The sequence below is a fragment of the Telmatherina bonti genome, assembly GCF_933228915.1.
Source record: "Telmatherina bonti genome assembly, chromosome: 14".
In the NCBI taxonomy this organism is placed as follows: Eukaryota; Metazoa; Chordata; class Actinopteri; order Atheriniformes; family Telmatherinidae; genus Telmatherina; species Telmatherina bonti.
In genome coordinates, this window is record NC_136612.1 from 36945468 (window position 1) to 37089646 (window position 144179).

The 144179-nt window shown below is 44.7% G+C and overlaps 2 protein-coding genes and 1 long non-coding RNA gene across 4 annotated transcripts in view; all 3 read right to left on the reverse strand.

Annotated features, from left to right (window-relative positions):
* Positions 1–6421: 6421 nt before the first annotated feature.
* Positions 6422–77638, reverse strand: LOC306766045 (CASK interacting protein 2). 2 transcript variants are annotated; one of them, XM_079253629.1, is made up of 22 exons: positions 77369–77638; positions 70496–70807; positions 48740–48791; positions 36653–36750; positions 35451–35596; positions 31119–31214; positions 24587–24717; positions 22431–22539; positions 21013–21121; positions 17755–17849; positions 14983–15100; positions 14552–14725; positions 13548–13622; positions 11690–11820; positions 11461–11524; positions 11256–11353; positions 9366–9476; positions 9186–9287; positions 8975–9113; positions 7307–8905; positions 6976–7222; positions 6422–6884 (listed from the first exon to the last, which is right to left on the reverse strand). In XM_079253629.1, the coding sequence occupies exons 2-22, from the start codon at positions 70587–70589 to the stop codon at positions 6788–6790; spliced, it is 3885 nt and encodes a 1294-aa protein (XP_079109755.1). In that variant the 5' UTR covers positions 70590–70807; positions 77369–77638; the 3' UTR covers positions 6422–6787. The 2 variants fall into 2 exon arrangements, with proteins under 2 accessions (XP_079109755.1, XP_079109756.1); XM_079253630.1 differs by lacking the exons at positions 13548–13622; positions 14552–14725.
* Positions 77639–90800: 13162 nt separating this feature from the next.
* Positions 90801–93137, reverse strand: LOC306765825. Its single transcript, XR_013771581.1, has 4 exons — positions 92667–93137; positions 92069–92585; positions 91936–91987; positions 90801–91828 (listed from the first exon to the last, which is right to left on the reverse strand). It is a non-coding gene; the product is annotated as an uncharacterized lncRNA (long non-coding RNA).
* A 44376-nt stretch (positions 93138–137513) lies between these two features.
* Positions 137514–144179, reverse strand: part of LOC306765696 (GTPase IMAP family member 4-like) — a gene marked incomplete at both ends in the record, with an annotated part of 7512 nt that continues 846 nt past the window's right edge. Inside the window, 2 exons of the mRNA XM_079253180.1 lie at positions 137514–137572; positions 143061–143801. Coding sequence (XP_079109306.1) covers positions 137514–137572; positions 143061–143801 — 800 coding nt within the window. The remainder of the gene's footprint in view (positions 137573–143060; positions 143802–144179) is intronic.

Below are 144179 nucleotides of genomic sequence, written 5' to 3' on the forward strand. Positions count from 1 at the left end.
AGTTGTCATTACTTGAGCTTACTCTTTAGCTGAAAACAAGTCCATGTTTTGGCGCTCTCTTATGAATGACTTTCTGGATGCCATTTTCCTGAATGTTTTCCTCCCACAGGTTGCAGACGGGGAAATTTCCTTCTGGCTCTCTTTTCAGCTCTTCCTTGGACCAAAAGTACTTTTTCTGGTTCTGATGTACATGCGCATGCGTAATATGGAAACATGGGCCTTTTTGTGATTCTTTTTGCAGGACCCTCACCCAAGCGGGCATGGTTCCTTCCAAGACTGCCTGTTCAGACACAGCTCTGTGTGAAAGTAATGTTTTAACATATTGTCCTAACCTCATAAGAACCCTTTTTCAGGCATTTGCACACAGGTGAAAGCTGCCCTTCATGAATCAGCATCTACGCAGCTCTATTCACTTCAGCCGGGAGATTTTGTCCTGATAAGAAGCTTTAAACATCAGCGCTGGAACCAACATCGATGGTTTAGGCCATTTCAGGTTTTCCTGACGACCCAGACAGCGGTAAAGGTCGCAGAGTGAGCTGCTTGGCACTACAGATTGCTTGAACCTCCTGAAGCTCTTCAGTCTGAAATTACAGAAGAATAACGCACCACCCAACAAAGGGCAGAATAATCCCTGTGGTTGCGTGGGTAAGTGAGATAGTCTACTCTCACACCTGAAGACCAGCCTTCGCTCTCAAGCAAGATCAGTGAGAGGTGAAAGAAGCGCTCCACTGCCACTGTGACATGCCAAGTCCCACCAGAACGCCAACAGTGTCTTCACTGCACCTCTGTCACCCCCTAAGAAGAATGATTTGTTTCCACTTTTCTTACATTTATTGTTAGACTCCTTCCTATTCCTATTGTAATTTCTGAAAGATTCTTTTAAAACCTGATAGGCATGAGGCTCCTGATGTTTTGAGAATGTTGTCATCTGTCTGTATTTTTGCGTTCTGATAATAATTTCTCTTCTTATTGTTGGTCCTGTAGGACCAAGAGGAGGGAGAGTGTTGGGGAAAATTGTTATGAGTTTGGTTTGTATTAAGTATTAGACATATATGCATTGATTTGCTGTGATCCTGCTGTGTTTTGTGTCTATGCACAAAGCTTTCTTTAAGTCATATGATCCTTGTCTGGAATGTGCAGACAAAGTCTGAGACAGGAAGAGTTTCCTGCAGCGCATCTGTTTTTGTCAGCTGCTTGGTTGACTAGTTGTCTAAAGGTTAGAGGTAATAAAGTAATATAGTGAGTGATTGATGCTTAGTGAGCTCAGTTTAGCTTCGGAGGAGAGAATGATTGTTTTCTGTGGTCTGCCCAGCAACTAGGAGGAGTTAAGCATGGTTTATAATCGGGTGTTACTTCAGCATCTGGAGGGAGAGTTCTCTCTCCAAGCTCCAGCGTGTGCTTGTATTAGTTTATAATAAAATGTTCATTGTAAGAAGACAGTTGACTCTTAGATGTATTACAACTTCTCAAGACCAGAGTATTTTCCACCACACTGGTTCCTGTAGTCTGGACCACAGTGAGACCTGGTTCCTGTAGTCTGGACCACAGTGAGACCTGGTTCCTGTAGTCTGGACCACAGTGAGACCTGGTTCCTGTAGTCTGGACCACAGTGAGACCTGGTTCCTGTAGTCTGGACCAAAGTGAGACCTGGTTCCTGTAGTCTGGACCACAGTGAGACCTGGTTCCTGTAGTCTGGACCACAATGAGACCTGGTTCCTGTAGTCTGGACCACTCTGAGAACTGGTTCCTGTAGTCTGGACCGTGCTGAGACCTGGTTCCTGTAGTCTGGACCGTGCTGAGACCTGGTTCCTGTAGTCTGGACCACTCTGAGACCTGGTTCCTGTAGTCTGGACCACAATGAGACCTGGTTCCTGTAATCTGGACCACTCTGAGACCTGGTTCCTGTAGTCTGGACCACAATGAGACCTGGTTCCTGTAATCTGGACCACAATGAGACCTGGTTCCTGTAGTCTGGACCACAATGAGACCTGGTTCCTGTTGTCTGGACCACTCTGAGACCTGGTTCCTGTAGTCTGGACCACAGTGAGACCTGGTTCCTGTAGTCTGGACCACAGTGAGACCTGGTTCCTGTAGTCTGGACCACAATGAGACCTGGTTCCTGTAGTCTGGACCACAATGAGACCTGGTTCCTGTAGTCTGGACCACAATGAGACCTGGTTCCTGTAATCTGGACCACTCTGAGAACTGGTTCCTGTAGTCTGGACCGTGCTGAGACCTGGTTCCTGTAGTCTGGACCGTGCTGAGACCTGGTTCCTGTAGTCTGGACCACACTGAGACCTGGTTCCTGCAGTCTGGACCACAATGAGACCTGGTTCCTGTAATCTGGACCACAATGAGACCTGGTTCCTGTATTCCTGTAATCTGGACCACAATGAGACCGTGCTGAGACATGGTTCCTGTAGTCTGGACCACAATGAGACCTGGTTCCTGTAGTCTGGACCGTGCTGAGACCAGGTTCCTGTAGTCTGGACCAAAATGAGACCTGGTCCCTGCAGTCTGGATCACACTGAGACCTGGTTCCTGAAGTCTGGACCAAATTTAGACCTGGTTCCTGCAGTCTGGACCACAATGAGACCTGGTTCCTGTAATCTGGACCACAATGAGACCTGGTTCCTGTAATCTGGACCACAATGAGACCTGGTTCCTGGAGTCTGGATGAGTTCTGGACCACACTGAGACCAGGTTCCTGTAGTCTGGACCACTCTGAGACCTGGTTCCTGTAGTCTGGACCACAATGAGACCTGGTTCCTGTAGTCTGGACCACAGTGAGACCTGGTTCCTGTAGTCTGGACCACAGTGAGACCTGGATCCTGTAGTCTGGACCACAATGAGACCTGGTTCCTGTAGTCTGGACCACTCTGAGAACTGGTTCCTGTAGTCTGGACCGTGCTGAGACCTGGTTCCTGTAGTCTGGACCACAGTGAGACCTGGTTCCTGTAGTCTGGACCACTCTGAGACCTGGTTCCTGCAGTCTGGACCACAATGAGACCTGGTTCCTGTAATCTGGACCACTCTGAGACCTGGTTCCTGTAGTCTGGACCACAATGAGACCTGGTTCCTGTAATCTGGACCACAATGAGACCTGGTTCCTGTAGTCTGGACCACAATGAGACCTGGTTCCTGCAGTCTGGACCACAATGAGACCTGGTTCCTGTAGTCTGGACCACAGTGAGACCTGGTTCCTGTAGTCTGGACCACAGTGAGACCTGGTTCCTGTAGTCTGGACCACAATGAGACCTGGTTCCTGTAGTCTGGACCACAATGAGACCTGGTTCCTGTAGTCTGGACCACAATGAGACCTGGTTCCCGTAATCTGGACCACTCTGAGAACTGGTTCCTGTAGTCTGGACCGTGCTGAGACCTGGTTCCTGTAGTCTGGACCGTGCTGAGACCTGGTTCCTGTAGTCTGGACCACTCTGAGACCTGGTTCCTGCAGTCTGGACCACAATGAGACCTGGTTCCTGTAATCTGGACCACTCTGAGACCTGGTTCCTGTAGTCTGGACCACAATGAGACCTGGTTCCTGTAGTCTGGACCACAATGAGACCTGGTTCCTGTAGTCTGGACCGTGCTGAGACCAGGTTCCTGTAGTCTGGACCACAATGAGACCTGGTTCCTGTAGTCTGGACCACACTGAGACCTGGTTCCTGCAGTCTGGACCACAATGAGACCTGGTTCCTGGAGTCTGGATGAGTTCTGGACCACACTGAGACCTGGTTCCTGTAGTCTGGACCACAATGAAACCTGGTTCCTGTAGTCTGGACCACTCTGAGACCTGGTTCCTGTTGTCTGGACCACAGTGAGACCTGGTTCCTGTAGTCTGGACCACAGTGAGACCTGGTTCCTGTAGTCTGGACCACAATGAGATCTGGTTCCTGTAGTCTGGACCGTGCTGAGACCTGGTTCCTGTAGTCTGGACCACAGTGAGACCTGGTTCCTGTAGTCTGGACCACAATGAGACCTGGTTCCTGGAGTCTGAACCACACTGAGACCTGGTTCCTGTAGTCTGGACCACTCTGAGACCTGGTTCCTGTAGTCTGGACCGTGCTGAGACCAGGTTCCTGTAGTCTGGACCACAATGAGACCTGGTTCCTGTAGTCTGGACCGTGCTGAGACCTGGTTCCTGGAGTCTGGACCACAATGAGACCTGGTTCCTGTAATCTGGACCACAATGAGACCTGGTTCCTGTAATCTGGACCACAATGAGACCTGGTTCCTGTAATCTGGACCACAATGAGACCAGGTTCCTGTAGTCTGGACCGTGCTGAGACCTGGTTCCTGCAGTCTGGACCACAATGAGACCTGGTTCCGGTAGTCTGGACCACTCTGAGACCTGGTTCCTGTAATCTGGACCACTCTGAGACCTGGTTCCTGTAGTCTGGACCACAATGAGACCTGGTTCCTGTAATCTGGACCACTCTGAGACCTGGTTCCTGTAGTCTGGACCACAATGAGACCTGGTTCCTGTAGTCTGGACCACAATGAGACCTGGTTCCTGGAGTCTGGATGAGTTCTGGTCCACACTGAGACCTGGTTCCTGTTGTCTGGACCACAATGAGACATGGTTCCTGGAGTCTGGATGAGTTCTGGACCACAGTGAGACCTGGTTCCTGTAGTCTGGACCACAATGAAACCTGGTTCCTGTAGTCTGGACCACAGTGAGACCTGGTTCCTGTAGTCTGGACCACAATGAGACCTGGTTCCTGTAGTCTGAACCACAGTGAGACCTGGTTCCTGTAGTCTGGACCACAATGAGACCTGGTTCCTGTAGTCTGGACCACAATGAGACCTGGTTCCTGTAGTCTGGACCACAGTGAGACCTGGTTCCTGTAGTCTGGACCACAATGAGACCTGGTTCCTGTAGTCTGGACCACAATGAGACCTGGTTCCTGTAGTCTGGACCACAATGAGACCTGGTTCCTGTAATCTGGACCACTCTGAGACCGGGTTCCTGTAGTCTGGACCGTGCTGAGACCTGGTTCCTGTGGTCTGGACCACAGTGAGACCTGGTTCCTGTAGTCTGGACCACAGTGAGACCTGGTTCCTGTAGTCTGGACCACAATGAGACCTGGTTCCTGTAGTCTGGACCACAATGAGAACTGGTTCCTGTAGTCTGGACCACAATGAGACCTGGTTCCTGTAATCTGGACCACTCTGAGACCTGGTTCCTGCAGTCTGGACCGTGCTGAGACCTGGTTCCTGTAGTCTGGACCACAATGAGACCTGGTTCCTGTAATCTGGACCACAATGAGACCTGGTTCCTGTAGTCTGGACCACAATGAGACCTGGTTCCTGTAGTCTGGACCACACTGAGACCTGGTTCCTGTAGTCTGGACCACAATGAGACCTGGTTCCTGTAGTCTGGACCACAATGAGAACTGGTTCCTGTAGTCTGGACCACAATGAGACCTGGTTCCTGTAATCTGGACCACTCTGAGACCTGGTTCCTGTAGTCTGGACCGTGCTGAGACCAGGTTCCTGTAGTCTGGACCGTGCTGAGACCTGGTTCCTGTAGTCTGGACCGTGCTGAGACCAGGTTCCTGTAGTCTGGACCGTGCTGAGACCTGGTTCCTGTAGTCTGGACCACAATGAGACCTGGTTCCTGTAGTCTGGACCACAGTGAGACCTGGTTCCTGTAGTCTGGACCACAATGAGACCTGGTTCCTGTAGTCTGGATAAGGTCTGGACCACACTAGATTGTGGTTTACATGTAAGTTGTAAAATAAACCGGTCCTCTTCCGAAGCCGTCGGCATCGTGAAAGTCAGAATCCAGAAACCAGAGCTGGATCTGATCAGATCCCTCGTCCTGGTCCAGCATCACCTGTACTGGTGGTCACTGGTCCAGCATCACCTGTACTGGTGGTCACTGGTCCAGCATCACCTGTACTGGTGGTCACTGGTCCAGTACCTGTACTGGTGGTCACTGGTCCAGCATCACCTGTACTGGTGGTCACTGGTCCAGCATCACCTGTACTGGTGGTCACTGGTCCAGTACCTGTACTGGTGGTCACTGGTCCAGTACCTGTACTGGTGGTCACTGGTCCAGAATGAACCAGAAACCACTGTTTCCTGTTCCTTCATGGAAAAAAAATCCATATTTCGCATTAAATTGCTTTCAAAGGGTTTGTTTCGTGTCATGGTTTCCGTACTGGAATAAGTGAAGACCTGACTGGAAAATGCTAAATTAGAAGTAAGAGTTACTGGTCGGGTCACACGTTGTAAAACCTCACTAAAGAGCCCGGTGGAACCGGTTCCGGCAGGTCCAGAAACCTGGACACGATCCGTCTGTGCGGGCTGCTGGCGCCCCCTGCTGGACAACAACAGTAGCATCTGTAACTGAACATCTGGACGCGGTTCGGACCTTTTGGTCACATGACAGTTTTATTACAAACATGCAGACGTTAGCGTGGAGCAAACAGGAAGAGGGACTTTAACTGTACACAGCTTTGGTTGAATACGAGCTCCGTAAATACGTCGTTTTTCATCTCATTTAAATACGAAAACAGTCCGAGAGTTGGCGTCACTGCACGCGGAGACGCCGGGCTTCCCTTTTCAAATATATTCCTTTAAATATTACAAAACTAAACGGCGTTCCGATTTCTTCCAGCTGGGAAGCAGGAACTCAAACTCTGTTGCCGATCTGGACCCGAGACCCGGTTTGTGGTTCTGTTCTGGTGTTCAGGCAGGTTTCAGCTCCTCGGAGCGGGTGGAGACAGACGGAGGATCCGTTTGTCTCTTCCTGAGGTTGAACGGGGACGCTCCGTCTTTAGTCCAGCATGGCGTCCAGCTGGTCGGCCAGGTCGTCAAACATGTTCCCGATGTCGTCCAGAATGGTCCCGGCGGACCTGACGGAGCTCACGCCGCTGCCGTGACGACAGGAGACACAAAACAAGACGTCACGCACGACTCGGGAATGTGAACGGGAATGTTCTGGAAAACAAACGCATGTCTCACCCGTCAGAGTCGTACTCCAGTTTCCTCTCCACAGCCTGCAGAGCTGCTGCCAGACTGGTGCTGGTCTGATCCAGTCTCTGCTGGACCACCTCGGTCCCGCCAGACGCCTCCGGGAGGTGGCCCACCACGCACACCGGATGCCTGACGGCGGCCGGAGACCGGTTCTGAGGGTCCGGAGCCAGGGGCCCGGCAGAGGTGAAGGCCACGCTCTGGACCACAGAGACGGTTACCGTTGGCGACGCCGGTCCTGCTGGAGAGACAACAGGTTAGGCGGAACCGAACCGGCGGACTAAGAAGTGTGTGTTAATGTGAGTCTGTGTGTGGTTCTGACTCTGTGCGGCCAGCAGACTTTGGCGGACTGGTTTCGGGGCCACAGCAGGTTTTGGAGACAGCGGAGGTTTAATGGGAGACCCTTGAGCTGGACTTTCTGGCCGATCCTGGTTCCGGGATGAAGGCCTGCTGCCGTCGGACTCGGACCCAGCCAGCCCGGTTCGGATGGGGGAGTCCCGGCCTGTCTCTTTGGGTTTGTGCCGCCGCTTCACCGTGTCCGACTCCTTCAGGTTGAACTCGGGAACGTCCAGGTTCTTGGCTGCTGCTTTGTCAGGCGGCTCCAGAACCGCCTCGGCCCTGGGCGGACCCGGAGCTTTGGGTCTCTGTTTGATGGTCAGGTTTCCCTCCTCGGCGAAGGGGATGCACTCGCTGGAGCTGTTCTGAGGCGACGAAGAACCTTCCAACCCCTGACCCTTTGCATCCTCTTCCTCGGAGTCGGATTTCAACCCTCGGTCCGGTTCGGCGCCGCCGCCAGTCCTGGTTTGGATGCACTCGCTCTGCACCCTCCGCCTCGACCCGGCAGCCTCTCCTGAGCTGTGGGACTGGGTCGGCGGTACGTCCTGTTGGGATCCTGGGTTCATCCTGTCGCCAGCCTCCAGCGTGGCGGCGATGCTCCGAACGCTCCCGGGACTGTCGGTCACCACGCCGCCCGAAGACGACGTGGTGCTGCTGTCACTCAGCTCGCCGCTGGTGGTGCTGCTCACCGAGCTCAGCCTCTTTGGAGGAGGAGGAGGCGGACCTTTCTTACGAGCCCGCACGGCGAACGACTGGCTCCGCCCCACGTTGCCGTTCTTCTCGGAGCCGGACTGTAAGCGGGCCAGCTGGCTGCGGCCGGGCTTGCGGGTCAAGGTGGCGTAGGACGGGACGTTCCCGGAGAGAAGCGCGAGCTCCTCGTCGTCTTCGTCGGGCTCGCCGTCCGACAGGGCGTAGCGGGTCATGCTCTGGGTGCGCTTCTTGGGCGGCATCGAGCTCGTGTTGTGGTTCTCGGGTCTGGAGGACGAGCTCAGGTCCGTGGAGCCGCACTGAGAGTGAAGGTAGCTGAAACCCTTCAGCGCCGGGGACCCGTGAGGAGACGGGCCCCGGCAGCCAGGCAGCAGGGGCTTGGCTGGGATGGCCGGGTACTTGAAGACGGTGGCGGTTCCCAGTGGAACCTGTTTGGGTCTCTGGTCCCAGCCTTCGGGGAGGTTCCTCTCCTTGGCGGGGCTTCCCTCCAGGCTCTCCTGGGACCAGCTGTGGGGGCTGACGGAGGCGGTTGGAGGCTCCTGGGAGCGTCCGGAGCCTCTGGACCGGGTGTCGATGCTCTCCTGGCTCTGGGACATCCCCAGTGCGTTCTTGATGGCCAAGCCTTCATCACATCCGCCGTAGTGTCCGGACATGGCCGTCTGCAGCTCGGCGCTCAGCTCGCTGTCCTGGAAGGTCAACATCTTGGGCGTGTTGGGCGACGAACACTCGCTGCTGGCGTCGGGCGACTCGATGGTGACCAGGTGGAGGGCCCCGGGGCCTTTCCGCCGCAGCGTTCCTTGGCCTGACTCGGCCTGGAGGACGGCCCTCTGGACATCACACAGCTTCTTCACCGCCAGCATCAGCTTCTTCTGGTGACCTGCAGCGAGGAGAACCCAGGTGAGACCAGAGCTTCCAGCAGCCACCAGCAGGACAGACGGGTCCTCACCCAGCTTGGTGATGCCGATCTCCTGCAGGTCCTCCCATGTCAGGTCTCTGACGATGCTGATGGAGTCGTAGCCGTTCTCTGCCAGCCTTTTGTGGTACTGCGGGAGCCCGATGGCGCTGAGCCACTCGCCGAGGTCCGACTGAGGAGAGACGCAATCAAGTCAGAACCAGAACACAGAGATGTCAACCAGGATCATCAGGAACGGTCTTACGGGAATGTATTCAGGCAGCCACTCCGGGATGCTCAGGTTGTTGATCTCCATGGAGATCTTCTTGCGATGTCCTGGTTTGGTCACTCCGATGGCTGTCAGGTCCTGCAGAAAGACCAGAACCGTGACGGAATCAGAGACGACATTAACTGCAGGCGAGGTGGACTGGTTGTGATGGATCACCTCAGGAGTCATCCTGCTGATGGTCGGCACGTCGTATCCGGCGCTCAGGAAGTTTCCGGTGTACTGCTCCAGCTGGAAGTCGCTCAGCCACTGGTAGATGGCCTCGGCGTCCTACAACACAGACAAGAACCTCTGGTTCGTTTCATCTACAAGCTTCTCCTTCACGTTGGCCTCGTTTCAGTTCATCCCGATAGATTTTTCTTTTTTAAAGCTGACTTTATTTACCAGTTTGAAACCTAATCAGCTTGTTATTTATAACAGATTTTATTCGAGTCTTTCAAAACAAACACAAATGCTGCCCAATATTATTAAAAACTTGCTTCAGCATGGACGTTCACGGTTACTTTGCCATGCGATTAATCATCTCAGAAATGATTGCGATAAACAATAATATTGCGCTAAGTGATTATTGTTGTAATTTTGAGACCATTTTCAACTAAAATAACAAAAATGCCATGATAATGCTTGTACACCCTTTCAAAGATCAACATACTTTAATTTCTAAAGAACATTTATCTGGATGTGCAGACTAGACCCATCCAGTCTCCAGTCTGCTGAAACAGATCAGGATTTCTCCTGCGGTTTTGGCAACGTGGTGATCTGGAACATCTGGTCTCTAAACACCGTGTAACAGTTATATAGTCTATGGTAAAGCTCAGATAAGGGGACATGTTTGGACTTGACCAGAGGTGGAATGGTAAAACGTCATTTTTTATGTCATTGTAAAGTTGTGGAATTGCCGTTTGTAACATGAATGTTCATCCAGGATATTCATACTGGCTGTGAAATGTTTGCAATAATTTTGAAAATGTCGTCTTTTTAACAACATTAAAGGGCAGCATGGCTTTACCAACCATGCTGTCTGAGTGCACGCCATGTAGCACTGTCATGTTTGTGTTTAATCAGTGATCGTGGACTGTCGGGATGGAGATAAACTGTTTGTTGAAGTTTTTCCCAGTTGGGAAAACTGCAGTTGACGGTTGTGTTTTAGCTGCAGATGGAAGCTTGTTGTGTTGCCGAGTTTAGTTAATATTGTCTTAAAACAAATGAAGATTATTGCGTCCGGCAAACTTTTTCTGCGCATTTTTCTTGTTGTGCGATTAATTGACTTATTGCCACAGCCCTACTTCTGCATTAAATTTGTGTACATAACTCCCTAACGAGGGGTGTGCTACGATGTTTAGTTGCGATATATTACACTGAATTCACGAATAAAACAAAACATCTGAGGAAACAAAAACCATCCCCCCTGTGGCGCTCCACACCTGCTGTCACACCACGTCTCGTCCAGTCCATAAACATACACCAAAACTTTCTTCTCTTCGTCATGGTTGTGGTTTATTTTTACACTCCACTCTCTAATCAGGGGGTGGGGGGGTCTTATTAGCCTGCAGTAGAAGCCAGTAGAATCATATAAAAGCCATCGGAGTCTCGCCTGGATTCTAAAATACGACATGGTTTTACGGCGGTGACTGAGGCTGTAGCTGAAGCCTCCGCCGGGGACTCTGTAGGGAGACATGAGACACCGTCGCCATAGCAACGCCAATGATCCTGCTCAGAAGAGACCGTCGTCGTTGCAATGTTAACACCCGGGTTCGGTGTGTCTGACGGAAATCACGCACACACTGGACATAGATAGTCACACGATGGAGGGAAAGGTTTAGGAATGCTTCTGGTTTCATTTTTAACATGATGAAAGTAAAATTGTAAGGGGGGGGGGTGAAAACTTTTACGGTCCCGACTGAGGAGAAAACTGTCCAAACCGGAGGTCTGGTTAGAACCAGGCCTCTCCGAGCCTTCAGACTCCTGCTGACCCGGACTGGATTCTACCGGTCGCTGCTGGTTTCAGCTTCCAGGAGGACGTCCATGTTTGTGTGCGCTGGTGTTTACCTTCCCCTCCAGCAGCTGCTGAGGACGAACAAACTGCTGGGAGAAGCTCGGCTCCGCTGGACGCTGCACCGTCACCGTGTGCCTCCGGGGGGTCCCACCTGGAGGACACGAGCAGGACACCCCGGCTGAAGCACACTGATCACTAACAGGGACGCTGGGAGACTTTCCCGCATGGAAAACTTGACGGAATCTGAACAGTTCTGACCTGCAGGATGGTCGGTTTGCTTGGGGTCTGCGGAGTGACCCGGATCGGCAGCAGGGGGCGCCACCTGCACAGGAAACAAAAAACCAGCCTTTTAGAAGAGAAAATGTCTGAAAAATATATATTTTTTTCCTTTCCATGTTCAGGATTTGGAATTTTATGAGAATTTAAACAAGTTTCTGTAAAGTGAAGCAGATTTCAGGATTTATCCAGATGCGGCTGGAGTCTGCACCTTGTTGTCATGGTGACCGGAGGCGTGCTGGTGGCCGTTGGGAGCGTTGGTGCTCTCGGTGCTCTGGCCGCTGCCGGCGCTCCGGGTGCTGCCGACGCTGCCGGTGCTTCCCACGCTGTTCCTGTCTCCGGCTGCAGACGACAACACAAACCGTGAGTTCCTGATGTCCGGTCGGCGCTGGGCTCAGCGTAGAGACGGGCGGCGCCGGGGTGGAGGAAGCAGCGGGGGCTGTCGGAGGGCAGGATGCAGTGCCAGCCCAGCCATGAGGCAGCTTTTAGGGCAGCAGGGGACGTTTCTGAGACCGTGAGGAGTTTCATCTTCAGGTTGTTCTAAAAGCTGCTTTATGAAAATGAGGCTGCAGTTGAGAACAACACATCGAAACATGCAAAACAAACTAATCTCATTTCTCTGCGTCCGGCGAGGAAACATGAGCTGAACTCTGTAAAAGTAGAGGAATCTGAGGCAGCTGCAGTCTGACCATGAGGCGATGCGAGGACGCCCCCGCGTGGCAGCAGTGCAGCACTGCGGTCAGCAGCAAGCAGTGTTTGGACCCAACACACCGAGACCACCGGTCTCCTGCTCAAACTGGATCTGCTGGTTTTGTCCTGGTTTATGTGCTTCATCATCCGACTGGACGCGAAGCAACTTTATGTGTTTGGTATGAAAACAGTAAAACGGTGCTGAAGTAGTCCTTCATCTTTCTGAGGGTCCTTCAGGTTTTCTTATTGCCACGTCGGTCCAGTCCTGATCCGGACCGGATCTACTATAAAATTTTTGTCTTTTTTATTGTTTATATTGATCTTTTTACTTGTCTTCTGGGGCGTTATAGCAGCAGAATTAAGGTCTGGCTACTGTGTTGGTTTTTGATAATTAAAAAAAAAAAAAAAAGACGAGCAAAAAAAAAAAGTTTAAAACATTTTTTTTGTTTTTAATCAACAAAAATCAGCAATATCAAAGAATTGCGAGAATCGCAATTTAAATCAAATTGGCACCCAAAAATTCAGAATCGAATTGTATGTATATAGTCACAGCCCTAAAAACGAAGCCGCTGACATCACTTTGAGATGACTAATAGATAATATCTTTAATCTGCATTAGCTGCTAATGCTAGCTTAGCAGCTAATGCTAGCTTAGCGGCTAAGACTAGCTTAGCGGCTAATGCCAACTTAGCAGCTAATTCTAACTTAGCGGCTCATAGTATTTTGTTGAGTTAAAGTTAAGCTAAAATAACAGTGAACTCGTAACTTTCATAAGACCCAGATATTCCAGATGTAAAGATGGAAAACGTTTATTACCGTCTGTTTTTATCATTAGCTTTAACTTGTTGTTACCAATAACTACCTTGTTACTAAAGTTTCATATGCTCATAAACTGGTGTTTATTTTTTCTGATTTGGTGCAGCTGGAACGCGGACTACTTGGTAATGACTTAATCTTTTCTTGTTTGCTTCCAATGATGAGATAACCGAAAGGAATCATAATATAACAGCTAACATTTGCATGTTTATGTTAACAGAACAGCAAACATTAAAACTAACGTTATAAACTCATAACTGTTAGAATAATTTTGCTTCAGGAAACAACGGCTTCTGTTTTATTCACGCTAACTTGACTTTTACGCCACAAAGTCGCAGTGTTTGTTCTGTTAATTTACTTGCAGGTGTGAAAAGCAGCAAAGATCAGACAGAAATCAGGATTTTAGCAGCATCTGTTATTTCTGTGAGCATGTGCTGTGACACGGGCTGACGGCGTTCAGGTCTCGGTGTGTGGGGTCCGGATCGGTTCTGGATGCGGAGCTTTGAGCCGGGCAGCAGTGCGGCTTCAGAACAGGGAGGGAAGCTCTCATTCAGGACTCTTACCATGACACGAGTCCCTGAGGACCCAGATATCCTCGAAGGGACACCCGGACAGAGACAGGCGGCTCGGAGACGAACCTACCAGACACAGAGATTCTGATGGACTCGGTTCTGTTCGGTGTTACAGGAAACAGGCTAGGGAGGAAGAAAGATCCTGGGAGGAGTTCAGTGGGCCAGACAGTTTAATCATCGTAATGTTAAGACTGTCCTGGATCCAGTCTGGATCCATACTGGACCCAGTCTGGACCCATACTGGACCCGGTCTATACCCATACTGGACCAGTCCTGGACCCAGTCTAGACCCATACTGGACCAATCCTGGACCCGGTCTAGACCCATACTGAACCAGTCCTGGACCCAGTCTGGATCCAGAGAGGACCAATCCTGTACCTAATCTAGACCCATACTGGACAAATCCTGGACCCAGCCTAGACCCATAACGGACCAATCCTGGACCCAGTCTGGACCCATAACGGACCAATCCTGGACCCAGTCTGGACCCATACTGGACCAATCCTGGACCCAGCCTAGACCCATAACGGACCAATCCTGGACCCAGTCTGGACCCATACTGGACCAATCCTGGACCCAGTCTGGACCCATAACGGACCAATCCTGGACCCAGTCTGGACCCATAACGGACCAATCCTGGACCCAGTCTGGACCCATACTGGACCAATCCTGGACCCAGTCTGGACCCATACTGGACCAATCCTGGACCCAGTCTGGACCCATACTGGACCAATCCTGGACCCAGTCTGGACCCATAACGGACCAATCCTGGACCCAGTCTGGACCCATAACGGACCAATCCTGGACCCAGTCTGGACCCATACTGGACCAATCCTGGACCCAGTCTGGACCCATACTGGACCAATCCTGGACCCAGTCTAGATCCATACTGGACCACTTCCTGGTCACAACGTGGCGATCATTTGGTGTGAACAGGCCTTATGACCAGTCCAGCAGGACTGTGTGTGTGTGTGTGTGTGTGTGTGTGTGTGTACCTGAACAGGAAGTTAGACCGTTAGTGAGCGGCAGCACCACGTGGGTGGGGGGGGCATACAGACTGTAGGAGTCATCGGTCTGAGGGGCGGAGCTTAGACTGGAGGAGAGGGGGGCTCTGGGCAGAAGCTGTTGTCGCTGGGTGGGCAGAGAGGCGTGCCGGGACAGGGTGCCCCCTGGAGGAGGAGGAGGAGGAGGAGGAGGAGGAGGAGGAGGAGGAAGAGGAAGAGGAGGGAGGTTATCAGGCTGATGGTTAGAGGTGGAAGTCAGTCATTATTTGGATGGAGAGATGGATGCAGAAAGGAGGAGAGAGGAGCATGGAATGGTCTGGAAGCAGCCGGATTAGTTCCAACTCAGGTGGAAAAGGCATCACTTCCTGTTTCCTGGCCGGAAGGATCAAAGAAAAGACTGAGAGGCATGAAAAATCTCTGACCATTCCTCCTGCTGATGACCTCCACGATGGACGGAGGGAAGAAGCCGACTCTGTCCGTCCCTCTTTGGATGTCGTGGATATGTCCTTTCCAGCGTCCGTCCATGTGCTGCTCCAGAACCTGCAGGAGACCAGACCAGTCACACTGCAGATGTCTGATACGAGCCTGAACATGAAGCTCAGACACACTCAGCGCTGACTAACACCTGCTGGAGGCTCCGTGCTCACTTCACTGTCTGGAAGAAGAGTGGGAAAGTCCGGCTTTTGAGGTTGCTTCACAGCCTGAATGAAGAGCGACCTCTGACTAAACTCTGTTAGAGCCTGTTTACTGTCAGAGTGCTGGACTTGCCTCCACCTGCCTCTGAGCCACGGTCCAGCTTCACCAAGCATCTCCAAACACTCTTCAGATCAGAGCGATGAGACTCGGATCTAATCTGATGTTGGAAACTGAAATCTGAGATCAGCCTCCAGTCAGAACATGAGTTGATTTCATGTCAGAATCAGCTGTTTTCATCCAGTTACTGTGTCTTATGTCTCCTCTTTATTCATCTCAGCTGGGCTTGTCTTTTAATTGGATGGAAACCCAGACAGTCTCCGTGACAACCAGGTAGACCTGACAAAGATGAAGCTTCTGTGGAATTAACAACACAGCCTAACATGGAGGGACAGGCCAAAAAATATGTCCAAAATCCCCTGAAATACTTTCCATGTGTCACGTAAGCCACAGATTTCCAGCCAATTCCCTCCTTCATGAAACATCAACAAACTGCCGTAATGTCTTATTTCTTTCTTTATCCTGTGACAGATCATCTGCGTCATGGACTAAAACCTGTGATTCTTGTGCTTTCAGCTTTGATAAATCCAGTTTCTGAGACTGACTGCATTAAACTTCACCACAAACCTCTATGTACTCTATCTGAAGCGTGTCTTCTGCCCCCTGGTGGACACTTCTGACATGACATAAACCACACATATGTGTGTTCGCATTCATTTTTACCTTCCGTTAAAAGGCCACACTTCAGATAAAAATGAAATAATAATTTTCTGCTCTTTATTTCTTGGAATAGGCTTTACTGAATTCCACAGTTCAAGGAACGACATTAAACTACTCGGCTAGCGAAGCCTCTTTCAGTTTGACTCAAGGTTTATGTTTTAAAACATTAAAAATGATGTTTTTCAGGCTCCCAAAGTATCCACATACAGTCAAACTGTGTTGGGGTTCAGGGACTCTGAGTTGTGAACCACTGGTCTAAACCACAACCCTGTTCTAACAGCCGAGTCGAGACTAAAGCTGAGGTAAACCAAACGGTGTGGAAACACGTTTTCTGTAATCTGATCCGGACCATGATTCCACGCTTTCAGACTCTAAAACCAGATTCTAGATATGGATCTGTAATCTCGTCCCAGTTTGCAGGTTTAACCCTTAAAACCTTGTTATTAGGACAACCTCAGCTGTCAGATTCTGTGCATAGATTGTATATAAAAAGATGGACGGAGTCTCCGTGACGTCACTCTTCGGTTTCTGAAGAGCTGAATTGAAGCTCAGTGGGCGGTTCCTACCATCGCCATCTTAGCAGGGGCATGCGAGTTGTCTTGTCCAGAAAATACAAATATGGGCAAAGAGGTGGAGCTGAGAGGGGGGCTGTGAGCGTCATGGTGGATGATTGACATCGAGTGAACTCCGAGCTTTCTGTAGCTAAAAGCTAACCGAGCTAACCTGGAGATAACAGGAGCTAACCAGCTAACGGAGGTAAACAGGCTAAAGCTCAGTCACGTTGTTAACCGGCTAAAAACCGCAGTTCTGCATTTTTCTGACTTGAAACAGGAGATCCGGTACCTGTCAATCAAAAGGACACGCCCCTAAATATGCCAAAATTACTTTTAAACAGGCGAGTTAGAAAAAAGTTGTCATGAAGGTAAACCTGACCTATTAAACCTAAAATGGATTTTTGAACCAGGCTGTAAACATGTTTATTTCTGCTGTAAACATGTTTATTTCTGCTGTGAAGTTGGTCTTTTTAACATGGGAGTCGATGGGGATTTGCTCTGTTTTGCAGCCCCTAGTGGATGAAGGGGGAACTGCAGTTTTATGCACTTCCGCATAGGCTTCACTTTTTACCGCCAGAGGCTCCGTCCATTTTTCATATACGGTCGATGATTATGAGGTGAAAATGACGTAAAATGAGTGCATGAATAGATAAAGCAGCATAAAGAGCAACCAGAAGTTTGTAGAAATAACACATAGATCAGCAGCGACCAAGCCTTTTCTCATCTGCACATCATTCTCTCACGTCTGAAACACACACACAACACACACTATTTACATGTGTACACTTTTTGTTTGTACAATATTCTGAGTTGCTGCTTCCAGACGGTTGGTGTTAATACGCTTTACAGCATCACATCTGGAATGAAGTCATACCAAAAGAAGTGGGCCGAGTACAGATCCCAGTGGGACGCCTCACAAAAACTCACAGCTGCATCTTCACGTCTAAAACAAACGATTCACATCCACATCCACTTATTCCTGCTAATATTTACCTGCTATCATCACTAACCCACCTCCCCCTCTGCTGGACCGGTACTTATATTCCTTTCTCATCACTTATTGATCTTTGGCTGCTCCTGATTGGACGTTACCATCAGTTTAACCTCTCTGATTGGTGGAAAGTCTGACAGGAAGTGTCTTCATTATTATGTCCAGGTGAAAATAGAGGTCTCTTAGCAACATAGTGAGTTTTAAGGATCTATCCGTAAGGTTTAAACAGGTCTCACCATGATCACATCTCCAGCCTTGATGTTTAGGGCAGTGGGGTCGTGGACGTTGAAGTAGTCCTTCAGAGCTCGTACCTGCAAAATCCCCGTTGCATCTGGAAACAGAAACATCAGTTTAAATAAGAGGTGAGGTGGAAGCTGTTGCTCCTCAGAGACAAAACCACCATCCTGCAGAAGGTTAGGGTTAGTTCCTGCTGAGCTCCCAGCTGACTCAGGAAGCTGGAAATGGAAGCAGGTCATGAAGGGTCTTCAGTCTGGAAAGGACCACCTGGATGTTGCTCAGTTCTGAACCGCCTCCTGTCTAACATCTAATCCAAACCCTGAAGCACGGTGGAGGTGGCGTTGTGGTTTGGGTCCAGATACTCCTTTTATTTACAATTATACGAAAACAAAATCAAACGTAAAACGACTGGACTGAAATAAAATGCAGGTAAAAACAAACATAATTAAAAATAAATCATGACAAACAAAAACAAAACAAACGAAAGACGCAAGTAAAATGGAAAAAGTTTCAGAGCTTTAAGACGATGAAGCTCCGCATGCGAAGACGGAGAAACTGGAATTTCATCATCCTCCTGTGCTACATTTTAAGCTCTTAGATTGTTTAATAATCGGGAATTTTTTCCCAGGAAAATAATCTGGGAACTCTTATTGGCCGGTGGCTTCAGGAATCTACCGACCAGACCGGCCGATAAAAACTCGACTTACAGGCCTGGATGGAGTCTCGAGTGTTATTTTACGCAAACAGGACTTCAGGTGTCCAACAGTTTGGAGTCCTGGTCGTTTCAGGGCGGGACTCGAGTCTGGAACCAGTCCGGTATCTGTACCCTCCTCTTCCTCAGCAATGCTGCTGGAATGTAGCAGACCATGGTTCTCCTGGTCGGTCTGAGCATGATCCAGGTCTCCATGTGTGACGGTTCAAGCCCAGAGAAGTAGACTTAACACTGGACTTCTGGACCAGGCCAACACACTGCTTCTTTCTCATCCCGGATGAAGGTTTCCATGGTAACCCTGGTCATGTGCTTCTATCTGATGCTGACGGTTCTGGATGCAGGTCCAGACTTCCTTCCTGGTCCTGGTTCAGAGATTTCCTGATGTTCTGACTGTACATGCTACCTCCCGACCCGGACCACCTGTTCTGATGCAGGTAAGCCAATGAAATGAAGCACTTCAGGTGGTTCGTACTGTCTACATATATGTTTCCAAACTTCACCATCTTTCACCATTTTGGTCGTTAACATGAATGAGAACTCTGTGTGGCGTCGTGTCTGCATAAATCAGGATGCGGCACGAATAAAACGGACTTGCACATTCAACACTAAACTTTCCACATGGAGCTCCTGATCGCGACGTTCTCACCAGTTTTCACATAAAAATTATGGAATATTATAATAGGCTGCAGAGACACTGGAGCTAAAATAAGTAAATAGTGTTTTGATGTTATTGTGATGGAAATAGAAGCTGAAATAAACCCACCGACTCCTTCCCACAACCATCCCAACACGGCTAATCAATAATTAATCTCCAGCGCACGGCGGCGGAGCGTGTGCACGTTATTCATCTCTCCTTCTGCAGCAGTAAACATGACGGGAAAATCTCCATTCATGTTTAAATCACTGCTTCAACACGAGCCCTCATTATTGCCTCAGTCTGTTCCCACAGGAGCTTCAAAGACCGCAGGATTACAGAGCGCTCACACGCCGCATGCACGGCCCGCTGCGTTCGAGGCTCAGTCGTTCCTTTGAAGCTCCGAAGGCCGACAGGAGTTTAAGGTTACATAACCACACATTCTACGCACAGCGGCTGCGTGGACTTCAGCTCGTAACGTCGGATGAATCCTGACGTATCAGCTGGGAGGTGAGGTCGATAAGAAACCAGAAACACTTTGTTGGTTCTGACGGTATCTGTCATAAAGGCAGAGATTATTTGACCCTAGACTGGATGTAAAAGATGGGCGGATCCTCCATGATGTCATCCGTAGGTTTCTGAAGACTTTATCATCTTTACAGAATCATGCGCGTCGCCTCTCCTGGAAAATATAAAAATGGCCAAAGAGGTGGAGCTGAGAGGGGGGTTGTGAGCGTCATGGTGGATGATGACATCTAGCTAACAGGCTAAGCTAAAAGAAGCTAACCAGCTAATGGAGATAAGCCGGCTAAAGCTAAGTCACGTTGTTAACCAGCTAAAAACCGCGGTTGTTCTACGTTCTTCTTACTTGAAGCGGGAGATCGGGTACCTGTCAATCAAAAGGACACGCCCCTAAGTATGCCAAATTTCGAGATTAAATTACTTTTAAAGGTGGAGTATGTAAGATTTTCATTCATTGATTCATTTTCTGAACCGCTTATTCCAATTCTGGGTCGCGGGGAAGCTGGAGCCTATCCCAGCTGGCTTTGGGCAACAGGCAGGGTACACCCTGGACAGCTCGCCAGTCCATCGCAGGGCCACACAGAGAGACGAACAACCACTCACACTCATTCCTAGGGGCAATTTAGAGTAACTAATTAACCTAACATGCATGTCTTTGGATGGTAGGAGGAAGCCGGAGTACCCGGAGAGAACCCACGCATACACGGGGAGAACATGAGTGTGAGAACATGAAAACTCCACACAGAAAGGCCACTGACCAAAGCCCTCCCCAGCCAAGGGTTGAACCAGTGACCTTCTTGCTGTGAGGCCACAGTCCTAACCACTGTGCCACTGTGCAGCCTGTAAGATTTTTTTATTTATTTTTTTTTAAATTTTCAATATTTTCAAAAGAAATTAACTAATAAAATAACTATAATCATAATTAGAAAGTTTTTTAAACATGTAGGTTCCAGTCTGTCCATATTTGATGTGTTATTAAATTACAAGTTTAGTTAATGACAAAGACCCTTCTTAAATGTTTGCCTACCAGTAAAAAAAAATGCTTTTTGCCATTAATTAAACTTGTAATTTAATGACGCATCAAATATGAACAAACTGGAACCTACATGTTCAAAAAATTTTCTAATTATGATTGTAGTTATTGTTTTAGTTATTTTGAAAATATTGAAAATCTTACATACTCCACCTTTAAATGGGCGAGTTAGAAAAATATTCACTCCCCCTACAGTTATCATGAAGGTAAACTTGACCTATTAAACCTACAATGTTTTTTGTACCAGACTGTGAACACGTTTATATCTGCTGTAAACATGTTTATTTCTGCTGTGAGGTTGGTCATTTTAACATGGGAGTCTATGGAGAAAGGGACTGAGGTGCGTTCACGCTGACCTCGGAGCAACTGCTTGATGTCCCTGCTGGCGTGAGACGTGGTGAACTGGTTCACGATGTCCAGCGCTGTCTGGTTGTAGGTGTTGCGGATGTTTACGTCCACCCCGGCCTGAATGGACAAGACACAGTAAAAAGACTCAGACTGTCAATCATTTCATGCTAATCACACTAAAACTATTAATAACCAGTTTCCCCATTTTTTTTTCTGTTGAACCTGGTCTTAAATCAGGGTTGGGGTGATGTAAAGTCCAAACACATTTATCTAGCCTGATAGTTAAGGCGACCTTTGTCTAAGAATGATAATAAAGGACCCTTGTAGGCCATTGGATCATTTATCCCTCATTCTTGTTGTTTTTCCAAAAAAGATATTTTCAGAAATCTTTTTCTGAAAATGGTTCTATAAGGAAAAACAAGACAGCTAGCTGCTGCATATGACAAACAAGGACTATAAAACTCAAACTTATTTAAACCTGATAATTGTCTAATTTTCTATAAGGAAAAACAAGACAGCTAGCTGCTGCATATGACAAACAAGGACTATAAAACTCAAACTTATTTAAACCTGATAATTGTCTAATTTTCTATAAGGAAAAACAAGACAGCTAGCTGCTGCATATGACAAACAAGGACTATAAAACTCAAACTTATTTAAACCTGATAATTGTCTAATTTTCCTCAAATAAGAAACTATATTGCCTCAAAAGCCTAACAAGATGACACTAGCTATTAAAGTTATTTCAGAACAATGTAAGACACATAAAAGTGCGAGGAACAGTATTTGGTTAAAGCGGATGAGGCTAGCTGCTACATTAGCTAACAGAGAAAAAAGCTTCTGCTAATTATACTTAACCTGATTATGTTAAATGACTCATTTTCTTCAGTAAATAAAATATACAACCTTAAAAGCTTTAACAAGACTTTACTAGCCATTAGACTTCCATTCCAATCAAAGAAATATAAATAGTTAGCCACTGTTTTAGGTTAAACAAGCTCATGCTAGCTGCTACATCGGTGAAGAGAAGATAATTCTGTTGCTAAATCTATGAAAACAAGATGGTCTTAAATGTCTAATTTATAGCCTCAAAAGCCTTAACAAGACCAAACTAAGCTAATAAGTGACTATTAGGTTAAAGAAGCTAATGCTAGGTTATTTTTATAGCGTATTAGCTAATAGAGGAGAACGCATCATTAAATTAGGCTCAACTTCACGTTAAACAAGTAAATATTCTAAAATAATAATATATGATGTGCCATAAAAGCCTCAATAAGATTCTACTGCTGATTAAACTTATTCTGACATAAAATAGCAAATAAATTATTTGCCACTGAGTCGAGAACAGGATCATTTCATCGGCTATGTTAGCATTGTGTTGGGAACAAGGAACAACCGGCAGCCTGGTCTGCATCCTCGGACTCACATCCAGCAGCAGTCGAACCACTTCGGTCTTTCCGTAAAGCGACGCTTCGTGCAGCGCTGTTCCAGACTTGGTGGTCTTATTGATGTCGATGCCGGCTTTCAGCAGCAGCCTGGAACACACACAGAGACGTGGTTTACACCTGCATTCTGCTTCCTGCGGCTCTAAACTCATCATGAAGGGGAAACATTCTGGTTTGGTCAGTGTCACGGTGATAAAGGAAGCAACCACTGGTAGCTTCCTCATCACATCATGAGACCATACTCAACAGCAGACAGGATGGACGAACCTGTACAGCAGCTGCTACATGTGAATGTGATGCTTACTGCTGCTACAGGTGGCGAGCAGACAAGCCGCTTCATCTGACCCAGAAACTGAGACTAAATCTTGCGACTGCTGGGAGGGATGAGACATGATGTAAACAGCCTGAAAGGCAGCGTCTCTGTTTCAGGACGGTGATAATGAGCTTAATGAGCTGAGCAGATTTCAGCATCCTCACAGCAGACGTGTGAAAGATCTTCACACTTTTACCGCCTTTCTTTCCAAAAGCAGCAGCATCTTGTTTTTTTCCCCAGCAGGTAAAAACTCAGACAAACAGCAGTGATGAGGATCAAACAGGAAAACTGGGTCACGGGGATGCAGTTTTTCCTTCCCTGCTGGGAATGTGAGGAATGAGGAGCATCGTGGGCAGCTCCAGAGTTCAGCCTCATCCTGAAGGAAACACATCTTACTGCTAAACTCATATTTTATCATGTAAATCATCCGTATCAATGATTACAGATGTGTCATCAGGGATTTTTGTCCTTTCGGGTCATTTTTCCCTCAATCCTCCAAAAACATTAATCAACTAAAACCAGCTATTATTGAAATAATAGCAAATGTGAATGCCCATTTATTAAACTATGCTAAATGATTGAATTGAAATTGCATAAGCATAAAAAAAAAAGCACAACTGAAAGTTTTTCTCATTGGCCCTCATCAAGACTTGAACCCATGCACTCCTGCATTGAAGCACACGGACTTGACTCACTACGCCATTTGTACTCTTGGTTGCACCTTGGAAAAGAGCGTTGACATTTTTTCCAATTGCCTTTTTTTCCCACTTCCAGCAGGGTGTAATTAGCGGGATTGCAAAAACATGTGCAAGGTTCAACTAAACTCCAGTAAAGATGTGACAGACTTTATTGTTCAATGTGAAAAACTTGAATAACTTAAAAAGTTTAATGTTACAAAGACCAAAAGTCGTAGAACATATCTCCTGAATGGACTGAAGAGTTTGATACTTGAATGGTTGAAGTGAGACAAACGGTGTAGGAGGAGTAGCGTTTCAAAGATTTTGCAAGAAAAGACAAAGGAGACCGGGACCAAGACGAGCCGGACACTGCAAACCGGTGCAGCGCTCCAAACCCCCGTTGAAGCTGTTTTTTGAATTTTTTCAACATCCAATCTGGATTGGGTTTGAAGGACTTTCATCCAATCACAAGGCTGAATTTACTTTTATAAAATGCTAAATATCTCAAAAACTACAAAGATTTAGAATAAAAAAAATCGTAGCACACATGTCCTGAAGGAGCTGCACAGTTTAAGATCTGAATGATTGAAGTGACTTGAATGGTGCAGTAGTAGTAGCACAGCAAAAATTGGCGGAATAATATATAATAATAACTAGAAACAGCTAATATTGAAATAATAGCAACTGTGAATGCTCATTTATTGAACTATGCTGAATGATTTAAGTTAAATGGTATTGGTATAAGAAACTGAAAAAAAAAAAAGCCCAACTGACATTTTTTCTAATTGCCCCACAGTGGGATTGAACCCGTGAACCTCTGTATCAAAGCACACCAACTTACTCACTACACCACTAGTACTCTTAGTTGCACCTTGGAAAAAGCATTGAAACTTAACAGCAGCTGACAGCACTAAGGGAGTCATCCTGTCTCTGATTGGTTGAATTCCAGTCGAGGCTGAAGTCAAAACAACATTTAGTCCGACTGGAACTAAAATATCAGACTCACTGTGCTGGTTTTTGGATCTGTTATTAGGCTCCGCCCTCTAACCTGCGACGTCTGGTTCCAGTAAATACACCGAGTCATCAAACACCATGGGCGCCGTTACACCTGCCTGCCGACGTTCAGACGGAAAAGGAAAAAACTCACCGTATGACGTCTTTGTGTCCATTACGAGCCGCCAGGTGTAGTGGGGTGGTGTAGGCGGAGTCTGTGGGCTCCTTCCTCTCTCCTTCCAGCAACGCCACCACCATGTTGCTGCTCAGCAGCAGCTGCGCCACCTGGAGGACGACACAAGTCACAGGGTCAAGTCCCTCCAGTCCAACAGAACCAGAACCGGTTTTGCAGAAGCTGAACCTGTTTCCAGACCAGGACCAGAACCCTGAAGAGCTGGTCTGTTCCACTGGATCTTGGAAATGTTTCAGTTCTTTCTGCTTTTTGTAGATGTTCATCCTTTAACATTAATTTGAATGAATTGATCTGGATCTTCTGAGCAGTTTCTGGGTTAGGATTCTGAAGACCTGCAGGTGCTCAGACCAGATGCTGATCGGAGCTAAACGACGGCCTAACGCCTTCCTTGCCGTCTGAAAACCTCAGGACTACGGAGGAACTCAAGTCCGGTCTCATTAAAAAGCTGACATGGAAGCCTAAAGATCGAAACCAGACGGGAGTTCTGGGGTTAAAACCGTCTCCTGGTTCTTCTGGAGGAAAACGCTGCAGGTGGGAATGATGTCATACCTCAAAGTCTGCCAGCATCCAATCACAGCTGAAGGTTGATTTAAACGCAGAGATCTGATTGGCTCAGGAAAGAGCTCCCATCTATAAACTGTTTTAACCTGCTGCAGTTTGAGGACAAACCTGATGCATGTTTACACAATCGCAGGAGTCCTGATCCAGAGTCCTGATCTAGAGTCCTGATCCAGAGTCCTGATCCAGAGTCCTGATCTAGAGTCCTGATCCAGAGTCCTGCTGAAGTCCTGATCCAGAGTCCTGCTGGAGTCCTGATCCAGAGTCCTGCTGGAGTCCTGATCCAGAGTCCTGCTGGAGTCCTGATCTAGAGTCCTGATCCAGAGTCCTGATCTAGAGTCCTGATCCAGAGTCCTGATCTAGAGTCCTGCTGAAGTCCTGATCCAGAGTCCTGCTGAAGTCCTGATCCAGAGTCCTGCTGGAGTCCTGATCCAGAGTCCTGCTGGAGTCCTGATCCAGAGTCCTGCTGGAGTCCTGATCTAGAGTCCTGATCTAGAGTCCTGCTGGAGTCCTGATCCAGAGTCCTGATCCAGAGTCCTGATCTAGAGTCCTGATCCAGAGTCCTGCTGGAGTCCTGATCCAGAGTCCTGATCCAGAGTCCTGATCCAGAGTCCTGATCCAGAGTCCTGCTGGAGTCCTGATCCAGAATCCTGCTGGAGTCCTGATCCAGAGTCCTGATCTAGAGTCCTGCTGAAGTCCTGATCCAGAGTCCTGCTGAAGTCCTGATCCAGAGTCCTGCTGGAGTCCTGATCCAGAGTCTTGCTGGAGTCCTGATCCAGAGTCCTGCTGAAGTCCTGATCCAGAGTCCTGCTGGAGTCCTGATCCAGAGTCCTGCTGGAGTCCTGATCTAGAGTCCTGATCCAGAGTCCTGCTGGAGTCCTGATCTAGAGTCCTGCTGGAGTCCTGATCTAGAGTCCTGATCCAGAGTCCTGATCTAGAGTCCTGCTGAAGTCCTGATCCAGAGTCCTGATCTAGAGTCCTGCTGAAGTCCTGATCCAGAGTCCTGATCTAGAGTCCTGCTGAAGTCCTGATCCAGAGTCCTGATCCAGAGTCCTGATCCAGAGTCCTGCTGAAGTCCTGATCCAGAGTCCTGCTGGAGTCCTGATCCAGAGTCCTGCTGGAGTCCTGATCCAGAGTCCTGCTGGAGTCCTGATCTAGAGTCCTGATCCAGAGTCCTGATCTAGAGTCCTGCTGAAGTCCTGATCCAGAGTCCTGCTGAAGTCCTGATCCAGAGTCCTGCTGGAGTCCTGATCCAGAGTCCTGCTGGAGTCCTGATCCAGAGTCCTGATCCAGAGTCCTGCTGGAGTCCTGATCTAGAGTCCTGATCTAGAGTCCTGCTGGAGTCCTGATCCAGAGTCCTGATCCAGAGTCCTGATCTAGAGTCCTGATCCAGAGTCCTGCTGGAGTCCTGATCCAGACTCCTGATCCAGAGTCCTGATCCAGAGTCCTGATCCAGAGTCCTGCTGGAGTCCTGATCCAGAATCCTGCTGGAGTCCTGATCCAGAGTCCTGATCTAGAGTCCTGCTGGAGTCCTGATCCAGAATCCTGCTGGAGTCCTGATCCAGAGTCCTGATCTAGAGTCCTGATCCAGAGTCCTGATCTAGAGTCCTGCTGAAGTCCTGATCCAGAGTCCTGCTGGAGTCCTGATCCAGAGTCCTGCTGGAGTCCTGATCCAGAGTCTTGCTGGAGTCCTGATCCAGAGTCCTGCTGAAGTCCTGATCCAGAGTCCTGCTGGAGTCCTGATCCAGAGTCCTGCTGGAGTCCTGATCTAGAGTCCTGATCCAGAGTCCTGCTGGAGTCCTGATCTAGAGTCCTGCTGGAGTCCTGATCTAGAGTCCTGATCCAGAGTCCTGATCTAGAGTCCTGCTGAAGTCCTGATCCAGAGTCCTGCTGGAGTCCTGATCCAGAGTCCTGCTGGAGTCCTGATCCAGAGTCCTGCTGGAGTCCTGATCCAGAGTCCTGCTGGAGTCCTGATCTAGAGTCCTGCTGGAGTCCTGATCCAGAGTCCTGATCTAGAGTCCTGATCCAGAGTCCTGCTGGAGTCCTGATCCAGAGTCCTGATCCAGAGTCCTGCTGAAGTCCTGATCCAGAGTCCTGCTGAAGTCCTGATCCAGAGTCCTGCGGGAGTCCTGATCCAGAGTCCTGATCTAGAGTCCTGCTGAAGTCCTGATCCAGAGTCCTGCTGGAGTCCTGATCCAGAGTCCTGCTGGAGTCCTGATCCAGAGTCCTGCTGGAGTCCTGATCCAGAGTCCTGATTCAGAGTCCTGCTGGAGTCCTGATCCAGAATCCTGCTGGAGTCCTGATCCAGAATCCTGCTGGAGTCCTGATCCAGAGTCCTGATCTAGAGTCCTGCTGAAGTCCTGATCCAGAGTCCTGCTGAAGTCCTGATCCAGAGTCCTGCTGGAGTCCTGATCCAGAGTCCTGCTGGAGTCCTGATCCAGAGTCCTGCTGAAGTCCTGATCCAGAGTCCTGCTGGAGTCCTGATCCAGAGTCCTGATCCAGAGTCCTGCTGGAGTCCTGATCCAGAATCCTGCTGGAGTCCTGATCCAGAATCCTGCTGGAGTCCTGATCCAGAGTCCTGATCTAGAGTCCTGCTGAAGTCCTGATCCAGAGTCCTGCTGAAGTCCTGATCCAGAGTCCTGCTGGAGTCCTGATCCAGAGTCTTGCTGGAGTCCTGATCCAGAGTCCTGCTGAAGTCCTGATAGAGAGTCCTGCTGGAGTCCTGATCCAGAGTCCTGCTGGAGTCCTGATCTAGAGTCCTGATCCAGAGTCCTGCTGGAGTCCTGATCTAGAGTCCTGCTGGAGTCCTGATCCAGAGTCCTGATCTAGAGTCCTGATCCAGAGTCCTGATCTAGAGTCCTGATCCAGAGTCCTGCTGAAGTCCTGATCCAGAGTCCTGCTGGAGTCCTGATCCAGAGTCCTGCTGGAGTCCTGATCCAGAGTCCTGCTGGAGTCCTGATCTAGAGTCCTGATCCAGAGTCCTGATCTAGAGTCCTGCTGAAGTCCTGATCCAGAGTCCTGCTGAAGTCCTGATCCAGAGTCCTGCTGGAGTCCTGATCCAGAGTCCTGCTGGAGTCCTGATCCAGAGTCCTGCTGGAGTCCTGATCTAGAGTCCTGATCTAGAGTCCTGCTGGAGTCCTGATCCAGAGTCCTGATCTAGAGTCCTGATCCAGAGTCCTGCTGGAGTCCTGATCCAGAGTCCTGATCCAGAGTCCTGATCTAGAGTCCTGCTGAAGTCCTGATCCAGAGTCCTGCTGAAGTCCTGATCCAGAGTCCTGCGGGAGTCCTGATCCAGAGTCCTGATCTAGAGTCCTGCTGAAGTCCTGATCCAGAGTCCTGCTGGAGTCCTGATCCAGAGTCTTGCTGGAGTCCTGATCCAGAGTCCTGCTGAAGTCCTGATCCAGAGTCCTGCTGGAGTCCTGATCCAGAGTCCTGATCTAGAGTCCTGATCCAGAGTCCTGCTGGAGTCCTGATCCAGAGTCCTGATCCAGAGTCCTGATCCAGAGTCCTGCTGGAGTCCTGATCCAGAGTCCTGATCTAGAGTCCTGCTGAAGTCCTGATCCAGAGTCCTGCTGAAGTCCTGATCCAGAGTCCTGCGGGAGTCCTGATCCAGAGTCCTGATCTAGAGTCCTGCTGAAGTCCTGATCCAGAGTCCTGCTGGAGTCCTGATCCAGAGTCCTGCTGGAGTCCTGATCTAGAGTCCTGATCCAGAGTCCTGCTGGAGTCCTGATCTAGAGTCCTGCTGGAGTCCTGATCCAGAGTCCTGATCTAGAGTCCTGATCCAGAGTCCTGATCTAGAGTCCTGATCCAGAGTCCTGCTGAAGTCCTGATCCAGAGTCCTGCTGGAGTCCTGATCCAGAGTCCTGCTGGAGTCCTGATCCAGAGTCCTGCTGGAGTCCTGATCTAGAGTCCTGATCCAGAGTCCTGATCTAGAGTCCTGCTGAAGTCCTGATCCAGAGTCCTGCTGAAGTCCTGATCCAGAGTCCTGCTGGAGTCCTGATCCAGAGTCCTGCTGGAGTCCTGATCTAGAGTCCTGATCTAGAGTCCTGCTGGAGTCCTGATCCAGAGTCCTGATCTAGAGTCCTGATCCAGAGTCCTGCTGGAGTCCTGATCCAGAGTCCTGATCCAGAGTCCTGATCCAGAGTCCTGATCCAGAGTCCTGCTGGAGTCCTGATCCAGAGTCCTGATCTAGAGTCCTGCTGAAGTCCTGATCCAGAGTCCTGCTGAAGTCCTGATCCAGAGTCCTGCGGGAGTCCTGATCCAGAGTCCTGATCCAGAGTCCTGCTGAAGTCCTGATCCAGAGTCCTGCTGGAGTCCTGATCCAGAGTCTTGCTGGAGTCCTGATCCAGAGTCCTGCTGAAGTCCTGATCCAGAGTCCTGCTGGAGTCCTGATCCAGAGTCCTGCTGGAGTCCTGATCCAGAGTCCTGCTGGAGTCCTGATCCAGAGTCTTGCTGGAGTCCTGATCCAGAGTCCTGCTGGAGTCCTGATCCAGAGTCTTGCTGGAGTCCTGATCCAGAGTCTTGCTGGAGTCCTGATCCAGAGTCCTGCTGGAGTCCTGATCCAGAGTCTTGCTGGAGTCCTGATCCAGAGTCTTGCTGGAGTCCTGATCCAGAGTCCTGCTGGAGTCCTGATCCAGAGTCTTGCTGGAGTCCTGATCCAGAGTCTTGCTGGAGTCCTGATCCAGAGTCCTGATCCAGAGTCCTGATCCAGAGTCCTGATCCAGAGTCCTGCTGGAGTCCTGATCCAGAGTCCTGATCCAGAGTCCTGATCCAGAGTTCTAATCCAGAGTCCTGATCCAGAGTCCTGATCCAGAGTCCTGCTGGAGTCCTGATCAGAGTTCTGCTGGAGTCCTGATCCAGAGTTCTGCTGGAGTCCTGATCCAGAGTCCTGATCTAGAGTCCTGATCCAGAGTTCTAATCCAGAGTCCAGTTTTAGAGACACTCAATTCTGATCCTTTTAGGCAGATAAAGTCTTGAAGCTGACAGAGTAGCTGACGATATACTGCAGTGATTAAACTTACCTGTAGCAGCTAACTTTTTCAAGCACATGCTAACATAGAAGCTAACGGCTAACGGTATTAAGACTCTGGCAATATGTCAGTTAGTTATATATGTTGTTATATGTTAGCATATACTTGAAAACATAGAGGCTAACAGCATCTTGCAGTGATTAAATTTGTGACTGTGAAGGCTAACATAGTTTCTAACTTTATTCTGATTTAACTTAATGGCTAATGCTAACTTAACAGTTCATATTATGCTAATGTTACAGCTAAAATAACATTGTTAAGCTAATCTAGCAGCTGTTAGGCTAATGTAGCTGCTAACTTTTTCATGTGTTTGCTAACATAGTACAGTAGTAATGCAGCAGCTACACTTCAATGTTGATATGAAGCAGCTCGGAGCAGGGATCCTCAGAACTGGACCGGTTCTGGTTCTGACTCATGAACTGGGTTTATGTTTAACAAGGTTACATAACAGAGCATGTTTATATTTATAAATATAAAAAGAAATCAGAAATTTTGTGGAGGATGTTTCATGATTAAACTCCTGCTGGTTGACGTGAACAGCTGCCGTCGACACACCCCGACAGAACAGCTGACACATAACACACCGCTCTTCCATCTCTGTGAGGACTGTGCTGCTCCTGCCGTCCATATCGGACCATCTAGTAAAAATAAGTTAATAAATGAGCTCTAAAAAACATCCTGAACTGGGCTCTGACCTGTCCAGCTCTGCGGGGTTCAGGTCTCCATCTTTACCTCCACCTACAGCCTCACATCGTGCTGCATTCACTGACTCAGACGGAGGAATTTAGTACAGCTGGATGAATGTTGGATTAATCTTTGACCCGCAGCACTAAGCATGTCTACCATTACAATCCCATATCTCTGTGTAATCCCAGAGGCACCGGGCGCTCACTGAGCGTGCTCACCTTGGCCCGTCCGAACTCACAGGCCAGATCCAGAGGAGTCTTCTTGGCCTTGTTGACCAGACACGGATTGGACTGATGCTGCAGCAACATCTCCGACTGGAAGCACACAAACACAAGGAAAGAGCTGTTTTACCTCTCTGCATCAGATGTGGTCGTCTGGACCAGGACGTCTGGACGAAGATGCCTGGACCAGGACGTCTGGACTAGAACGTCTGGACCAGAAGGTCTGGACGAAGACGTCTAGACCAGGACATCTGGACCAGATGTCTGGACGAAGACGTCTGGACCAGGACATCTGGACCAGAACGTCTGGACTAGATGTCTGGACGAAGACGTCTGGACCAGGACGTCTGGACCAGAACGTCTGGACGAAGATGCCTGGACCAGGACGTCTGGACTAGAACGTCTGGACCAGAAGGTCTGGACGAGGACGTCTAGACAGAACTTCTGAACCAGAACGTCTGGACGAAGATGCCTGGACCAGGACGTCTGGACCAGAACGTCTGGACTAGAACGTCTGGACGAAGACGTCTAGACCCGGACATCTGGACCAGAACGTCTGGACTAGATGTCTGGACAAAGACGTCTGGACTAGAACGTCTGGACCAGAAGGTCTGGACCAGAACGTCTGGACGAAGATGCCTGGACCAGGACGTCTGGACTAGAACGTCTGGACCAGAACGTCTGGACGAAGACGTCTAGACCAGGACATCTGGACCAGATGTCTGGACGAAGACGTCTAGACCAGGACATCTGGACCAGAACGTCTGGACTAGATGTCTGGACGAAGACGTTTGGACCAGGACGTCTGGACTAGAACGTCTGGACCAGGACATCTGGATGAGGACGTCTAGACAGAACTTCTGAACCAGAACGTCTGGACGAAGATGCCTGGACCAGGACGTCTGGACCAGAACGTCTGGACTAGAACGTCTGGACGAAGACGTCTAGACCAGGACATCTGGACCAGATGTCTGGACGAAGACGTCTGGACCAGGACATCTGGACCAGAACGTCAGGACTAGATGTCTGGACGAAGACGTTTGGACCAGGACGTCTGGACTAGAACGTCTGGACCAGAAGGTCTGGACGAAGACGTCTAGACCAGGACATCTGGACCAGAACGTCTGGACTAGATGTCTGGACGAAGACGTCTGGACTAGAACGTCTGGACCAGAAGGTCTGGACGAAGACGTCTGGACCAGGACGTCTGGACTAGAACGTCTGGACCAGAAGGTCTGGACGAAGACGTCTGGACCAGGACGTCTGGACTAGAACGTCTGGACGAAGATGCCTGGACCAGGACGTCTGGACTAGAACGTCTGGACCAGAAGGTCTGGACGAAGACGTCTGGACCAGGACGTCTGGACTAGAACGTCTGGACGAAGATGCCTGGACGAGGAAGTCTAGACTAGAACGTCTGAACCAGAACGTCTGGACGAAGATGCCTGGACCAGGACGTCTGGACGAGGACGTCTGGACGAGGACGTCTGGACCAGAAGGTCTGGACGAAGATGCCTGGACGAGGACGTCTGGACGAGGACGTCTAGACAGAACGTCTGAACCAGAACGTCTGGACGAAGATGCCTGGACCAGGACGTCTGGACGAGGACGTCTGGACGAGGACGTCTGGACCAGAAGGTCTAGATGAAGACGTCTAGACATGGACATCTGGACGAGGACGTCTAGACAGAACGTCTGAACCAGAACGTCTGGACGAAGATGCCTGGACCAGGACGTCTGGACGAGGACGTCTGGACGAGGACGTCTGGACCAGAAGGTCTGGATGAAGACGTCTAGACCAGGACATCTGGACGAGGACGTCTAGACCAGGACATCTGGACGAGGACGTCTAGACAGAATGTCTGAACCAGAACGTCTGGACGAAGATGCCTGGACCAGGACGTCTGGACGAGGACGTCTGGACCAGAAGGTCTGGATGAAGACGTCTAGACCAGGACATCTGGACGAGGACGTCTAGACCAGGACATCTGGACGAGGACGTCTAGACAGAACGTCTGAACCAGAACGTCTGGACGAAGATGCCTGGACCAGGACGTCTGGACGAGGACGTCTGGACCAGAAGGTCTGGATGAAGACGTCTAGACATGGACATCTGGACGAGGACGTCTAGACCAGGACATCTGGACGAGGACGTCTAGACAGAACGTCTGAACCAGAACGTCTGGACGAAGATGCCTGGACGAGGACGTCTGGACGAGGACGTCTGGACCAGAAGGTCTGGATGAAGACGTCTAGACCAGGACATCTGGACGAGGACGTCTAGACCAGGACATCTGGACGAGGACGTCTAGACAGAACGTCTGAACCAGAACGTCTGGACGAAGATGCCTGGACCAGGACGTCTGGACGAGGACGTCTGGATGAGGACGTCTGGACCAGAAGGTCTGGATGAAGACGTCTAGACCAGGACATCTGGACGAGGACGTCTAGACCAGGACATCTGGACGAGGACGTCTAGACAGAACGTCTGAACCAGAACGTCTGGACGAAGATGCCTGGACCAGGACGTCTGGACGAGGACGTCTGGACCAGAAGGTCTGGATGAAGACGTCTAGACCAGGACATCTGGACGAGGACGTCTAGACAGAACGTCTGAACCAGAACGTCTGGACGAAGATGCCTGGACCAGGACGTCTGGACGAGGACGTCTGGACCAGAAGGTCTGGATGAAGACGTCTAGACCAGGACATCTGGACGAGGACGTCTAGACCAGGACATCTTGACGAGGACGTCTAGACAGAACGTCTGAACCAGAACGTCTGGACGAAGATGCCTGGACGAGGACGTCTGGACGAGGACGTCTGGACCAGAAGGTCTGGATGAAGACGTCTAGACATGGACATCTGGACGAGGACGTCTAGACAGAACGTCTGAACCAGAACGTCTGGACGAAGATGCCTGGACCAGGACGTCTGGACGAGGACGTCTGGACGAGGACGTCTGGACCAGAAGGTCTGGATGAAGACGTCTAGACCAGGACATCTGGACGAGGACGTCTAGACAGAACGTCTGAACCAGAACGTCTGGACGAAGATGCCTGGACCAGGACGTCTGGACCAGAAGGTCTGGATGAAGACGTCTAGACCAGGACATCTGGACGAGGACGTCTGGACCAGGACGTCTGGACCAGAAGGTCTGGATGAAGACGTCTAGACCAGGACATCTGGACGAGGACGTCTGGACCAGGACGTCTGGACCAGAAGGTCTGGATGAAGACGTCTAGACCAGGACATCTGGACGAGGATGTCTGGACCAGGACGTCTGGACTAGAACGTCTGGACCAGAACGTCTGGACGAAGATGCCTGGACGAGGACGTCTAGACAGAACGTCTGGACCAGAAGGTCTGGATGAAGACGTCTAGACCAGAACATGTGGACGAGGACGTCTAGACAGAACGTCTGGACGAAGATGTCTGGACCTGAACGTCTGGCCCAGGACTTCTGGACCAGGACGTCTGGACTAGAACGTCTGGACCATGAGGTCCAGATGAGGACGTGTCTTTGCTTTTAATAATCACCAGTTTAATCTTAACCAAAACAATTTTGATCAATATGATTATTGTCACAGAAAACATTATAATTTTATAATAATTAATTGTTAATTTTCCAACAATCACAAATAGGTTAAAATTAATAACATAAGAAATACATATATAGATATATATAAATAAGAATATTTTTAGAAATAATAAAAGTTTAAATTAATTACATAAGATTTTTTTCTTTGTTACTTTTCATTCAAGTGAATTTTTTATTCATTTCCATTTAAAATTCATGTTTGTTTTAATTTTGCTTAGTGAACAGTTTCATTTAACATTTTTATTCAACTCCGTAAAGTTGTTTAAGTTCTATTTAGGGTTTATTCTGATTGAAATCTTTATTTGGCCACAAAACAAAATCTTTCAGATAATATTGCTGTCTCAGAAACTGTACGTATACGACCATATTAGTTCTGACTGTGAAATCCTCCAGAACATATTTTCACATTTTTTGGAATATCTTAACTTATATCAGCATATATTCTGTATTTTTATTATCTGAGTTCATACTTTTTTAAGTTCATACTAACCAAATAAATTGCTGAAAAAGAGCAGTAAACCAAAAATGACCAAATAAAAACATTTCCAGCTGGTTTTAGACATAATTTTCTACCTAAACTGGTTCCAAAGTTTCCCTCCAAACTGTAAATGTAGAAATTCATTTGGAGTTTTTGAGATAAACTCATTTTACACACAAAATCTATAATAAAATGGAGAATTTTCCAAACTTGCAGAAGAGGTAAAGGTTTCCATGCTGTGGAAAACTCACCACTTCGAAGTGTCCATACTGAGCGGCCAGGTGCAGAGGGATGTGTCCGTCCATGGAGGCGCCGTTCACCGACGCTCCGGACCGAAGCAGCAGCAGGACGGACTCGGCTTTCCCCTGCCAGGCGGCGTAATGCAGCGGTCGCATCCCTGAACACGCAACATTCATGTCCGTTCAAACACGTCACAGTAAAGATTTCACTTCCTACTGAGCATTTTAAACCGGAAACAGAAACCTGACCCGAATTCTACTTTTCTCATTAGTTTGCTGCTTCTGATTGGATGTTACTATTTTAGCTCTCTGATTGGTGGAAACGTTGACAGGAAGTGTCTTCATCATCATGTCAGATGTTTCTATGGTGAATGTCATCTTCATTTATGATGAAAATGTGATAAATAATAATATGATATCACACCCGCATGTTTCATATGAACAAGCTGCAGTGAAGGCAGCATCCTGTCACCCCGGGCTGGTGACAAGCTGGATGCTCCCTCTCCTCTGCAGGATGTCCACATCTTCATCCAGGTTTCCACTCAGAACAATGTAAATGAGCTTTGGTCCAGAGAAGACGGCGTGTTCCTCAGTCCTGTTCACATACGATTCAACCTGCCACACAGCAGAGGCAGATGGCTGCCTGTCCTTGCGCCGGGTTCTGCCGGAGGTTTCCTTCCTGTTAAAAGGGAGTTTTTTCCTTCCCACTGTCGCCGTGTGCTTCTCAGGATGGGAGATTGAGTTGGACTCAACTCAATCTGTTGGTTTCCTTATATAGGCTGTTATGAATTGACGTTCATGATGTTTATTTTTCTCCTGTCTGTAAAGCGTCTTGAGATGACATTGAAGTCAATGCGGGGCAACAGAAGCTTCTGAAACGTGAGTAATTAACTTTTATTAACGATCCAAATGACAGAACCAGATTCCAGCCTTGTCCCAGCATACAGAGATTCCTTCTGATTCTCTGGATCTATAGATGATGTTCTACACTAACATAGTGGATCATCTGAGTCTTTGGAGCATTTTTGTGACGTCATCTTTATCCACCAATCAGAAATATTTCCCATTAAAAGATGAAACGTCCCATCTTCTGACGTGTTGTTGATCTTCAGCTGGGAAGGAAATGTGGCTTCATGACGGTCCAGAGCAAATGAAGTGTTGAAGGTGAACCTTTCAGACCAAACTCACTGATCAGACAGCAGTGTCCGTCTTACCGTTGCTGTCCTTGATGTCCACGGTGGCCTGAGCTTCCAGCAGAGCATCCAGCAGCTCCGTGGTCCCCGTGAGGGCGGCGTGGTGCAGCACGGAAAACCTGCAGGTGAAAGGTCACACAGAGTTAACCCCGACTGTTCATGACGCATCACGAGATGTTAATTTCCAACACGAATCCATGGCTTTCAGCAAGCTTCAGGTTGATTTCCAGGATTTTACCTGGACCGAGACGGTTAGCATGTTAGCATGTTAGCAGAGAGAAAATACATGGAAACATCTGGAGTTCAGCTGAATGTTCAACTAAATACCCAACAAAACCCCCAAAAACTAAAGATTAATGTAGATTTAATTGCCCAGAATTCCATGTGCTCCTCGTTGCCTCTGACCTGGACAGTCACATGTTCCTAAAACCCCCCTGGCATGACCCCGATAAAACCCCAAAGAGGCCAATCAGCTGCTGACGTTCCAACTCACAGGTCGGGTTTCACGACGTCTAGGAAGTCAGGACTGCCCGTGAAGTTAGACGGAGAGTGACCAAAACAAACAAACAATCAATAAAACAAAGAAGCTAGGTTATCTCTCAGACACGCTACCAGACCTTCTCCACAGGCCAAGCAGCCTGAAGGCTCCGTGTCCCCACACTTCCATCTCTTACGTTAGCCAGCACATCCACCAGGGGGCAGTGCAGAGTTCACGCCCCCCCAACGACTGATTGCATGTCAGCTACGCTGCTCGACGCTGCCCCCACAGGTTCTGGTCGTACTGCGCCATTTGCAACGTCAGGCCTACAGATCCGCAAGATTCTCAAAAAATTCCGTTCCTACCCGAAGCACGACGAAAGAAGCTTCGTATCGGTGACATCAGGTGAACCTGTGACATCCTCCAGATAGTTTCCACTGGGAACGATGGCAGCACCGGTGCTAGTTACTGGAAAAAACTAGTTACTGCTTTATTGACACAGCAGCAGGTAAAGCGACACGGCTTCCCAAGCATCCTCTCTCTCTGGCTCTAGTTCTTTATTATCTATAGTTATTTCCATTGTGATTTTCAGACTTTGTAATTCTGCGTGAGTTGGGGGGGTGTACCATTCGGAGGGGGCGGTAATCGTGGACGCTGTGGATGCCAGTTCCTGTAGGGTTCATGGTTCCTGTTCTGCAGCCTCAACTTCACCTCAGAAGTCCGAAACCCAAAACGAACCAGTTTACAAGCGACTTTACAGAAAAACGAGCTCAGCAAGCGGACTTGGCAGCACTGGCCGCATCCTGCTGCATCGCTGTGAACAGGACGAAAACAGACATGATTTATAAAACCGCGTGGTGAAGTGGAGTTACTGTAATTACAGTGATAAAAGTTGCTTTCTTTACAGGTTTTTGTGTTGCTTCTTTGTGGTTTAATGGGTCAACTGTAAATATCTTCATGAATCAAATGTGATTAAATCTTAAAAGAGTTAAAATAATTTAAGAAACTATTATTTCCCTAAACATACAACATATATATTCATCCCCTTTCATTAAAGAAAAGCTGAATTTACAACAGTCACTCAAATAACTGGAGACTTTAAAAAGGAACAATAACTAAAAATTTGCAAAAATATAATTTAGTAATATAAGACACTGTTTTTTTCATTTAATTGAGTTGAAGAAAGAAAAAAACAAACAAACAAATGTGTCCTGGACAAATGAGAGACTTTTCTGTTGAACAGTGGGACAAAATACCTGTCAACAGGTGCAGAAGTCTGACTGAGAGGAACAGAATACACCTGACTGGAGCGGAAACATTAAAGGATTCTTCAACTAAATGTTAATTTATGACTGATGTAATATGTAATAAATTATCTTATTTGTTTGCTTTTTTAAAAAAAATATTTCTATTGAACCAAAATTAGAAAATAATTTCATGATTTTCATAAAATTTTATTTATTATTACTTCATTTAGTTTCAGCTTATTTCCCAGGCAGCTGTTTTTTCCTTCTTTAATGAAAGGGGATGAATAAATATGAGCACAACTGTAGATGTAAATGTAAACATGATGGTCTGTGTGAGCGACAACACACGGAGTGGAGATTATGCGGGAACACCGGTTCTTTGTTTCCTCCCTCTGAAGATCCAGGAGGAACCAGATGATCCAGGACCTGCTGACTCCAGTTATGCAGTAATCCAGTTTGTTAACCCAGTTTGATTAGCTAATCATGAAAATGGACTGACATGGTGGCTGCTGGGAGCGCTAGCATCAGTCTGGACGGAAACAAAGACGCTCCTGTTGGGAAGATCCGATCCAAGAGGCTTCAGATGTCCCATCTTCATCTTCAGTGTGATCAGAGACCCTGGACGCAACGTGGATGCTGGTGAAGAAGATCAGAGGATGATGATGGAGTTTGGACGTGACGCAAATTGTCTGAATGAAACACCGAGTCGAGTTGTGACACGAGGAACGAACTCCACTGATCTGCCCCTTCGTGTCCAAAAATGTCCACACTTACAAAACTGCGATAAAATCATCAAATATCCACATTTTTTTCTGTTAAACAACTTCAGACCTGCATATAAAACCAAACGTGTCTGTTTTAAGTCTTTTAACCTTTTAAATATGATTATTTTCAGTTATTAATCATTAAAAACAAACAAACATAATTTTCTATATGATAAATATCAGGGGGAAGGGCTGTTAGTGGTGATTAGAGCCTCCCACCCCCCCACAGAGGACAGGGGGTCCCTGAAGCTTTGAACATTCAGAGCCGTTCACACACTGACTCTGTTTTAATAAATAAAGTAAAGCTGTAGGTTGTTCTTTTATCTTTGCCTTTATCAAAGGACAACGTTGTATTTGTTTAGAAGAAATAAAAATGCAGTAAAGACGCTGAAATGAAGAAAGACGTAAAACTAAGACATTCAAGTTTATAATTCCATCAACACCAGTAACACCAGGTACTGGTGCCCAGGTGTTGCTACATGCCCAGGTGTTGCTACATGCCCAGGTGTTGCTACGTGCCCAGGCGTTGCTACGTGCCCAGGTGTTGCTACGTGCCCAGGCGTTGCTACGTGCCCAGGTGTTGCTACGTGCCCAGGTGTTGCTACGTGCCCAGGTGTTTCTACGTCTCCGGGTGTTTCTACGTCCCCGGGTGTTTCTACGTCTCCGGGTGTTTCTACGTCTCCGGGTGTTTCTACGTCTCCGGGTGTTTCTACGTGCCCAGGTGTTGCTACATGCCCAGGTGTTTCTACGTCCCCGGGTGTTTCTACGTCCCCGGGTGTTTCTACGTCTCCGGGTGTTTCTACGTCTCCGGGTGTTTCTACGTCTCCGGGTGTTTCTACGTGCCCAGGTGTTGCTACGTGCCCAGGTGTTGCTACGTGCCCAGGTGTTTCTACGTCTCCGGGTGTTTCTACGTCTCCGGGTGTTTCTACGTCTCCGGGTGTTTCTACGTGCCCAGGTGTTTCTACGTGCCCAGGTGTTTCTACGTGCCCAGGTGTTGCTACGTGCCCAGGTGTTGCTACGTGCCCAGGTGTTGCTACGTGCCCAGGTGTTGCTACGTGCCCAGGTGTTGCTACGTGCCCAGGTGTTTCTACGTCTCCGGGTGTTTCTACGTCTCCGGGTGTTTCTACGTGCCCAGGTGTTGCTACGTCTCCAGGTGTTGCTACGTGCCCAGGTGTTTCTACGTCCCCGGGTGTTTCTACGTCTCCGGGTGTTTCTACGTGCCCAGGTGTTGCTACGTCTCCAGGTGTTGCTACGTGCCCAGGTGTTTCTACGTCCCCGGGTGTTTCTACGTCCCCAGGTGTTTCTACGTGCCCAGGTGTTTCTACGTGCCCAGGTGTTTCTACGTCCCCAGGTGTTTCTACGTGCCCAGGTGTTTCTACGTGCCCAGGTGTTTCTACGTGCCCAGGTGTTTCTACGTCTCCAGGTGTTTCTACGTCCCCGGGTGTTTCTACGTCTCCGGGTGTTTCTACGTGCCCAGGTGTTTCTACGTGCCCAGGTGTTTCTACGTGCCCAGGTGTTTCTACGTCTCCAGGTGTTTCTACGTCTCCAGGTGTTTCTACGTGCCCAGGTGTTTCTACGTCCCCGGGTGTTTCTACGTGCCCAGGTGTTTCTACGTGCCCAGGTGTTTCTACGTGCCCAGGTGTTGCTACGTCTCCAGGTGTTTCTACGTCCCCGGGTGTTTCTACGTCTCCAGGTGTTTCTACGTGCCCAGGTGTTTCTACGTGCCCAGGTGTTTCTACGTGCCCAGGTGTTTCTACGTGCCCAGGTGTTGCTACGTGCCCAGGTGTTGCTACGTGCCCAGGTGTTGCTACGTGCCCAGGTGTTTCTACGTCTCCAGGTGTTTCTACGTCTCCGGGTGTTTCTACGTCCCCGGGTGTTTCTACGTCCCCGGGTGTTTCTACGTGCCCAGGTGTTTCTACGTGCCCAGGTGTTTCTACGTGCCCAGGTGTTTCTACGTCCCCAGGTGTTTCTACGTGCCCAGGTGTTTCTACGTGCCCAGGTGTTTCTACGTGCCCAGGTGTTTCTACGTCTCCAGGTGTTTCTACGTCCCCGGGTGTTTCTACGTCTCCGGGTGTTTCTACGTCCCCGGGTGTTTCTACGTCTCCGGGTGTTTCTACGTGCCCAGGTGTTTCTACGTGCCCAGGTGTTTCTACGTGCCCAGGTGTTTCTACGTGCCCAGGTGTTGCTACGTGCCCAGGTGTTGCTACGTGCCCAGGTGTTGCTACGTCCCCAGGTGTTGCTACGTCCCCAGGTGTTGCTACGTCCCCAGGTGTTGCTACGTCCCCAGGTGTTTCTACGTCTCCAGGTGTTCGCCACATTGTTCCGTTTACGTCACGTTTACACATCACTGTTGTGACGTCATACGATTGGCGTGATGAGGTCATGTAACGGAGTCTTGAGCTGTACGAGAGAACCAGGAAAAATGGCGGAGAAAAGTGGTGTTCGGCTGTATGATGTGGAAAATGTTTATTTTAGCTGTAAACTATTAAAAAAAAAAGGTTGTTTAAATAACTGAGTCGCAACACGATGCTATTTTGTCCCGTATTTCTAAAGAAGCACACTTTCATCCCTTCAGAAGGTTAATCCGGGTAAATACAGGAAGTCCACCTGTCACCATGGCAACCAGATGCTGCCAACTCAGCGACTGTTGCCATAACTAGAATTCAGACTATCTGGCGGTTCTTTTTTCTTTTTGGGTTTTTTTGCAGACTGACGTGAGGGATGTATCTGATTCTTATTCTGACCAATGAGAAGCGGCGCAGTAAGCCCCTCCCCCAGCTGTCACAGGAGGCCAGTGTAGTGTTGAAATAAGATCCCCAGCCATGAAACGCACCCTTTTTCAACACAAACGCCAGGTCTTGTGCAGAAGTCCTTCAACAGAGACGAGTTCAGTCAGGTTTCTGGTCTGTTGCTGAGAAACACGAGTTTGAGCTCCCTCCAAAGACTTTCTATTAGGTTTATGTCTGGAGACTGGCTAGGCCCCTGCTTCTTACGGAGCCGCTCCTTGGTGATCCTGGCTGTGTGTTTTGGGTCATGGTCATGTTGGAAGACCCAGTCATGACCCAGTCTTCAATGCTCTAACAGAGGGAAGGAGGTATCTGGCAACACATGGCCCCGGTCATCCTCTCCTTCATACTGTGCAGTCCTCCTGTCCCATGTGGAGAAAAACATCCCACAGCCTGATGCTACCATCCCCATGCTTCACAGTAGGGATGGGGTTCTTGGGATGGTCTTCATCATTCTTCTTCCTCCAAACACGGCGAGTGGAATTAAGACCAAAGAGTTCTATTTTGGTCTCATCTGATCACATGACTTTCTCCCATGACTCCTCTGGATCATCCAGTCACTGCCAAACTGAAGACAGGTCTAGACATGTGCTGCTTTAAGCAGGGGAACCTACCGTGCCATGCATGACTTTATACCATGACGTCTTGGTGTATTATTACCAGCAGTAACCGTGGAAACGGTGGTCCCAGCTCTTTTCAGGCCATTGACCAGCTCCTCCCATGTAGTTCTGGGCTGATTCCTCACCTTTCTTTGGATCATTGAGACCCCACGAGGTGAGATCTTGCATGGAGCTCCAGTCCGAAGGAGACTGACAGTCATGTTTAACTTCTTCCATTTTCTAATAATTGCTCCAACAGTGGATCTTTTTTCACCAAGCTGTTTGGCAGTCCCCCCTCAGCCCTTACCAGCCTTATGGAGGTCTACAATGTTGTTTCTGGTGTCATTGGACAGCTCTTTGGTCTTGGCCATATTAGTAGGTGAAGTCGTACTGATTCTATGGGGTGGACAGGTGTCTTTATGCAGCTAATCACCTCAAAAAGGTGCTTCTGATTTAGGATAATCGGCGGACTAACAGTTCTCTGAGCGTCACAATTCTAACTTATAGACAGGTGTTCACATACCTATTAGCAGCGGTAACATACAAATAAATGATTTAATAAATCATACAATGTGATTTCCAGATTTATTTTAGATGATGTCTCTCCCATGCAGCTAAGATGAAGATTTCAGACCCTCCATGATGTCTAAGTGGGAGATCACAAAATCACAAGCTGTTCAGATACTTATTTGCAGCACTGTATATCACATAAGTTTGGTTTTAAAGGGTTAATTTGTGCTTTCTCGGTACCGTTAACGCTGTAGAATCTGACTTTCTTCTCTACGTTAAATACTTTCAGGTGTTGACCGTGGTCTTCAGTTCGGGTTGTAGACGGTGGGTCCTAAGTGACCAACAAAGTGAGCCGATGCTTCTGGTTAAACCTGGATCAGGGAAATAAACTGATTTGATCATTCGTTCTGTTTCAATAAGATCATCCAGCCCGACCATGTAGGTGTGTTTTTTTTTTTTTTTTATAATCTTTTCAGCGCCTGCAGCTACATTTCCTCTCATCCACTGTTGCAAATCACGAGTTTTTACGGTGCGTTTGTGCACGTGAAAAGGAGGAATAAAGACACCATGACAGAAAAAGAGGATAAAAGAGACAAAGGAAGAGAAGAAGCAGGAAAGAGGTTAAAGTCTTCCTTGTCCAACACTTTCCGGTTCACCTGAACGCAGCACACATGATCCTGCATGTGGATGAGAGGAAATGTAGCTGCAGGCGCCGACTTGTGTGTAAATCCATCAGAAACAAAGACCTGCTGCTCTTCTTCTCTTGTGTAATACAAGCGGTGGCATTCATGTGTGGCCGCGGTAACAGAGAGCGCCCACGGCAACGGCAGCGGTAATGGACGGATTGCTAACAGAGGAGGAGGAGGACGAAGAGCTGGAACGTCTTCACTGGTCCCAGTTTGACCAGTTTGATGTCCATCACCTGACAGCTGTCCAACCTCTGTGACCTCACCTGTCAGCACCAGCCGTCATCGAGGAAGAGGAGGAGGATGAAGGCAGACCCTGACCTCCCACCCCCTCCCTGCTGGTGACATCCATGCAGACTGGAATGCTGCAATCAAACATCCCCCCACATTCCTGCTGACGGTGTCGCACTCCTGCAGCGGAACGACCAATCAGAGAGCAGTAAATCTTCTTCTGAGGGTCTGACATCTGAGTCCAGACTGCCGGATCCTTTCCACAGGTCCAGGAACTTTCCACAGGACCAGATCCTTTCCACAGGTCCAGGAACTTTCCACAGGACCAGATCCTTTCCACAGGTCCAGGAACTTTCCACAGGACCAGATCCTTTCCACAGGTCCAGGAACTTTCCACAGGACCAGATCCTTTCCACAGGTCCAGGAACTTTCCACAGGACCAGATCATATCCACAGGTCCAGGAACTTTCCACAGGACCAGATCATATCCACAGGTCCAGGAACTTTCCACAGGACCAGATCCTTTCCACAGGTCCAGGAACTTTCCACAGGACCAGATCCTTTCCACAGGTCCAGGAACTTTCCACAGGACCAGATCCTTTCCACAGGTCCAGGAACTTTCCACAGGACCAGATCCTTTCCACAGGTCCAGGAACTTTCCACAGGACCAGATCCTTTCCACAGGTCCAGGAACTTTCCACAGGACCAGATCCTTTCCACAGGTCCAGGAACTTTCCACAGGACCAGATCCTTTCCACAGGTCCAGGAACTTTCCACAGGACCAGATCCTTTCCACAGGTCCAGGAACTTTCCACAGGACCAGATCCTTTCCACAGGTCCAGGAACTTTCCACAGGACCAGATCCTTTCCACAGGTCCAGGAACTTTCCACAGGACCAGATCCTTTCCACAGGTCCAGGAACTTTCCACAGGACCAGATCCTTTCCACAGGTCCAGGAACTTTCCACAGGACCAGATCCTTTCCACAGGTCCAGGAACTTTCCACAGGACCAGATCCTTTCCACAGGTCCAGGAACTTTCCACAGGACCAGATCCTTTCCACAGGTCCAGGAACTTTCCACAGGACCAGATCCTTTCCACAGGTCCAGGAACTTTCCACAGGACCAGATCCTTTCCACAGGTCCAGGAACTTTCCACAGGACCAGATCCTTTCCACAGGTCCAGGAACTTTCCACAGGACCAGATCCTTTCCACAGGTCCAGGAACTTTCCACAAAGACCAGGAACTTTCCACAAGACCAGGAACTTTCCACAGGACCAGATCCTTTCCACAACTCCAGGAACTTTCCACAGGACCAGATCCTTTCCACAACTCCAGGAACTTTCCACAGGACCAGATCCTTTCCACAGGTCCAGGAACTTTCCACAAAGACCAGGAACTTTCCACAAGACCAGGAACTTTCCACAAAGACCAGGAACTTTCCACAAGACCAGGAACTTTCCACAAAGACCAGGAACTTTCCAGAAGACCAGATCCTTTCCACAAGACCAGATCCTTTCCACGAGACCAGATCCTTTCCACAAGACCAGATCCTTTCCACGAGACCAGATCCTTTCCACAAGACCAGGAACTTTCCACAAGAACAGGAACTTTCCACAAAGAACAGGAACTTTCCACAAAGAACAGGAGCGTTCCATAAGACCAGATCCTTTCCACAAAACCTGAAACTTTCCACAAGAACAGGAACTTTCAACAAGAACAGCAACTTTCTACAAAACCAGGAATGTTCCACAAAACCAGGAACTTTCCACAAAGAACAGGAACTTTCCGTAAGACCAGATCCTTTCTACAGAACCAGGAACTTTCCACAAAGACCAGGAACTTTTCACAAGACCAGATCCTTTCTACAAAACCAGGAACATTCCACAAAGACCAGGAACTTTCCATAAGACCAGATCCTTTCCACAAAACCAGGAACATTCCACAAAGACCAGGAACTTTCCATAAGACCAGATCCTTTCCACAAAACCAGGAACATTCCACAAAGACCAGGAACTTTCCATAAGACCAGATCCTTTCCACAAAACCAGATCCTTTCAACAGGACCAGGAACTTTCTACAAGACCAGGAACTTTCCACAAGAACAGGAACTTTCTACAAGACCAGGAATGTTCCACAAGACCAGGAACTTTCCACAAAACGAGGAACTTTTCACAAAGAACAGGAACTTTCCACAAAGAACAGGAACTTTCCGTAAGACCAGATCCTTTCTACAAAACCAGGAACTTTCCACAAGACTAGATCCTTTCCACAAAACCAGGAACATTCCACAAAGACCAGGAACTTTCCACAAGACCAGATCCTTTCTACAAGACCAGATCCTTTCCACAAGACCAGGAACTTTCCACAAGACCAGGAACTTTCCACAAGAACAGGAACTTTCCACAAGAACAGGAACTTTCCACAAGAACAGGAACTTTCACAAAGACCAGAAACTTTCCACAAGACCAGATCCTTTCAACGGGACCAGGAACTTTCCACAAAGAACAGGAACTTTCCACAAAGAACAGGAACTTTCACAAAGACCAGAAACTTTCCACAAGACCAGATCCTTTCAACGGGACCAGGAACTTTCCACAAAGAACAGGAACTTTCCACAAAGAACAGGAACTTTCCATAAGACCAGATCCTTTCCACAAAACCAGGAACTTTCCACAAGAACAGGAACTTTCCACAAGAACAGGAACTTTCCACAAAGAGCAGGAACTTTCCACAAGACCAGATCCTTTCCACAAAACCAGGAACTTTCCACAAGAACAGGAACTTTCCACAAGAACAGGAACTTTCCACAAAGAACAGGAACTTTCCATAAGACCAGATCCTTTCCACAAAACCAGGAACTTTCCACAAGAACAGGAACTTTCCACAAGAACAGGAACTTTCCACAAAGAACAGGAACTTTCCACAAGACCAGATCCTTTCAACAGGACCAGGAACTTTCTGCAAGAACAGGAACTTTCAACAAAACCAGGAATTTTCCAAAAAGACCAGGAATTTTTCACAAAGACCCAGAACTTTCACAAAGACCAGGAACTTTCCACAAGATCAGATCCTTTCAACAGGACCAGGAACTTTCTACAAGACCAGGAATGTTCCACACAGACCAGGAACTTTCTGGTACTTTCTGGTACCACGATTTCCATAAAGACAATCATGGTACAGTCGAGTTCAGACCTGTTCCCATGAACGGTTCTCAGTAGAAATATTTTTACTTGGTCTAATGAATCAGAGACATCTCTGAAGGACTGGCAGACTTCCCATCCCCTCCACTAATCCCAGACAAAAGACCAGTACTCCCACCATTGAGCCGTTTGGGGGTGGGGGTTTCAATCCAGCCTCTCCATAGAAACCGGTCCAAACATGGAGCCGGCGGATAATTTGTCTCTCTGGACACAGAAGACAGGACTCGCCTCCTTTCACACATGGAGGCAGCTACGTCCTTCATAGGAAGCCACGCCCCCTCCGCCACGTCCCACATTAACCTGAGGAGGCGTGGCCTAACATATTCACCACTTCCATCATGGCCTCCACGTTTTAATGTTTGTCCTTCAGGACTCAGCTGTCATCCAGAGTCCCACCCACTGACCTCTAAACCCACCCTGTCCACCGTCTGAGGGACCAACAAAGAAGCCGACTGCTGACGGCGACTCAGGTCTGATGGGGTCCTGCTGGTCCACCACAACCTTTTGTTCCCTCAACACGACCAGCTAAAGGACTCTTAATGAAGTCTGAAAGACGGAGATGCACCGCTGGTCCAAACTACTGGTCAGAACCGCTGGTCCACACCGCTGGTCCGATCTACTGGTCAGAACCGCTGGTCCACACCGCTGGTCCAATCTACTGGTCAGAACCACTGGTCCACACCACTGGTCCAAACCGCTGGTCCGATCTACTGGTCAGAACCGCTGGTCCACACCGCTGGTCCAATCTACTGGTCAGAACCACTGGTCCACACCACTGGTCCAAACCGCTGGTCCGATCTACTGGTCAGAACCGCTGGTCCAAACCGCTGGTCCGATCTACTGGTCAGAACCGCTGGTCCACACCACTGGTCTGAACTACTGGTCAGAACCGCTGGTCCAAACAGTTTGGTCCACACCGCTGGTCTGAACTACTGGTCAGAACCGCTGGTCCACACCGCTGGTCCGAACTACTGGTCAGAACTGCTGGTCCACACCGCTGATCCGAACTACTGATCCGAACCGTTGGTCCACACTACTGGTCCACAACGCTGGTCAACACTACTGGTCCAAACCACTGGTCCAAACAGTTGGTCCACAAAACTGGTCGGAACCGCCAGTCCACCCTACTGGTCCGAATCGCTATGGGAGACAGATGTCCAATACAATCGGTACCAGAACGTCTGCTAAACAAAATGTCCAAAAGACTGAATGTTCACCAGGCAGGGTGGAAGTGGAACAGAAACTAGGAAAATGTCCCGTAAGACGGATATGGAAATAAAATAAAAACCTCATTCAGTCAAAATAGAAAATGTGATGATTAAATAAAGAAGAAAATAAAAGAAAATATGAAGAAAATTAATTAACTCAAACTTTCTGTATTTTATTTTGTAGATTTTAATAAATAAAAGACGAATGAAATGCAGAAAAAATATTTTAAAAAACTATTTAAAATTTAAAATAACGTGAAATATGACAACGTTCGTAGTTAAATGAAACAATTTGCAGAACTTTTAGTGTTTTGTGTTTTTCATGAAGTTAAAACACGTTTTTTTAAGACGAAACATTATCAGAAACAAAAACCCGGATGAGGACGTCTTCACTCACCCATCTGAGTCCTGGTAGTTCACGTTCAGCCTCTTGGTGGATCCGAGCAGCTCTGGAACACATAACGCAGAACGTCAGAGTTCTTCTTGGTCCAGAACCGAGAACGCCTCGGAACCACCAGTCATCTCCGTATCCCGGCAACAAGCATACATAAAAACATTCCAACACTGAAGTGTTATCCTGCTTCTGAACCTACATACTTGGTACCAGACCTGGTCTTGACCCGATCCGGATTGGGTCCTGATCTAGTCGAGACAGATTCTGGTCCTGATCTGGTTCTGAACCAGTCCAGATCCTTCCAGTAGGGTCTGGACAGATTCTGGTCCTGATCTGGTTCTGAACCAGTCCAGATCATTCCAGTAGGGTCTGGACAGGTTCTGGTCCTGATCCGGTTCTGAACCAGTCCAGATCCTTCCAGTAGGGTCTGGACAGGTTCTGGTCCTGATCCGGTTCTGAACCAGTCCAGATCCTTTCAGTAGGGTCTGGACAGGTTCTGGTCCTGATCCGGTTCTGAACCAGTCCAGATCCTTCCAGTAGGGTCTGGACAGGTTCTGGTCCTGATCCGGTTCTGAACCAGTCCAGATCCTTCCAGTAGGGTCTGGACAGGTTCTGGTCCTGATCCGGTTCTGAACCAGTCCAGATCCTTCCAGTAGGGTCTGGACAGGTTCTGGTCCTGATCCGGTTCTGAACCAGTCCAGATCCTTCCAGTAGGGTCTGGACAGGTTCTGGTCCTGATCCGGTTCTGAACCAGTCCAGATCCTTCCAGTAGGGTCTGGGAAGTCTCCCAACTCCCCTTCCTCTGATGTTACCATGGAAACCAGATCAAGACAAGCACCAAGATGTGACGCACAGACGTCTCCGTCCAATCACAGGCAACTACAAAGGTTATTAAACGTCACGTTGAAATGATAAAACCTATTTTTAAGACATCTGATCATTTTTCTCCCACAGATAAAATTAAATTAAAATCTTTCATTTAAATGTTTGTTCACTTTGATCTTTTTAACTATAAGTTTGAGTTTTAAAGAACATATTTTACATATTCTTGTTTTATATTTCATATATTTATTCATAATTGTTTTTCCTGTTTAGTATTAATTTATTACGTTTTTTAAATTTTTTTAATCCTTTTTCTAAATTTTTTAAAATCTATTTTTAATTTTCCTTTTTTTTCCTTATAACATGTTTTCTTAAAGAATTTTTTTTATATTGTTAAACTTTTTAAATAATTATTAAAAAAAACTGTCAACCATCTCTTTTCTTTTTCATTAATAATTTTTAAATAAATTATTTTAAACTTATATTGTATTTGTTTTGGGTTTAAGTTTTTATAATTCATTATTAAATTCAAACTTAATTTTAAATAAATCTTTGATATATTTTTGCTGCATCCTCATAGAACCGGGTCAGACTGATGACCAGGGTCTTTGTGGTCTTTGTGGTCATTGTGGTCCTGGTCTACAGACCTACAGGCAAACAGCACCACTCTGAGACCCCCCCCCCCCCCCCCCCCTCTAACGATGGCATCGTCTGAAGCTGCGAACGTCTCGGCAGGCTTTCCTCGGGGACACGTATGACCTGGATTTTAGGATTCATGAGGAGAGCAGAGCAGAGAAATAAAAACCAGACAAGACGAAGGAGTCTCGCTGAGAGGGAGGAGGAAAAAACGGGTCTTGGATCAGGACCAGTTCAGCTCCGGATGTGACCTGAAGTCAGACCTGATGGTTCAGATCTGCTGGAGGCTTCTTTTGCTCCTACAGGAAGATTGTGGATCAATACTTCAGTCACATGACACACCAGCTCAAGACTCTACAGGGTTCTGCTCAGACCTGGTTCACTGCTCGGCCCGTCAGAACCGCTTCTGATCCACCTGCTGTCTCATGCTGTTGGACACCAGAAAGTCCAGACGCAGATTTATGAGTTTCTTTAACGATAAAGATAAAAATGTAACAAAAACACCAAGAAAATAGTTTTTATCTAACAGCTGGAAAGAAAATAATGGAGATTTCTGATTGTTTTTAAATGAATCGTGTGACGTTCAGGGTCCGCAGGATAAAAATAAACTCATTCTCAGACTAAAGTCTTTCTGATGTGTTTTGTGTCCATGAAGGTCCTGTCCACACGGAGAAAAAGTGTTTAAAGTGATATTTCTTCCACTAAAATGGTTCCCAACAGTGGTGTTGTGTCTTTAGGGGCCTGGGCCCCCCAGAGCCCATGTCTAGCAACGGCCCTGCTGTCAGGTTGGTCACACAGCAATGGAACAGCTGATTTTTATGACTTCAGTCCAAAGTGAGACTTTTATTTCCTGCTTCAGGCAACAAGTTTACAGGTTTCATTTCAAGACTTCAGCTTCTTCATCAGCAAGACGCTAAAACGGACAAAACTCTTGTGGCTTATCTGAGTGATGAAGATGACGAAGATGATGAAGATGATGAAGATGACGTCGGTGCCGGAAGCCACCGTCCTCTGCAGCACATTTAACCAGACTTATATTTAAAGCTGTTTATGGAGCGGTGGCGTTTTCCAACTACAGCTGAACGTCTTGCAGATCTGCTGCCACAGGAATGCTCCAAGAGGAGGAGGAGGAGGAGGAGGAGGAGGAGGAGGAGGAGGAGGAGGAGGAGGAGGAGGAGGAGGAGGAAGAAAGCGAAGCGGAGGAAAGTGAGGAGGAGGCGGTTTCTGCAGGACTCAGCACATTTTAAGGCTGAAGTCTCAGGCCTGGAGACGATCTGTAAAAAAGTCCACAAGCTAAAATAAGACGTGTGGATTGCAGCCCTGCGTCTCTTTGTTTCTGAGCTGAAGACGACAAAGACGACGAAGACGAAGATGAAGACGACGATGATGACGAAGACGAAGATGAAGACAAGTGAAGTGGACGTGTTCTCGCTGCAGAGAAGAGACATAGTCCAGCAGCAGGTCACATGATGCAAAGAAAAACATCCTGGCGGGACGTCTGAGATGGCAAGATGGCGAGGGCGATGGTGACGATGACGATGATGATGATGATGATGACCAGTTTCCCCAGTCCTTCCTGGTCCCAGACTGGGACACAGGAAGATCTGCTGGTGTTTGTCCAGGTTGTACTGGACATGTCTCAGCTGCTGAGGACACCCAGAGACGGAGACAACATGTCCTCCTGGCTTGTCTCAGCAGATCTTCCCTTCAGACCCTCCTCCAGAGTCCGACCCAGAACCAGAACCAGGACCAGTCTTACTGACTGGTTTTATTGCCAGTCAGTAATGGTATCTTACTGGTCTCACTGGAGGCCAGATAGTCCTGGATATGGGACATGGATCACACCAGTGGTTTAAACTGGTTTAAGTTGCAATGATCTCTGGGTAATGACATCATACGGTTGCCATGGCGTCAGTCCAACGTTACCTGCAGAGGTGTTGCAGCTGCTGGTTTTCTGTTTAGTTTTTGCCTCATTTTTCCTTTCAGGATCATTTTTTTAATGATTCAGCAGGAAAATAAATACATAAGACAAAGATAAATAAGTACATTAGATAGAAATAAATGAATATATAAATAAATATAAAAATATAAATATATAATAAATATGAAATTAAAAAATATAAGTACATTAACAAATAAATGTAAAAATATAAATATACTGTACATAATGCATATATAAATAAAACAAAAACAAAATATCTAATTAAATAAAAACAAAAACAAACAAATAAATAACATAAATAATGAAGATAAAAATAGATAAACAAAAATATAAATGGCTAATAAATAAATAAAAACAAACAAGCAGACAAACAAACAAATAAATAAATAAATAATGAAGAAATACGTAAAAAATAAAGGTAAAAAGATAAACAAATAAATAAATAAGTTTGGATCAGGATTGCTGGTTGAAGAAACACAGAGGTTTGCAGGAACTGCGGAGGCGTCTGTAACCCGACCGTGACTCTGACGGAGGAAAAGGAGGGGCTGTGTTGATGGAGGCACTGGAACCATCTCAGAAACAAAGCCAGGACTCTTCCTGTCCCTAAACAATGGTTGCAGAGCAGGAGGCGGCAGCCTCGCATCGGCCATGAACCCTCCATGGAAAACCTCCGCTGGCTTTCTGACCCCCCCATCATCTGTAAAACTACGTTTACATCTTTTATTTCTGTCATTAGAGGAGAAATTTAGTTTTTAATAAGTTTAAATCAGCTTTCAGCTGGTTAAAAACAAGCCGCTAACATGCTACAGAGACTCGGCCACAAGTTCATCCTGCAGACAAAGTCAGGAACGCTCTGATAAGGCGTCTGGTGACGGCGTCTGGTGACGGCGTCTGGTGACGGCGTCTGGTGACGGCGTCTGGGGACAGCTGGACGTCCAGATGCTAGCAGCTGGATTAGCGTTAGCCTTATCATTTGAGCTGCTACATTAGCATAAATATGAGCTGCTAGCTTAGCATTTGACACGACATCCAGCCCTTTTATTAACCACTCAGTCCAGGTGTGTCCAAAATGCTTCTGTCCAGCAACTTTTCCATGTATCCCTGCTCCAACACACTTTGGTTATTGAGGTGGAGGACCGGAGCTTGATACTCCTGGCGTCATCCATCTAAGGGACGCAGGGAAGCTGGAGTCTATCCCGGCAATCATTGGGTGAGAGGCAGGTACACCTGGACAGGTCACCAGTTCATCAAAGGACAAGACGGAGGGACAAAAAACCATTCCTGCTCAGAGAAACCAGTTAACCCAACATGTATGTCTTTGGACAATGGGAGGAAGCCGGAGAACCCGGAGAGAACTGGTCCAGTTCCTGTGAAACTGGTCCAGACTGGACTAGAACTGACTGACCTTCAGAAAGATGGAAAAGTATTGATCAGGAGACGTTTACAGGATCAAAATGGGACCTGAATCCGGACCATACGCAGATCTGAAGGATTCCCTCTGGATCGTTCTGAGGAAAGTTCTCCTGTTTTATCAGCGACTGAAGATGCCAGCCGATGAGACCGGCCTCATCCCGGCATCCTAACTGAGCGCTCCAGCAGGAACGCCGGGAATGTAAACAACATTTCTGTCATTCCTGGCTGCAGACACCCGGAGAGGAGGAGGAGGTTAACCTGGCACAGCTGCTGGTCTGCAGGTTGTAACAGGAGAATTCCTGCTAACAAACTCCACTCTCATCGAGAGGAAACTGACCTGGAAGGCCGACCAGCTACAATCGGAAAACTTTGTCCAGACAGGAAGTTGATCAGCGACCTGATGATGAATCTTCCTCTGGTGGTTTTATATGTTCTGGTTCTCCTCTGAAGAAAGGAAAACCAGGGTCCACATGAGCGGAAAAATCCTGGTTTTCACACGGCGATCCCATCCAAACCAGAACTCTGACCAGTTCAGAGACAGTTTTATGAGTTCCAGGCGTGACTTTTCTATTTTCACGTTTCCGTTGGATTAAAGAGAAAAAAAAAAATCATCCGGATTTCCAGGAAACGGCATTCCCGCTCTGATGAGCTCTGTCAATGAGCAGAATTCCAGACGGCATCATCTGGAACGTCTGACACCGGCTGGAGGTAAAACTGGTTTCATGTTCCGGGTCTGTGTGAACACAACAAATCCATCTGAACCGGATCTCAGGGGAACATCCCGACCCGGTTCAGGTCCATTTCCTGGTTCTGATCCAAACCAGTTGCAGGAAGAAAAGCAGCGACTCATTTCCCGCTCCGTATCGCAGCCATTAAAACCAGTCGGAGCTTCAACTCCTCATTATTCCCGTTTGGGAATCTGGGACGAAAGAAAACGTCTCTCAGGGAGAAATTATCTTCCGGTTTTATCGTTTCTGATGTTTGTTTCTCATTTAGGAAACTTTATAATTCTTCATATTTCCAGGAAAATTTCTGTAGTTTATTCAGATTCATCATCTATTCCCCCGAACGACGTCAGAAGGAAAACTATTCCGATGTTCCAGGCGATTTAATCTCAGATCACGTGTAAGTCGGTTTCACAGTAGTTAGCTTTAATTAATAAAGTCCAGAAGTCCAGAAAGGAGACGAGGTTGACGCTGAAGCCTGGAAACTCCTGCAGACCTGGAGCCAACCGGGTCGAGTTTCTGCAGGGATAAATTAATGAACCAGTAGCTTTCAGAAAACCAGCAGCTGTTTTAACTGGAGGTCTGCACTTTCCTGCAGGAAGCATCCATCAGAAGGTGCTAATTTACACCCGTCTGCATGGGTTTTAACTCCACTTTCATCCAGAACAAACTAAATCCTCTTTAAAAAGATTTAAAAATCACCCTATAAACATCTAACTTCCAGTAAAACCACCAAATCCCACATCAGTGGCTGGTTTATTCTAGGGCTGCTCGATTATGACAAAAATTATAATCACAATTATTTTGACTGAAATTGAGATCTGGATTATTTAACACAATTATCCAGTATTTATAAACAACGCTGTGCGTCGTGGCGTTCTAGACTCCGTGTCGTGCATTATAACCGTCTAATGGACGGTTCCGAGTTGTTTAATCTGCTTTTACCGCTTATATAGGAACTATTTTACGTTGGCCTGGATGTACGTTTTATACCAAACAACTGCTGTCAGGCTGCAGCGCGTTTCTCTCATTCACCTGTTAAAAGACGGCTGATCTGAACCAGCTGGTTAACGCGTTGCTATGGTAACGCCCCGTAACAGAGGGACATTACAGTGTTTAACTGGCCGAACTATGTATAGGAAAATAATGCAGCCAGTTGTCACTGACAATGGTATAAACTATGTTTAGGTGAACTTCCACAACCTACTGCAGTTATTCTACATGGACCTGCAGCCGGAGCCGACTGAGACTGGCCGCCTGGGAGTGCTTTAGGACGGGAGAGGCTCCCGCTGCTCCTTCCTTACAGTAACTGCAGAACAATATGTGCCTTCAAGTCAGTCGCCAAAACACCAGAAAAGTCTCTAATAACTCCAGTAAAAGCTGCTAGATTTGTCGCTTTTAACAAAGAAAGTCGCCAGATTTAGTGAGAAAGTCGCCAAGTTGGCAACAGTGTTGCCAGATGAGATTGACAGTTTCCAGCCCAATCGTATCTTAAAAACCAGCCCAAACCACTAAGTTGCCAGACACCCGTGTAAAACGTCAAATATTTACACAGACAATAGAAAACACTCATAAGTATCCAGAGCTTCCTATCTGCATCAAATGGCTACAGATAAAAGGTTGACAAATATTTTATCGCAAATTGCAACCAACAAAGAGCACAGTAAATCAACCAACTAGGCTACATATGTTGCAAAACTTGCCATTGCTATGATTAATTTGTCGCTAGGGACGCTAGCAGCTTTTCCCACACAGTGCTGAAAACTTTTGGTTACTATAGTAACCCCGGTTCTCTGAAAACTAAGTGAGGTATCTCACTATGGGAAGCGCCCTCTGGCTTGACCAATCACGGAAGCTCTGTTACTAAGTCTGTCCAAGACAGACCAATCACATGCCTGGCACGGGGGCACCCCGCCGCCTTTATAAGTGCCTGCAGACCCGTGCCTGACATTCAAAAGCATATTTCTTCCACGTGCCTTAAGTGATTTAAACTAAAAACCCGCCATGTGTGGACAAAAGCAGCCCAAATGTCATACGCCCGCCCAACGTATTTCCCCCCCCCGCCTGGTGTAACCAAAAACAGCCCAAATGGGCGGAAAACTGCCCAATCTGGCAACACTGGTTGGCAACAGTGAAAGCAAAGCGGCTGTGGGAGGAGTTTACAGCACAGCGCTGCAACGCCAGAGACGCTCGATTAGCAGCTGAAGACAGCAGGAGAGGAAACTGCAGAGAGAAAAATAATCACACCCTTTTATTTTTATCATCGTTGAAAACCCAGATCGTAATTTAGATTAAAATCCGATTAATCGCCCAGCCCTTGTTTATACTGATTCTAAATCATTCCTCCACACGTTCATTCTGCTTTAACTTAATTCTGCTCATCGCTCCTTTGTCCTGCCGCCATGACACATTCCAAGCTGGCCGCCGGAAGCGAGCGCTGGAGTCAAACCGAGAGACTGCTGAGAAGAAATGTTTGTAACGACGAGCAGGTGGACAACATGTTCCTCCATGTTGTAGACGTCCGCCTTCCGACCAATCAGAACCCGTCTGCTGATCTCAGGCGGAATGAGGCGATTAAACATGTTTCCACGTAATCTTCCATTCGGAACGAATCATTCCACGTAAACTTACATTCAGAACAATTGATTCCACGTAAACTTCCATTCGGAACGAATCATTCCACGTAAACTTACATTCGGAACGAATGATTCCACGTAAACTTCCATTCGGAACAAATGATTCCACGTAAACTTTCATTCGGAACGAATGATTCCACGTAAACTCCCATTCGGAACGAATCATTCCACGTAAACTTTCATTCGGAACGAATGATTCCACGTAAACTCCCATTCGGAACGAATGATTCCACGTAAACTCCCATTCGGAACGAATCATTCCACATAAACTTTCATTCGGAACGAATGATTCCACGTAAACTCCCATTCGGAACGAATGATTCCACGTAAACTCCCATTCAGAACGAATGATTCCACGTAAACTCCCATTCGGAACGAATGATTCCACGTAAACTCCCATTTGGAACGAATCATTCCACGTAAACTCACATTCAGAACGAATCATTCCACATAAACTCCCATTCAGAACGAATCATTCCACGTAAACTTTCATTAGGAACGAATCATTCCACGTAAACTCCCATTCGGAACGAATGATTCCACGTAAACTCACATTCAGAACGAATGATTCCACGTAAACTCCCATTCGGAACGAATGATTCCACGTAAACTCACATTCAGAACGAATGATTCCACGTAAACTCACATTCGGAACGAATCATTCCACGTAAACTCACATTCAGAACGAATCATTCCACGTAAACTCACATTCGGAACGAATCATTCCACGTAATCTTCCATTTGGAACGAATGATTCCACGTAATCTTCCATTCGGAACAAATGGTTCCACGTAAACTTTCATTCGGAACGAATCATTCCACGTAAACTCCCATTCGGAACGAATGATTCCACGTAAACTCACATTCAGAACGAATGATTCCACGTAAACTCACATTCGGAACGAATCATTCCACGTAATCTTCCATTCGGAACAAATGATTCCACGTAATCTTCCATTCGGAACGAATGATTCCACGTAAACTTCCATTCGGAACAAATGATTCCACGTAAACTTTCATTCGGAACGAATCATTCCACGTAAACTCCCATTTGGAACGAATCATTCCACGTAAACTTTCATTCGGAACGAATGATTCCACGTAAACTCCCATTCAGAACGAATGATTCCACGTAAACTTCCATTCGGAACAAATGATTCCACGTAAACTTACATTCGGAACGAATGATTCCACGTAAACAGGAAGGAGAAAACTTCATCGTTTGGTAGAACAGAGTAAGGAAGCGTCAGGTGTCCACTGAAGTGACAAAGCAACCGCTAGCGGGTCGGCTGTGGTGGTAAAACCAGGACTCCGGTTTGGATCGCTGAACCGTCATCCGTCTTGCGTTTCCACAGCAACCTATCAGGCGACGTATCGTCTGAATGAGGAAGCAGGCGGAGACTCTGGACTCACGCAGGAGAGAGGAGGTAATCCAGGAGCTTCTTTCTGCTGGTTTTCAGGGTTTAAACATCAATATATCCATTTAAATCCCGACGTTCCTGATTGGAAGTCGTGATTGTTTCCACCAATCACAATCAAACTCCGCCCTTTAGGGTCGGATCGCTGAGAAGATCAGGAAGTGCATTTCAGGAATATTTTTTATTTTTTCCCAATACGTGGCAGGTCCAGTTGTAACTTCAGGAGTCCGGCCAGTAACCCATAAAGCGGGAAAACTGTTGGTGGAAGTTACAGCGCCACCCAGAGTCTGAGCCTGGTAAACCAGACCAGGATGCCGAGCTGGTCCAGTTTTCCTGCTCAGTCTGCTGGAAGTGGAGACTCAAAGCAGATCCGGGTCCTGGGAAGCCTTTAAAGCCCAGTGTTCCCAGTAGAGTGGCTGCTCCTCTTCCTCTCTGGAGCTGAAACACGGAACAACTCGGCTTTCCACACGTATTGTTCAGCGGGATGTGAGCTCAGCTCCACACCCAGTCCTCGCCGATAAACCCGCCACACCCTCCTCCTCCTCGTCTTCCTCCCACAGCCGGCTGCAGGCGAGCCAACACGCCGGTCCGCCTGAGGCCTCCAGAGACTAACTGGTCTTCATCCAGACCTGCAGGAGGTCCCGGTCTAGTTTTCTTCTCTTTCCCAGGATCCATTAAAACATGTAGAACCAGGAGTCAGAACCAGTCGGTCCAGTTCTGAGGATCTGAAAGCAAAGATTATATTCTTCATTCCCGTCTGAACCTACCTAAGACCTGCTGCTGGTGAAGGTCCGAGTCTAGATCCACGTCTGGATCATCACCTGGATCCATGTCCTTCACTTCCTGATCTATAACTGATATGTGTCCCTGATTGACATGAACAGACCGTCCAGTTCTCATCAGTTCATAACCCTAACCCTCAACATGGTCTCCAGGATCCTTCAAGGACTTTTGCTTCAGATGATCCCACACAGCTTCAGTACTTTAGGACCGGGTTCTGGGGAGGATCAGTACCAGCACCAGGACTGGACCGGTACCAGGACTGGACTGGATTTGACCAGTACCAGGACTGGGTCAGTATCTAGACTGGACTGGACTGGATTGGATTGGACCAGTACCAGGACTGGACCAGTATCTAGACTGGAGTGGACTGGATTGGATTGGACCAGTACCAGGACTGGACCAGTATCTAAACTGGAGTGGACTGGATTGGATTGGACCAGTACCAGGACTGGACCAGTATCTAGACTGGACTGGACTGGATTGGACCAGTACCAGGACTGGACCAGTATCTAGACTGGAGTGGACTGGATTGGATTGGACCAGTACCAGGACTGGACCAGTATCTAGACTGGAGTGGACTGGACTGGATTGGACCAGTACCAGGACTGGACCAGTATCTAGACTGGAGTGGACTGGATTGGATTGGACCAGTACCAGGACTGGGTCAGTATCTAGACTGGAGTGGACTGGATTGGATTGGATCAGTACCAGGACTGGACCAGTATCTAGACTGGAGTGGACTGGATTGGATTGGACCAGTACCAGGACTTGGTCAGTATCTAGACTGGAGTGGACTGGATTGGATTGGACCAGTACCAGGACTGGACCAGTATCTAGACTGGAGTGGACTGGATTGGATTGGACCAGTACCAGGACTGGACCAGTATCTAGACTGGAGTGGACTGGATTGGATTGGACCAGTACCAGGACTGGAAATGCGTGAAAAAACAGAAAAACTCTGAACGACCCTCATAAAGATGGAGAATTGTTGATGAAGACCAGTGTAGAAGACTAAAAGAGTCTGGGATGAAGACTTGGGGACTGGATCAGGATCCTGGATTAGAACTGCGGAACAGGATCCTGGATCAGGACCCTGGACCATGACACAAGATCAGGACTCCAGATCAGGACTCCAGATCAGGGCTTTAGATCAGGACCCTGGATCAGGACTAACAGCGTCTCATAAACCACCTCATAAACCCAGTCCTGAACTGGTTTCCATCAGCTCCACAGACATCTGATGCAGGTCTGCTGCTTGACTCGGACGGAAACGATCCAGCTTCATCAGACGGGATCAGAGCGGACTCCTCATCTTCCTCTCCTCGCTCCGACAGACCCGACAGATCCGACAGACCCGACAGATCCGACAGATCCCGGCTCAGAAGGAGGAAACAGGCTGAATTTTTAAGGTGGAAATGAAGTTTTAATGGAGGAAAGAGGGAGTCTGAGCGCTGCAGAGGCTTTAATCTGCTGCTCCTCATCTTCCTCACACAGTCCTGCGTGTCTGCAGGAGGAAGGAGGAAGGACTGAACCGGCTCCTCCGTCTCTCTGGCTGCTGGTAGAGGCGCTGTCATGGCTCGGACTTGCAGGCTGTGATTTGCGTGAGGAATTCGCAGAGCTCTAATTTAGGTCAGCATTGTGGTGAAGAAGCTAAAAACGGCTTTGTGTTTGCTCTCAGAGCTCAGCTGGTGCATCCAGGAGAGGCTGAGCGTCCGGATCAGCGTTTCCTGATGAAAGCCCTCCAGACGGGAGCAGTTTGAGGCCGTCGCTCAGCGTGACGTCTCGCTCGCACCTCTTCTTCCTCCCCCCACATCCCGAGCTGTCTCTGCGCCAGCCATTGTCCGAGCCGCCATGAATGCAGCGAGGAATGATGTCAGGCTGCTGGTATGTTCAGCCCGCAGCTACACCTTCACAAGGCTGAAACCCGATTCCGGAGAAATTAAAGTGTTCGGCCTGACGACGGCGGGGGGGCCGTGATGTTACGTCATCTGCTGTTTCACCACATTTAACCTCAGTCTGAACAAAGTCCTGAAAAGTTGATGCAACAGACTAACGAAAATAAACAGTTAAAGTCAGAAAAGTTTCCATAAAACCCAGAAACAGACTGGATGATCCTCAAACCAGCTGGCAACAGGTGAGGGTGCCAAGGCTGGGTATAAAAACAACAATACGCAGAAGTTATCATGTCACGATTGTATATATTCTTGTTACAATTATTGTCAGAATAGTCAGGATTTTAACCATCATCATAACTTTTATCAGTTAATTAAGGCTGTATTTCCATCAGAATGGAGCGCTAGACTCGGTTGGGTTGCGACATGGTTCCGTTTGGGATTTGGTTCTGAAGGGGGGAAGACAACATTGCGTCACGCGGCACTTCTCAAACAAATTGGACCATTTAAAAAACGTGTTTCCAGAGGCAAGAAAACATGGATCTGATCAGGTCATGGTCTGGGTCGATCCAGTTTGTGACCCTGAGATATTTCTCTCACTCAGAACCGCGTCGTCCCACATGATGTATGTTATGGTTGTTTTTACCCACAATGCTGTGCGCTAAACCCACAATGTACTTTACTTTGTAGTTCACGTCCTGTATTTGGTGCAATTGACAAATGACTAAGACCTGCGTTTGTAGGCAGACTGAGTTCACTCTTCAGAACTTGTTTGTGCATCCCAGTAAGCATGCAGACACGTTTTCATGCAGGCGTGACATTTCCATGTAGACGTGACGTTTCCACACAGATGTTTCCATACAGACGTGACGTTTCCATACAGACGTGACGTTTCCATGCAGACGTGACGTTTCCATGCAGACGTGACGTTTCCACGCAGACGTTTCCATGCAGACGTGACGTTTCCATGCAGACGTGACGTTTCCATACAGACGTGACGTTTCCATACAGACGTGACGTTTCCATACAGACGTGACGTTTCCATACAGACGTGACGTTTCCATGCAGACGTGACGTTTCCATGCAGACGTGATGTTTCCATGCAGACGTGACGTTTCCATGCAGACGTGACGTTTCCACGCAGACGTTTCCATGCAGACGTTTCCATGCAGACGTGACGTTTCCATGCAGATGTGACGTTTCCATGCAGACGTGATGTTTCCACGCAGACGTGACGTTTCCATGCGGACGTGACGTTTCCCTGCAGACGTGACGTTTCCATGCAGACGTGACGTTTCCATACAGACGTGACATTTCCATGCAGACGTGACGTTTCCATGCAGACGTGACATTTCCATGCAGACATGACATTTCCATGCAGACGTTTCCATACAGACGTGATGTTTCCATGCAGACGTTTCCATGCAGACGTGACGTTTCCATGCAGACGTGACATTTCCATGCAGACGTGATGTTTCCATGCAGACGTGACGTTTCCATGCAGACGTGACGTTTCCATGCAGACGTGACGTTTCCATGCAGACGTGACGTTTCCATGCAGATGTGACGTTTCCATGCAGACGTGACGTTTCCATGCAGACGTGATGTTTTCACGCAGACGTGACGTTTCCATGCGGACGTGATGTTTCCATGCAGACGTGACGTTTCCATGCAGACGTGACGTTTCCATGCAGACGTGACGTTTCCATGCAGACGTGACGTTTCCATGCAGACGTGACATTTCCATGCAGACGTTTCCATGCAGACGTGACGTTTCCATGCAGACGTGACGTTTCCATGCAGACGTTTCCATACAGACGTGATGTTTCCATGCAGACGTGACGTTTCCATGCAGACGTGACGTTTCCACGCAGACGTTTCCATGCAGACGTGACGTTTCCATGCAGACGTGATGTTTTCACGCAGACGTGACGTTTCCATGCAGACGTGATGTTTTCACGCAGACGTGACGTTTCCATGCAGACGTGATGTTTTCACGCAGACGTGATGTTTCCACGCAGACGTGACGTTTCCATGCGGACGTGACGTTTCCATGCAGATGTGACGTTTCCATGCAGACATGATGTTTCCATGCAGACGTGACGTATCCACGCTGATGTGACGTTTCCATGCAAACGTGATGTTTTCAGCCTCAGCTGTCAGAGTCTGAGGCTAAAATGATGTAAAATGAATGTATGAACAGATAAAGCAGCATGAAGAGCAACCAGAAGTTTGTAGAAATAACACACAGATTCTTTTCTCATCTGCACATCATTATCTCGCGTCCTGCCTTTCAGGAGAAAAAAAAAAGATGCAAAAATAGCTGCAATTATTTAATAATTCAAATTCATGTTTATTTAAGTTTTAATAAATATTGAGAAGCAGAAGAAGATGAAGGAGAAGAAGAAGCTTTTCTGAACTTTTTCTTGTTAGATTTTCTAACATGAAACGTAATCTGTTTGGATGAAATGTTATTTTAACCGGCAGATTATTTCTGTGATAAATGTTTATTTATGAAAAGAAACGATTGATTGTAAATCGGCTTTTAGGGTTCAGATAAATGGATTAGAGCTTCTGAAAGTCTCGTCTGAAGCTGTTTGTTACAGCAGAGAGGAGCTGGATAAAGAGACTGACCTTAACCTGACAGGACATGCATCACGTGCACGCCTTTTCATACACAGAGTCACGTCCGAGTGCCGGCCCGTTGGTCATGTGACCTCTGAGCTGCACGGACTTCAGCTCTGAGTTAACAAAGAGAAGAAGAAGAGCAGCAGAGCGTCGTTATGTAACGCACCAAATAAAGAAAGCTCCAGCAGCAGCATCACACAGGATGTAGCCTCAAACGACGCTCTCATTTCAAAGGTTTCCTGCTGCTGCTCTGAGCGCGCTCACAACGAAGGCTTGCACATGAGGAAGAAGAAGAAGAAGTCAGAGAGCTCCCAACGGGAACGTCTCAGATCCGATCCAGGACGGCCTCATCGGTGATGTCAGCGAGCTGAACAGAAACGCTCAGAGGTGATCAAACATGTCGTCATCACACGACGCAACAGCTGCGTTTACATGGACAATTGTCATCAATCGGACTGATCGGCCAGTCCAGCTGGCATGTTCACACAGATGATGAATAAATAGATCCGATCAAAGCGATTTAATACGATCAAAAGATGTCTGACATGCTCAGAAATATCCTTACAGTCCAGGTTTAAACCCCCGCAGCCCCCCACCCCTCCATCCGATTGATTGAGCATCAGCTGACATGATCACATGATGCATCTTTATCCTGATTGGGTCAGACTTCTCCAGGTTAACCTATCACACATCACGGTACGACTCGTCTGCAGATTACGTCAGATTGAAATTGAGATTCTCACAATTCTCTGATATGCTGATTTTTGTAGAAAAAAAATGTACAAAATTTTTTTCACTCGTCGTTTTTCTTGATTTCAATGAGGAAAAAACAACACAGCAGCCAGACCATCATTCTGCTGCAATAACGCCCAAGAAGACAAGTAAAAAGATCAATAAAAACAATAAAAATTACAGAAAATTTTGTAGTGCATTCATTTTATTTATTTGAAAAAAAAAATCAATTTTTTTAACAAAAAGAATTGATTTTAAAATTGTGAAGAAAAAAAATCCCGATTTCAGATTTTTCAATTGGATTTTCCCACCCCTAGTCTTCAACCAGAACAATATGACGCTATTTTCCTCTCGGGACTTCCAGAACAAGAGGAAAGTTGTGTCCTCTCGTGTTGGATGTAGCAGGTTTTACCGTCCGAGTGGCAAACAGCAGAGTTAGCTGGAAGCTGGCAGCTAGCCTTGCAGCTACTGCTGCAGAGAGCGACATTTCCTCATCTTAAGGCAGGGTTTGGGATTACATTATGCTTTTTATGGACATGAGAACGGACAAAACCTGGACGGGACTTCCTGTATATGGAAGCTGGTTAACGCCAAAATAAAATGTATCAGTAAAACTAAAAACGTGTGACAGCAGCTCCGTTAGCGAATGCGGTTGTTGCTAACCGTTGCTAACACACTTTTCCTCTGAAGATTCCAGGGGAACATTCATTCATTTTCCTAACAGCTTAATCCAAGTCAGGGTCGCGGCGAAGCTGGAGCCTATCCCAGCAGTCTTAGGGCAAAAGGCGGGGTACACCCTGGACAGCTCGCCAGTCCATCGCAGCCAGAGAAACATATGAAGAAAATATGAAAGATATGTTGAATTTCTTCATGGTTCCACACAAATAAAATATAGTGGAGATAAATGTTTGGTAACTTGAATAAATGGATACTGAATGAAGTAGAATGAGGGCAGCATGGCGAGGGATAAAAACCTCAATGCGGAAAACGATGCATGAAAACCCTGATAATCACATCTTGGCTGCTGAATTGTACTTGATTCAGTCAGCTGCTGTGTGACATCATGTTGCTATCAGAGATCTGTATTTCATAACAAGTGGAATTTCTTTCCTTTGTTCACTCGGAAAACCCACAACAGCGACCGGAGCAACCTTCACGTTGCCATGGTTGTTCAGTTGGTTCATCCACTAGGGGGCAGTGCTGAGTTTAGAGTTCAGTTCTGCGTTTAACAGTAGCGGTAATTTACCGCCATGGAGTCATTCACAACCGTCCAAAAACACCAGAGGAAAAAGAAAACCATGTTTTTCCTGTTCTCAGCTTCTTCCCTCTCTTCTTCTAATGCTTTTAGTTGGGTAGTTTCTGAGTAGTCGTCTTCTTCTCTGGTTTGTTCCTTTCTCTGGTTGCGATATGACGCTTCCCCTGGTGGTTTGTGGCGGTATTGCTCTGCTTCAACTGATGGATAACTAACCTTGAAAATGGACCGAGTCCCCGACGCAGGAGACGTACAAAACTGTCCGTCCGTCTGCGTATCCGTCTTCGCCATCAAGCCTAAATGGCGCTTGGCTAACTTTTTATCCACAACCTTCTCCAAAGTTTTTTTTGAATATTTCCATGAAACGAACGATCGGACTTGTCGGGTTACGGTCCTGATGGTGGACAGGGTCCGTCTTCGATCCAGAACCGGGTAATAAACGTGTAAATGACCCAGAACAACCCTTCCCATCGCTTCAGACTGGATCAGACTCAACATGAAAAAGTTTCATTGAGGGAAAGTCGAAGGAAAAACCTCCTGCTGTGACCCAGTTTCTCCTCCGTGTCAGACCGGGTCTCGGTTCTGCCCCCCCTCCAGCGCTGGGGTCTGCACCCGCCTCGTGTCTTATTCATGTTTGCTCACTTTCTGAACTACAACACACATTTTCTCCAGTTTAAGACGAAACACCACCAAACACCATCAACACTACGCGCAAAGAGAAACATCAGAACCCCGACAGCCAGGGGTCCCGGGGGGGCCCTCGGTCCCAACACAGGAGCTTTGTTCCCCTCTCAGAGGTATGACAGGCCTACTTTCAGGTCTATAGGGGACCTGTGTGTGGAGCGGGTCAATGAAACATTTAGCAGAGAAACAGCAGAGTTGACAGGCAAACACCAGCAGCTCCAACACAGCGGCAGAATTTCACGCACCGTCTGAAAGGTTTTAACACCTCCCCTCAAATCCGCCTCATCGGTGGGGGGAGTGGAAATTCCCCCTCATTATCCCCCCAGTTAGAGAGCTGGTGTCGTGTGAAGGGAAGGGGGAAACAGAGTCAGGAGGAAAGGAGCTGAACAAACAGCCCTCTGTGACAGACGGGAAACGTCCCGCTTCCTTCAGAGGTTCTTCCAAGTTATTCCTGGTCTGTCGGCAGGAAAACGGATCGTCCAGATTTCTGCACCGACCGCCGGAGGACAACATCGCATTTCCAGACGCAACGAATGTCTCAAACATACCTGCAACCAGGAAACGCATCACCTGTTTTCACCTCTTCGTCACTAAAAACATGAGATTAAGGTGAAAGTCTGCCCAGCTACAGACTGACGTCCGCTCCTGGTTTACATTTGAACGCAGACATGAAACGTTAGCTTCCGAAAATTTCATCCATTTCTCTGGTTTTTCTGCCCACTTTGCCGCCGACGTGATGGATTCTGGGGGCGTTTTCACACAACTTTACAGCGGTTGCGAAGCTCGCTGTGGGGGGACCGATGCAGCGCTTTGACCGCCATCAGCTTTCTGCGAACATTTAGACGCTTTTATCCGAAGAAACTCAGAAGTCATCGATTCGTTGTGTTTTTGTTTGGTTAGAGGAGGCCAGAGAACCCGTAGAGAACAAACGCATGTAAACGCCACACAGACTCCACTGTTCAAACCCGCCAGCCGGGACTCAAACCAGCGACCTTCTTGCTGTGAGGCTACAGTGCTAACAGCTACGCTAACGTGTAGTGTGGTCAGATACTTATTTTCTAAATACGAAACACAATTTTGACTGAATGAAGTCAGTCTGTTTATTTACACCACCGTCCTCCACCAGTTCAGCCTCCCATTGACATCCATAACTAATCCCAGCATGACAGCAACGGTATCTCCGCCCCTTTCAGGCCGCTGACCATGGCGTTACGACCCCAAACGTCTGGAATGAGCGTCTTTCATTCAGAAAATCTTTAATCTGCAGTGAACGCAGTCAGTTTCTGCACATCCGCCAGAAAACCGGGAGCTCGTCACTCCAACCCGCCTCTCCTCCGAACACCACGGCGCTCTTCAGACGGCGATGATGAAGAGGAAGATGAGGCTGCAGAACAACCGCTGATTGGCTGAGCTCCGTTTGAACCCAAACTCATGAATAAGACATGAAAGCGCTCCGTCTGAGGACGAGGAGACGGAGTGGGTGTCAAACTTCCAACAAAGACACAACGGCTTTACGAGGTCCCATAATGGGACGCTGATGAGCTGCAACAGCAAACAGAGGGGGGGCGGGAACAGCCTCTGGGGGGGGGCACCCGCTGGGGGAGACAGACGGGGTCGTGGCGGGTCAGTTTGGGCTTTATGTGAGGTCAAAAACCCTCAAAGGGCCGTTCAGGAGATGGAAGGTTTAAAGAGGAGGAGGATTTATGATGTTCACTCTGTCGGTTCATCGATCCTGAGAGGGAAAGTCCGCAGGTCGGTCTCCTCCCGGTGGACAGGTTGCTCCCCAGGTAAGGGGGGAAGCACCCTCCCCCCGTCACCTCTGAGCATCGTGTCATTTAGGTTTCTGTTCATTAAAAGGAGATGAAAACAAACCTGTTGTGTTTTTACCTGATCAAAGTATTCAGGCGTCATTTAATGTGTGTGACGTAAAAACGTTTATTAGACCGTTGCAGCTTCCCTGGACGGTTCAGGTCCGACGCTGCGGTTCCGATCCTCGTGGGAAGTGATGAATCCAGACGTGATCATTCTGGACGGACCCGGCGCTGGGAGGGTTGGCCCATCCGGATATCTGACCCCAGTTTCCTCTTTACCCGAGGATGAGGAGGCTGTGGTCAGACGTCCTCCGTCCAGTGGTTCAGCATCTATATGTGGAGTTCCTCCAGGCTCCAAGCTGGGCGCGTTTTGTTCACCGTCTACAGGCTCCACTAGCTCCGATCGTGGAGAGAAATCACATATCTGATCATATTTATTAGGACTGTGACGATACGCTTTCGGCCCGATTCGATTCCGATTCTTTAGGTACCAATTCGATTTAAATATTCATTCTTACGATTCTTCGATATCGCTCATTTTTGTAGACCAAAAACAAAAAAATCTATAGAAATTTTTTTTTCTTGTCATTTTTCTTAATTTCAATGATGAAAAAAACAACGCAATCACCAGACCGTCATTCTGCTGCCATGATGCCCAAGAAGACGACTAAAAAGATTAATAAAAACTATGAAAATGACAAAAATTGTATCATAAATTATTTATATATATTTTTAAAAAATCAATTTTTAACAAAAAAAAAAAAGAATCCTGATATTTGATGTTTCCGATCCGATTTCCCACCCATGATATTTATGCCGACGACACTTGGCTCCGTATCACCGTCTCACCAGATATTCCAGAAGTTTCTTCAGCTACATAAAAGTCAAACTGAAATATTGAGTTTGGAACCAAAGATCAGCGTCTCTCCGCGGATTCAGCGGATAAATCCACAAATCATTGAGTCATTCTGGAATTTAAACATCCAAACTGAAGCAGGAAGCAGGTCCGACTTTAGGAGAACCTCTAAACGGTTCATTCCACCAGAACAGAACCAGAACCTCCACATCCTCCATCTCCATCCTCACATCGTCCTCAGACTTCCATCCTGCAGCGTAAACACAAAGTAAATCCTTCACTCTCTCGGTTTCCTTTCAGATGTGATTCTGGGATTACAGCTGCAGGTTAAAGTGGGCGGAGCCAAGCAGCAGCATGTTGACTGTCAACACCACGGCCGCCCTCCCTCGGCGCCATAATTCCCTTTAATCCCAGCTGTACACCATCTGGAAGCTCCGTGTGCGATCCTGATGCACCAGATGTCGGGAGGACGGAGTCTGGGTCACACACGTCCGAAAAGGAGGCTGAGGACGTTACCATGACGATCTCGTTGTTAGCTCAGACGAATCACATCAGGTAAAAACATGAGATGTCGGCGAGTCCACAGTGCTGCTGGTCCAGCCGGGAAAACCAACGGTTCAACTTTCCAGACGTTCCCAAAGCGGGGAATGTTTCAGCCAATCAGATGAGAGGAGAAATCTCATTTCACGGCTTTGGTATTTGGTAATTTCAAAATAAAACTCATTTTATTTAAAAAAATCAGTTTATCATTTTTCATTTTATTTATTCATCATATGTCACTTTATTTTGTTTTACTTTTATTTATCTTTATTTAATAAAATGTCATTTTCATTCATTTAAATTAAATATATTTTAGAAATGAAAGATGATCATTTTACCTTGTTTTATTTTAGATTCAATTTTATTTCTTCGTTCATTTAAATATTTGATTTATTTTCTTTAATTCTATTTATTATATCTAATTTAATTTTGTTATTACATTTAATTTTATTAATTAGACTTTAATTGATTTACCTTTATATTTAGTTAAGTAGACCCTTGGTTATATATTAAATTTAATCAATGTATTTAATTTAATTCCATTTATCATATCGTATTTTATCAACTTAGTTTTAAATTTATTTAATATTTAGTTTATTTGTTAAATTTATTATGTTCAATTTATTTATTGCATTTATTTATTTATCATCATGGTTTATTTATTCAATTGTTTTTTATTTATTTACCATTTTTTATCAAATAAATTTAGTTGAATTTACGTATTTGTTTTGCTGAGTCACTGTCCGCCCGTTCCGTTCATCATTAACGACCCAGAGAACCTGATCAGGAACCCGACGGTCCACATCGGGACCTCCAGAGAAGACCGGACCACAATGAAGACTTTCAGCTCTGAATCTTTACCATGGCAACAACTGAATAAAACCCAGAGACCTCGTCTTCCAGGTCCAACCCGATCCAGGTTTTCCTGACGGTGAAGTTCTACCAGAAACACGGTCAGAACCAGGACCTGGATCACGAAGAGGACTTACTGTTCCTGCTGGTCTTCAGCTTGGACAGCAGCTTCTGGGTGGACAGCAGGTCTCCGCTCTTCACCGCCTGCAGCAGCTCCTGCTCCTTCCCCATCTTCCTCCTCCTCCTCCTCTTCCTCCCAGACTTCAGACCAGCTTCACCTCCTCTTCCTCAGACCTTCATACTGGACCGGGCTCAGACGAGACCCTCCTCTTCCTCACGTCTGGAGACGTCCCAGAGACAGAAACACTCCTCCTCAGCTGGAGGAGGAAGAGGAGGAGATGAAGAGGAGGCGGTGAAGAGGAGGTGATGAAGAGGAGGCGATGTTCGGACTGGAACAAAGAAAACAGAAAGGTCAGTGAGGATGAGGAGGAATGATGAAGGAGAGTCTCAGATTCATCAGACCTGCTGCTTCTGTCAGAGAAGCTGATCTTCATCAATGAACCAACCAATCGTCATCTTCGCATCGTCCTTCATTCAGATTAAACATTTATTTTATTTCATTATATTTTATTTTTTCTTTATTTTCTTGTATTTTATTTTTTCTTTTCTTTATTTTCTTGTATTTTATTTTTCTTTATTTTATTTTATTTTTTCTTTATCTTTATTTTGTTTTTCTTAATTTCATTCTTTTTTTCTTTACTTTATTTTATGTCATGTCGACGTGTTTCTTCCAGCGTGAAGCAGCAGAATGATGTTCTGGCTGCTGTGTTCTGCAGCAACGAGGAGCTTCGGAGATGTAAAGATGATGATCTGGATTCTTGTTTTCTTTTTTGTTTTGTTTATTTAGAATGTTTATTTGTTTTGTTTATTTAGAATGTTTATTTGTTTTGTTTATTTAGAATGTATATTGTTTAGTTTATTTGTGTTACAGAGTTTCCATCGCACCGCTGGGTCGGACAGAAATAGGCTGGAAAGAACAGACAGAAACACACCAGATAGAAAACACTGCAATCCGACCAGATTCTACAGGCGTATCAAACTCCAGGCGTCCAGCGCCGCTATCCGGCAGGTTTCTGTTGTTTCTCAGCTCCAACACACCTGATTCAAGCGAAAATTGATCAGTTTCCGTCAGGTGTGTTGGAGCATGCAGGACACTGGAGGACTCGAGGACTGGAGTTTGACACTGTGTTAGATCTGCTGTACCTGTAGAGAAGGATCCCCCTCCCCCTGCAGGAAAACAAAGTCAACAACTGTCAGGAGCACCAGAGATGAAGAGGCTAAACATGAACCATGTAGTTTGGCTGAAAGCAGAAACACACAGGAAGTGAAAGTGTGACTCAGCGACTGTGTCACATGCAGAGCAGACAGAGGGAAAAGTGTAGAAGAAGAATGTGACCCCGCCTACAGAAAGGTCAGAGGCAGAGACCCCGGCAACCGGCAGCCAGCCCGGCAGAAGGAGGCTCCAGCCAGAGACCCCCAGTAGGGAGGAGGAGATCCACGGCGGGCCAAGGCCAGCAAATGCTGGCCCGGGGGGGGGGGGGGGGGGGGGGGGCATCTTGTCAGCTGAACATTTAAACTAAGTTTTTCCAGCAGAAATTTCATCATGTTAAATCACAAAAATAACAACTTCATGTTTTTAATCGTAAACTTTAACGTGAAACCAAAAAGTTTCGTCAGAACACGAATCCGAAGTAAAAACATGAAAAACACAAATAAAGAATCACATCTGACCAAAAGTTCTGCTTTTCTAGTTTATCATTTTCTTTTCCGTCTGTAGACAGTTCAGTTTTATCAAACGTTCGTCACATTTTTAACATTTGTTTAATTTAAGTTTTATTTTAAAAATCTTTCCTTTTTTTTCTTTTTATCTGTAACTTTAAAAACTTCACAAAATGACCAAACTGCTTTGTTTTCTATTTTCGTTTTATTTAATTCTATTTTTCGCTTATATTTTCTGTTACGCTTTTTAAAAGATTGTTGACTTTTCACAATTTTGTTTTGTCGTCTTTAGTTTTTCTAAAATCCAGACAAACTAAAATTCTTACATGGTTCATTTGATAATTTATTTTCTATTTGTTTTTCTGTTTTCATAAACAATTCTCTGTTTTCATATTTTTCATTTATTAGTTTATTTTTTAACCTCTTTTCATTTTATAACGCTTGCTTCTGAATTATCTGTTAAACTTCTTTTACTTGTCATGTTTACTTTGCATGTCATGTTTTTATCTCTTCTGTTGGAAAATATTAATTTTCTATATAGTTTTATTTGTGTAATTTTCCTCATATAACTCATAACTTCTTACCGTTTTGTTTATAAATTATTGAAATGTTTCCTAACACTGGAAAGTCAGGACACTTTTTTGTAATTGGCCCCACATTTTGCACATTTCTTTGTTTTCGTTTCTCATTGAGCTTCAAAGTGACCAGAGTTCAGTTATTTGGGGTAAAGAGCGTTAAGGACTCCATTCAGACCGGACTACTGGTGGAAGTGAACCAGGAATCGTTTACGACACATTCACATCAGCCTTTCTGATCCGCAGAGTCCGTTCGGATTCGGGAAGTCCGCTTCGTTTGGGGAAATGTTAACGCGCCAATCAAATTCTCATTTGGGCCAAAGAAGTGGACTCGGCCCGCCTACAAACGCAGGTCTCGGCGCCAAATTCAAGAAGCGGACTGCAAATAAGTCACTTCCTGCATTTGACGTAGCAATGCATTGTGGGTAATTACATAGCGATGGTGTTAAGTAAGGCTGCAATAATTTGTCGACAAAGTCGACAACGAAAATTCATCAATGCAAAATTTAATTGTCGACACGTCTCGTGACAAACGCCGTAACGGCTTTGCTAATAAAACGCTGCTCCCAGCAACTTAACGCCGTTTACCAACTGCGGCTTTTCAGACTGTAGAAGGACTCTAACCACCGAGCAAACGATGCAAAGCACCACAGGAAGTGCTGGGAGCAGCATTGTCCTGCAGCATCTTTGTTTCAATTCAATTCAATTCAACTTTATTTATATAGCGTCAAATCACGGCAATGCCATCTCAAGACGCTTTACAGACAGAGGGGAAAACATAATGAAGGCCAATTCATAACAGCCTATATAAGGAAACCAACAGATTGAGTTGAGTCCAACTCAATCTCCCATCCTGAGCTGCACACTGGCGACAGTGGGAAGGAAAAAACTCCCTTTTAACAGGAAGGAAACCTCCGGCAGAACCCGGCTCAGGACAGGCAGCCATCTGCCTCTGCTGTGTGGGGGGAAGAGGACAGAAAGACAACAGACAACAGGAACTGCTACTCCCAGCCAGGGAGACCTGCTGAGACAGGAGACATACATGTTAATGATGCTACACTGTTATTGGGGGGGGGGGGGGGGTGTAAAAGAAAGAGATAAAGAGAAAAAGAAAGAAGCTCAGTGTATCAGGAAATGTCCCTCAGCAGTCTAAACCTATAGCAGCATAACTAAGGGATGCTAACCATCCCTAGCTATAGGACTTATCAAAAAGATAAGTCTTCAGCCTAGTCTTAAAGGTGGGGAGGGTGTCTGCTTCCCTAACACTAACTGGGAGCTTATTCCATAAGAGAGGGGCCTGATAACCAAAGGCTCTGCCTCCTGCTTGGCTCTTTGAGACTCTAGGAACCACAAGTAAGCCTGCAGTCTGCTAACGAAGTACTCTGCTTGGTATATAAGGAACTATGAGGTCTTTGATATATAGTGGTGCCTGGTTGTGGAGGGCTTTATATGTAAGGAGAAGGATTTTAAATTCTATTCTAGATTCAACAGGCAGCCAATGAAGAGAGGCTAAAACTGGAGAAATATGATCTCTCATGCTGGTTCTGGTCAGGACTCTGGCAGCAGAATTCTGGATCAGCTGAAGGCTTTTCAGGGCATATTTAGGACAGCCCAGTAATAGAGAGTTACAGTAATCTAGTCTCGAAGTAACAAAAGCGTGAACCAGTTTTTCTGCATCACTCTGAGACAGAATGTCCCTAATTTTGGCTATATTACGTAAATGAAAGAAGGCTGTTTTAGTAACCTGCTTAATATGTGGGCCAAAGGACAGGTCAGGGTCAAATATTACTCCAAGGTTTCTCACTGTAGCACTGGAAGCTAAAGTAATGCCATCCAGGTTCATTACAAAACCGGAAAATTTAGCTCTGAGTTTTTCAGATCCAACGAGAATTACTTCAGTCTTATCTGAGTTTAAGAGGAGAAAATTTCTAGACATCCAAGTCTTTATGTCTATGAGACAATTTTGTAGCCTATTGGGCTGATTTGTTTCATCTGGTTTAAAGGATAAGTATAGTTGAGTATCATCTGCATAACAATGAAAGTTTATTCCATGCTGTCTAATAATTTTGCCTAAAGGGAGCATATATAGCGTGAAGAGTACTGGTCCAAGTACAGAACCTTGAGGAACTCCATGACTTACTGTAGTTTGGGAGGAGGACTTGTCATTTACATGAACAAACTGAAGTCTATCAGATAAATATGATTTAAACCAGCTTAACGCTGTACCTGTAATTCCAATCACCTGTTCTAGTCTTTGTAACAGAATGTTATGATCGACTGTATCAAATGCAGCACTAAGATCAAGCAAGATAAGTACGGACTTCTTTGTTTAAACAACAAAGAAGAAACTGACGGCAGCGTGACCTGTTTCCAAAGTTTGGGGATATTTCACGCTAAACTAAGTGTCAAACAGGTGAAACGTGTCGTCTGCCGCGCAGAGTTGGCGAACCACGGCAGCACGACAGTCGTGCATGAGCATCTGGAAGGAAAGCAGTCATGGTTTCCAGCGTTCCTGATGGCAAAGTTAGCATTAGCTAAAGTTAGCATTAGCGAGTAGCGATAGCTGTTGTTACCTCTGCCAAAGAGCTTCTGTTTTTACCGTCGTTTATCTGTTTGTGTTCAAGATAACTCAGAAAGTTGTGGACAGATTTTCATGAGATTTTCAGGAGTTGTTGGAAATGTGAAAAGGAAGAAGTGATTTAATTCTGGTGGTGATACGGATCACCGTTTGGATTCAGGAATGTTTTAAAGGATTCTGGCCCTTGTTTACCTACAAAACAGGTTTTTTCCAGATGTAAATAATCATTTCAATGCAAATTTACAAAAATTAAGATGTTAAAATATTCATTTATTTTGTTTCCTTTTGAGGTAAACTCTGTACAGCTTGGATATGACTCTATAGCTAAGTTTGAATGTTTCAAAATAAATTAGTAGTAAGCTGTTAAGCTTAATATTCAACTGGTTCACAAGTCGTTCTTTTAACTTCCTAAAGGACATTATGTTGGGACTGACTGGGAATCAGGGGGACATTCATATGATGCAGATGAAGAGTGTGGGCTAAAACATACTGGGACCAGTAAAAAGAGTCAACTGGAAACACAGATGGTGGGCGGGACAGAAATAATCGTGACTAATCGAAAAAATTATTTATAGATTAGTCGACTGTTAAAATAATCATTAGTTGCAGCCCTCACGTTAAGGGTCCTCTGCCTCGTCTGTTCAAACGGCATCCATAGTTTCTTCTCCATGTTTAACTGGCAGGTGGAGGAAACAGAGTCTTCTTCACGCCGGTCTGGTCCTCTTCTGCTAAATACCAGTGCAGCGCCTCCTCTGGTGGGAATGGGGATATATTATTCTAATGGTTTGGCTGGTTTAGGTCTGCATGGATACACCCCCCTACAACTGGACCGAGTCGCCAACCGGGCCGAGTCGCCAACCGGGCTGAGTCCCCAACTGGGCCGAGTCCCCAACCGGGCCGAGTCGCCAACCGGGCCGAGTCGCCAACCGGGCCGAGTCTAGCAGACTATCCTGATTGGAATGAACCCAAAAATGTTTTCCCGTTTTTTTAAAGACGCTTCCATCTCTGTTTTTAGATTAAGTTCCTGTAAACCTGGCATCTTTTCAGGTCATTTTTTCTAGCTTTTTGCTAAATGTACTGAAACGTTTTCATTTTCTGAGATTTTCTGTGACTTTAAGCCTTTTTTTTTTTTTTTTTTTTTTTTTTTAAATCAGATTTTATTTGACTTTTCTGTCTATTTTCAAAAGCCTAACTTTTAAAAAAAAAGGGTTTGTTTTTTTTTGGTTTGTTTTTAAAAGAAAATATTTTCAATTAAATCTGCTTGTAAAACTTCTTTTATGTTTATTCCTGTTGTGTTTGGGATCCTTCATGTCCCAAACAAACCGCATTTCACGTGAGCTCGCGCTGCAGGGAAACACCTGTGACAGGTGACATCAGCAGGAACTGAGTTTAATTACAGATCAACACGACTCTGCTTTGTAAACACCGTCAGCTGATCCAGACCTGGACTCCCCAGAGGAGTGTGGGACCACCTGAGGAGCCCCGCAGACCCCCCAGGCTCCTCTCCGGATCATCCGCGCAGCTGAGCTGAAGGACGGGCTACTTAAACTCTTCCAGCCCAGTGGCCACATCCAGGAGGAGGAAGAGGCTGGTGGGAGCTTCATCTCTGCTCCAGATAACTGACAGCTCTGAAAACAAAAGCGTTTGAGGCGGATCCACATGAAAACACGGGTCTGGCTCTGGTGGCTCCATTACATAAGCAGCCAGGCGGAGATCCGCGCGGCCGAAGCGGCGCTGTCAGTCCCATTTCCAGCCAGCATGTCCCCGCTTCCTCCAGCCGCCCCAGGCGCTCTAGATCCTCCAGAGGAGCGAAAACCCATCCCTGACACGGCAGAGGAGCTCCTCAAAGAGGAGGAAAATAAATCACGAACAAGAATCCGCTCAGTTTTATGGCTGAAGTTGAACTGAAGCTGGAAAATCGTGGCAAAAGTTCGGCATGTAAACACACCATCACGTCCAGCGCCGACCTTCGGACCCAAGTTAGCGGAGTCCCGGAGAGTCCCGGAGAGCCTCGGAGAGGGCCGCTTTCCGGCCCCCAGCCCGTTAAACAGACGGTGGACACCCCAAACCAGACTTACCTTTCTTATTTCCCCGTTAAAATCCTAAAACCAGCGGGTTTTCACGGTTTTTACGGACCACGGCGGCGATTTGTCGGAGTCCGGTGCTGGAAAAGTAGCTTTATTCTCTTTGGAGATATTCCATAAAAGTCCCGTCTTCACCAATTTCCCGTTGTCTTTTGCTCTAATTTCACCGCCACGCAGTTACAACACGACATTTACCGAGTAAATGTACGACTTTGGTACTTTAAACTAGTCTGCGCTCCTCGACTTCCTCCAGCTTTTCCCTCTTCTCCCTGAATGCCACATTCTCTCCACTGGATTCTCCCGAATTTACACAGCGACAAGTTACCGTGAACGCAACACGGCACTTCCGCACAAGACTTTCAAAGTAAAAGTACAGAGCGCACAGACAGACGGACAGAAAGACAGAAAAAAGGAAATAAAGAAAGAAAGAAAAGCTTCCCCTACATATGCAGTTGACCTGGCCCCAGGTAAGCGGAAGGAAATAGATGGAAAAAAGGAGAAAATAAATTCAATTCAACTTTATTTATATAGCGTCAAATCACGGCAATGCCATCTCAAGATGCTTTACAGACAGAGGGGAAAACATAATGAAGGCCAATTCATAATAGCTTATATAAGGAAACCAACAGATTGAGTTGAGTCCAACTCAATCTCCCATCCTGAGCAAGCACACTGGCAACAGTGGGAAGGAAAAAACTCCCTTTTAACAGGAAGGAAACCTCCGGCAGAACCCGGCTCAAGGACAGGCAGCCATCTGCCTCTGCTGTGTGGGGGGAAGAGGACAGAAAGACAACAGACAAATAAAATAAATATTAATGATGAAATATGTACATGTGGTTTGCTTTATTGACATTGTTTCACATTTAAAAGGTTAAATAAGGTAAACATTTTTCTTTGCTGAACAAATTTTAATATTTAATTTTCAATTTAAACATAAATCAGTCATACATTTATATATTCATTTCATTTTAAGTGAGAAAGTTTTCAGACCTTTTATTTCTTTTCACCCTTACTAAACTGTACTGTCCAGCATTACCAAAGCGGAATGATGCTCTGCTGCTTTGTGTACCTGCATTTTCACTTCTGGCAAAAAACCTAAATATCGCAATATAAACCACAAATGGAAACACTTACTTTTAGAAAAACCTCTTAAATCACTCTTAAAACTGCAAAAAAAGTTTTTACTCTTGTCATGAGCTGGTTTTTCAGATGTATCCATATAGAAGCAGGTTGCAAAAGTGTACTGGAAACACATTGTTACAGCATTTACACATCACCAGGGGACATAGGGATCACGTGACCTGTTCATTTCTTCTGAATGATTTCTTTTGTTTTCTGATAAGGACAGCAGCAACAGCAGTTGTAGAACCAAAATATCTCCTTCCAAAACTCAAAAGTGTTTCATATCTCCATCACGGAACAAGATTTTACCAGAATTACAGCTGTTGTTTGTGCTACTTTGTGTTTGTGCCACTTCCACCATTTAGTGGAACATCTGCAAACCACAGTTTAGGAATATGGATTTTATTCATTCATTCATTCATTTTTCCAACCGTTTAGTCCGATTAAGGGTCGCGAGGAAACTGGAGTCTATCCCGGCTGAGAATGATTGGCCGAGAGGCAGGTGCACCTGGACAGGTCGCCAGACCATCACAGGTCCAACACACAGGGCTTTCATTTAGCGATAAACTAACAAAAACACAGCTAATGATGCGGCAAAGATATTTTCTCTGCCAAGGAGAACCTCTGTGGATGTAAAGAACATTTACCTTCCTGCATACAAAGATGCTAAAAAATAGAAAACAACAATAAATAAAACCAGTTGCAACATCTAGAAAAGGAACTCAGCTGAAACAAACTTATAACTAGTATGAGAAAACAAAGCAGACAACAGTCGGGAACACCAGCAGGAAGACACACTGAGAACAGCATGAACAAATGAAACAGCAGCAGCACGTAAACATAGACATAGATGTTGGTGATTAAACTCCACAGTAACTGTATAAGAAGCGTGTGTTCATGCCAAGGGGTCAGACGTAGAGGACGCAGAGTGCTGCACCCAGGCTCTCCCAGGAAACCATAAGTCCCAATATCCCCAACAGAGCCCCCTGGACACCAAAACATTCCCAGAGGACCCTCCAAAACACCAAAATGTTTGTTATTTACTTGCACAGTGGAATTATTTTGCATCTTTAATGTAAAATGTTAGTTTAGCACTGTGGCCTCACAGTAAGAAGGTCACTGGTTTGATCCTCAGTTGGTGGGGAGACTCCAACAGTTGCCTTTCTGTGTGGAGTTTGCATGTTCTCCCCGTGTATGCGTGGGTTCTCTCTGGGTTCTTCCTCCCACTGCCCAAATACATGCATGTTAGCTTAACTGGTTAATATCAATGGCCCCTAGGTGTGAGTGGTTGTTTGTCTCTGTGTGGCCTGGCGATGGGCTGTCCAGGGTGTACCCTGCCTTTTGCCTGCTGGGATAGGCTCCAGCTTCCCCACGACCCTTCATTGGATTAAGTGGTTCAAATATTTATGATTTCTGACATTATCTAAATATAAATATTCTATCAATTTTTAAAAAAAATGTCTATAAATCCAAAGTTATTCTCTTCATACTTTATGAATTTTCAGGTCTTGATTTACGATTCTTAAAAGCCAGAGTTGTGTTTTGCCTCTGCACAAACTATTTAAATGAATGAATGTCTAAATATACACACAAAATTTCATTTCTGAGCTGAAGATTAAATCATGCTTTTATTTTCTAGACCAGATTCTCTACTTCCTGTTGTGTTTTGGTTCTCCTGCAGAACCTTCATGAAACAGCAGTGAGAAACTCTCCTCAGTGTTCCTGCTGTCTCAAACACAATCCGCTTCATTTTCTTCAGTCAAACAAGAACACAACAAAAAATACAGATTTTCATAATTCCACCTAAAAAGAAAATGTAAGAAAGTGAAACGCAGACCACTAAATATAGTCAATTTATTTAGGAAATGTAATGAAAATATAATCAAATTACAAAGTTCTTTTAAGTAATGAAGAATTTTAACAGTTAGGTATGAAAAGTTGAAAGTCACTAATCATTAACTTGTCATAATTTTCTTTTCCTACATCCGTCGCTTTAAATCAAATATTAATCAAATTCTCCAGAAAAGGAAAGTATACATATTATATTATCTGCCTCTGTTTATTTGAGCAACTTCTAAATATTTCATCCCCACTGAATCAACAGTCAGAAAAATTTCAGCATTTGCATGAAATATTAATGTATTAAAATAAAAAGTCTGGACCAGTGGACCAGTTCTACACCCGCTTCAGGTCTTGGAGGGGCTATGGGAGTTCGCCCAATCAGTCCGGCAGTCAACCGTGTCCCTCGTGACTCCTGTGGTGGGGGCTCAGGGAGAACGGAGTACTGGGCCTTATTGTAAAGGCTGTCTGGTCCCTGTAGGACCAGTTCCAGAGCTTGGTCCACATTGCCAGCAGTAAGATGGATTTGTTTCCAGAGAGGGTTGAACTCCCCCAAAGCTGATCTTCCTCACCGATTCTGTTCTGGAACTTTTAAGGACAGAACCGATGTCTGGGGATCTGGTTTGGTGGTCTCAGGATCGGGTCTCTGTTTTTGCAGATAATGTGGTTCTGTTGGCTTCATCGGGTCATGATCTCCAGCATTCACTGGAGCGATTCATGCTGGGACGAGGACCAGCAACCCCAAATCCAAGACTATGGTCTTCAGCTAGAAAAGGGTGGAGCATCCCCTCTGGGTCAGGACGAGGTCCTGCACCAGGTGTAGGAGTTCCTGAATGATGGGGTCATGTTCAGGAGTGAGGGAAGGATGGAGATGTACAGGTGGACCAGTCCAGGTCTGCAGTGATGTGGACTCTGCATTGGGCTGTCACAGTGAAGGAGATGAGCTCTGGATTTGTCCATCTATGTTCCCACTCTCATCGACGATTGCCAGCTGTAGAGACCCAGAAAAGGAGCTCACATGCAGCTAAAATAAGTTTCCTCTGCATGTGGACTCCCCCTTGGAGACAGAAGCTCAGTCATCCAGGAGGAGATTAGAGTTGAACTGCTGCTCCTCCACATCCAGAGGAGCCAGACGAGGTGGCTCAGACATCTGGTTTGGAGGCCTCCTGGACATCTCCCTGGTGAGGTGTTCTGGACGCGAATCATCTCCCACACTGCTCTCTGTCAACGCCGGAATAGGTTGAGGGTTGAAATCCCAGCAGATCAGCCGTTTCTGAATGTTCTGACTATGGAGGACACACAAACTGAAACAGGAAGTCCTGGAGATATTTACGTGGACCTCAGGTGGTCCAGGTACCCCATGAGGATGATAATGCCTTGTGGTCTTCCAGCTGTCCTGGTGTTCCTCCTGGAGAAACAAGCTGATGGATTTTCAGTTTGATTTTAACGTGAACAAAAGAAAAAAAAGCTGAAATATTTACAAATATCAGTGGAAATACAAGAAAAATTTGTGTTTTTTTGCTTCAACGTTCAGTTTTGTAGAACAAATACATGAGAAAAATCTGTGCAGAATAAAAGGATTTATTACAAGATGAAAGATAATCCTTCACGTCGCAGCTGCTCGTGTTTCTGATGAAGAAAAGTGGAAAAGTCTGGAAGCTGCTTCTCAACGTTGCATTTTCTGTCCGACCTCCTGAAGAAATACTGAAAACAGAGTTTCTAAACATCTGCACTTGCTCACAAGACTGTTTGGTTTCCTCCTCCTCCTCCTCTCTTCTGGTGTGAAGACCCTCCATCATGATTCACCATGTTTCGCCAACCACGACCCTCAGGTCAGGTCCAGAACAGACCCTCAGGTCGTGGTTGGCGAAGAACCTCAGGTCTCTGCTCCAAGTCGTAGTAATGATCTGAGAATGCAGAGAAGTCGCCGGTGATGAAGCTGAAAGCAGAAACCTGAAGGAAGAAGAGGAGGAAGAGGAGGAGCATCAGCTCAGTCGCTACTCCCACATCTGATCATCTGGCAGCTGAGAAAATCATCCAACATTTACTACAGTTAGAAGAGGAAATGATCTCAGTCCATTTAAACGTAAAAACGTCAGAAATGCTGCATGATGTCACCAGTTTTACTGGAACTTTACTGAAAAACTGGTTTTCTCTCCCGTTTGAGCAGTGAAGCCGTCCACTGCAGCAAACAGTCTTCTGGTCAAAATCTTCAATTCAATTCAATTCAATTCAATTCAATTCAATTCAATTCAATTCAATTCAATTCAATTCAATTCAATTCAACTTTATTTATATAGCGTCAAATTCCGGCAATGCCATCTCAAGATGCTTTACAGACAAAAAAACAAAAAACAAAAAAACATAATGAAGGCCAATTCATAACAGCCTATATAAGGAAACCAACAGATTGAGTTGAGTCCAACTCAATCTCCCATCCTGAGCAAGCACACTGGCGACAGTGGGAAGGAAAAAACTCCCTTTTAACAGGAAGGAAACCTCCGGCAGAACCCGGCTCAGGACAGGCAGCCATCTGCCTCTGCTGTGTGGGGGGAAGAGGACAGAAAGACAACAGACAACAGGAACTGCTACTCCCAGCCAGGGAGACCTGCTGAGACAGGAGACATACATGTTAATGATGCAACACTGTTATGGGGGGGGGGGTAAAAGAAAGAGATAAAGAGAAAAAGAAAGAAGCTCAGTGTATCAGGAAATGTCCCTCAGCAGTCTAAACCTATAGCAGCATAACTAAGGGATGCTAACCATCCCTAGCTATAGGACTTATCAAAAAGATAAGAAAAATATAAGAAAAATGTAAGAGTGGTGAAATGTGATGGTGAAGAATCTGTTGCTGAGAAACAGAAAATATATTTAAAATTAAGCCTGAATAATGTACACTAGATGGAAAACAAAAATATCAGCATAGATGGAGGCAGAAAACTCAACAAAAAGAAACTTTCCAGAACAAAGTACAGCTGCGGGTGCCAACAATATCCCGTCCGGAGCTTAGTGATGGTTTTTTTTGTGTTAAAAACTAGAGCAGGATCATCGGAGGAGGAAGAGAGGACACCAAAGAGAAGAGAGAAAATCCCAGTTCTGCTTTCTTAGATACGTAAAAGCAGACGTCTCCATCCTCATAGTTACGTGTGTTTTACATGGTTGTTATATCAGTTCATCCACCAGGGGGCGGTGCTGAGTTCAGAATTCACGTCTACGTTCTGACACCGGATGGCGGCGGTCATGTTGTTTACGGTCATTTCCTGGCTAAACGCTGTAATCTTTTTCACACTCAAGCAATGCTGCGGCTGACTGATGAAGTTTTACGATGTAACGTCTTAAAGGAGCAGCGTGATGAAGAGAACGGCAGGTGCGCTCGGTACTCTGGAAACGATGGTAAAACAGCCCCAAATGACCAGAGGAAGAAACTCCACAAGTTGTTTTTGTTGTTCCACTTCTTCTTCAGCTGCTTTTTGTTTGGTGGTTTCTGTGTTATCTTCTTCCTGTTCCTCCTCTTCTGCATTGGTTTTGTGTCAGCAATACAACTCAACGCTGCCCCCCTGTGGTTTCTGGTGGTGTTGCTCTGTTTTCTGCATCAAGTGTTGGAAAACTAAGCTCCTCGAAAACAGACCAAATTATGTATGTAAGTGACGCAAGAGACAGTTTATCTGCGATCCGTCTTCTACGTCCAGCAGAAATGAACCTTAAAGCTGAACTGGCAGGATAAAGATGGTTGCTGGAGTAGCCGCAGATGGGGGGCGCCACTGAAAACATCTGTAGTGCAGCTTTAAAAGCTCTAACGGCAGGAGTCATGACAGGAGCAGTGGGAATGAAAATGTGAGGAATAAGAACCAGAAAATCTATGTAAAAAACACACGATCACTGTTTATGGTTTATACACAAAGTTTAGAAACAAATGCAGATATATCTAAAAATGTGGACTTAAAGAACTTTATCACTCAGTCTGCACGGACAAGAAGAAGAGACAAAGAAATATGTTCCATCATTATGATCAGAGGACCACGTCCTTGGACCTCCACCGCATAGCTTTCTTCCGCTTCCTTTGGGTGGATTATTACAGAACTTTTACATGAATGATCACAGCTATGCAGACGATACACAACTTTATGTGTCCTTGTCACCAGACGACTGCACTGCAGCAGACTTCCTGTGTCGGTGTTTGCAACAAATAAACACGAGAGAATTTTCTACGATTAAATGAAGAGAAAACTGAGATGTTTCTGTGAGTGTTGGTAAACTGATGTTCAGATGTTTTCCATGATTCTTATAGTTAGGATATGAGCATCTCCTGAGTTGGAGTCTGCATGTACGGGACCCAACTGTCCAGGTTCTGCTCATTGCTCTTATAGTTATGGGTAGTCTAGCCATCCATTACTTATGTAGCAATGGGGATGTTACCTGATGCACTGAGAAGTACCTCGCTCTATTTCTCTAATGTATAAACACTCTGGGGACGCCGGCATCATCAGCGATGCCAGGGACCATGTTGTGTTTAATCGAGCATAGCTTTCGAATCATAAAAGATAGAAACTTACTTTTTTCCCCCTCTTAATCGGGAGACTCCGGGCTTTCAGACGGTAGTTCCGGCATCACTGCAGCCCATTCATAGGTGATACAGTGTTGTGTCAAAATAGGAGTTCCAATCAGAGCCTTTGTCTTTGGCGCATGACACGTATTTGTCCAATCAGAGCGTGTTTTTCTTATTCATTTATATTTAGTTTGTTTATTTTTGGAATAAAGTGTGATATTCTAATTTTTGCCTTTTTCTATTGTATTTTTTATTATAATACTCTTTGTTTCAAGCAAAGGAGCCTCATTTACATAGCAGTTTTTGATATTTAAATTCAAAATAAGAAAAAAAACAAGGTATAGGACATTATGGGGCATTGAAAGGTGGTGTTTATTAGCATTTAAACAAAAAAAAAAAGTCAGGCAAGGTTTATTTCTCTAAAATACCCTTGGTCCCCAGAGGATTAATATATAAATATAATACTGCCATCTGTAACTTATTTCTCCTTTTTTCGGCAGGTCTTCCAGAATAAGTGCAGTTGTACATGTTGTTCTGTCTTCCCTGTCCTCTCCACCCCAACCAGTGGAGGCAGATGGCTGCCCTCCCTGAGCCGGGTTCTGCCGGAGGTTTTCTTCCTGTTAAAGGGGAGTTTTTTCCTTCCCACTGTCGCCTCGTGCAGCTCAGGATGGGGGATTGGATCCAAGTCATGACTCGATGCAATCTGTTGGTTTCTATTATAGGATATGTATGAACTGGCTTGAAATGACATGTATGTAAAGTGTTCTGAGACAACATTGTTGTGAAGTGGCGCTGTACAAATAAAGTTGAATTGAATTGAAATTCAGATAGAGTTGCCTTACATTGGAGCTTCTGCCCAGTGGAGACATAAAAACAATCCAATCAGAAACATTTAGAAGAATATCAACACAAGCTGCGTTTTAATGACTTTTTTTTTGCAAAATAAAAGTAATATTTGTAAGTTTTGACAAACAACAGTTGCAGCAATCCTTGCAGGTGTTTCCACTGAACAGTGTTTAGAAGAAGCTGCAGTTCTCATTAAATCTTGTCTAGTTGACGAGATTTTACGAGAACTGCGACTTATGCAAAGTCGCCATGTAGCGTTATTTTGGGGATTTCTTATACCAGAGAATTTGCTACAAATCTTTTGTCCTTCATTTTCTTTTCTAAAACTTGAAAATCTGCCTTTCTTTGTTCCATACCGCACCAGCTGTACTGGAAATGAACTGGTCACATGACCCCCACATCATGTCTGGGGACACGTAAATGCAAAAAAAAATAGTTTCCATAACACTTCTGGGATATATTGCTCTGTTGCAACGTCTGGAAAAAACACCTCATGAGAGAGTAAAAGCTTTTTAGCAATATTTGACACTTTTTATTAAATGTTTCAATGAGCATTTTTTTCCTGCAATATTAAGTTTTTGTGTAATTCTATGTGTAATGGAAATATTTGTTACCTGGTCACAGGTGTGCAAGGCGGTCAGCAGCATCAGCGGTGCTTGGCATGTACAGGTCAGGATGTTTGTCAGCAGAGGAGACGACAGGAAGAAACACATTCCAGTCAGCTCATCCAGCTTCAACATCGACCGGTAATCAATCAGTTAATGAATCAATCAGGTACCTGTGTGTCATGTAGGAAATGGATCCTGGATGGAGCATCTGAAGACATCAGGTGCTTTATGGCCGAAGTACTTCCAGGGTCTGTGATAAAATGTAAATGTGAAACATTCCCAAAGCAGGACGTGTTCCATCTTTTCCTTCATCCTGACGTCAGACTTCAGTTTGCGTGATGACGTCAGGATCTCTGCACACGTATGTGCATGGAAAGCAACTTGCAGATCTGGAAAAGTTCCTCTGATCATCATGTGAAATCCTGGATTTTTCCCTTCTCGGTACCTGGAGTTAAACGTTAGTGGATTTATAGAGCTACATGGATTTTTATTGTCATGTAAATGCATGAAAATGTTATTCTGTAAAACATTTAATTCCATATATTTATAACATTTTAGTCAAGTTTTTTTTAAAAAAAACAAAAAACAAAACAAAACAATTTATTAAATATTTATTTCATATCAACCTTAAAATATATAAATATATTTTATTTATAAAATATGAGAAAACATAAATTTGTTGTTTAACTGAATTTATTTGTCTAAGGAAATTGTTATTTTGCACTAAAAAAAAAAAGAAGAAAATGTTTTTATTGTTTAAGGTCATTATGGTGGCATTTGGGCCACTGGAGACCAGTTTACGTTGTGTACCTGAACTAAAATGAGTTTGGTCCTGGTTTAATTATTTCACTGCAATGAATTTGATCAGATTTTACACTTTTACATAAAAATGTTTTTCTGATCTTTGTTTAGCAAAATATGAAAAAAAAACAGACAAACAAAAAAAACCCACCTTAAAATAACTTTGAAGTGAGGGGGTGTGAATGTGTTGGTGTGTAAAGGAGAAGGGAATGCAACGTGTCTCTGGGTGGGGGCGTCTCCTAGGGGTGTGGGGGCGGTGGGCCCTTGGTCTGTCTCTCCTTCTCCCGCCCCTCCTCTTCTTTGCCCCCCCCCCACTTTTGCATGTGGTTCGTTGGTGCCTTCTGGGGCCGGTGGCGGCTCCTTTATTGGGGTTGCTGAGGGCCCTGGTTGTTGGGGCAGCTGCCCTTGGCCTGTCCTGGCCTTCGGGGGCCCCGGGAATGGGGGATGTGCCTCGTGCCGCAGGTGGCTCATCTTCTTGAGGGAGGCGCGCTTCCCTCGGGACCTAAATCCCCGGACCCCCCTCCTTCCCTTCTTCCACCACACAGGCAGGGCGTTGGGAGGTGGACACGTTGATCTGGATGGTGAGAGAGGCCATCAAGGTGGTCTCCATCGCTGCACCCAGCATCGGTTCACCTCCCAGTTTTAATTACACTTAGTCAACATAACACAAAAAACACACACTGACAACACATGGACATATTTTGGGGGGCGGGCCATGCAGTGTGCGGTGGGCGGGGCTGCTTTGGTGGTCCCGCTCCCAACATGATGTGGTTACTTCTTCCCAATTTTAATTGCAAACAACACACACTTCACAATCATTCATAAGCTGGGAGGGAGGGGGTGACAATGGGGTCCTGCCACACCCCTATTTCTGGGGCTGTGCCGGGGGGGTTTGGGCGGGGGAGTGGTGCTGTTCAGGGGGCCTGGGTCTGGGCTGGCCTGGCGGGGGTGGGACTGCTGCTGGCCCTGGGTGGTGCTGGATCGGCTGCATGTGTGGAGTGGTGGGGGGGCGTTGACAGGGGTGGGGGGTAGTTGTGGGGCCCTGATCGGGGCCCTCCTATCCCCTGCTCCCCCGGGGGTATCTCACAGGGGACACGTTGGGAAAGAAAGGTGAGGGCGTGCATGAGCCGATGGATGAAGTGGTGAATGAATGTTAGGGTGGGGGGGGGGGGGGTCAGGGTGAAAGAATTTAGGAAAGTGGATGGCCGCTGGGATAGGAGGAAGGGGGGGTGTATGCAGATGGGTGGGGGTGCGTATGTGGGGTTATGTTGGTGGTACAGGGAAGTGATGGGGTGGGTGTACAATGAGGAGTGTGAATGTGGATAGAGGGGTGTAGGGAGGTGTGTGTGTGTGTGTGTAGAGTGGGGTATGCGTGTATGGAAGAATGGGTGATTATAGAGGGAGCAGGGATGTGTGTGTGAGGGGGTGTGTGTGTATAAAGAACGGGGGGTAGGAGAGTGTGAGTTTGAGCGTGTGTAAGAGAATGGGTGTATAGGGTGTGTTTAAGGAGGAAGTGTGGATGCGTGTGTGTGTGTGTGTGTGTGTGTGTGTGTGTGCACGTGTGTGCATATGTGTGTGTGTGTGTGTGTGTGCACATGTGTGTGCGTGTGTGTGTGTGCGCGTGTGTGCGTGGAGGGTCTTGGTGCTCGGGGAGCGCTGCTGGTCCACTGGGGTGCGGCCTGGCTGCCGCTCGGTGGCGGTCTGGGGATCCCGGCCCTCCGTCGGTGTGGGCTGGGCCCTCTGCCTGCGGGGGTGGGGGGTTGCTTCCGGTTGGGGTCTGCGCCTGGGGGTGGCTGCCGATGGCCCTGGTCTCGGGGGTCCTCCTGGCGTGCCTCTTGCCTTTGTGTGGGAGGGGTCACACTGGCATGATCTTCTCTGAACACGTTCCACTCTGCATGTTCTGCATGTGACACAGTCACCGAGTCGTCTGCAGGTTTATTCACTAACAGCAGCTAGTTTTCTCATTTCTGTTTGTTTCTCATTTATATTTAACTTTTTACATTCATAGTTTAGTTACTATGATCTAAAGTTGGCTTGTATGTGTATGTATATGTGTTCATACTGGCAAGTGCGTATATGTTTGTACGTATGTATGTGTGTGTATGTGTGTGCATAGAGGTGTGTGTGTATATGTATGTATGTGTACATATATATATATATATATGTGTGTACATACATATATATATATATATATATATATATATATATATATATATATATATATATGTGTGTACATACATATATATATATATATATATATATATATATATGTGTGTGTGTGTGTACATATATATATATATATATATATATATATATATATATATATATATATATATATATATATGTATGTATGTATGTATGTGTATATATATATATGTATGTATGTGTATATGTATATGTGTACATATATATATATATATATATATGTATACATGTGTGTGTATGTGTATATATATGCGTGTGTATGTGTGTGCATATGTATGTGTGTGTATACATCTGTAGGTTGTTTTCTTTCTTTTTGTTTTTGGGTTATTTTTTAGTTTTTTTTTCTCTCCCTTTATCTCTTTCACTTTTCTTATGAGGTGTTTCTTCTCCTTTCTCTTTCTGTCTTTCGTCTGTCCTCTCTGGTCCAGCAGTACAAACTCTACAATTCAAACAACAATACAAAATAAATATAGAAATAAAATAAAAATTCAGAAAGTCAAGGGGATCATTATATCTATAAAGCTTCCCTTGGCAGAGAAAATTTGCTCAGCAGAACATCCAGACCATCATTCTGCTGCCTAAATGCTGGACAAGACAACCCCCCCCCCCCCCCCCCCCCCAAAAAAAAAAACCCAAAAAAATCTTTGAAGTTTTTCTTCACGTGAAAGAAAAGCAACAGAATGTTTAGGAACGTGCTGCCATCTAGTGGTCCAGATGGGAATTAACTGGTTTAAACTGATTCACTGGTTGAAAGATGAAGCAGCAGATGTTTATATCAGGGTAAACATATCTGGCCTCCAGGAAAAGTGTTACAGGACTCTTACAAACACTCTGACAGAGTGAGAGTTCACCTTTAAGTCCATTTATGTTCTCAGATTATTGTTACACGTTTGTGAAATAATTTTGGACTAAACAGCAATCCTATTTATAAAGTAGTCAAAGCTAAAATAAAGTGATGAAAAACTGAGATAAAAGAAATAAACCATAAAAACATAGTAATTAAAACAGGTTAAATCAGTTCCAACCAATGAAATGGTGCAAGTTCATCATATTTACATACAAGACAGTTCAGTGTTTTATATGAAACATAAAGGGATGGAAGGGGTACAAGGTTTATTCAGTTAGCGCTGAGCTACAGGCAGGTCGGAGTTCACAAGATGTCAATCATCCACCCCCACACTCACAGCTCCTCTTTGCCTAGTTTATTCATTTCTGTGGGAGACGAGACGCTTCCAAGATGGCGACGGTAGGAACCGCCCAATGAGCTTCAAGGGATGGAAATTGTTAAGAATTGAACAATTTTGGTTACATTATCAATACCGCTTATTGATTTGGTTCCCTAATGGTTATGGTGGCCAGATGTCCCGCATTTCTATGACTTTTCACACGTCCCACAAAACGGGGCGCTGTCCCGCATCACTACGACCAGTCTGCACTTTTGTGAAGGAAAAAAAACCCCCAACATAAACTGGCTTTTATTATGTGGTGAAAGATTTGATGGCTGGCACATCACACCGCCTGCTGATTGGAGTTACACTCATGTCAATCAACCTAGGAGGCGGGACTTAAGGCACATCTAGGAATGCACATCTAGGATGCACCGGTGCACCAACTAACAAAAATAAATAAATAAAAACAACTGATTGATCATGGAGGACAGGGAGACGACCGCAGCGAAGAAGTACATAAAGTGTTAGAACAAAGACTGGGAAAGCAGATATTCCTGGGTTAAACCTGTTCCAGGAGACTGTGAGACGGTTTGTCAAAGTCAAAGGAATATGACGTGAAACGAAACAAAAATCCGAGCCACAAAGAACGCGCTACTCAGAGGGAGGCTTTATAATCACAGATTTGTTATGTTTGATTAGTAATTTTATTACCAAAGAGGAGAATAGAAACTTTTTTTTAAAAACTTTGTCATGGCAGAGTGGAATTTCACATTGTCCCACATTTTCAGTCTTTGTCCCACATTTGGTGACAGAAGATCTGGTCACCCTACTAACGATTCTCTTATTGATTCTCATTGAGTTATTCAATAAAGTACAAATGGTTTTGGTTGCAGTAAAGCATGCACAGACACTTTGTAGTGAACTCCAACAAAGTTCGATTGCAAAATAAGAACTTTTAAATAAACATTGCAATTATTTATAACAGTTTTTGTTCAGAAAAATGAGCATGTTTGCCTTTTCAGGAAGGATATGAGATCTTTCAGGACTTAAGGTGTCTCCAGCTGTGGAGAACACCCTCCCAGATGGGGTGGAGGAAGCTGAGAACAATGGCAATGTGACCTTCTTCATCCACCACCAGAGGGTGGCACTGTCCTTAGTTGGAATGGGAGGAAGGCTTTGACATAGTTGGACGTCTTGATGCACTCTTAGTGCTACGGAGATGGGAGGCTGCTGCAGCTGCATAGTCAAAAACTCACTGTCCTTTTCTTCAAAAAATTTCTTCTAAAGCCGTCTTCTTTTGCTGCTGTGTGGGTGGTGTCTGAAATGATCATAACTGCAACTTGTGATCAAGGTATATTTAAAAATAAAGTCATATTTCATGCCATCTACATCACATCCACTCTTTACAAAAAGAGCAAAACTTACAAAGTCATCTTCATCCTCTTCTCCCTTCATTTGTCTCTCCAAGTTGTAACAGCTTTAAAAGAAAATATAAAAAATTACCATGAAATTTACAACCAAACTCGCGACGACTAAAGCCATTTACAAGTTGAAATACCTCTTCTGTTGTTTCATGTGTGTTTACTGCCATTGCTGCAGCCCCGTCCCAGATTTCACCCCCATCAATCCTGGATTTAAATCTGGGGTCTAACATGGTGGCTTCCTCCAGAAATGCTCAGATATCCTCATCCGGAAGTTTAAAATAGAAGACAGGCAACACATATTTAGGGAAAAAGAATATTAAATATGAATGTATTTCAGTGTATATTACTGCAGTGATCAATTAACATAATTTCATTTACCTTGTAGCGTTTTGAAAGATCATTCCAGATGTTTTCCTTGATGTTCCTGGTGAATGTGGAGTCTTCATTTGGCACTGTGTAATGTTCAGCCAGCTTTTGAAGCATGGGGAGTATCCGGCTACATCTCCTTCTCAACAGGCTTTCTTTAGTTGTGGGTCTATAGCTCCAGCTTGGATGGCTGGAAACCGCTCACCGAAGTGCTCCATGATAAGAAACAGAGAATTCCACCTTGTCCTTACATCTGTGCAGCATGTCCCGAGGCAGCACTAAAAACTGTGCAAACAAACAGCATATCTGATCTTTTTAGCTTGATCCTAATCTGTTGATTTCAAAGTATTTAAAATGTATTCTTACCTAAAAGTTGCTGTTTCTCCTTGAGAACCACTTTGCCATGTGAGATCTCTTCATCCATACAATCACAGAAGGAATTCTGACTGCCCAGTTGGAAATTGTGCTGCAGCTGTTCAGCTTTTGAGCTCCGAGATTTAATACATGTGCAAAACATGGAAGCTTGGTAATATTTAGCTTTTTCACAGCTACATCCATGTTTGCTGCATTATCCACAGTGGCTGCCACAACCTTCTCTTTTACTCCAATCTCCTCTGCCACAGCTGTCCCTGTCTGTGATTCAGACTGCTTTGTCCTTCTCTGACATCATGCAATGTTACTGTGAGGTAGTGGTCTTGAGTAAAACTTGTCCATCCATCAGCTGTAATGGCTGCCTTTGTGACGTCCTTCAGGTCTGGGATCGTATTTGTCTTTTCAACCTCATAACAAGCAGGAATCAAACAATTCCTTCAACTTTCTCTGCTTGGGGGACGATATTTTGGGTTGAGAGTCCTTGTCAGATCCCTACAGAAAATATTACAGAAATAGATAAAACAGAGCCTTACTTGTTAAAAGAACATTTTGATCATTCTTAAATTCAACTGTGTCATGCCAGACAATATGCAGTGAAATGTCCCACCAGAATTCAGTGGCCTCCACTGTGGTAAACGGGTGCAAACCTCTCACCACAAATTTGGTCACTGCTCGGTGACTGTAATATCTTGGTGAAGAACGATGACACGACATCTGCTTCGTCAGAACCAACTTTAATTGTCAACTAGCAGACATTACAGGCTAACAGACTCGTGTCTATCTGCCCTCTGACCCGCAGGCTTCCCCAACTACCTACTCACAAAGAGACTGTGGCCCCCTGGTGGCATGAATTGTCATTACATGCACCACTCAGTGACATTCATCTATTTTCACCTCTGTCATTTTACTCTTCCTTGCTTTGATGAAAGGTCTGGCTACAGGTTCGCAGCAGTCTGCCTCTGAGCTTGCCTCACTCTTGCAATCCTCATGAACTAAATTTTAATGTGAGATAGAAATTATTCATACAGGGTGTTGTCAACATGAGTCAACAGGACCTGAAGGAGTTTCACGTTACTTTTCTGAGACAGAGGAAGACCTAGTGCTGCTGAAAGTTCCCGCCTTGCGTGAGCTAAGCAGGGTATCACAGACTTTACATTTGTGTAAACTAACTGGATGCTGTGTGGTCAAATGTTTAAGTATGCTGGATGCACCCCTCCCTTTCATGATGTGATGAAAGCTCCACACGTGTTGCAACTGGCCCTATTATTTTCCATCATAGTAAATGTTGTCGTTATTTTTCCTTAAATCTATAATATCTAAAAATGCAAACACATTAAACTATTGATCAGAAGGTTACATAATTCAAATCTGGTTGAAATGAGAAAAAAGACCAAGTCAGAGGATTGAAGTTAGAATTGACTATTCTTTGTTGAGGAAAAGAAGATTATACATATCTCCAGAGGAGGTCTTGCTGATACCCTTAGCTGCTAATCTAATGCATTAAATGCCAGGGTCCCAGGTTCAGCCTGAAGATCTCGCCTGTCATACGTCAACCCTCCTCTTTTATACCGGACAAATCATGTGACTATGTACGTGCATGATTATGCAGGTTCATATGAATGAGTATTTCTGTTGAGAGCGTCTCTCCTTCTGCAGGACCGGGGTCTCCTCCGTCTTCGGTCCTGGCGTTGAGTCAGCAGGTGAAGTTCCTGTGAAAGTTGCATCCTCCCTAATCTTTTCCCATGGCTCCACAAACCTGCTATTGTCCACTTTCTAAGAAGTTGTCTGCTCCTGTCTGTGTGAAAATAACTGATAAGGAACGGTTGCCTAGAGACAGACATGACTCATGCACGCTCCTCAGAAGACCAGCGCCTTTTAAAAATATCTCTTATAGCCTACCTCGTACTCTACCCCCTCAAAATAAACAGCGATATGTAAAACAGACGTGAAGAGATGCTGCTGCAGCGTCAAAGAAGATGTTTATGAAGCTTGTTCCATCCTCCACGAGAAGCCAGAACTTTCTTCTTGTTCTCGAGGCCCCGAGAAGAAAAGTACATCATTTTTTTCTCGCGGACGTGTTTAAGGACAGTTCTCGAAACATCGGGCTGGCAGAACATTTTTCTTGTGGGGCTGCGAGAAGTATCTTGTGATTGCTCGGACATGTGAGGTGGGCGTGGTTAACACGGAGAAAACAGGAAGCGGAGTTGCTGCTGTTGCAGGTAAAACGGATTGTTTTGATAAAACAGCTGATCGAGGTGGTGAGAAAGTACCAACATTTTTACACATGACATTAAAACACTCGGACCCCGCCACGTGCACGACCCGCCCTGTAAAACCTGCCCTCGTTAAATATGAAACTAGAAACTCGGAGAGCGGAAACCTCCGCCAAGCACAATGTTAAAGAATCCTTTTAAAACATTCCTGGATCCAAATGGTGATCCGGATCACCACCAGAATTTATTCAGTTCTTCATTTTCACATTTCCAACAACTCCTGAAATTTTTATAAAAATCCGTCCGTAACCTTTTGAGTTATCTTGAACACAAAGATGCCGAGGAAAACATAACCTGGTGGAGGTAACAACATAAAAGCAGACATGGCCCCCCGCACTGATCCTTCCCCGCTGCAGACCTGCTTCTTGTGGAGGATGTATGGACCTGACGAAGTTTTTTTTTCTTGCAGCCTTGAGAGCAAGAACTCAGTTCTTGCTTCTTGTGGAGGATGTAACAGACTTAAGTCAAATTGTAAAACATGTCAGTGACTGTTATGACATGAATTCCCTTCAAGTCATGAGACAGGCAGCAAACAGATATAGTCCAATATGTAGGATTAAACAACGAAGACCAGACGCCACACACAGCAGCTTCATCACCATGGTCCCACACCAAGGCCGGCTCTAGGAATACATACCTGAGGTTGCAGGCAGAAATGTGAATGGGCCATCATGTGTGCACGTCATGCTTCAGTTCTTTTTGTTGTTATTATTTTTTATTTGTGTTTTCCAACACTCTGAAGAAATGGATTGCACTTTGTCAGGCCTCCAACCAAAGACCTGTCCAGCTTGGTGTCCCACCAGAAACTAAAACTCCTGCTGGTATAGCTCTTAGGGTCACTGAGGAACCAAACCCCCTCACCACAATACGGTGGCAATCCCTCAGGGGGGATGGGATATAAAAATTATAGATACATTAAAATAAGGAAAAAATAACAAATATGAATCATCAAAGTTTAACAACCAACAACATTAAAAATGTCTCATTAGACATTCAAACAACAATAAACTAAAATATTAAACTAAACTGAAATAGACCAGGGGTGTCCAGGTCCGGTCCTCGAGGCCTGCAATCCGGCAGGTTGTCCATGTATCCCTGCTCCAACACACCTGACTCAAACTCATCAGTAATTGTGCTGAACTTCATTGGCTGTTGGATCCATTTAATAGAAGTCAAGTGTGTTGGAGCAGGGATACATGGAAAACCTGCAGGACAGCTGGGAGGACCGACTTTGGACTCCATGAGTTCGGCCGATCACAAACAGCAAAGGCAGGGCAGAACATCAGACTCCAGAGCACAATAATGTGGCAGAACCTCAAACAAATAATCTCACATTTATATAAAAAAATCAAGAACAAACACAGAGTAGACTATGAAACGTTTTTCTATTTTTGTTGATGTTTTTCTTTTTAAGAAACTCATTTCCTTCTCTACAATAATTCTCTTAGTTTTCTGCCCCAAAACTCTGCAGGTGTTTCCACACAGTGGACAGGTCCGTTTCATTTGGACATTTTTGGAACAACGTCTGTTTTGCCAAGAATTTTATTTTACAGAGAAAATGGATGCAGATGCTAACATGAAGCTCTACATGAGCTGCTGAAACGAGCGGGAGTTGTGGGAAAAAGGGCTTGTTACATCCTACATGAGAAATGAGATCGAAAACCTGGATATGGATTAAAATAATGTTAATGAGGTGCTCCCTGATTGATCGCTGGAAGTCCGGAGTCGAAAGGGGGGCGAGGCCAGTAGCCTCCATGCTAAAAACATTAGTGGCTAGTGATAGCAGCTAACCCGACAGCAGCAGCCTTCTGAATTCAGCATTGATGTCTGAACCGGACTCTGAGCCTGAGAGAGAAGATACCGAGATGGTGGAAGGAGCACGTTTACAACAAACTGTCTCTGAATGGCAAAGTCGTCACTTTTAATGTCTGCTCGCCTTGCCTGTTCAGATAGCATGTTGACAATGAGGCATGTCGTTCATGTTAATATGTCTCAGTTTTATTCCGTGTTGGACCGTTTTTTAAACAATAAATTCTACTTTTTTACAGACAATCCGAAGTTACAGATGTAAAAAATGAAACGGATGTTGACTGAACCGGTCGGTACGTTCAGTGTCCAGCTGCCGGCCGGTCTGCATCCAGATAAGCACACACACATTTTAACCACACAGAGTTTCACGGAGCTGTGCTTTTAATATAGGTTTTATTTACCGTCACGTTTTTTTAAATTAATTAGCTTATTTATATTTCCCGTTTTAGCCAGGAGTGTAAAAAATGTTATGTCAACATGACAGATCTCTGGTTGATGCAGCCACTGATGTGGGCTGCTGTGTTACTGTACAGATAAATAACATGAAGTCAGATATCTTGTATCATTGATCAGGCTGACTAATATCTCATGTTTTAGATATTCCAGCATCACTTACCATCTATTATGTTGGTCTAATTGTTTGTTAAGCTGCACATGCCCACAGAAATAGACAGCAAGATATTATTACTGTGCTTAGAAAATAAAATTTCTCTTTTCATTTCCTTAGGTGCTGAGAAGGATAAAGCAGGTCCAAACTCCTCCGTGTCTGACCCAACATCCTGGCGTAGAACCAGTCTGCTTCAATGCTTTTTCATTACAAAATACAGGAAACATTTATAAGCAGGATTATGTACATTTACCTGTCAGGGAATGAGAGGCAAGTTTCTCTTCAATACCCAAAAATTCAGAAATAAAGCTAATCAAATGGCAAATAACTGTAAAATAACTGTGATTATTTATGTTCTTGCCATTTCATAAAACATATAACAAATAGTAACTTTGCTGCAGTCACTGAGGATAATAGCAATTGAATTAAAGTAAATACACAACTTTACCATATACACATTTATGCATCTGACTTTTGAAAGTAAAATGTAAAGCTGAAGTAAAAAAAAAATACAGCTCTTTAAAAACACAAAATCTTTAGTAGTGTACAGAAATAAAATCAATGCTCATTTTCAATGTAATAAAATAAAAATGATCATTTTCACTCTTAGTTATTGATTCTGTTAACACAGTAGCTGAGTTTTCTGGGTTTTCTGTGGACTCTTGTGGTTCTGGAGCCGGATGAGCAAGCCTCCACACCATCTTCATCATCATCTTCCTCCAGACTGGCTGAGATGTCCCTTCACTGCTGTCATCTGGGTTTCTTTTCTGCACAGAACCAGATCCTGACATCAGAACAAGCAATAAAAGTGCCTCTTAGCTTCCATTAAGAATGTATATGTGTTTGATTTATTATCATTTTCTGTATGTAAAATTCATCAAACAAACGACAAACCTGTATTTCTGAAGAGAGGGTGGAAACTCCTTGATGACAGCTGTGTTCCAGTTGTTGCCTATATTGTAGGGTCAGTCTGCTCCAACATCAACTTTTAGACATCAATAGACCGCTGGTGCTGCGCATGGCGTGAGATGTGCTGGACTACAATCTGCAAATACAAGTTATAAAAATATAAGATCATCACATAAATAGATTGTAGGTGTAAATAGCTGCAGTTTAAGAGTAATCAAATATTGTAATAGAAATAGATTAAATAAAACTTTATAAAGCATTTTCATGCCAAAGGCAACACAAAGCATACTTTTATTTTTTAAAAGCTGATTAAATAAAACAGGTTTTCACACACTGAAATATTAACATAGAATTTTAAAAACACACTTATTTTATTTCACACAGTTATACACAGACACAATTTTCCCTAACCTCTGTGTCTTCACTGCATGTAGATAAATTAAAACATATCTTTCGGATCCATCATACCAGGAGTCAGACCTCCACATCCACAGAGGCTGCAGATATTAATCCTGCACAGCTCCCGTTTTACAAACAGGACGTGAAGATGTAAGAAGGAGGACGAGGATTGGAAATAAAATATCCTCCCTGCCGATATCCTATAGGGGCCAATATCAGACTACATGATGGTCTCCTTGTTAAATTATCATTATGATTATTACAACTTTATGTCATGTTGGGGAGAGCAAGCTACATCCATCATGAGTACTTACTGTGTGGTAGCAGGTGTGAAAAATAATAAATAGAGAAGTAATTTACAAACATTTACGTGGCAGAGCATAGGATAGATATAAAAAAATAAAACCTGGGGCCCATTTATACGCCGCAGGACGTTAAACCTCCAGGCTCGTCCCGTTAGCATTGCCGTTAGCATTATCATCCTCAGCTCAAGTCACGTCTGTCACACAAAGTAGAACTTTATAGCCATAGTGACACTTACCAACTGCATTGATGCTGATTCTCTTAAAGTTGCAGTTGCCCCTCTTTCCAACCGGGTTGATGCTGTCTTCACCTGGTATTTTCCCAAATGTTAGCAACATGTTTGGCACAAACAGAGGCTGCAGCCGGCAGAGATGCAGGTGCATTATCAGCAAAAAATAATGTAATCCATCTGTCCCTGGTAGTTTGGTCCGCTGATGAAGAGAGTGAAAAAAAACCTGCCGATGTTGGTTTTGCTAACAGACAACCGAGCAGTAGACATGGGATCGCTCCTCGCCAGCCCTCGCCAGGGCTGGTCGACACCCTGAGGAGAAAATAAAAAAAATGTGTTTGCGAGACTTCAGCCTTAGCAAACAATAAATAAATTAACATGTTTACACAAACACAAAAGAATAATTGAGAACACCTATCAGCACCAATACTGATCTAGACTGACTGGAGTAGGTTTTTCTCCTGGAAACTACAAATAAAGTTGTGATATTTAACTTTTTAATGAGTCAGAATGAAGCTGAGATCTACTATTTTCAGTCTCCTGCATGTTCAATTCACTTCAACCATTCACATCTTAGACCCTGCAGCTCCGTCAGGAGATGTGTGCTATGACTTTTGTCATTTCAAATCTTTGTAGTTTTTGAGATATTTAGTATTTTGTAAAAATAAATTCAGTCTTGCAATTGGATGAAACCTGTGTGTGGGGAGAGAGAGAGAGAGAGAGAGAGAGAGAGAGAGAGAGAGAGAGAGAGAGAGAGAGAGAGAGAGAGAGAGAGAGAGAGAGAGAGAGTGAAAGCATGAATAGAAGAGTTGGAGGCAGGGAGGGAGAGAATGCAAGTGTGCATTTATTCTAAAGTTGATACCTTGCACCACACAACTTTATAAATGACATTGTTCTTGTATTATTTTGTGTTACAGGATATGCAAGAGGCTGGTGGGGAACTGATCCCACAGTTGGAAGAAGGCAACAATGACTGAAGCACAGAGCGAGCTCAAACTTCCTGAGCTCAGCCTCATCACTCCCCAACAAGATGTTTGAGGTGTTGGAGTCTGTTCACAAGGCACTGCATCCTCTCCAGCACTTAACAGATAATCTCTCTGGAGTGAAGGATGTTTGCATCTACTACCTCAAACAAGTTTTTCACCTTCTGGCCACATCGGTCCTGGCTGTGTATCTATGATATCACAACTACTCTTTATTATTATTTTAATACTAATTTCCTCACCAGTTTTTTTTTTTTGTTTTGTTTTGTTTTTTTTTGTTAGAAGAAGAGGGTTGCTACTGAAACCTCTCTTAGGCCCGCACAGCCATCTGGAAAAGAGGTGAAGAGGTCTTTTGGCAGCTTCTTCAAGACCACTGTGGTATCTCCTGCTTCTCCCTTGCAACTTGAAGATGTTGCTGAGGCAAATTAAATACTTACCTCATGACCCCAGCCATTAATGGAGAAGATGACCCGTTGGAGTGGTGAAAAGTGCACAGAATCAACTGTGCAAGATGGCCTGCAAGTACCTGTGTAGCTGCCACAAGTGCTCCCTCAGAGCACCTTTTTAGTGCTGAAGGGAACATAGTGATTTGCACTTCTTCATCTTTAAAACCAGCAAAGTTTGACATACTGGTTTTCCTACCAAAGAATCTTCAAGCTACTTTGAACAACACAAAAGAATCTTTCTGACTGAGAGTGGCATACTCATTTTTACTTTAGTGTGTTGCTGCTGTTACAGAGTAAATATATTTTCATTTGTGTTCATTAATTTTTTTTCCCCTAAAGTTTAATAAGAACATACTCTTTTGTTATGTGTTCATTGGGACTTTAATTTACCAAAAAATTGTCCAGAACATATTGAAGAACATATTTGTCATACTTTCCTTCATTTATCATGTGTGATGTTAAAATTAGAAGTCAGCAAGCTTTGTTTTTTTTAATATATTTTATTTAAATTTATTTTTTCATAGAATGATTATTTCAGTTCAGACAATGTTAAGAAGTGTAGTTCACATGTTTACATATGTTGAAGTGCAGGAAATGTTGAAGTGGCAGATTTGTTCCTATGATTGTTGTAATCTGGACTTTAGTGTGATTTATTGCTAACTTATACTTATGTTTACACCACAGTTGTTTGGCAGAATTTTGTTAGCTTGTCATGTTGAATGCTTATGAGATTGCAAGTCAGTATTTAGTGAGTTTACAACTGTAATTGAAATAGATAAACTGTCTTTCATAATCATTCCTGTTTTACTAATGTTTATCTTAACATAAGCCTAGTGTATAAGAATACACAATTTATGTAAAATAAGAAATACAGATTCATTGCTTATTTTTTTTAAATACATAAAAAATGAGCTAAAAAAAAAGTAATCAAATATTAAATTGCAATTGCATTATTGTAAAAAAAGAAAAAAAAATCACGATTACATTTTTTTCCAAAATTGTTCAGCCCAAGTACAGATTGACGCATCTGTCCATCAGCTTCAGCTTTACACTCCACACAGAGAGAACCAGGAACCAGACCTGGACCAGAACCCAAACCCAGCATAGAGAGGATGAGTGAATGTGGTGATGAAGGTGTGGAGGTGGATCAGGGAGTCAGAGGAGACTCTGTAGAAGGACAGAGAGCCAGCAGGACAGTCCACATACACTGCTACTCTGTTAGAGACAGAGGAGGAGGAGGAGGAGGAGGAGGAGGAGGAGGAGGAGGAGGAGGAGATGGGTGTTTCTCTGTTATTGTGCCAGAGAAAGTAGCCTGCACCATCAGAGCATCTCAGACTCCAGGACTTATCATTCCATCCAAACCCAGACTCTCTAAAGTGTCCTCTTCCGCCTATTTCTCTTTAAGTCACTGCTATATAAACGTCTCCTCTCCACTCCACCTCCCAGTAGCAGCGACCAGTCAGAACATTTTCATACAGCAGCTGAGGACACCAGTCTGTAAATCTTTCTAGATGATCAGGATATGACTGAAGCTCCTCCACAAACGTCGCCTTCCTGTTGTTGTCAGACAGTTTGAGCTTTCTGCTCACTGTGTTGACGTCGATGGTGAGTGGACAGGAATCTGATGGAGAGAACAAACACAATCCAGCTGCACTTATTGATCTATTGACACTTTGATGTGACTGATGAATGAGTGATGGGACGGTGTGAAGATGGTTGAATGTGATGAATCCAGTGAAAAACACACTTACACTTCCTCAGACCTGGTCTCAACCATGCTTCTCCAGCAGGCTCCACCCTGAAAGGAGGAGGGGGGTCAGAGCATGCTAACATGGACATGACATGTCTCTCATACACACTTTGTTCTACACGGAGAAAGGAGACATCCATCATGTAGACACGTCCAACTGAATGGAGCGTCTCCAGACTAGAAGGAGCAGAATCAGAAAGCTGATTGGTCCACACCCACACCAACAACACTGCTGTGTAGAAGTCCCAGTTTCTTCTACCACCCATCTTCTGCTTTTCATCTCTTCACAGATGAAGAACTCTGCAGGAACTCCTGATCTAACCCAGAGCTGCAGTCTGTTCAATCAGCTTCTGATCAATAATATCTTGCAGAGCAAATTGGCTCAGATTCTTTGTTGTGACTGGGAAATGTTAACATCAGGATTTATACTCTTGCAGCGTCTGTGTAGGTAAGACTAGCACAGCGGACACAGATGAGACATGCTGTCACACTACAGCGTAGGCCCATGGCATCGTTTCTCTTCCTCATTTACTGAACACACTCAGGGGAAGACTCCAGGAATTCTTCCTTTCTTTGCTGTTTTCTAGGTGTGGGATGGTTATCACTGTGACAGACTTCCCAGCTTTCCCGCTACATAGTGGCTGCTGGTTTCTCAGGTCCAGAGGTTCACATAGTCTACTTCTGATCCTCAGACAGGCCTGGTTGCCTTCACATAGTTTTCTGTCTGTAGGGTCACCCATGGCAAACAGGTGTCTAGGGGAGGGACCATACTAAGAGACTAAGAGACCCCCATGATGATGACGACCATTGACAAAAGTGTTCTCATTCCCGGACGCGGGTCACCGAGGTCTCTTTCTGGAGCCAGGCCCAGGGGTGGGGCACAAGAGCGAGCGTCTGGTGGCTGGTCGGGCTCAGTCCGAAAGGGTTATATGGGCCCCACCTCCAGTGGGCTCACCATCTGCGAGAGGAGCCATGGGGGTTGGGTGCAATGTGAGTTGGGCAGCAGAAAGAGGCTGGGACCCTGGTGGTCCAATCCTCGGCTGCAGAAACTAGCTCTGGGGATGTGAAATGTCACCTCTATGGCATGGAAGGAGCCTGAGCTGGTGCGCGAGATTTAGCGGTTCCAGCTAGAAATAGTTGGACTCATCTCAATGCATGGTTTGGGCTCTGGAACTAGTTCTCTCAAGAGGGGCTGGACCTTCTTCCACTCTGGAGTTACTCATGGTGAGAGGCGCAGAGCGGGTGTGGGTATTCTCCTTGGCCACCAGCTTGGTGCCTGTACGTAGGGGTTTATCTCGGTGAACGAGAGGGTAGCCTTCCTCCGGCTTCAGGTGGGGGGATGGGTCCTGACTGTGGTCTGTGCCTATGCGCTAAACAATAGTTCAGAGTACCCACCATTTCTGGAGTCCTTGAAGGAATTGTTGGAGGGTGCTCCTTCTGGGTTCTCCCTTGTTCTGCTAGGGGAATTCAATGCTCACGTGGGCAATGACAGTGAGACCTGGAGGGTAGTAATTGGGAGGCACGGTGCCCCCCTCTAAACCTAATTGGTGTTTTGTTGTTGGAATTCGGTGCTCATCATCGATATCCATGAGAAACACCATGTTCGAGCATAAGAGTGTTCATACATACACCTGGCATCAGGACTCTCTGTGCTGCAGCAGATGACCAACCCTGTAATCGTATCATCGGAGCTGCACACACATGCCTTGGACACTCGGGTGAAGAGGGGGGTGGAGCTGTCAACTGATCACCACCTGGTGGTGAGTTGGCTTAGATGGTGGGGAAGGACTCGGGACGTTGTGGGTCATAGGAAGGAATACTTCGAAGACTTCCTCAATCCTACCAATACGACCTTCGATGAGGAAGCAAACTTGGGGGACTCAGGGGTGGACTCTCCTATCTCTGGGGCTGAGGTCACTGAGGTTTTCAAAAAGCTGCTTGGTGGCAAGGCCCTGGGTGTCAATGAGATCCACCAGGAGTTTCTTAAGGCTCTAGATGCTGTGTGGCTGTCCTGGCTGACACGTCTCTGCAGCATTGCGGGGACAGTCAGTGCCTCTGGACTGGCAGACTGGGGTGGCGGTCCCCCTTTTCAAGAATGGGGACCATAGGGTGTGCTCCAACTACAGGGAGATCACACTCCTCAGCCACCCTGGAAAAGTTTATTCAGGGTCTAATGATTCATTCATTCATTTTCCGAACCGCTTATTCCAATTCAGGGTCGCGGGGAAGCTGGAGCCTATCCCAGCCGGCTTTGGGCGACAGGCAGGGTACACCCTGGACAGCTCACCAGTCCATCGCAGGGCCACACACAGAGAGACTAACAACCACACTCATGCTCACACTCACTCCTAGGGGCAATGTAGAGTGACCAATTAACCTATCATGCATGTCTTTGGATGGTGGGAGGAAGCCGGAGTACCGGAGAGAACCCACGCATACACGAGGAGAACATGCAAACTCCACACAGAAAGGCCACTGACCAAACCAGCCAAGGATTGAACCAGCAACCTTCTTGCTGTGAGGCCACAGTGCTAACTACTGCGCCACCGTGCAGCCCGGGTCTAATGATATTATATAAAATAACTAATGGGAAACAAACATCAGCAACAGTTTTTTATTGGATATTTAAAAGATTTAAAAACACTAGTCTTAGGGATAGTTCTTGAGAGTTCAAACTTCATAACCAATATCTCGCTGGTTATAAAAACTATTAAATGAGAACCGCATAACCAGACTCTCACTGGTAATAAAAAAAATTCGAGGAGAACCTCTTGACTGGAGTCTCACCGGTCGAAGAAAAGATCAAAGAGAGGAGCTTGAGAGGGAATAGTTTTGCAGTTACATTTTCTTCAAGGGCTCTCAACACCTGCCAGTATCTTGCACCCTGCTGGAATGCTGGATTGTTTCAGGGGCTCCTTTGCATAGTCTGAACCTGGAATCCTGCCTGGTGTGGTAGATCTGGGCCTCGATCGGGCTGGTGCTCAGGGTCTCCTCCTGTTCTGCCATGATTAGTGCCTCTGTTCTATCCTTCAGTCCAGCTCTCTCCAGCCACTATATATACATATATATATATATATATATATATATATATATATGTATATATATATATATATATATATATATATATATATATATATATATATATATATATATATATATATATATATTATATGTGTACATATATACATACCCTGTGAAACCTCATGACTTACCGTGGTGTGTGAGGAAAATCATTTACATTTACAAACTGGTATCTATCAGATAAATATGACCGGAACCAACATAATGCAGTCCCTTTAATCCCAATAACATGTTCCAGCCTCTGTAGCAGAATGTTGTGATCAACATATATATATATATATATATATATATATATATATATATATATATATATATATATATATATATATATATATATATATATATATATATATATATATATATTGTTGAAGTGCTGTGAAATCCTCACAGCCTTCTCCCAAGTTCAGAATTTGCTGGATGAAATGCGAGGTTAATCAGTTGCAACAAAAGTCGGAGTCCATATCAGGATTCCTTGCCCAGCCGCCAGCACCGCAGTCTGCCGCAGAAGAATCCGCCTTCTTTTCACACAGGCTGTTTTTATTAACTCATTATGGGTGGAGCGATACATACAGTTGAATAAAAGTTCCCACAAAAGTTCTTTACATACACACACATCCATATATGACCATATATGGAATTGTCTTCCTTCCCCTGTAACGCTGAATCGTGCACTCTACATACACACACACACACACACACATACAGCATGACCATATATGGAATTTTCTTCCTTTCCCCTACAACACTGAATCCTGTATTCAATAGTCAATCGCATCCTTTCTTCTGCTATCTTTCAAGGTCTTAGCGTTATCTTTTCTACTGTTATTCTCACAGAGTCCTGTGCGACACAATGCTCTGTATTCTTCCGCATTCAGTTGCTGCAGAGAAAGTTTAGACAGACATGGGAATCTTTCTGTGGGAGAGAGAGAGAGAGAGAGAGAGAGAGAGAGAGAGAGAGAGAGAGAGCAGAGGTCTGGCCTTATAAGCATTTTTTCTCCATCTTAAGTAATACAAAAGTAAATAAGAGTAATATATATTTGGTCCCATAATAGTAACATAAAACATCAAGCGTTCATATCAGAATGTATGTATGTACATAATCCTCCTTAACAATATATATATATATATACATATATATATATAGCTAAGCCAATGCGAGAGCTGCAGCTTCGACTCTACCACATTTGCTGCAAATGTGGTCATGTGTAGGGACCATGGGGGAAAAAGTGGCAAACTGAATTCTCTGCTGTTTCCGGCTCTGCCTTTACTCACTCTGGATCTCTCATTTCTCCTCAGGGCTGGCAGTTTTCTGTTTTTGCCTGGTGCTCAATTTCACAACACACCTGTCAATTTTGTCATAGCTTCCTGCACCCAATGAAGCAAACAATTCTGCCAGGGTAGTACCTTACTCACCAGGGGCTGCTCTGGTTGAGGCAGGCGGTAACTTCCTAATAAAGTCGGAGGACTCCTCCTTCCATCAAGAATGAGCCCTAGTGCCTGGTTCTATGTCAGACAAGCCTGGGTTAATCACTGGTATCTGCTGCTCCCCGTGTTGGATATACACTGAGACAGCGAAGCTCGAGTGACATCTCCCGGTGCAAGCCTGGGCAAGTGGCATGGAGATCCTGGAGCGCCCAGTCCCAGGATCCCCCTCTTGCCATTGCAAGAAGATTCCAGCGGAAAGGCAAGCCAATACAGCTTGTGCCTGCACAGCTGCTGGAGGTGCCAGAAGGCATCGCAGTGCTAAGCCAACTGCGTACGGGTCTCTGTACCAGATTTTCTGTTAGGGCTTACTCCCTTAGCCTTTGACCAGCTAAGGCTGACCTGCAAGACAGCAGGAAACTTGTGGAGGGCAGGGTCATTCATTTCCCAGACAGATGTGGACCATCTGCCCACTGACCCTACACACAATCACACTCTACTAAACACCAACCCACTCCCCATGTCTTGCATTGACTGACACACATACTTCTATAGTTATTGTGTTGTCCTGCAGGTTTACTCACATGTAGCTACAGCTATATTTTCCTATTGTGGAGCTCGTTCTTGTTATTTCTCTGTTTGTATTTCTGCAGGTGATTTAGTTATGCAGATATTTTCCCAAACGTTTGGAAGGTAATGAGAATATTAAAAACCCTTTTTGAATAGCTATATTGTTTTTTTTAAAAATTGCACGCCCACCAACGTGTACGTTGAAACTCCACATATGTGAATAACTATAACATGCTGTTATATCTACAGTTGTTATAATTCTACTTTGGATGAACGATTGACTCCACATTAAGGAGCATCTTGAATCTGTTTTGTATCCCGAGGCTAAAAGCTGGTGATTTCCAGATGAAAATAACTCTGCACACCTTGTCTAAAACTGAGTGCATACAGCCTTTTGGAAGAAACTTGGATTCCTACCGGTCAAGTTCACATCACTGTGGTATTCTGCTCAATAATGCCTTTAACCTTCTACCTTCATAGAAACTTGGATTACTACTGGTCAAGTTCACATCACTGTGGTATTCTGCTCAATAATGCCTTTAACCTTCTACCTTCATAGAAACTTGGATTCCTACCGGTCAAGTTCACATCACTGTGGTATTCTGCTCAATAATGCCTTTAACCTTCTACCTTCATAGAAACTTGGATTCCTACTGGTCAAGTTCACATCACTGTGGTATTCTGCTCAATAATGCCTTTAACCTTCTACCTTCATAGAAACTTGGATTCCTACTGGTCAAGTTCACATCACTGTGGTATTCTGCTCAATAATGCCTTTAACCTTCTACCTTCATAGAAACTTGGATTACTACTGGTCAAGTTCACATCACTGTGGTATTCTGCTCAATAATGCCTTTAACCTTCTACCTTCATAGAAACTTGGATTACTACTGGTCAAGTTCACATCACTGTGGTATTCTGCTCAATAATGCCTTTAACCTTCTACCTTCATAGAAACTTGGATTACTACTGGTCAAGTTCACATCACTGTGGTATTCTGCTCAATAATGCCTTTAACCTTCTACCTTCATAGAAACTTGGATTACTACTGGTCAAGTTCACATCACTGTGGTATTCTGCTCAATAATGCCTTTAACCTTCTACCTTCATAGAAACTTGGATTCCTACCGGTCAAGTTCACATCACTGTGGTATTCTGCTCAATAATGCCTTTAACCTTCTACCTTCATAGAAACTTGGATTACTACTGGTCAAGTTCGCATCACTGTGGTATTCTGCTCAATAATGCCTTTAACCTTCTACCTTCATAGAAACTTGGATTCCTACCGGTCAAGTTCACATCACTGTGGTATTCTGCTCAATAATGCCTTTAACCTTCTACCTTCATAGAAACTTGGATTACTACTGGTCAAGTTCACATCACTGTGGTATTCTGCTCAATAATGCCTTTAACCTTCTACCTTCATAGAAACTTGGATTACTACTGGTCAAGTTCACATCACTGTGGTATTCTGCTTAGTAATGCCTTTAACCTTCTACCTTCATAGAAACTTGGATTCCTACCGGTCAAGTTCACATCACTGTGGTATTCTGCTCAATAATGCCTTTAACCTTCTACCTTCATAGAAACTTGGATTCCTACTGGTCAAGTTCACATCACTGTGGTATTCTGCTCAATAATGCCTTTAACCTTCTACCTTCATAGAAACTTGGATTCCTACTGGTCAAGTTCACATCACTGTGGTATTCTGCTCAATAATGCCTTTAACCTTCTACCTTCATAGAAACTTGGATTCCTACTGGTCAAGTTCACATCACTGTGGTATTCTGCTCAATAATGCCTTTAACCTTCTACCTTCATAGAAACTTGGATTACTACTGGTCAAGTTCGCATCACTGTGGTATTCTGCTCAATAATGCCTTTAACCTTCTACCTTCATAGAAACTTGGATTACTACTGGTCAAGTTCACATCACTGTGGTATTCTGCTTAGTAATGCCTTTAACCTTCTACCTTCATAGAAACTTGGATTCCTACTGGTCAAGTTCACATCACTGTGGTATTCTGCTCAATAATGCCTTTAACCTTCTACCTTCATAGAAACTTGGATTCCTACTGGTCAAGTTCACATCACTGTGGTATTCTGCTCAATAATGCCTTTAACCTTCTACCTTCATAGAAACTTGGATTCCTACTGGTCAAGTTCACATCACTGTGGTATTCTGCTTAGTAATGCCTTTAATCTTCTACCTTCATAGAAACTTGGATTACTACTGGTCAAGTTCACATCACTGTGGTATTCTGCTCAATAATGCCTTTAACCTTCTACCTTCATAGAAACTTGGATTCCTACTGGTCAAGTTCACATCACTGTGGTATTCTGCTCAATAATGCCTTTAACCTTCTACCTTCATAGAAACTTGGATTCCTACTGGTCAAGTTCACATCACTGTGGTATTCTGCTCAATAATGCCTTTAACCTTCTACCTTCATAGAAACTTGGATTCCTACTGGTCAAGTTCACATCACTGTGGTATTCTGCTCAATAATGCCTTTAACCTTCTACCTTCATAGAAACTTGGATTCCTACCGGTCAAGTTCACATCACTGTGGTATTCTGCTCAGTAAGTGGCTTTAACCTTCTACCTTCATAGTCTATCTTCTGCTTGTGTCCTGTGACTTAGTCTGGAAGGCGGTGGATGCTGAGGACACTGGTTTGGTTTCCAATCACTTCCTGACTGTTAGCTAAGGAGGGCTTAGTCTGACCACCATCTTTGAATTTTGGATTTGAATAAAACGGATTCAACAGCTTGTTGTCAAGACTTCCACGAAGACCCATTATTAAATCAAATATGGTGAAACTGGAAAAAAAAATGTAAAACCTGGAGTACGGTGCACCGCAAACACCAGCATTGCCAACCCATGGCCAGATTTTCTAGAGGTTGCCATTGGAACTCTACATGAGGGTTTTTGTCCTTATCAGACCATTTCCTGTCAAGATGTTGACAGCTCTTACAAGCCAGCCAAAGACCAGATGGGCTACTTGGTAATGGACCAGGCCACCGATAAACAGCTTCATTACTCTGTCCTGTGATTCTGAGGGTGGTCTTGTCTTGATGGATCATTCAGTCTAAGATGAGACCAACAGCTTCAACCCAGCTGGGTTTGGTTGTAGAAATACTGTACATAACATGATGGAGGAACTAGCTACTGATCTCTGCTGCATTCACACACTCAAATGTTTTTGGTAAAATGTTGTTACAATAACATGAAAAGTGGGTCTTTTGTTTGTAATAGATTTATCTGAAATAAAGAAACATTTGTTAGTGCGTTCATTCATTCATGCATGCGTGCATGCGTGCATTCGTTTGTTTGTGTGTTTCATTAACCACTTAGTCCAATTCAGGGTTGCAGGGAAGCTGGAGTCTATCCCAGCTTTCCCCAAGTCAGAGGCAGGTTAACCTGGGCAGGTCACCAGTCCATTAAAGAATGTAGAAAGATGTCTGGAAAAAAAATTATTAGTACTGATTTTCCTTCTTCCCATCTTCTAATAGCTGCCATTTTTCTTAACAAAAAAACACCCCCCATCCTCCACACACACACACACACACACACACACACACACACACACACACACACACACACACACACACACACACAACACACGCACACATACATACACACACACGCGCTTCTGGCAGCCTCTTCATACCTGAGTCTGTGTGGATCCTTCAGTGCAGCCATCAGCAGCTTCACTCCTGACTCTCCTGGATGCTTGTAGCTCAGGTCCAGCCATTTCAGATGGGAGGGGTTGGAGCTCAGAGCCGAGGCCAGAGAAGCGCAGCCTCCCTCTGTGATCAGACATCCTGACAGGCTGCAGAAAACAAAAAAACGTAGAGACTTGCAGTGAAAGTAAAGCTGAATGAAGAACTGGACCCGTTTCACATTGTTGCCTTTGCATTTCTGCTAATTGTGGAGTGTTGTGGTTTTTGTACTGCTGTGACATACAAACAGCTTCTGCAGGTATCATGTCAGTGATCTATAAAACTCCTTTTAAGACTCATTGTGATGAATCCTGACCGGAGAGTTTCCAGTTTGCAGTTTGGACTCTTCAGTCCACCAGACAACTTCTTCCCTCCTGAATCCTGCAGATTGTTGTTACTCAGGTCCAGTTCTATCAGACTAGAGGACTGAGAGCTGAGAACTGAGGACAGATCTTCACAGCTTCTCTCTGAGAGATCACATACATTCAGCCTGAAAAGAAAGAGAAAAATCATGGAGAAAGTTTTCCACACAGGCTGGAGAAAGACCCAGGGCAGGTCCACAAAAAACATCAGGCCTCCTTCACAATTCTTCACACTAGCAACCGCAGGTGGACCTGGGAAAGCAGCTAACTTTCCCCAACACCTTGTGGGAACATCGCTCTGGTCAGACATGATCATCTTCTCAGAGGAGTCAGAACACCTTATTGTGTTAGAACCCACAGTACCTTAGGAAGAGAGGATGGAGGAGGTCAATGAGAGGAAACGCTCAAAGTTCCAGGAACTTGTGGAGGAGTGAAGGGGCAGGGGTTGGAGGACATTCTCAGTCCATAGAAGTAGGCTGCAGAGGTTTGCAGGTCCCTCCTCTGTAAAGTCCTTGGCCAACTGGGAGTGACAGGGGCAGCCAAGAACAGGGCCATTTAATCCGCAGGGTGGAAGAGAAAGCCTTGAATTGGCTGTGGCTGAAAAGGGCGAATCCATGGGTAACTACTGGGACGCCAGCCAGGACTTGATCACCCTGCCTGGGTCCCTGGGCAGGTGTGTCTGATGTTGTGAGACTCAAAACATCTGATCAACCCAGGATACATAACTAATGATGCATCCCAGTGCATCCATAAGATGTTTCTTTAACACTAAAAGGCCCAGAGCTACGAGAATTTTCGTCAGCCTGCAGTCCCCCCACAAATTGCTAATCCCTTTTTCATGTAAATGCACAATTTAGCGCTTTCATGAGGAGCCACTCCACCCCCTCTAGTGCAAAGTTTTAGCTCATGCCTCTGTCTTGAGCGTTTTACCTGAGAGCACTAAAAAACTCATGTTTATGTTGAAACATGATGAATGAAACATTTCTAATGAAACATTTGTGTTGCGCTCTTTTATATTAAAAATATAACAATGAACACCAGATTCACACATTCGCTAAACTGATGAACGGATGGATAGATGGATGGAAAGGTAGATGGACAGATGGATAAATGGATGGTAAATGGACTTGTACTTCTATAGCGCTTTTCTAGTCATACAGACCACTCAAAGTGCTTTACACTACTTGTCACATTCACCCATTCACACACACACTCACTCACTCAACACACTCATAGTTTGGGGTTCAGTGTCTTGCCCTAGGACACTTCGGCATTTCAGGGGAAGCCTGTAATTGATCCCCCAACTTACCAGTTGAAGGACAAATGCTGTTCCTCCTGAGCTACAGCCGTGGATGGTAAGATAGATGGATGGATGGATAAATGGATGATAGCTGGATGGCTGAAAAGATGAAAGATAGATTTATAAATGGATAGGTGGATGGATAGATGGATAGATTGATGGATGGAAAGATAGATGAACAGATAAATGGATAGATGGATGGACAGATAGATGGATAGATGGATGGGTAGATTGATGAATAGATGGATGGACAGATGTATGGATAGATGTATAGATAGATGGATGGATAGATGGATGAATGAATGGGGTGATGGATAGATGGAAAGATAGATGGACGGATGGATGGCTGAATAGATGGAAAGATAGATATATAAATGGATAGATGGATAGATGGATAGATGGATGGATGGATGGATAGATGGATGGATGGATGAATGGATGGATGGATGAATGGATGGATAGATGGATGACAGATGGATGGCTGAATAGATGGAAAGATAGATAAATGGATAGATGGATGGATAGATGGATGAATGAATGGGGTGATGGATAGATGGATAGATGGACAGATGGATGATAGAAGGATGGAAAGATAAATGGATGGATAGATGGATGAATGAATGGGGTGATGGATAGATGGAAAGATAGATGGACAGATGGATGATAGATGGATGGAAAGATATATGGATGGATGAATAGATAGATAGATAGATAGATAGATAGATAGATAGATAGATACATAGATAGATAGATAGATAGATAGATAGATACATAGATAGATAGATGGATGGACAGATGGATGGATAGATGGATGGACTGATTGATGGATGGCTGAATAGATGGAAAGATAGATAGATGGATGGGTAGATTGATGAATAGATGGATGGACAGATGTATGGATAGATGTATAGATAGATGGATGGATAGATGGATGAATGAATGGGGTGATGGATAAATGGCTGGGCAGATGGATAGATAAATGGATGGAAAGGTAGATGGATGGATGGCTGAATAGATGGAAAGATAGATATATAAATGGATAGATGGATGGATGGATGGATGGATGAATGGATGGATAGATGGATGACAGATGGATGGCTGAATAGATGGAAAGATAGATAAATGGATAGATGGATGGATAGATGGATGAATGAATGGGGTGATGGATAGATGGATAGATGGACAGATGGATGATAGAAGGATGGAAAGATAAATGGATGGATAGATGGATGAATGAATGGGGTGATGGATAGATGGAAAGATAGATGGACAGATGGATGATAGATGGATGGAAAGATATATGGATGGATGAATAGATAGATAGATAGATAGATAGATAGATAGATAGATAGATAGATAGATAGATAGATAGATAGATAGATAGATAGATAGATAGATGGATGGACAGATGGATGGATAGATGGATGGACTGATTGATGGATGGCTGAATAGATGGAAAGATAGATAGATGGATGGATAGATGGATGAAAAGATGAATGGACAGTTGGATGGACAGTTCATAGATAGAATAAATGGTATTCCTTTACTCAAGTCATACTGTTTGTCTGTCATTATGTAAGCTGAAATGACTGGCATGCAGTGGACTTAGCCACCAAGTTGGTTCTTTCACATTGTGTGCTGTGCACTGAAGGCTTACTGACAAAGTTACTGACTGGAAAAATGGGCAATGCTCTGCCATGCAAAGTAAGAAAAGTATGGTAAGAACCTTTTTAGGGGGAGAAACTAAATTCACTTGGGCATTTGGTTATTCTACAGGATTTTTGCATGACAATAGTGACAGTTAACAAGGTGAGAGTGAATACACAAACTTGTAGAGGGGAGGGGGACTTGCAGGAAAACCTGAAATTCTTGGACCTTGCAGAATACAGGTACTGTCAGGTACTATCCAGGTGCCGTCAGCTACCATCCAGGTACTGCCAGGTACTATGAATATACTATCCATGAACTATCAGGTACTATCCACATACTATCAGATGATATCCAGGTAGTATTAATGTACTATCCAGGTACAGAGGGAGATGACAAGGAGCCATTGGGTGATGTCTAACACTGTTGGTAATGAATATGGTTATGATACACAGTAAGTAATTAAATACATGCTACAATAAAAAGCAACCAGATGGCGTTAAAATATTCACACTACTGAGAACAAAACAGATTTAACTAAAGAATCATTTATTCATGAACTCCTTGATTCTCAAACTGTGGTAAGCAAGCTCCCTCTAGTGGTATGTAGAGGAATAGCATCAAAAAATGTTTCTAAAATAAAATTGATTAAAATACATATCAAAATAGAATTAACTCAAAATTAAAATGCCTAAAAAAATGAAATTCACATTCAAAACAAGAATTGCCTTCTCTTTGTTTTTGTTTCAATATCAGCCTGCCACATTGTCCAGTTGATGCACTCAGCCCGTTCATACTACAGACATGACAAGTTGAACTGTGTGTGAAAAGATCAGCAGAGGTAAAATGTAATAGCAACTGTTAAAATCTTGGTGTTCCTGTGTGTCCCAGCCCGGTTGCAGTGCTGCAGATGTGGCTGGAGAGGGGGAGGCCAGTGATTCCAGCTTGTGTCCCCCAGCTGGGGTGTCCTCACAGAGGTCACAATAATTGTAATCAAGGAGGAAGTGCAGGATAAAGACCACCCTGACAGAAATTACCCTAAAAGATAAACTTGTGAATAGATAAGAATCCCCTATGTCTGGTGTGTTGCATCACTTCTAGACGCTGCGAAAAGCAGAAGCGTTTGTTCCAACATGAGAAGAAGATTGACAACACAATCATTCAGGTTGGATAACTGTGTGGGTGAACGCAGATGAAACACTGACTACACCTGCAACAGCGGTTGTCGCAGATAAACGGGACATGTTTCCATTAAATACCACATTATGTAGCGTCTCCACTATCTTGCACTATCGAGGCACCTCTACCTGCACTTCATCAGCCCAATCTATTGTATATATATATATATATATATATATATATATATATATATATATATATATATATATATATATATATATATATATATATATATATATATATGTATATTTAAGGTTTAGCCTACTTATAACAATACTCTGCAACTTACTGCCACGACTTGTATGAAAGAAATTTTTACTTAAGACAATTATAAAGATCTTATCTGCGTCAAATGGAGGATTTACACCCATGAAGCGCGGTGGTTTGATCCAAATTGGCTCGAAGGACTCTGGGCAGAAGTGATCCGTAAATAAAACTAAAGATTTTTCAGTGAGTAAGATCCCTCACTTTTCTGCATATTTGACGGTTCTAATAGATTTAATTAAAATTTATTTATTGTTGCTCATTTTATCCAATGAGAAAGCTGTGTGAAAATAATAGAAAAAAATACATTCTAAATTATTTTAATCAACATAAAATGATTTCAAACTGCAATGATGTATTTTTATTAATCATATATTACTAATAGTTCTTTCACTGATATTAATTAGCCAAAATCCTGCTTTTTACAGTGTGGACGCTGTGGGGCTGTCCTGGCTGACACGTCTCTGCAGCAATGCTTGGACATCGGGGACAGTGCTTCTGGACTGGCAGACTGGGGTGGTGGTCCCCCTTTTTAAGAAGGGGGACTGGAAAGGTGTACTCCAACTACAAAAGGATCACACTTCTCAGCAATTCTGTTCATAACTTATATGGACAGAATTTCTCGGTACAGCCGAGGTGTTGAGGGGATCCGTTTTGGTGGCCTCAGGATTGGGTCCCTGCTTTTTTGCAGATGTGGTCCTGTTGGCTTCATCTGGTCGTGATCTTTAGTTCTCACTCAAATGATTTGCAGCCGAGTGTGAAGCTGCTGGGATGAGAATCAGCACCTCCAAATCTGAGACCATGGTCCTCAGCCGGAATAGGTTGGATTGTCCTTTCCGGTCGGGAGTCAGGTCCTACTGGTGGCTGAAATGAGTTTCCTCCGCAGGGTGGCCGGGCTCTCCCTTAGAGATAGGGTAAGGAGCTCGGTCATCCGGGAATAGATCAAAGTAGAGCCGCCGCTCCTCCTCATCGAGAGGAACCAGTTGAAGTGGCTCGGGCATCTGGTCAGGATGCCTCGTGGACCTCCCTGGTGAGGTGTTCCAGGCCCGTCCCTGCGGGAGGAGACCCCCTGGGAGACCAAGAACTTAATATGTTGTTGGGTTGAAATAGAATACATAAAATTACTTTATTTTGACATTGCAAACATATTTCTGTCTAATACAAACTTATTCAAAGACACACTCAAAATAGATTTTATTTGACTTTATTTTTCTGCAAAACTTGTTTTTATGAGTTGAATAATGTCATAAAGAAAAAACTGTCAACAAGTTGAACAAAAAGTAAAAAAAAAAAAAAAAAAGGCATTTACAATTTAAAGAGACCTTAACTAGACCTGCTGGATAGAAACAAAAATAATGATTACAAATGCCAGAATTTGTGAACTTTTTTGTTTAATAAACAGATTTATGAATGGATTTTATTTGTAATAATGACTTTATTTATAAAGTGCTTTGAGACACAGTGGTGTACATGACAACTTAACAGATACAACAAAGAATAAAACAGACAAATGAAAGTGAACATGTTGATCTTCAGCTTTATTTAAAATACCTCCAGAGAACAAACATATCTGGAGTAAAATACAGGCTCCTGATGATTTTTTCTGGTCTTAGGAAGCATTAAAAGACCAGATCCCGGGGAACAAAGAACACGAGAAGGAACATAAAGTTGCACATCCTATGCAACATAAGACTCTGCCATTTACGTTTTGCACGCGAGCAGCACAGACACACAACAAAGATCATCATTGTGCAATATTTGATCAAAGTAAATCTTTCTGTTTTCATTTTATGACTCACAACCTTTTTATCGGTTAAACCAGTGTCACTTTGCATTGTTTCTTTACAGAATAATTACTGCTTTTTTTTTCTCTGATTGGTCGATGGAGAGTCCGTCTGCAGGCCAACCCAGACCCCCGACATTCAGTATGATCAAAGTCTGCTTCGTTGGTCCACATCAGAGACCACTTAGTGTTCATTCTGCACCAAACAGATCCAGTTAAAAGGCGCCAGGTCCAAGTAAAGAGGACCAGGTCCAGTTAAGAAGACCAGTTCTGTTAAAGAGAGGACCAGGTCTGGTTAAAGAGAATGTCTTCTGTATTTTCCTGTAGGACTCTGGAAAAGAGGACATATTCCTTCTGACGATGAGCATTTTGAGGATGATAATTCTTCATCTTTTAACTGGTTCTACTTGTTATATTTTCATTTTAAAACGCAGACTGCGGGGTGTTTAATAGTGATCTGGATGTAGGTCACAGAGCACACCACCCAAATCTGCAGAGGAGCCACCGTGGCTGTGGGTGCATTTTTATGATGTGACATGATGTGACAACCCCTTCCCCTACCAAAATAATGTGGAGACCCTTGATTTGAGAGAGGTTGGAGTGGGGAGAACTTCTGGGTCATGTGACTTCTGAGTTTTCTGATTTATTTTTATCTGGAGACAAAAGCAGGAAGCAGATTTTTCATTTCGAACCCGTTTTATGGTTAGACTGATGAAGACAGCGTACAGAGACGTCAGCGCAGCAGAATTTTTTCATATATGTGCTGTGCTACCACCACCCCCACAGCCCCCACCATGCCTCCGACTGCAGCTCCGACTGCAGCGCCGCCTGCGATTCCCAGCATTCCCGAGATGAGGTGCGACACCCCCGCTCCAACACCTGCTCCAGCCAGCGCACTTCCATTAACTGACAGAGCAACTCTTTTCCTGAGTCCCACTCTGCTCTCGGCCCTCTTCAGCATATTGTAGGTGTAACACTCTCCGCCACCGTTCAGGATACCAATCTGCTCCAGGAGCTCGGCAGTTTGAGACGGATCCTCCTCTTCCGTGTCAAAAACCACGTGTCTCCCTTTGCACTTGTCGTCCAAGTCTTGAAGTTCCCCCTTGACACCAATGAATTTCGGTTGGAGCTTTCTATTTTCCTGAGGAATATTTCCATCGCTGAACACCAGAATCATGTGATCCGTCACATTCTCTCCAAAAGTACTTTTAACCGTCTCCACCATCTCTTTCTTTTCTTTCGTAAATTTTCCCAGTTTCAGCACGAACAGGAAGATGTGACGACCACCTTTTGAGATGCATGTCTTGATCTCTTTTATCACATCTATATCCGTCATCTCTGTGTTACACAGATCAGGAGTGTCAAAGAAAACCATGTCATGTCCTCCAACCTTGACGCGGTAGTCGCGACACGTACTTATGTGGATCCGAGTCTCAAAAGGTGTCTGGTTTGTCTCTGAACTCTTCAGGATTGCTTCGATGACAGAAGTCTTCCCTTCTCCAGTACTCCCAATGAGAACAACCACCAGCTCTGAGTCCTCTGTAAATGATGGAGACATCATGATGAGTTTTCACTCAACAGTAATAACACACAGTTGAAATTACTACCAAGTAAAGCAGGAAAAATACTTTCAGAGTTTAAAATCCTCAACATGTTATGAATACTGAGCTTCTTCTACTGTAAGTAACAAACATTAAGTTACTTTGAGATGTTCCACAAAGTAATGATGTTTTGCAGGTAGGTGTGTCCTAATGTCCTGGGTTTGGGTTACGAACACAAGACAATCCTGCCACCTCTCTCACCGACGCTCCACTTTTTAGCAAATATGTGCTGAAACAGGTGAAATAGTATTTAACAGAAATGTTTTGGGAGTAAAATTGAAAATGTACAACACATTACCTGCAACACAGCAGGCAACACAAAACAGCATGAGAAAGCACTGGTCTCCGACAATATGCATCTGAACATGTGAGAGAAAGTAACATTTAAGCGAGGTTAGCTTGACTAAGACAAGTCCCCACACAACATGATATGGACTAAAAACAACTGTAAAACCTCACCCCAGCAGGTATAAAACAAGACAAAAGTGAACACAGCAGAACATTAAACATAAACACACGAAAGTCTCCAGAAAATCAATATTCATATCAGACTCTAGGAGAGGATTTCTTACCATCAGAAACATCAACAGGATGACAAGTTTAGTTTCCCAGGAAGACCAGTTGAAAGTCCTCCATCATTCATGTCCAGTAGACTGGATCCCTGGAATGGTCTTTTTATCGGACTTCCCAGTCAAACCAGTAGCCTGGATCACTGGAATGGTATTTTTATCGGACTTCCCAGTAAAACCAGTAGACTGGATCACTGGAATGGTATTTTTATCGGACTTCCCAGTAAAACCAGTAGACTGGATCACTGGAATGGTATTTTTATCGGACTTCCCAGTAAAACCAGTAGACTGGATCCCTGGAATGGTCTTTTAAGAGGACTTCCCAGTAAAGCCAGTAGACTGGATCACTGGAATGGTATTTTTATCGGACTTCCCAGTAAAACCAGTAGACTGGATCACTGGAATGGTCTTTTTATCGGACTTCCCAGTAAAACCAGTAGACTGGATCCCTGGAATGGTCTTTTAAGAGGACTTCCCAGTAAAGCCAGTAGACTGGATCACTGGAATGGTATTTTTATCGGACTTCCCAGTAAAACCAGTAGACTGGATCCCTGGAATGGTCTTTTAAGAGGACTTCCCAGTAAAGCCAGTAGACTGGATCACTGGAATGGTATTTTTATCGGACTTCCCAGTAAAACCAGTGGACTGGATCCCTGGAATGGTTTTTTCACAGGACTTCCCAATAAAACCAGTAAACTGGGTTAAGCGTCTGCAGGTCATCCAGATGCTGCTGCTGGAGCTTCAACAAGGATATCTAAACACATCAAACCAGTTTTGAAATCTTTACACTGGTTTCCAGTTAATACTGGTTTCCAGGCAGTCCCATGGATTTTAAAACCCTGATGATGGTTTACAGAATCCCAGAAGCGTTTAGGACCAGAATACATCTGTAATACGTCCAGAGAATTTCAAAGTAGGCTCAGATCCACTAGTCCAGACCAGAGTCCAGACCAGACACAAGACCAGAGTCCAGACCAGACACAAGACCAGAGTCCAGACCAGACACAAGACCAGAGTCCAGACCAGACACAAGACCAGAGTCCAGACCAGACACAAGACAAGAGTCCAGACCAGACACAAGACCAGAGTCCAGACCAGACACAAGACAAGAGTCCAGACCAGACACAAGACCAGAGTCCAGACCAGACACAAGACAAGAGTCCAGACCAGACACAAGACCAGAGTCCAGACCAGACACAAGACCAGAGTCCAGACCAGACACAAGACAAGAGTCCAGACCAGACACAAGATCAGAGTCCAGACCAGACACAAGACCAGAGTCCAGACCAGACACAAGACCAGAGTCCAGACCAGACACAAGATCAGAGTCCAGACCAGACACAAGACCAGAGTCCAGACCAGACACAAGACAAGAGTCCAGACCAGACACAAGACCAGAGTCCAGACCAGACACAAGACAAGAGTCCAGACCAGACACAAGATCAGAGTCCAGACCAGACACAAGACCAGAGTCCAGACCAGACACAAGACCAGAGTCCAGACCAGACACAAGACAAGAGTCCAGACCAGACACAAGACCAGAGTCCAGACCAGAAACAAGACAAGAGTCCAGACCAGACACAAGATCAGAGTCCAGACCAGACACAAGACAAGAGTCCAGACCAGACACAAGATCAGAGTCCAGACCAGACACAAGACAAGAGTCCAGACCAGACACAAGATCAGAGTCCAGACCAGACACAAGACAAGAGTCCAGACCAGACACAAGACCAGAGTCCAGACCAGACACAAGACCAGAGTCCAGACCAGACACAAGACCAGAGTCCAGACCAGACACAAGACAAGAGTCCAGACCAGACACAAGACCAGAGTCCAGACCAGACACAAGACCAGAGTCCAGACCAGACACAAGACCAGAGTCCAGACCAGACACAAGACCAGAGTCCAGACCAGACACAAGACAAGAGTCCAGACCAGACACAAGATCAGAGTCCAGACCAGACACAAGACCAGAGTCCAGACCAGACACAAGACCAGAGTCCAGACCAGACACAAGACCAGAGTCCAGACCAGACACAAGATCAGAGTCCAGACCAGACACAAGACAACAGTCCAGACCAGACACAAGACAAGAGTCCAGACCAGACACAAGACAAGAGTCCAGACCAGACACAAGACAAGAGTCCAGACCAGACACAAGACCAGAGTCCAGACCAGACACAAGACCAGAGTCCAGATCAGACACAAGACCAGAGTCCAGACCAGACACAAGACAAGAGTCCAGACCAGACACAAGACCAGAGTCCAGACCAGACACAAGATCAGAGTCCAGACCAGACACAAGACAAGAGTCCAGACCAGACACAAGACAAGAGTCCAGACCAGACACAAGACCAGAGTCCAGACCAGACACAAGATCAGAGTCCAGACCAGACACAAGACAAGAGTCCAGACCAGACACAAGACAAGAGTCCAGACCAGACACAAGACCAGAATCCAGACCAGACACAAGACCAGAGTCCAGACCAGACACAAGACAAGAGTCCAGACCAGACACAAGACCAGAGTCCAGACCAGACACAAGACCAGAGTCCAGACCAGACACAAGACCAGAGTCCAGACCAGACACAAGATCAGAGTCCAGACCAGACACAAGACCAGAGTCCAGACCAGACACAAGACCAGAGTCCAGACCAGACACAAGACCAGAGTCCAGACCAGACACAAGACCAGAGTCCAGACCAGACACAAGACAAGAGTCCAGACCAGACACAAGATCAGAGTCCAGACCAGACACAAGACCAGAGTCCAGACCAGACACAAGACAAGAGTCCAGACCAGACACAAGACAAGAGTCCAGACCAGACACAAGACCAGAGTCCAGACCAGACACAAGACCAGAGTCCAGACCAGACACAAGATCAGAGTCCAGACCAGACACAAGACAAGAGTCCAGACCAGACACAAGATCAGAGTCCAGACCAGACACAAGACAAGAGTCCAGACCAGACACAAGATCAGAGTCCAGACCAGACACAAGACAAGAGTCCAGACCAGACACAAGATCAGAGTCCAGACCAGACACAAGACCAGAGTCCAGACCAGACACAAGATCAGAGTCCAGACCAGACACAAGACAAGAGTCCAGACCAGACACAAGACCAGAGTCCAGACCAGACACAAGACAAGAGTCCAGACCAGACACAAGACCAGAGTCCAGACCAGACACAAGACCAGAGTCCAGACCAGACACAAGACAAGAGTCCAGACCAGACACAAGACCAGAGTCCAGACCAGACACAAGACCAGAGTCCAGACCAGACACAAGACAAGAGTCCAGACCAGACACAAGATCAGAGTCCAGACCAGACACAAGACCAGAGTCCAGACCAGACACAAGACCAGAGTCCAGACCAGACACAAGATCAGAGTCCAGACCAGACACAAGACCAGAGTCCAGACCAGACACAAGACAAGAGTCCAGACCAGACACAAGACCAGAGTCCAGACCAGACACAAGACAAGAGTCCAGACCAGACACAAGATCAGAGTCCAGACCAGACACAAGACCAGAGTCCAGACCAGACACAAGACCAGAGTCCAGACCAGACACAAGACAAGAGTCCAGACCAGACACAAGACCAGAGTCCAGACCAGAAACAAGACAAGAGTCCAGACCAGACACAAGATCAGAGTCCAGACCAGACACAAGACAAGAGTCCAGACCAGACACAAGATCAGAGTCCAGACCAGACACAAGACAAGAGTCCAGACCAGACACAAGATCAGAGTCCAGACCAGACACAAGACAAGAGTCCAGACCAGACACAAGACCAGAGTCCAGACCAGACACAAGACCAGAGTCCAGACCAGACACAAGACCAGAGTCCAGACCAGACACAAGACAAGAGTCCAGACCAGACACAAGACCAGAGTTCAGACCAGACACAAGACAAGATTCCAGACCAGAGTCCAGACCAGACACAAGACCAGAGTCCAGACCAGAGACCAGACCAGAGACCAGAGTCCAGACCAGAGAACAGACCAGAGACCAGACCAGAGACCAGAGTCCAGACCAGAGTCCAGACCAGAGAACAGACCAGAGTTCAGACCAGAGACCAGACCAGAGACCAGACCAGAGACCAGAGTCCAGTTTCCAAAACTGCTTTCTCTTCTGAATTAATGCACTCTAAATTTAACATTTATATCCAAAACAATAAAATTATAGAATTAATAAAGAGAAATAATTAACTATGTATGAGAACTTTTCTTATGAGTGCATTTTATGTGTATTTTTCTTCATTAAACAGCATTAAACATTAAAAATGAAAAGATCTTAGAGAATGATTAGGCAAGGCAAGACAGGGCAAGTTTCTTTGTATAGCACCTTCCATGTACAAGACAATTCAAAGGGCTTTACATGAAACATTAAAAGAATTACAGGGGAAAAAAGCATAAAAGAAAATACAAATCACAAAATCATAATAAAATCATAAATTATATTAAAATAATTACAAGAAGAATGAAATAAAAGTGTCTGTGCAGATGTCATGCATAGTCGCATGAATATGGAAATGTTTTTAACCTGGACGTGCAGAGTCCCACACAGGTCGGCGTTTGGTCATCTTCTAGTCCTCCAGTGTGTGGAGGGGACACCCAATGACCTCTGCCATTTTGGTCGCACTCTCACTGTACAGCAGGCAGAGCACCTGCAGAGGCAGTGTGTGAGGACGCTCGCCTTGGTGGTAAAAAGACACAAGCTGTCTGGTGAGGGCTGTTCTTCCGGAGGATCCTCAGGAAGTGAAGATACCAGCTGTGTGGTGGACTTGCTGCAAGACAGCTTTCTGCACCACTGATCCTTTCCACACTGGTCCCACCAATCAGAACAGGCTCAATGTCCGATCTGTTCTTTGTGAAGTCTAACATGAGCTGCTTTGTCTCGGATGAGTTCAGGTTGTTGTCTCCACAGCAACAGTCAGCTGTTTCACCTCATGCAGGTAAGCAGACTCATCACTGCTAGCGATGCAACAAGCCATGTGGAGTCGTCTGCATGCTGTATGAAGGTGATGCTGGTGTGGATGACGCTCAGTCGTGTCTTTAACTTTAGTTTTTGTCCGATGGATGTATGTGACCGAACAAAAACATTACAGGATGAAATAGTTGAAAAAGGTTTTTAAGTTTTGAGGTTTTAATTTATTATCTGTGAAAACTTGATGTTATAATTTAATCAGACATTAAGTTCAATCTTCATCAAATCAGTAGCAAAGTACTGTAGATTCCTCCTTAGGGAACATCCTCTTAAAAGCTTAATAAAGTCTGGATTTGCTTTGTTCATAAACTTTTAGAGAAAAATCACATAAATCTAAAAGGTTGATCTCCAAACCTCTCAAAATCAGAAACATAAGTAGTTTCCTATTAAAGGTCTTTTCTGACAGCAAATAACTGCTGAGATCAAACAAGCTACAATGGGGAGTTAAACATCCTCTATCATACACATAAATAATGAAAAGACTGAAGGAAGATACTCACTGGTCATGTTGCTCCTGTAAACCAGCTGATCTGTGATGTCTGCTGACTGTAGATGTCTTGCTCTGACTATTTTCATTTACAATTTATACCCCCTCCCTCCCCTACCATCCACATGAGCTCTCTCTTTTCCAAATCTGACCAATCAAAGATCAGCAACAAGATGCCATCTCCAGCAGCAAATCAGAACCTGAGCAGTAATGCTTGGTTCAGATTTCATCTTTCCTGGAACTCATCTGTCTGCTTCCATCCTTCACTGTGATTCTGTGTAATTAATACATTTCTTCAACATTAACACTGCCCAAACCTAAAATATGTCAATTTAAACACCTCATGGGGCTCAAAATGGCACTGGCATTATGTCACTGGCTGCTTGTGTGGTCCCACTCCCTGCAAAGTGTGGTCACCGCCATCAATTTTATTCCAAACACCCCATCGATTCCAGGTTTCCCCTGACTGCCAAAGTGTCCTTGGACAAGGCACTGAACCCGAAGTTGCCCTCAATGTGCCTATGGGATATGTAGGTCATGTGTAAGTCACTTTGGACAAAAGTGTTTGCTAAATGACTGTAGAATAGAATAGAATAGAATAGAATAGAATAGAATAGAATAGAATAGAATAGAACAGAACATACATAAGTGGGTAAGAGGAGGGTAATGGGGTCCTCTGATGCTCCTGTTTACTGGGCACCACCAGGTGGGAGATGGTCACTCCATGGATCTGGGTGCAGTCTGCTGCTCCCAGTCTGCTGCATGGGAGGGAGGGGGTTGATGGGTGGCCAGATCTGGGAATCGTTGTCCTCTTGTCTGAAGGTGGGTGGGGGTTGGATTTTTTTTTCAAGTAAATTCTATGAGTTGTTTTATTCAGTGTAGAGATCATCTATACCATTGTCTCAGATCATAAAAGCCTGCGTCACCATATGGAGATTATGTTTCAGTTTCTCTGAAGGTTAGGGAAAGGAGTGAGCAGCTCCGATCTGTCAGGACTGATGTGAGAAATGTTTCTGGTGAAAAATACCAGAGACGCAGGTCTTCTCAGCACCTGCACAGGGATAGACACGACATGGTTCCTCCTGATGCATTGCTGTAAGGTCAGGTCCAAAGTATCACAGAGATCCAAGAGCACCAGTGGGGACACATTATGCCCACCAGCAGGGATGGACAGACGGACAGACGGACAGCCAGCCAGTCAGAAAGACAGACAGATAGACAGATTAGAAAGATTAGATTTGATGGTTTAGTTACAGACTTTCCCAAAAAGTCTTCTGCTTTTCTTTCACAAATGTGGGAATGAAATCGTGTCAGAATGTATAAAACAGTGAAAATGATCTTGTCTGGCCGGCAGCTAAACCTCTGATGGTAGAATCACTGTTGGGTCAGACAGTAAAGTGGAGGGAAAAGACCAGAGTGGAATGGAGGAAGGTGATGCTGCTGCTCAGGTGAGAAGCTGGAGGGGAGAGCTGACAAGTTGGGACAGAGGAGGAGCAGGAAACAAAACGCTATAACAAAATGTGCCAGAGGCACTGCATGATGATACACTGTAAAACAAACAAGTTTAATAAGACCTTGTAATATCTACACCATCATATTAAGATTCTTTGACAATTAAAATAAAAAGTAATATTTATTGGTTTTTTGTATGTTATACCAAAAATATGTGTTTAAGAGTAATGTTTACCATATATATGATCATACAATTCTTTTTTCGTGACTCCACACACACTAAGTAATACCAAGTAAACTGATTAGAAAATGGAGCTGTAAAGCTGTGTACAACACACCACTGTTTTGGTAAATGAGCAATCTGGCAGGACAGGAAGCAGGACTCTGTTGGGGCAGCTGCCGAAGACAGTAACGCCTGGTCGGATTATCTCCTGTTTAATGTAAGTAGTTTTAAATTCTAATATCAAAGAAAACCATAAGCATTTTAATGGTGTGACATTTGTTAGCTTAATGAAGTACAGGTTTTTCAGTTTTTACTTTAACATTGGTTTTATCCACACAGTTTCACTAAATACCACTTAGCTAGCTAGCTAACAGCATGAGGTCAATACTAACGTTAACAGCTGTACTGGGGACTATTGTAAGCTTGCAGGAAAACGTGCAAATGATTTTAACTACAAATACGTTTGAATAAAGCCTCCACACAAACATTTTATATTGATATAGTTCTATTGTGACTATATTTTCATACAAGCACCTTTAAAAAAATTAAAACTAGAAAGCGGAATTAAAAGAAGAATTAGGAACTGATACTATGTGAACGCCACTAGTGCAGCCTGTCTTAGTTTTATGTGTATGTATTATCTCTATCTTATGTGTGTTCTTTATTGACCTGAGTCTGAATAATGAATTTGAATTGGAAAAATCTTGCTTTGGAAAGAAGTTATAAGTGGCTCTTATGTCATATGTTTCCCACAGTTTAGCAGAATGTTTTTTATTTTTCAAATTTATGGTGCATTATGTTGTGAATCATCTGCTTATTTGGTCTTGCATGCATGTTCAGACTATATTTGAATTATTTCCTATTGAGTCTAAGATTAATTTTAAAATAAAATAAATCTATCAAACAGTACTTTGAACACATTGGAACCCAGCTAAAAACAATTGAAACAGTGTGTTGCATTTTCAAAAATTTATGATTACAATTCTATAATATTTTCAACTTTTTCTTCACATAAGAGTAGGCAGCACAGTCCTCACTGCCTTGAAGATTTTAAAACAACTGTATTTCAAACATTTTCACAAGCACCTGCACCCTGTGCACACGTATCCGAAGACAGTTATAGTTTGCTAGAGGGCAGTAAAATTAATTCAGAAGAGACACTGGTCAAAGATGGCGAAGATCTAATCAAAGTAATTGTTGATCAGCTTGGTTCTCTATTACTCAAATTAGACTTCGCCTTCAATGTGCCTAATAGACGTAAAGATGAAATTGTTGAGGAACTTCATGTTATTGCTTGTTCAACATCTGCACCTGTAATAAAAAGAATAGTCTGCGACACCTTTGAAAACCATAACTGTACTGTGGAACCAGGAGTGATCTCAGATTTGGTAAATGATATTTGCCAGTTAGATCCTCTTAGTGTAGCCTTTGATCAAGAAGGTCCTCTTGGCACAGTGTACCAGAGAAGTAGATATTTCAAAGAACATTTTTCTGTTGTTGAACCTTTAGAGTACATCTTAGATCTAAAAGAGGGCAAAAGATTTCAATATGTGCCACTTTTACAATCTCTGTCCCAAAACTGAAATAATCTTGATATTCAAGAAAAAGTGTTTCAAAGAAAACACTGTGGTTTGTCATATTGAAGTTGTTGTGATGGTTCCCACTTTAAGAAAAATAGTTTTTTGCTGGAGAAGAGTTAAGACTACCTATAATTCTCTATTGTGATGATTTTGAGATATGCAACCCTTAGTAACTTCTTGTAAGAAACACTAGGTCACCTGTATCTACTGTGTGTTGGCGGATATTCCTGCTGAATTAAGGTCGGCATTGTCATCAATTTACCTTGCTATTTTGTGCACTGTCTTGCTATTTTGAACTGTCTTCAAACACGTCCGCGAGAACAAAATGACGTCATTTTCTTCTCTGAGCCTCGAGAACAAGAAAAAAAATTCTCGTTTCTCGTGGAGGATGGAACAAGCTTTATAGTGTGATCAAACTTTTGACTGCTACAGTCTTTGAAAAAGTAATTTATTTTTGTGGCTTAATACAATGAAAGCAATGTCTCTGTTTTGAATATGACTACAGGAGGACTGTCTCAGTGATGCGTTGCATCACATCCTCAAGATACTGGTTGTTCATGGTACTGATGGAGAGGATCCAGTTAAAGTTTCTATTCTTCTTGATGGCCTGGAGGTTCTGTTCAAATGTGGCTGTACTGCTAAGGCGTGTGCGCTCCTCTTGGGCTGATTTATGCACTCAACCTTACATATTGCCCAGCACTATGTTACACTTGTCAGGTACTTCAGAAACGTTTTTTGGAACTTGATGGCATCAAGTTGGCCTCAAAAGTAAATGTGTTAAAGACAAAGCTGCTGACTTAAATCTTATGGAAAATGCATTGCTGCTCCCACCACCACCTAAAGCACTTTTACTGAAGATTGCTGCAATTTACATTGAGACTGTAAACTATTTGTGTCTCATAGATCAGTTTCAGCAGGTTCAGTTCACCCCCTACCTCCAGCCCAACAGACCACACACCCTCCATAAGCCCACTGCTTTCCTGTCACGCCTCCAATCTGTCACCCTGCAGCTCAGTCATGGACCAGAACACAGCTTCATCTCCCTCCACATCAGGACATCCTGAGACCTCCACCTTGTTTGTCTCCTGCAATCAGGTTAAGAAGCAACGTGAGAAACTGAACCAGAACAAGGCTGCAGGTCCAGATGGTGTCAGTCCCAGACCTGCTCAACCTTTTGCTCAAGACCTTTTGCTGTTGAAAATGTGAGGTTATTTAAAGTTTTGGGCTTCACTATTAATCTAATGCATATGTCAAACCCTGGGACTCAAACCACAAAAAGCACTTGACAAAAAAACACAACTATTTATTAGAAATGTTTTGCTTGACACATTGAAAAAAATATATAACTTACACAACTGTGAAGAAAAGCAGTCAGTTTATGATAATTAATTTTTTCCATCATTTTTCAATTTGATGTTTGAGATAAAAGTGGGAAAAAGTTTATTTTACAATTTTATATGTAATGCTCAAGTGTTTGAGGGTTTTAATATTGTATTTGAATTACAATAGTTCAAATAGCCAGTTAGAATATTTTTAAAGAGCTATGGTCCATGTAACATTTTAGTTCCATTTACCAGTAGCAATTATACAAAGGGAAAAATATCCCAAGTTTTATATTACAACTGTTTTCTGTCAGAATAGGTATAAATTCATTTTTAGGTTTTATTAAGTTAAAAGGTCAGAAGAAATTAATATTCTTTTCTTTCAGGAAATTGTTTTTCCCCTTTACCTCAATTTTATTTTTCCTAAGATCACAAATTTAAAGTACATGGACTTGTTTTTAGTAGTTGTGCTACTGTTTATATTTGTTACTTGTAATGTTTACAACTGGGGTGGAGTGTAGTTAATCTGGCATAAATTCTGGTTTTGTTGACACTCCCTGAAAAGTGCTTTGGTTTGAATGAAAATGTAAATTTTCCTGAAAAATTATAGTTTATTTTCATTTTTTAAATTTTTGTTTTTTATAAATAATTAGACCTTTACATACATTTTCACATTGTCTTACAATATCATGGTGCCTCCAATTAAGGAAATGTAATTCCAAAAACCTTCTTATCTAGATGGTCAGTAGATGTTTTTTTCTTTTTTAAAATTATTTTCAGACACTTTATTTTTGGTGTTTGCCATTTGTCTCAAAATAAAGAGTTGAACTGTGAAATGAATTGTTTTAATCATTTTCTGAATACTAAATGCACAACAGAAATTTAACATATTTAGTAACATATATATATATATATATATATATATATATATATATATATATATATATATACACACTACTCACAAAAAGTTAGGGATATTTGGCTTTCAGGTGAAATTTATGGAAAATGCAATATGTTCATGCTACAGTGATATAATATCATAAAAGTAAGACATTTAAGTAGAAGGATGCACTACTGATTTCCTCATCTCAAAAAATTCATTCAACACAAAAGGTAACAACAATGGTAGTTACACCACAACAAAAAATCTGAACGTCTCAATATCTGGTCATGTGCCCTTGAGCATCAATTACAGCTTGACAACGACGTCTCATGCTGTTCACAAGGCAACTTATTGCCTGCTGAGGCATGGCATCCCACTCTTCTTGAAGGGCAGCCCTCAGGTCATTGAGGTTCTGGGGTGCAGGGTCTCGAGCCTCTACACGACGGCTCAGCTGATCCCACAGGTTTTCAATGGGATTCAGGTCTGGAGAGAGTGCAGGCCGTTCCATCTGAGGTCCACCAGTCTCCAACAGCCGTTCCCTGATGATGCGGCCTCGATGAGCAGGAGCATTGTCGTCCATGAAGATGAAATTAGGCCTGTGCTGTTCATGTAGGGGCACAATCACTGGATTAATGATGTTATTCAGGTAGTATGGGCTTGTCACTGTACCATTCACAAAGTGTAGGGCAGTTCTGTACCAAGTGGACCCCCCTGCCCACACTGTAACACCGCCACCACCAAAAGCTGGCCTGGTGACAACAGTGGCTGATGCATAGCGCTCTCCCTGACGTCTCCAACATCGTTGCCGGCCATCATTTCTGCTCAGTGTGAATCGACTTTCATCAGAGAACAGCACTGAGGCCCACTGGTTCCTCGTCCAGCGTAAATGCTCCCTGGCCCATGCAAGACGATGATGCCTGTGCCTGGTGGTGTGGTCAGGTACCCGTGCAGGTCGTCTAGCACGCAGACCACGCTGATGGAAACGGTTTCCAATGGTCTGACGTGACACTTGGGTGCCTCTCACCTCTCTTAAACGTGCCTGGAGTTGAGTGGCATTCATCATCCGGTTTCTCAGGGCAGTGTTCACTATGTAGCGGTCATCAGCACGGGATGTGGCCAAAGGACGTCCACTTCTAGGCCTTTCTGTGACTCTTCCAGTCTCTCCATATCTCTGTTGCAACCTGCTGATGACACTCTGTGACACTCCAAGCTCAGTGGCCACTTCTGTCTGAGAACGTCCTGTTTGAAGCATGGCAATGGCAAGGGACTGTTGTTCCATTGTTAGGTGTCGTCTTGGTCTCATGATGTCAAAATGTGAACAACATGATGAGGACAACTGTTTAAACACCAGCTCTAATTGAACCAGGACATTTATTGGTCAATTCAAGGATCACACACCTGCCGTGATTTTTGCCGTTAAGCTCCTTGTTAGAGAACAGCAACTTGTGCAAAATTTATTGAAACATTTAACAGTTGGACATGTGCATTTAAAAGCTTAGAGAAGACCACATTAAGTTCACCTGTACAGGTTTGAATGCATTTTAGGCTTGTTGGGAAATTTCACCCAAAAGCTGAATATCCCTAACTTTATATATATATATATATATATATATATATATATATATATATATATATATATATATATATATATATATATATATATATATATATATATATATATATATATATTTATTTCTCAGATCTGTCAGGACTGATGTGAGAAATGTTTCTGGTGAAAAATACCAGAGACGCCAGTCTTGCCTGCACCTGTATGGGAATAGACACAACATGATTCCTCCTGGTGCATTGCTGTAAGGTCAGGTCCAAAGTATCACACAGATCCAAAAGCACAGTGCAGGACTGTCGGAAATGGCTCATGATCCGATCATCTCTGAAATCTTGCTCATTTTGGAGTCTTCCATGCACCATGTCCTCCACTAGGGACAGATAATGTCCTCCACCACGGGTCCTCAGCAGAGGACCACCAGTCACAGATGTTTCACTCCTTCAACCCCAGTAGATCTGCGGGTGGTGGATCAATGGCAGAGATCTCTCCTTGCCACCTCATGCTGATGTCCGAGGTGCTGTGCTCCCAGTCCCTCCACTTCCTCCTTCACCACAGCCAGAAGCTGCCTTTCTCTGCCTCCTCTGCCAGGTCTTCAATGGCCTTCCGACAGCCTGCTCCTGTGCATCCTATATCACGAGGCAGGCAGACAGCCCAGGACCTAACAAAGCCCCTCAATCCTACTTTCACTGGCCAGCTCATGGCTTTCCACTCAGCCTCCCTACACTCTGCCATCAGGTCAGTGTACTTAGCAAGCTTGCCCTCATTCATGACCTCCATAACCTCCTCCCACATGGCAGTGAGTTCCACCAGCAGGATGGTTTTGCAAGGCACTGACCACATGATCAGGTCTGGCTGGAACAATGTTTCTGCAATCTGGGAAACTGGAACTGTCTCCCCAAGGTTGGCCATCATAGTCCACTCACCGCCTGGAGACCGCCTTTCTTTCTGGTGAGGGGGGGTTGATGTTCTCCCTGGCCCTTGTGAACAGGATGGGAAGTCTCGCTGAAGCTTGAGGTCTGCTGTTGACTTCATGTCTGCATGGCTCTGCTACCTCTGCCAGCCTCTTCAGCACCAGATCTTATCACCACCCATAGCGGCCTGGGGACGAAGCTGTCTTGCAACCCGACAGGATATGGGTGCATTGATGGTACCACAAAGGGGGCGGTATCTTCAGCACCAAACGGTTGGTGGAGGTTTTGGGGACAAGGTACGGTCTCATAGGTGGATCTGATCAGAAAGCTGAGTCTGCCTTGGGGGATCTTCCACAGATCAGACCGTTCCCGTGACCCTTAACTACATTTCTTATGTTTCTGGCACTTAACTGTTGTTTTATATCATGAATCACTGTAGAAAATAAAGTCTGCCATTAGAAGAAAAAAAGCTGTCATGGAACGGGTCAGCTTATAGGCAAGTAGAAAACTAGATAAAAACAATTTTTAGACGCTGATGACTTGATACCAACATACAGTATATATTACTAGCAATGAGAAAGTCATCCAGTAAAACTGTGGATTTTCATTAACAGACTGAGCTGTATCAATATTTAAGTTCTGTCTTTAAATCTCTGAGAATTGTAAAGGTTTTTCTATCCAAATACTATAAATACTTAACAATGTAGACTGGTCTACATTGTTCAGCTCTACATAGAGAGCTGTTTCTCTTTAGGAAGCTATACGAGGTTCTTTGATCTGTTGCTGCTGTTATTTATTCATTCCTTATTGTATTCAGTATCCTTCATTATGGTCATGATATTAATATGTCAATACAACTAAATAAAGAAAACATCAGCGTAAGAATGGATATTATTTTCTGTAATGAGACTTGGTAATTCTGGTGGACGGGACGGGGTCTACAGAACTTCTCAGCCCAGAGGCCCAACAGGAGGTAAAGGCGGTCCTGACCGGCTTATGTAGAACACGGCAGCATACGGTTCAGCTTAATTAGCTGTGTGAACTGGATGTCTTTGCTTCATGGTGACAGAATGTGATTCCCTTGTTGAGGTTTAATAAAAAGCAGGTCTGCTTCTGTTGTAGATCCAGATATGATTTTATTCAGGCTATTTATCTTTTTAGCCGCGTTTTCTGTGTACGTGAGCGGACGTGCTCTGGGGATTGTCTATCAAGTAAACTTTTTTTTTTCATTTCTGCAAATAACTCTTCAGTTTCTGCAACTTTTTGTCCACAGTGGAAAACCTGATTTCCATACTGGTCCTTCTGAACGTCATGTAGTAAAATGTTGTCACTCACAACAACAGACATCATATATACATAGACGCCGCATTGCATCATGCTCATAGACTGTCTACAAAGAGATGGGCGGAGCCTTATGTCACCCGTAGGTTTCTGAAGAGCTGAATTGAAGCTCGGTGGGCGGTTCCTACCATCACCATCTTGGCAGGGGCATGCGTGTCGTCTCGCCCGGAAAATACAAATATGGGCAAAGAGGTGGAGCTGAGAGGGGGGCTGTGAGCGTCATGGTGGATGATTGACATCGAGCGAACTCCAAGCTTTCTGTAGCTAAAAGCTAACCAAGCTAACCCCGAGATAACGGGAGATAATGGGAGCTAACCAGCTAACAGAGGTAAGCAGGCTAAAGCTAAGTCACGATGTTAACCGGCTAACCGGCTTGTTCTACGTTCTTCTGACTTGAAGTGGGAGATCGGTAACTGTCAATCAAAAGGACACGCCCCTAAATATGCCAAATTTCAAGATTAAATTACTTTTAAACGGGCGAGTTAGAAAAAAATTCACTCTCCCCACAGTTGTCATGAAGGTAAACCTGACCTATTAAACCTAAAATGGATTTTTGAACCAGGCTGTAAACATGTTTATTTCTGCTGTAAACATGTTTATTCCTGCTGTAAACATGTTTATTTCTGCTGTGAAGTTGGTCTTTTTAACATGGGAGTCTATGGGGATTTGCTCTGTTTTGCAGCCCCTAGTGGATGAAGGGGGAACTGCAGTTTTATGCACTTCCGCATAGGCTTCATTTTTACCGCCGGAGGTTGCTGCCTATACGAGCTGATGTCACATCGCGCCGCCATCTTGGATGTGCCTCCAATGCATTTAATTGTAAGGTTGTAGGCCCAACCACGACAATAACTTCACAAATTTTAGCTTGATTTTTCTCACAGTCTGGTTTGTACAAAGGACAGAGATGTTGTTATGGTACAGATCACTGTAAAACCTTAAAACGATGTGCTTTGATGCTAAAATATATTTTTTTAATGCTATTTCACCAAGGCATAAGGTAGCTGCAATATAAATAAATGTATAAATGAATCTGATACCGACATGTTTGATTGTTTATTGATGCATTTGCATAAATTATTATGCAACCTTGTGAAACGTAATTCCACACGATCTACTTTCAATATTTCACCAGTTATTGCACCGTATGCTGAACAAAATACGGGAATAGTTGCTGCTTTCTTTTGACTTCGGTTCACTCTTTATTTTATTCAAATTTATTATTTCACAAATATAGAGATTCAATTGTTCAAAATATAAAAATAAAGTATTGTATCAAAACTGCAATTCAGAAGTTATCCAGAAAAACACTCTGACAGCGTAAACCTCCAACAAGGCCTTTAAAAAGTTCCTGGATCCAAACGGTGATCCGGATCGTCACCAAAATTAGATCAGTTCTTCCTTTTCACGTTTCCAACAAGTCCTGAAAATTTAATGAAATCCGTCCATAACTTTTTAAGTTTTCTTGGACACAAACAGATAAACAGATAAAGCCGGTAAAAACATGACCTCCTTGGCGGAGGTAATTATGCTACCATGTAAAACTCTCTTTGTGAAACATCGATATCTTGTTTTTTGATAAACACCTCATAGGAGTAAAATTCATCATTTGCATTTAGTAGATTATTCACTTAACATTATTTATCAACCAATTATGTATAAAAGTGTTGTTTTTTTTTGTGTGTGTGTAATATAAACGCGTTGTTCCACAGAAAACAGTTCTGTGGGGAAACTACGTTGATTCTGCAGCAAGACGCGAAAGCAGAGACCCATCCAATATGGCGGAGACGCTGGTTCGTAGAGAGGCGTCTACGTATATAAGATGTCTATGCTCACAACAACCATGTTCACAGCACAATAAACATTATTAACAAATTAAAAACAAAAAGAATGAAAAGTAACAGGATACAAGGCAGCCCATAACACGTGAATGATCAATCAAATGAAACACTAAAGGAGATAATTTATCAATAAAAAGACATAACAAAGTGAAATCATCTGAGGGGGGAGTAACGCTGTAGCACGAGGAAATTTCAGTCCGTTTCATTCAGGTTCTGAATGTCAGACCCGAGGCAAGCAGTTCAAAGCCTAAGGGTGGTATGCTCACATACAGCAGGCAGGAGGGCTGTGGGAGCCCACCCCCACCTCCATGTTTAGCTCAGTGGATGCAAGTGGAAGGTGCTTTCATCGTTCCGCCTCACCTGCTGCTGGGACATGGTGAGGGTCCTGAGACACACATCAGACTTTTATTTGTAGACTTTTCATCGATTAATACCTCCAGCCAAATAGTATAGTATTTCATATGAAAGCTAATAATAGATTAAATTTATATTCCACATTTTACAACATTTGTTTGATTTGACGTTGGGGTCGCATTTTCTCGATTTTCCAGATTTTGTGTGCACGGCAGGGTCAGAGTTGCCATGGAAGTAGGAACTTTCGCCATGTTTTATAAATCCTAAATGTGGCGAAGACCGGTGTGTGCCAGTTTTATAAATGCAGACGATGATAGTTGAAGTATATTGACATATTCTATCATTTTTTATCACAAGTATTACATATTATTTAATTTATTATTATTATTCAATATATAACCAATAGATTATTTTATTTTGATCTTTTATTTTATTTTAATCTATAACAGAAAGTTAAAACAGGCAAACAAAGAGAGCACAGGAGAAGCAGAAACAGAGTTCCTGATGAGAAAAGTCAAAGACGTTGGTTGGACTGATGTTTCAACTGAAACCACACACACACACATGTGGCTGGAGTGTAAGTTATCAGTTATTTTCACACAGACAGGAGCAGACAACTTCTTAGAAAGTGGACAATAGCAGGTTTGTGGAGCCATGGGAAAAGATTAGGGAGGATGCAACTTTCACAGGAACTTCACCTGCTGACTCAACGCCAGGACCGAAGACGGAGGAGACCCCGGTCCTGCAGAAGGAGAGACGCTCTCAACAGAAATACTCATTCATATGAATCTGCATATTCATGCACGTACATAGTCACATGATTTGTCCGGTATAAAAGAGGAGGGTTGACGTATGACAGGCGAGATCTTCAGGCTGAACCTGGGACCCTGGCATTTAATGCATTAGATTAGCAGCTAAGGGTATCAGCAAGACCTCCTCTGGAGATATGTATAATCTTCTTTTCCTCAACAAAGAATAGTCAATTCTAACTTCAATCCTCTGACTTGGTCTTTTTTCTCATTTCAACCAGATTTGAATTATGTAACCTTCTGATCAATAGTTTAATGTGTTTGCATTTTTAGTGTAGTAAAACTGTGCCTCTATCAATTACTACTTATTAAATTTTAATTACCTCGGAGCACCACTCATCACTTTTACTTAACTTAAGATTCAGGAGGATGAGAAAAACCTGAAATATACTTAATTCAATAAACACAGTCTCACTTAAAGTAGTAAATTCTCAGAACGAATGAACCAGAAATTGTACATTCAGAAATTATGACAAGAACGGATGAATTGATTATACATATTTATTACAATGATGGTAAACATACAGCAGTGAAAATGAGCAATGATGGAGAGGTTATTGGTGAGATGGTCAAGTGAATTTGTTTACAGGGATTTTCATTTATGATAGTAATAATGAGAGGTAAAAATGAATTGAATGAAATGGGGCAGAAAGGAACTGGTTGGAATTGAAGCAATTAAATCGGTATCGTTATTTCACTTAAATCTTTGTTAAAATTATACTTAGTGTTTGGATGAGAATTCAAATTTATACTTTGGTTAAATTTGATGTACTGTTGAACACCACAAGTGATATCAAAGCGCTATGAAGATCCTACTTTTTCCCGCTGGGTCAGTTGATGGAGCCGGCGGACCGGGTGGTTCTGTCCTGGACTGCAAGTCTCCGGGGAATGGACCTTCTGGCGTCGGGAGAAGTAGGTCTGGAGCTGCTCTGATGAACGGGTTGGGATCTCTGTCCAGCAGAATCCCCGAGCCAAGGGCGGTGTTTCTCGTACTCAAATTATTCCAAAGGTTGTGTTCCACGCGTACTGTCTGAGGGTAGGCAGTACTTGTACAGACGCAAAAATTAGTGGAACTGCGGTTCTGGTGAATTACTGATCTCAAAAAGGAAAAATAAAAATGTTCGCTGGGTAAACTTAAACAAGGCTTGTTTCGCCTTCAACACAAATATTACTTTTCTGTTCGAACTTATCTCGTTAAGATCTTACGCGCACAAAAGAAGAGAGATGGAGTAAACTTATGAGAACAAAGAAACAGCTGCGTACAGCGGAAAGTTGCGAGAGGGCAACGAAATGAAGTCAAAGTACAAGAATCACGGCGATCGAGAGTCAAGGGCCGAGAGAGAAGAACAAGGGAGGACAAAAACAAAAAGAAGAGAAGACGAAAAAGAAGAAGCCCTAAGTCCAGAGCGCGGGTCCATTTAACTGGACCCTTCCTCCTAGGTCCTGACCAATCACAAACCACTAATAGTCAGAAGGCTGGTCAGTCTTACCCAATCAGGTCAGCTTTGATTGTTAACCAAGAGGGTAGGAGTGATTCAGGTCTTATTTCACTGCGGGCCCTGGTTCCTTTCTCCCATTTCATTAACATGATCATGATAATCAAATTATTAACTTTGTTTCTTAGCTTTAAGCATGGCAATCAACATTCTGGGGACTCATGCAGATGTTTTGTTTGCTTGAAAAGGGAACATTTACCAATAGTATTACTTTTACACATGAAACCCAATTGTTGTATATTTCACATATTTCTTATCAAGTGTGGATTAATCCATTGGCATGACTTGTCTTCCTCAGCCGATGAATCCTGAAAGAGAGTTACATTCTTATCCATTCCTATTATTTGCTTAACAGGGGTTCCAAACTTGGAAGGATATAACCAACATTATGTAGTAAAGTGTTCATGATTGATTCTGATGTGTGATCAGTTCAAGGATTTAAATCACATATGAGAATGAATAAAAAGGGAAACTTCAGTCAAACCTATCAACAAAAATCATGTAGGCTACATTAAACCAGTTAGTGAAAGGAAATTTAAAGGAGACACAAAGAAGTGCATCTGGAGTTTCTTCCTGTGGGAAGAGGGGTGGATCTGTCACCCAGAATGTATATTCGGGGAGGATCAAAGCAGAGTTGCCGGGTCTCTCTCCTGGCGCCGTTGAGTCTTATCTGGAGGTGTAAAGGTGTCATTTTGACAAGAGCCAGTTGCTTAGTTCGATGTGACATTCCGTATCTATTGACCTAAGGGACTGTAAATTGTGTTAGAGGTTTTGTTCAGACCATCTGGTTTGGGGTCTGCAGGAGGTCCTGAAAGAGAAATCTGGAGGTAAATGTGAATTGTGTGTTTATCTGGGGGGAAAAAGAAAAGAAACCTAATACACCCGAAGCCGTCCTCCTCTTTCGGGTCACAAAAGGTCATTTTCTCCAGTCCTCTAGGATGACACCCCCCTGACTGCAAGAGGAGATCAAGAGCCCATAATTTAATCCTGCCAAGGAGAAAAAGAAAAGGAAAATAAAAGTTGTTTTATTCCTCCTGGAAGAGCCTTGGAGGCTACATTAGATATTATAGATTTAAGAGAAAAGAACGACAACATGGTATACCCCTGAATTTGGGTGGAAAGAATCACATGAGTGATTATTACTGCTTCCCTCATGCGGGTGGGTTTATTGCAAGGAGGAAACAGTGGTAGGTGAACCAATCGATCACAGAGCAACAGGATTTAAGCCTCTTTAGCTGCTCGCTCCTGCATAATGGATTATGTTGAACAAGAAAACAAAATTCTTATCAATATATGAAATGAGTGAATCTTTTAGCTATATCTAACTCTAAACTGAATTGATTTTACTATTCATAACAAACCTTGTTGCTTCTTTTAACCATTTCATCCATTTTAAAATTAAATCAAATAATGAATGAATTCTTAGACTGTGCTTATGGAGAGAAAGGTAAGCCTATGTTATCTCAACCATTACAATGACAAAGAGAATGATGCTGGAATCTGAAATGAAGAAAAACAACCAGAGTGTGACGTTTCCTTTCTGTTTTTCATTTAGTGTATGTTGTTAACGCTTTAGTCAGGGCACAGATTGATGATGCAGTTAATAAAATAAATAACTTGTAAATGAATAAACATGAGGAATCTCTTTGCTTAAAAAAAACATGTTTTTTCTATGTTAATCATTATGTGTAAAAGGGATCCATTAATATATAGTTTTTACATATTTTATAGTTTAATTATTTGTAAAACTTAATTATTAAACCACTGAATCCATCAGGATGTGGGATGTAGTGGGATGTGTTGCTGAATGGCGGAAGTCACACAGAGATTTAACACAGACTGAACTTTATTGATTTGAAGATACCAGGTAATAAAAGCTACAGTTTCGCTTCAGTCTGTCAGGTGAATGATTTACAAAACATATGAAGGTAAAACACATGAAGCAGCAGCAGATGATGCAGAGAAACTGAGAAAATAATCCCACAGTAATATCTCACTAATCAAAGATTTTTAGGTTTTCTATTAAACATTAAACCGTCACCACTGAAAAAACTGGACATTTATAATATTCCCAAAGAGAAATAAAGAAGAAAGAGTAGCAACTTTTCTGGAGGGTGGAATATAACAGAACCGGCAAACAAAAGCAAAGCTGGACACCTTGTTTTAGTGAAAGTCTGGCAGATAAGAAGCAACAGAGTCCCTGTTGTCCAGCTTTTCATTTGTCCAAACACAAACCATCAGTGCTGAATAAGCTGACTTTACTTTTATCTGAAACTTTTATCCGTGGCAGCTAACCAGTGAGGAAGACTGTGGGGTTCGGGACTGAACTGGATAACTTCTGACGAGGCAGATGGGCAGAGAAACAGCAACCTGTCTGAACAGCAAGCTGCCTCCGTTCTGAGCTGAAGCTGATCCCACTAACAGACGTCCTGCAGCTGCATCACAACTTATCTGTTTTTACTGACATCCATCACTTTCTGGACTGGATTCAACTGGACTGGACTGGATTCAACTGGACCGGATTATAATGGACTGGACTGGATTCAACTGGACTGGACTGGATTCAACTGGACCGGATTATAATGGACTGGACTGGATTCAACTGGACTGGACTGGATTCAACTGGACCGGATTATAATGGACTGGACTGGATTCAACTGGACTGGTCTGGATTCAACTGGACCGGATTATAATGGACTGGACTGGATTCAACTGGACTGGACTGGATTCAACTGGACCGGATTATAATGGACTGGACTGGATTCAACTGGACTGGACTGGATTCAACTGGACTGGTCTGGATTCAACTGGACCGGATTATAATGGACTGGACTGGATTCAACTGGACCGGATTCAACTGGACTGGACTGGATTCAACTGGACTGGTCTGGATTCAACTGGGCCGGAATAAACTGGACTGGACTCTACTGGACTGGATTTAACTGGAGTGATCTGGAATTAACCAGACTGAATTTAACTGGACTGGACTGGATTCAGCTGGACTGGATTCAGCTGGTCTGGATTCAACTGGACTGGTCTGGATTCAACTGGACCGGATTATAATGGACTGGACTGGATTCAACTGGACCGGATTATAATGGACTGGACTGGATTCAACTGGACTGGTCTGGATTCAACTGGACCGGATTATAATGGACTGGACTGGATTCAACTGGACTGGACTGGATTCAACTGGACCGGATTATAATGGACTGGACTGGATTCAACTGGACTGGACTGGATTCAACTGGACCGGATTATAATGGACTGGACTGGATTCAACTGGACTGGACTGGATTCAACTGGACCGGATTATAATGGACTGGACTGGATTCAACTGGACTGGACTGGATTCAACTGGACCGGATTATAATGGACTGGACTGGATTCAACTGGACTGGTCTGGATTCAACTGGACCGGATTATAATGGACTGGACTGGATTCAACTGGACTGGACTGGATTCAACTGGACTGGATTCAACTGGACTGGACTGGATTCAACTGGACCGGATTATAATGGACTGGACTGGATTCAACTGGACTGGACTGGATTCAACTGGACCGAATTAAACTGGACCGGAATAAACTGGACTGAATTCAGCTGGACTGGATTTAACTGGTCTGGATTCAACTGGACTGGTCTGGATTCAACTGGGCCGGAATAAACTGGACTGGACTCTACTGGACTGGATTCAGCTGGACTGGATTCAGCTGGACTGGATTCAGCTGGACTGGATTTAACTGGACTGGATTCAGCTGGACTGGATTCAGCTGGACTGGACTGGATTTAACTGGACTGGATTTAACTGGACTGGATTCAGCTGGACTGGACTGGAAAGGAAATGATTAAAACTGCAGCTTTATATTTTCCTTTGCCTGATCATTCCTTTGGCATACATTTCATTGCCCATTTTTCTATCTGACCAAGCAAACCTTTCACAGCTGTAAAACCAGGAAAATTTTCGTCCATTATTTCCAGACCCAGTCGCTGTAATTTTTCTAACTTGGATAGCTCCACTGGGATTTCTTTCTGAGACTCAATTTCCCCGAAGGTCTCCAGAGCCTCCTGAAACATGTCGTTGCTGTAATGCTCACTTCGTTTCTTCTTATTATCCTCCACCATCTTTTGGATCTTCTCCAGTAGTTCTTCCACTTGAGGATCATCGGGTTTGCAACCCTCCAGATTGTTGAAGACATGGTACCCCACAGAATTGTCCTTGATGAATGCATCCAGAGATTTGTATGCTTTGATGAATGCCTCAACCTCAGGTTTCTTTTTATCACCATGGGTGAACAAGACGATGGTGTAAGGTGCTGCATCTTTGAAGCCCTCCTTGTAGCCCTTCAGCACTTTTTCATTCTCTTTCCCGTATTCACCCAGCTCCAGCACTAACAGGATCACATGCGGACCAGGAGAGATCAGATAGATGCTTTTTAGCAGCGCATCCTTCAGTGCAGTTTCATCTTTCTCTGTGTGAAACAGACCTGGAGTATCAACAACTAAAAATGGCATCTCCTTGCTTTCCAGGTTCCCACAGCTGGATGCCGCAGTGTGAGATTCAAAAGAGGATACCGCTTCGAAATCCTTCTTCCCCAGGATAGTATTTCCTGTTGCGCTCTTCCCGACTCCAGTTTTTCCCCAGAGCAGAATTCTCAGCTCTGACCCTGTTGGAGAATTTTACAATGTGATTAAACTCAGGCTGCAGGTTTGTCAGTCATGCATTAAGTAAATAACATAATAACTTCTGCTGATACAATAATAAACTAATTCAGCTCATTTAAATATTCATTTTTATAACATCCTACTAGACCAGCTGAAAAAGCAGGTCGGACTTTCTAGAACAGTAACTAGTTGATTTAATTCCTGTTTAAAAGACAGGGAATACTTGGTGTCTATAGCTAAATATAATTATGACCAAACAAAAATAACCTGAGGATTTCCACAAAGCTCCCAATTATGCTGACGACACAAAATCTACTTGTTTGTGTCATGTTTGTCTCTATGCAGATGATAAGCTTCTATTTTTGCCTGACATCTCTATC

What these genes read in the sequence shown, in the direction of transcription:
- LOC306766045 (XM_079253629.1), bottom strand. Translation starts at nt 70,589, where the DNA reads ATGGGGAAGGAGCAGGAGCTGCTGCAGGCGGTGAAGAGCGGAGACCTG. An exon ending in AGTATGGACACTTCGAAGTG is followed by an intron (nt 31,215 to 35,450) that starts GTGAGTTTTCCA and finishes GTGTGCTTCCAG; the next exon opens with TCGGAGATGTTGCTGCAGCA. An exon ending in CTGGAGTACGACTCTGACGG is followed by an intron (nt 6,885 to 6,975) that starts GTGAGACATGCG and finishes TCGTCACGGCAG; the next exon opens with CGGCGTGAGCTCCGTCAGGT.